Source organism: Mus caroli, unplaced genomic scaffold (genome assembly GCF_978045245.1).
Source record: "Mus caroli unplaced genomic scaffold, Mus_caroli_1 scaffold_7, whole genome shotgun sequence".
Classification (NCBI taxonomy): Eukaryota; Metazoa; Chordata; class Mammalia; order Rodentia; family Muridae; genus Mus; species Mus caroli.
Genome location: NW_028227262.1, coordinates 72,637,109 through 72,781,287, shown reverse-complemented (window position 1 = coordinate 72,781,287; position 144,179 = coordinate 72,637,109).

The window sequence follows — 144,179 nt, the reverse complement described above, 5'->3', positions numbered from 1 at the left end:
TCCAGGATCTTCTGGCTTTCATAGTCTCTGGTGAAAAGTCTGGTGTAATTCTGATAGACCTGCTTTTATATGTTACTTGACCTTTCTCCCTTACTGCTTTTAATATTCTATCTTTATTTAGTGCATTTGTTGTTCTGGTTATTATGTGACGGGAGGAATTTCTTTTCTGGTCCAGTTATTTGGATTTCTGTAGGCTTCTTGTATGATCATGGGCATCTCTTTCTTTAGGATTGGGAAGTTTTCTTCTATTATTTTGTTGAAGATATATGCTGGCCCTTTAAGTTGAAAATCTTCATTCTCATCAACTCCTATTATCTGTAGGTTTGGTTTTCTCATTGTGTCCTGTATTTCCTGCATGTTTTGAGTTAGGATCCTTTTGCATTTTCTTTGATTGTTGTGCCTATGTTCTCTATCGAATCTTCTGTACCTGAGATTCTCTCTTCCATCTCTTGTATTTTGTTGCTGATGCTCGCATCTATGGTACCAGATTTCTTTCCTAGGGTTTCTATCTCCAGCGTTGCCTCACTTTGAGTTTTCTTTACTGTGTCTACTTCCCTTTTTAGGTCTAGTATGGTTTTGTTCATTTCCATCACCTGTTTGGATGTGTTTTCCTGTTTTTCTTTAAGGACTTCTACCTGTTTGGTTGTTTTCCTGTTTTTCTTTAAGGACCTGTAACTCTTTAGCAGTGCTCTCCTGTGTTTCTTTAAGTGAGTTATGAAAGTCCTTATTGATTTCCTCTACCATCATCATGAGATATGCTTTTACATCTGGGTCTAGATTTTCGGTTGTGTTGGGGTGCCCAGGACTAGGTGGGGTGGGAGTGCTGCGTTCTGATGATGGTGAGTGGTCTTGAATTCATTAGTAGGATTCGTACGTTTGCCTTTCACCATCTGGTAATCTCTGAAGCTAGCTGTTATAGTTGTCTCTGGTTAGAGCTTGTTCCTCAGGTGACTCTGTTAGCCTCTATCAGCAGACCTGGGAGGCTGGCTCTCTCCTTAGTTTCAGTGGTCAGAGTATTCTCTGCAGGCAAGCTCTATTCTTGCAGGGAAGGTGCCCAGATATCTGGTATTCGAACCTGCCTCCTGGCAAAAGTTGTGTTCCACTCACCAGAAGTCTTAGGATCCCATGGGGAATCCTGTGTGGGTCCTTGCGGGTCTCCAGAGACTCCACTGGCAAGGCACCCAGGTGCTAGAGTGGACGGGAAGGGACTTGTGCCCCAGCTCAGGCTGGGTTGCCTGCTTCCCTAGTTAATGCAGTCTCAGTTTCCGAGCAACTGGATTGGAGCAGACACTGTGATCCACTCACCAGAGGTCTTAGGATCCCATGGGGAGTCCTGTGCGGGTCCTTGAGGGTGTCTGGTGACTCCTCTGGCAAGGTACCCCTGGTGCTCGATAGGACCGGAAGGCGAGAGTTTATAGTTTTAATGATTTATACCTGAAACAAACATTAAAACACATTTCTCCTTCTGCACACAACACCCCCCACACACACACACACAAACAAACAAACACACACATATACACATAACACACATTTCCTGAACAAAGAGCGAAAGGGAGATAGCACTGTCGAAGTCCTTAGATGTCAAGCATATTTTAACAACCTGATTTGATTAGTAAAATTCAGAAGTGAAGTGTTCCCTGCCCAGTGAGAATTCCATTTACTTCTCTCCACTAACCAGAAAAGTAGAAGTTTATTAGGAGTTAGAAGGCTGATTGCTTGCACGGATGACTGAGAACCTGGAAATCCACTGCCATCCTCTGCATGCTTTGTACAAGCAAGAAATTAATCTTTGTTGTTTTAAGCCTCTGATATTTGGAGAGTATTTCTTACTACAACAAAATCCTGAACAACACCTCTGTGTATACTTGTATTGAGGCTGAAATTAGAGATGTCTTAAATTAGTTGTTAAAATTAATCTGCCTTAGGCTTAAGAAGCCCTTTTCTTGAACATTTGTAAAGACTTGTCTGAGGCTTTTATTGTTTGTAAAATGCATCACTTACAGATGCTGAATTCTCCATCAAAACAATCCGTTACCATCATTGAAAGCTTAGTTCAAATCTTAGGTCAGTGGTGTCTCAATGTAGGCTGTTCAATTCTTCTGAGCTACCTCTTAAGAGATCTTTTACAAATAGTGCTAATACACATGTTATCAAGTGAACATTTTTCAAATTTGAAGTAGTTTTTATTTCCTGTCTTTTAATATTTAACAAGAATGAGAAGTATAAAAATGGGGTTAATTCAACATAAGCCTGGGCATTTCCATTTGACAACTTTGCACACATAAACTGATTACCTTGGCTCTCAAAGTAGAAAATAAATGTTGAAGATTCTCATTGGTTATGGGATACTGGGTTGGAAAAGAACTTTTTTTATAATTTATTTATTTTATGGTGTTTTCTCAATTGTGTGAGTTTAATTTGCTTTATTGCTTTGTTTGTTTGGTATAGTTTGTGTTCTGAAGCAGGCTATCACTGGATAGACAAGACTGCACTCCAAACTTTTAGTGAGCTAATCCTGAGTCCTGGGCAGAAATGCAGGTGCACTGATGAGACACGTACAGAAATCTTCAGTAATATGTGTGAATCACATGTGCTTGCTTAACTAAGAATGGTAATTTTTAATGTCAATACTTCTTATAAGGGAGGTTTTTTTTTCTTTTATATGGTTTAAATAGTATTCATTTCTACTTTTTTGTTTATTTCAGAATATCAGGCCGTTCAATACTATTACTCATATTTGTGGTTGGGTATTCCTACATCAAAGCTCACTGAAAACATTCTCACTAAAGTATCCAGATTCTATATGTCTTGGGGGATTCTAAACCCAGTCAAGTTGACATTGAAGACTAATAATCACACTCTTGTATATTTGAGAAACAAGATTTATTTTGAAAGGTCACTGTTAAGTTAAAATTCTTTGTTGGCATACAGAAAATATAAAACCATTTATGTTCATCCTTAAATCAAGCCAAAGCTGGGAAGAATAAAAACACAAACTGTTTGAAAACATAGGAGAGTTGAACTCACTGAAAAAAAACAAGAGAGCAGAAAGATCAGTTTCACCTCCTCCTGATCCTTTCCTGTGGATTGGTAAGTCATCCTCTCATTATCCTCTGCCCTGCATCTTGAAACAGATCATAAGATCCTCCACTGGTAATATCCTTCTACTTTAATGGGCTAGCATGTCTTTTACCGATTATATTTCTATCAGCTCTCCGGTGCTGGCCACTTGGCAGATTTCTAAGAGGTTCTTAACTGCATTTAATGTTCATATTTTTAGAGACCATCTATACTGGCTGGTTTTGTGTCAACTTGACACAAGCTGGAGTTATCACATAGAGAGGAGCTTCAGTTGAGGAAATGCCTCCATGAGATCCAACTGTAAGGCATTTTCTCAATTAGTGATCAAGGGGGGAGGGCCCATTGTGGGTGCGACCATCCCTGGGCTGGTAGTCTTGGGTTCTATAAGAGAGCAGTTTGAGCATCCAGGGCAAGCAAGCCAGTAAGGAACATCTCTCCATGGCCTCTGCATCAGCTCCTGCTTCCTGACCTGCTTGAGTTCTAGTACTTCATCCTTTGGTGATCAACAGCAATGTAGAACGTGTAAACTGAATAAACCCTTTCATCCCCAACTGCTTCTTGGTCATGATGATTGTTCAGGAATAGAAACCCTGGCTAAGACACCATATCTCCACTTCGTTTAGCATAATAGAAAAATGTTGTAGCCTTTTCTTCAAACCTTCGTAAACTGTACCTATACCCTGTTGCATAGCCATTGCCACCTGCTCAGGTGACAGTGATACCCCATTTCACACAAGAAGTTTTCTTGGTGTGTCTTTTATTATTATACTAAATCACCCAAGGCTGAGCACATTAGAAAGAAAAGGTGTCATTTGGGGCTCAGATTTCAGAAGGGAGTAAAGTACCAGTCAGTGCATGACCTCAGCATCTGCTGACTCCAGTGAGGTCTCCCAGCCTCTATGCCAGCTGATAATCTACAACTGAACCAGAGGTGGAAGACACAATGACAGTGAGGGACAGCAGATGAGGAAATAACCAAGAGAGCCTCTCTATATCAACAAGCAGTTCTGGGAACTAATTCAGTTTCAAAATCTGACCAGTTCCTGCGAGATGGGCATTAACTACTTCCAAGCCCAGTTGCTTCCCACTAGTATTCTTTCCCTAAGGCACATCCTTGTACACCTTTTGATACCATTATAGTGAGGACAGCCTTCTAGTGTTTGACTTTTCAGGGAACAAACCATGTTGAAACCATGACATCAACTTTCATGTAATCATATGTAAAGACAGGAGATAGGAGAATCTTCCCTACCAGATAGTGATATTTCTTCCCAGCTTAAGAAGACTGGTTCAGACCTAGCCAATAGCATATCTCCATAACTACCAATTCCATCAAACCATATATAAAGTCTCACAGATCTGTGCAACACTTTGAGCCTTCAGATTTCTTTATTCACTATAGTAAATTTACATGATTTTGTCTTGCTTCATCATTTAATTTCAGTATCTGAGGTATAGAACTAATAAGACTAAGAAAAATATACTTATTTTCTCCTAACTATTACAGCAAATACGTTAGCGTTCTAATTCTATGTTATGAATGCTCTATATGCAATGAAGCATTTTCTTTAAAAATCATTTTGTAATTTCAGCATTCACAAATTCTGGCTTTACATTAACTCAAAGTTTCTTAAATTGACCATACTTGATTGTAATATTTCACTGGAAAAAAAAAAGACACCTCAATTATTGAAGCTGTATTGTAACCAAACAAGCAAATACCCCCCAGAGATGAGTCGCAGCCAATGCAATACGCATTCATTTGAAATGATTTGGGGTTTTGGAGCAGTAGAATTCTCTGTGCAGAACAACTGTCTTGCCAATGTTCTCTCATGTGAACAAAAGTGAGAATACCAGCCAACACTGGTCTGAAAACTAAATTAGAATTAAATGTTGATTAAAAAGAATCCTTCATTTGTACTTCCCAAGGAAAATAAGATTATAAAAATGAACTTAAATCAGGAAACTAAACACTGATAAGGGCCTTGTACCTACCAGAGCAGGAAATATGAGAAGTTAGTTCATCTACATTTGCAATAGAATATTAGAACTCCCCTCCTAGAAAACAATTTTACAGGAAGCATCTTTAAATTAATAAGAGCAAGGATAGCACACATCATGTTTTCAATTGTATTTAATTAATTATCTTTTTATTTTTATGTGTATGAGTGTTCTGCTTGTACTTGTGTATGTGTATCACAAGGATGCCTGAGGCCCTTAGAGGTCAAAAGAAGACAGCAGGTCTCCTAAAACCACAGTTGTGGATGGTTGTAAGCCACTGTGTGATTCCTGTGAACCAAACATGAGTCCGTAAAAGAGCAACAAGTACTCTTGACTCATAAACCAACTCTCCAGTTCTTTATTTACTGTTATTAAACTTTATTTTACCTGTATAAGTGTTCTGTTTGGTCATCGGTGTGTTTGCTGTCTGTATGTGTGTTGCTCTCAGAAGCCAGAGAAGGTGTTGGGTAACTTGGAATTAGAGTTAGAGACTGCTGGGAGCTTATACAGAATACTGGGGATAGCACCTGGGTCCTATGAAAGACCAGCCAATGGTCTTAACTGCTGAGCCATGTCTCCAACTCACACAGCTTTCAGTTCCAATGAAGTAACCAATAATTCTATACACCTTTCCCACAATCATTTAAAAACCATGTCATATATTTTATCCATTTTGTTGTTGTTGTTGTTGCTGCTGTTGCTGTTGTTTGAGACAGGGCTTTCTGTGTAGCCCTGGCTATTATGAAAGAAGGCAAAGATTATTGTAATTCAGAGATTGACATCTTTGTAAGGCTTGAGTTTTGTGGTAAACAACAAAATAAGGCAGGAACAAATAGGAAAGGAGAAAGAAGGTAAACTTAGGAAAAAGTATAGAGAAGGGGATGCATCTAAACTGAATTATTAAACAAACAAACAAAAAAGTAAGCTTAGCCAAAAATAAAGGTACAGTGATTTAACTTGAATTGTCCAGGGAAATCTGTTATTCAAAAAAAAATTAGTTACCAGAAAGAATGGCTAACATTTTGATATTGTCACCTCTGGTGCCAGATGAAGAATAGGCATCTCACAATCTGACACTCAGTGCTGAACAGATAGACATGCCTCCTCGTGTTAATTGGGTTGAAGCTCAACAGAATCAGTGAAATACCATTTGATTTAAAATTCTTGTGTAAATTCTCAGGCATCACTTGATAGACATCAGGTCTAAGAAAAAAGAACAGATCTTTCTGCAACTATCCAATACATTAAGTTACAGCCCTTAACCTCTAGCCATCAATTAAACAACAGAAGCAGAATCAGGAGCTAATAACTCTTGAGGACACATGATGACTCCATGCAATTCTTAGTAACTGATTTGAAAGATAGAAAGCTATGCATTACCTAATACACGGCATTGAGGATTACCTGATCCCCATTTTAATGGCTCGTCTTCATGGTCAACTTGATTGCACTTAGAATTATCATGGAAACACATCTCTGGATGTGTCTATAAAGGTATTGATAGAAAGGACACCTGAAATAAAAGACGCAATCTGAATGTGGATAGCACAAGTGATGAGGCAAGACTTTAGAGTGGTAAGAAAGATAAGCAAACTGAAAGACCAGCATCCGTAGATGCAATGTGACCAGGTATTTCACATTCCTATCACTGGTCCTCGACTGCCATTATGGGCAAGATCTCAGGCAGTGGTCCAAAATGAATATTTTCTTCCTTAAGTTTTTTTCTGTCAAAACTGTGTCACGGTCATGAGAAAAATAACTAATACAGTGCTTTAAAACTCTGCAAATTGCAGTTCCTTGGGTATAGCCATTCTCAGCAATAGGCACGCAAAATATTTACAGGGTAGTTTCAGTTGCTTACCCAAAGTGGGAACACATAGATGGTCCATTCATCTGTAACTTCACAATTCTTCATAAACATCAAGAAATTAATTTCTTCTTTATGTTTTCATATTCATTAAGTATAATATCTGACTCATTTATCTTTTTATCCAAATAATGAGATCAGTGGTCTTGTAACATCAGTACATATTTTAATCTATATAAGTATTTGATTACTTTTCCGTTTTTATTCACTTTAAGAGGATAGAAAACAGACACCTTATATAAGCCCATCATTTTGCAGGTAAGTAAACTGAAACCCAACTGACTGTTCTGGAGTATTCCACATAGCTCTTAACAGACCTGGTAACTAATCAAGTTTTTTCACCATGCTCACAGCAAAGTGGATGAAATTGGCATCTATACACCAGTGTGCTTGGAAAGAGATCAGGGAGTTCTCTACCCTTTCATCACTGAAGTAAATCTTCCAGGGTGGTGTGTAATTCATTTATATAGAAACTTAGGTCTCTGGGTAGAATAGACAAAATGGCAAGACCTGAGAATTAACTGAAAGTCTGGGAGTTACTGGAAGCTAATAATTATGCTAGCTTCTCCTCCTGATTCCAAAGTGCAAACATGCTTTAAACAGATTGCCAGTCCCCCCAGGGAGGAGAGAAGGAAATGGCTGGATTAAAGTCAGAAAGCAGAGAGCCAAAAAAATCTAGTATTCATTACCATCCCCATCAATGAATATTTATCGAGCTCCCACAGAGAACCTAGTATCAAGGCTCAGGAATTCTGAGAAGTAAATACAATTTAGGGCAGTAAAAGTTCTATCCAAGCCTGGCACATGGCAGGGGGGAGGAACCCTACATGCCAAAGGAAACAAAGGCGAGAGCCAGGATTATGCACATCTTCCTTAACTTTTAGAAATACATCAATCTTGCCCTGGTGCCCTGCCAATTACCAATTTTGCTTTATTATTTAAAACTACACTTTTAAGTTCATTTTAGACATCAACCTTAAGAATCACTAATTTGACTTTAGTATCCTCTAGAAACTTGCAAGTCTTCAGTTAGTGTAAAGATATTTGACCTTTTGTTGAAACCATAATAAAACTCATTGTTATGAACTCTCTTTGGCCACCAAGAAAAATAAAATGGCCCTTCAGCACCCAAAAGTCACACTAAGCAAAACAATTTCTACTCGATGAAAGTTCAGCATGTTCATACTGTGTGCCATGTGCATGTTGTTGATGCAAGCTTTGTGTCAGCACTGTAAGAACATGCTTGCCTATGGCATTATACACAGACATGATCATTGGGTTACTTTGTATGGAAATTCACATAACGCCTTACATGTTGTTGATAAGATTAGCAATTACTTCATAAAAGATCACGCTGGGTGTACTTTCTCCTAGGAATGCCCAATACCACATGACAAATTTAGGTCCCTGTAATCAGACAACTAGTGTCCCAAGGTGGATAGTGGTCTTAAGGTGGTAAAATAAGCAATGGAATTTATCTGTAAATGGAGACATGGAATTGTTGACTCAACAGGGGAGGTTACTTACCTGGCCAAAAGACCACTCCTCAGGAAGACATCTATGGACCACCCCTAGGAAGGCAGGTTCGCCTCCTGATAACATACTTTTCATTTCTAGGATTTTTCTCCATAGCACAATCTCTCCCATGTAAGCCCAACCTTGATGCTTTGCAAATCCCTTTGCTTAACTTTTCATTCTTCCATCATTTTTTCCAAGCATATTTCCCTATGCTTTGGGCTTTATTCTTTCTTTAATGCCCCTCTCCGTTTCACATGGCTGCTCATCTGCCTCCATGCCAGCTTGTTTGAAATGCTTTGGCTTTTTATTTTCCTCCCAATTTTCTTCTTTTGAGCAGATACATGGATTTATAGCATACCTATCCTGGGGTTTTTCTTTTAAATGCTAATATAATTGTCCTCAAGTTTCCACTTGTACCTGTTATTCAGTTCATTCATTAATGACACTAAGAACCACAAGAGTAGATCCTGATTTCTTCAGTACCAAAAGGCACACTCCACCAAGACTCACCAAAATTCTGGTAATGTATTGTGCTGTCATGTATGGTCATACCAGACATACACCTTTAAAGCCTTCCTACTTTTGTCTTCCTGTTGCATATCCTGCCTCATATAAATCTTGCTGAATCATCCCTCTACATTTGTCCTTGGACATAAAAAGGCCAGAGGAAAACTGGAGTTCACTCTGGTAGTAATTCATGCTTGACACACCTATGTTCTCAGTAGAAGGAGACAATCACATGGGGGATGAATAACTCACCTCTCATGCCACGTTTAGAGCAAGAGCTAATGCTATGGAGTGGAAATTAGAACATTATTCATTGGGTAGGTTCCCCAGGAAATGCTGTCCCAAAATGAAATATGCATGCTTGTTGGATCTCATTTTTTAAATTTAGAAATGAAGAAGTAAAGAACATATTGTCATTATCCGGCTCACACTTTCTTGCTATTCGCTCCCCTGCCCTGATTCAGGTTAACATCCAGTGTCCAGAGCCATGTTTAGCTGTTCAACATTGATACACTAAGAGACCAGATCTTTGAGGTTCAGACTTCATCTTAGAGAACTTGACCTTAGGCTGAACTTGAGTTCACAAATAGGCTTGTACCTAGCACCAGTTTCCAGGTTAGCCCTCAACAAGACCTGTGGCAAACACCAGTTTCCAGGTTAATCCCCAACAAAACCTTCATCTAGCACCACTTTCTAGGTTATTCCCCAAAAGATCTGCACCTCAAGGTTACAAGCCTCCCCATCACATTTCATTTCCCAATAACCACCCATCAGGAGGAAAACAGAAATTAAGTTTATGATTTGGCTCCCCAAACCAGCCAATTATGTTAAAAGCCCAAATGGTCCCCCAGTCAGGTGTGTGCCATGCTAGTTATCTTCTTCTTTCCTCTATAAATGTTTGCAAGAAATTAGGCTCAGGGCTGATCCTCTCATCCTGCTGCATCAGAGATGGTCGTATGGCCCAAGCTGGAGCTTGAATAAAGAGACCATAATGCAATTGCATGAGTTGGCATCTTAGTGGTCTTTGGAGGATCACAAAAGATTCTTAGCACAACGCAATTTTTTAAATAAATTAATATTAATAGTGGAAAGTCCAAAACAAATGTGACCACATTGGAAGGAAGGACAAAGAAATCCAGAACACTCCACAAAAACTGTAGGATTACAGTTTATGTAGACAGCCAAGGTTATACATATGTAAGAAATCTCAATCAAGGTGTGGTCCACACAGCACTCACCCATCTTTGCTGAGGTTCAATCTCATCTTGTAAAGTATTCTGATGTGTTCTTAGAACTGGAGGAACATCTTCCAGAATGCCATCCCCCTCTGGCTGGGACTATCCTTCCTCTAGTACAAGATTTCTAGCAAAATTACAACTTATTTGATGTCCATTGTTTAATTATAAAAAGATATAGAGGCACAAATATCTCTAGAATATTTTCATTTCTTAAAACCAGATATATCTCCATCTTACTGTATGTATTCTTTCTTTAAGCCAAGGGATGTTTTTTGTTACTAGGGAAACTGGAGTCTCCTTTTGGGCTTCTTAGTCATTATTTTTTAATGAAAGAATTTTAAAAGAGGATTATAAGCAAAATTGGGAACCATTTTAATGAAGTTTGAGAGCAAAGAATAGAGCAACCACACTGAAAATCTTGGTAACTCACCTTGCCTTGGCAACAAACCTTGTTTGAAAGGGAGAGATGGAGGAAGAAAAAGTACAAGAGGGCATGCAGGTTTAGCAGTGAAGTTTCACAGGTAGCTGTATGGTAATGAGGGGAGGGTGTGTAGTGCTTCAGACAAACTGAATAGGAAAGCCCTTATGACAGATCCATAAGAAACATATACAGAAAAGTAAAAATGGAAAACATACTTTTCTGAGGTAGACATGTGGGCATACTTGCATCTGACAGTGGCTTCAAGCACCTTTTCTAAGAGAGGTTTTTGGAGAAAAAAAAAGTAAAAGTAAAAAACATAAAGTATCTGCTTTCCATCCTGAAAAGGGAGGTGTGTTTGTAGATTTTATGAAAGTGGCTACAGGTTGTACTATGTGTTCATGGCTGGATAACTGGCAGGCTATATGGATCATCATTAGGAGACTGGAGTTTAGAAGTGTTCTGGGTTATCATGGAGTCTCAGGTTTCCTTCACCCTGGGCTTAAAGAATTAGTCTCTCTCTCTCTCTCTCTCTCTCTCTCTCTCTCTCTCTCTCTCTCTCTCTCTTTCTCTCTCTCTGTCCCCTCTCCCTTTCTCTCTCTCTCTCTCTTTCTCTCTCTCTCTCTGTCCCCTCTCCCTTTCTCTCTCTCTCTCTCTTTCTCTCTCTCTCTCTGTCCCCTCTCCCTTTCTCTCTCTCTCTTTCTCTCTCTCTCTCTGTCTCCTCTCCCTTTCTCTCTCTCTCTCTCTCTCTCACTCTCTCTCTCTCTCTCTTTCTTTCTTTCTTACTTTTTCTTTCTAAAAATATTTTATTTAGAAGAGCATACTCTAACTGTCTTCAGACACACCAGAAGAAGGCTTGAGTATCCCATTATAAATGGTTGTGAGCTACTACATGGTTGCTGGGAATTGAATTCAGGACTTCTAGAGGAGCAGTCAGTGTTCTTAAAACTGAGATATCTCTACAGCCTTCTTTCACTCTTATAACAGGAAATAGATTTGCTGTAGTAAGACTCAACAAAGCTAAGATACCTTCACCTTTTATATTGTCATTTAAATCCTAAGAAAGCAATTGCCTTCCCAGTGGTCTAGCTAAATGGCCTCCAAGGTTGCTAACATCTCTCTCACAACCAAACATTTTTGTTATGTACTCTTGTCAGGTGAGCTATAAAATCACTCGTGATGAGTAACCCCCTATGAGTTATAGGATGTTGAAAGCATTCCTTGTTTCTAATCACTAGAAACCAATTGCACCCACCAAGTTTTAACAAAACTCACTCACATATCATGAAATTCATCTTGATTAGGTGGGGGAAGGATATAGCATTTGAAAAAGTATAACTTAAAAACGGAATTCTAGGCCTTTGGGCCCAGGCTTGAGAATGTGATCTTTGTGACTCAATGCTCTAAGGTATGCTAATCATAAAACAATTAGCGACATTCCTCCACCTACCTGCTTCCTGGGTTCAAAGAGTGTTCATTCAAAGAATGTGCTATTGTTAGGGGCTCTTAGAAACTGTCTTGAGAGATAACCCGAACAATTACCAGGTATTCCTTGTGACTCTTGTGACTTTGCACTTCCTTGTGACTCTTAACTGGTATCTTTGGTATTTTCCAACAATGCCCTCCCCACTTCCTTGAGTTGTGGTTTCTTCCTTTAAATACCCCCTTACCCAGCTACTCAGGGCGCCATGGTCCTCTACCCCTGCATGCTGTATGACCGTGGGCCCGGAGGGTTCTCTTGAATAAAAGTCTTCTTGCAGTTTGCAGCAAGACCGTTTCTCGTGAGTGATTTGGGGTGTCGCCCCTCCTGAGTCAGAACGTGGGGGAGTCCTCACGTTGTAGGTCTTTCTTTTTTTTTTAATTTTTAATATTTTTTATTACATATTTTCCTCGATTACATTTCCAATGCTACGTTGTGGGTCTTTCACATTCACCGGATGACTATTTCTAATCAAACCTGTATCTCTACATAACCTGAAATCAGATCTAGATCATTTCATTCCTTTAGACAACAATTTTCATAATTATTGACTTTCTACATGTCATTTCTTTATCCTTTAAGCCCCCCTTTCTTACCTAGATGTTAGGTTTACTGGGACTGAAGAGAAATAATGAGGTAAAAGGGAAAGAGAGTAAAAGTAAAAGGCCTACTTGCTCCTCCCTGTTTGCCCTCAGGTCCCAGGGTAAAGGCTTGGAGGGGCTCCCTGGGAACCAAGGCTCCAGATGACTTCTATGGTCTTTCAGTATCATTCTGTTTGATTATCCTGTCTCTGGTACTGTGTTTTCATTTACTTTGTAAATGAAAGACCCTAGAGGTTCCCCCACCCCCACTCCCCACCTCCCCACTCCCATCCTTTATAAAATATGCACTCAGGAAGCTATTAAAGAGTTAATGCAAAGGCCCATGTATCTTAGCTCAAAACTATTTGTTTGAGTAGTTTAAGATATCTACAATGACGACTCAAATTTTTTAACTTAAAATATTATTTATATTAGTGACCAATGCAGATGTGCATGCTTGTAGCCAACCATCAGACTGAACTCAGGGAACCTGGAGGGAGTGCTGGTAGAAGGACTGAGGGAGATGAGGGGTGTTACAATCACATTAGAAGAACAACATAGGATGGCCTGACTACCCAGTTAATCCAAAGTCTAGATCACCAACCAAGGAGTGTGCCTGGAGGGATCCATGTATATATGTAGCAGAGGACAGCATTGCTGACAACAAATGGAGGGGAGGCACTTGGTCCCCAAGAGGTTTGATGCACCAGAGTAGGGGGATGCTCAAGAGGTGGGGCGTGAGAGTGTGGGTGGGTGAGGGAGCACTCTCATACAGGCAAAAGGGAGGGGGAGGGCAGATGTGGGAAGTGGGATATCATTTGAGATGTAAATGACTGGAATAATAAATTAAAAAAAGAAATTATTTATAACAAATAAGAATAATAGAATGCTATGATTTTTAGATCACATTCAGTAGAACAGTAGAAATAAGACCAAACAGGTTTGTGGTATAAATGAAGATTCTTGAATTATTCTAACATCTTTGAATTGTACCCTTATGTTTATTTTATTTTATTTTATTTTATTTTATTTTTCTCACGTACAAATCTAGAGAAACATAATTTTAAAGTGGAAAACAAAACAAAACAAAACTCTCCAGGAGAAGCAAGCAAAATATATTCTCCTCTGCTCACCTTTGAATCCAGATGCAGTCCTTTGGCTTTCTCAGGATTAAAACAAGTTTAAATGGATTTCTGCTGGGGATGTAACTCAATTAGGAGAGTGCTGACCTAGCTAGCATGCATAAAGGCGTCTGAGGCCAGCCACATTCAGGAGATATAAGTTTCATTGAGAAATCCTATCTCTGGTAATATGGTAGAAGAGGGATTGAGAATGATTCCTAACATAAACCTTGGGTCATGAACCTCTACTGCACTCCACAAAATCCCAAAGAATCTTCACACATGCAAAAGAAAATGCAAATACCTCCACTTGCATATATATGTCAGTGAAAAGGAAATTAATGTGAGAAAGAAAGAAAACAGAAGGAAAGGAAAAGAAACAAAGAAAGAAAAAAGAAAGAGAGAGAGACAATGAAAGAGAGGGAGAAAGAAAGGAGATATTTATCTTTAAGAAGTGAAGTTCCTCAGTGTGTAGGCTGCAGTTTCCCAAGGGTGATTCTTAATAATTAGAAAACATCCCAGAAGTCATAATCTAATGTCCTACTGTAGGCTAGCTGTGAAACAGCAAATTCCACTATGGATTTAAAGGAGCACATTTTATTCATGAACAATGCTGCCAAGAAGTCAAGGTTATTTCAAAATTAGATACCAAAAGGAACAGAAAATGGCACAGACATTGAAAGAGTTTATACAAGCAAGAAACCTAAACAAAGCCAATAGCTAAAAGCCTTCATTCAAATGTAGCCATTAGGAAACAGCTTTCAGATGAATGTTTGGTTGTGTAAGCCTAAACGTTTTTATGGAATCACTTGGAAAAGGTCAAGGAAAGTTCAGTTTTATTTCAGTTATTGGTCACCACTCAAATTCTCAGAGGCTCTCAAACATCTGGGGTTAGATGCAAGAAAATTGTGTTGAAATTCAATGGAATTTGAATAGATTGTTGGGATTTGAGCAAGGCAGATAAAAAATCAAGAATTTCCCCCAAGATTTTGCATATTCACCATGGAGACTTTGTGGTCTTCAAGGATTAAACACAAATTTTACAAAGTTATTTATCAATTTTTAGTGGCTTGTTAATATTTTTGAAGTTGGTGATGAGCTCCTAAAGTCCTCCTTGCTCCTAATCTCCTCTTCTTCCTCTTGCTTCTTCTTTCCCTTTTTTTTTTCTATTTGTGTTTTTCTTTCTTTTATTTTTGCAAAACAAGTGCAAAATATGGAATCAAAGAGGGATGATTAGTGTTCAAGCCAGATCACTTTTTATGTGACTCCCTGTTCTAGGGCTCTGTATCAGCCTGTTTAGAGATGGTATCTCTAAACACATCTTATTTCCTTCCATCTCTGTCCAGATGATACAGGTTTCTCTTGATTAAAGGTAACCCTTCTTCCAGTGTGATCCAACAGGTTTACTGTAACACTAACCTCAGGATTCTGTCTTGACATGGTTCTTGAAGAAACAATGTGTATGTTTCGTTAACTCCTTTACAGCAAACTATGCTCAGACTGAGTAAATTTGTTTAACTCAGAGAAAAATCTGTATGTCCCAAGTCTCAGAGAAAATACTGGATAGATGCAACCAAAACAATGTGTCGCAACAGCGTATACTGATCCACAGAGAGCTTCTGAGAACCTTCATTTCCCTTTAGAAAACACTCAGGTCTATAAATAGTTAATCTTGATAGACTATGTTTGGAAAGGGTCATCTAGACATTTGGAACAGGTCAACTGACAACAAGTCTATGGATATTAACTTTCAGAATTGCTCTTTTGTTTTCTTTATATTCACCAATTAAATGGAAATAGTATTAAATGGAAGAGTATTATTTTTGTTTTTTCATGTGTTAGTGTATTAGTCACTATTCCATTGCTATGAAGAGACATCATGATCACAGAGACTCTTATATAAGAAAACATTTATTTGGAGACTTTTTTATATTAGCATCATAGTGGCGAGTATGGTGGCAGGCATGAAAGGCATGGTACTGGAGATATAGTTGTTAGTTATACCATGACACATAGGCAGAGAGAGAAAGAGACAGAGACAGAGATAGAGACAGACACAAGACAGAGCTAGGACTTGGGCTAAACATGGGTTTATGAAACATCAAAGTGCATCTTCAGTGGCACACTTTTTCCAACAACATTAATCTATTATTAGCCTCCAAACTATTCTAATATTTTCTAAAGGTTTCACTACCTGGTGTGTAAGCATTCAAACACTTGAGCCTGTGGACCCACTCTTATTCAAACCACCACAACAAGTAAGACAATGCTAGCTGCAGATATATTTGTTAACATCTTTCTATTAATTCCCTCTCATTTTATTTAGTAGCCAATTGTTTTCCTCAGCACTTAATGCTTACTTAATATCATACTGGAAAACCTATGGGATAAAGAGAGTTTATTTTCCATATAAAGGAGTATTTGATTCCAAATTATGATGCTACAAATGATAAAATATAAAAAAGAATCATCAAAACATATTTTTCAAGGTTCTCTAGATAACATGTTAGATACAATCAATTAGAGTTGACAGAGTTGAGGAACAAATATGGGTGGTGATAATTGATAGTAGCCTAAGCTTGGGTACTTATCACACCATTTGTAGAGGATAAAAAAATTTAATGCAATTTTTATTTAGACTTGAAATTGAATCTCAGAACCAAAAGAAAAGACCAAGAAATACCCTGGAAACATATGCAAGTACCAAACCATAGCAGGGGGTTGTCACAGTTTGATAGCGATTATGAGGACTTGGTCAAGAACACTTTTATGCTGCCTCTAAATTTTATTATCCTATCCTTCAAGCCTGACCTTTTTATAGATCTCTAAAGAGGTCTGAATCTATGAGCACATTCTTTCCCACCCTAAAATCTAAGAATCGCATCATTATCAACAAAAAAATACTCAAAAGAGAATTCCTGACCTCCAATATTTAAAGGTTTTAAAATGCATCATCCCTGTGGCAGTAATTCTATCTGATTTCTATCTAATATATTAATTGTAATTTTACAACAACAACAACAGGGTAGGGAAGATGATTTATCTCATAAGAGTGATTGTTGTAGAAATATGGAGACCTGAATTTGATTCTCAGCACCCACATAAAAATCTTGGTATAACTTTGAGAACTTCAATGCCATGCACTACTATGGGGGATATATAGAGGAAGATAAAAGGTCTTGTTGGCTGACCATCTAGCTGGAACAGTGAATTCAAGGTTCAGTGGAAAGTAGAGCTCCTGTTTCATGGGAATAAGGCAAAGAATATTAAAAGAAGGTATCTAGCAAGATATTAAACCTTCTCTTCTGTCCAATATTAATGTGTACATATATGTACATACACACACACACACACACACACATATATATATATGGCTGGCTATTACCAGACAGTTCATCATGAATATCGAAGTCATTGATTCCTGAAGACTGGGTATCTCAGCTGATCTTCAATAGATACTAGAATCTCAAAGACGTAAACTCTTTGAGACAAGAAGCCAGTGAAGGAATGTACTTGCTAGCAAAATGAGAGCAAACAGGCAAAGAGCAAAAGGTTCCTTCTTCCATGTCGTTATATAGGCTTTCAGTAGAAGGTGTGACCCAGAATAAAAGTGTGTCTTTCTCCTCAAGATCCAGATCAAATCACTCTGTCTTCCTTCCTCAAGGGTCTAGACTATAAGTGTATTCATTGACTTAAAGTCAAGCAAAGAAAATATTTCACAAGTGTTCCTTGCTTTCCAGATGTAGCTATACTGACAACCTAGAATAGCCATCACAGTGAAATATTAATTACTGTTCTAGACTTAAAACAAAAACAACAAAATGAACTCATACTAACCAAATAATAACTGGTGGCCCAGGCATACATACCCAGACTCTCCAGAATTTTTGTTTTCTGTAAAATGCAAGATATGTTCTATTGAGTGCTTGCAGACTGAAAGTTTGCCCCTAAAACTGAAGAAATGATAAAGTATTAGTGCACAACCAGAACCCCTTTAGAAAGAAAAAGTCCCTTTGCTCTACATTTTCCATATCACTGTGAGAAAACCCAATACATAAAGTATATGCAAGACAGATGTGTAATCAATCGTGAACAATATCAACAAAGCTCACCATCAAATTCAATACAATTAAAATTCAGCTACTGATTATTTTTCTTCTCTAGGCACCAATGTAGTAACACACCTTTGGGCAAGTCTAAAATTTCTCAAGCTAGAGAGCCAGTGTGATCATCTTTTCCTCAGAAAGAAGAAATAACAAGCATAAACAAAATATATTTTGTAACAATTTTAGCTCCTACCAAATGCCTTCTTCTGGAACCACAAAAATTTTACTCTATTGATTCATCCCTCCATCACAGTCAAAAGTTCTTTGCATTTTTCTTAATTCAAATATAAGAGATTTACTGTTGAGATCAAACTATATTTACTCTCTGTTGCAGTAAATCTCCAACCCAAATATGTCCAGGCAATGAAATCACAACTCAATTAATATGAATACATGCTGTACACCCAGATTGAGCAGATCTACCTCTACACTACCATTTTCCACATCTATGAGACCCCTCAAAACTTGAGGTTTCTCCAGGCCATGTGCTCCTGCTCTGCTTTTCCTCTTCCTCCTCTGCATCCTTTCTCTCCCAAACCTCCTCCTTCTCCCTCCCCATCTTCGGCTCCACCTTCCCTTTATCTGCCCAATCATCACCTCTTCTTTATTTTACAAATTAAGGTGAGAAGCAGTTTACAGGAAATCAACTGAGGGCTGACTCATTCTTTGTTCACAACCACTCACAGGAAATGAAATTAACATCAAATGATATTAGCCCCAGGGCTATCCAGAACTCTCAGCCTGATTCATATGGCTAGACAGCAATTGTGACTTCCCTATGGCTGGTTTTGAATTTATTGACTTATCAATTTAGACTCTTCACATTTCTGTCAGCCCAATTCTGAAGCCTTTCATTTTGTGAAATTATATATATATATGATAAATTATATGTATATCTTATATATATATAAATATATCATATATATTTCATATATATGTGTGTATGTGTGTGTGTGTGTGTGTGTGTGTAAGTGTCAGGATCTTGAGGCAGAAAATCATACACTGATTCTGGCCCACACCTTCTATTGCAAGCCATATATATATATATATATATATATATATATATATATAATCTCAGTGTCTTATTCCTAGACCATTGGTTCTTACCAGATAATTACTTGAACATGCATATCTTCTTTAAAAAAAAAATCATACTCTCTGATTGGGGGGGGGTGTTGTTTTTTGTTTTTGTTTGTTTGTTTGTTTGTTGTTTATGTTTTTTTCCCAAGACAGGGTTTCTCTGTGTAGCCCTGGCTGTCCTGGAACTCACTCTGTAGCCCAGGCTGGCCTCGAACTTAGAAATCTGCCTGCCTCTGCCTCCCAAGTGCTGGGATTAAAGGAGTGCACCACCACTGCCCAGCTTGATTGTGTTTTAAATAGAATTTCCCAAGCCCTCTCTGTGGAATGAAAAGTAATTCATTCACAGAGAATTTTATGAGAACTACAGGCCATATAAATAGGTACAGCTATAAAATATAGCATCGAAAAACTACACATAAAAACAAAAAGCTAGTGAATATTTTTAGGGACACACGAGCTTCATGTAAGGAAGATATAAAATCATTCTCTGCAAGCAAGGCACACTTTTTGTTGGTTTGAATCATGTATGAGCTGAACACTCCTCTGACAGTATCTTTTGTTTCTGTTTCTAATATGGAATTTGTTGGTTAAAAAAACAAAACAAAACCAAAAAAACAAAAAACAAAAAACTTTTCAGTGGCTCCTGGTTATACGCACAGAGAGAGACCTTTCTTTTCGTTAGCTTCTGCTTACCTTATACACACTGGCAGCCAAACTGCCCTATCCCTCATACCCTCCACACTTCTCTTCACCAGATCTCTTGTGATTCTCACCAGCCTTCTCATATTCTGAGTTTCCTGATTTCCAAATTTTCAGCTTATATGGTTATTGATTTGTGCAATACAGTTCAAACTATTCCTCCTACCCTTCTACTAAACACCAATTACTTTGAAAAATCCATTGTAACCCTCCTTCCTCCTATGATGTACCCAGAATTTAAATATCAATCTGATACTTTCCAGATTATTTTTTATTTACTTAAAAATAAAGAAGGTACTTGCCCCCAACATTCATCTCCACAGATGTGTTATATTGCATTTCTTTTTTTCAGTGTTTATTATTTTCTGTTTCCCCAGAGGCAGAAGTTCATGTACAAGATATTGGAGCCTATTAGCTTCTTAGCATCACAAAACAAATAAAATACTTTCTGTTTCTTCTATTAGTTTTTCTCTTCTGGTATTTTCCCAGTAGTTTCAGCTATGAAATGATTTTTCTTAACACAAACATCTCATGAAAAAATTAATGTTGTTATAACAGAGATATTATCACACATAAATGCACATATGTTACTGCTTTTTGCCGTACTGTACTTGTAAGCAATTGATATTTACTTGTGAAAAGGCCAGAATATCAACTTAAGGTTTTCCAATGCCACAAATGAGTTCTAGACTTTTGTGTACATTTGGAGCCTAAGAAAAAAAATTAAGCATGATCAGATATTCAACTCCTATTAGAAATTCATGGCAAGATTACTTAAAACTAGCTTGCTTTTACTGAATATTTTATTCTATGATGGAACATTATGTGATTGATATTTGAAACTCAGTGAGAATAAGGTTATCACATCCTCTTCTAAATACCAATTTTTAGGAAATGATTAAAGCAAGGAGAAAAAGCTAGACAATTGGGTCGAGGATGAAGAGGGAAGGAAAAAGGTGGAAGAAAGTGTGTGAGGAGGAGGAAGAAATAAAGGAGGAAAGGAAAGTTCTGGCTGTATAAGTACAAAAAAGGAGATAATTAAAAGTATTGATCTATTGATCACTATAGTTTACTTTCGGAAGTTATTTTGAATATTATTTTTTTAAATACTAAACATCCTATTATATATCAATCCAATTCCACTTCTGACAATGAAGTATCAAGAAGAATGATCCTTCTACCAAGAATGGCCAGAATCTCTCTCTCTTTTTCTGTGTCTCTCTCTCTGTCTCTCTCTGTCTCTGTCTCTGTCTCTCTGTCTCTGTCTCTGTCTCTGTCTCTGTCTCTCTCTCTCTCTCTCTCACACACACACATAGAATGGCTAGAATAAGAATGATGGAGCAGGGGAATTACACCACATCAAGAGCTAGAACAGAGAAGGGACAGGAGGTAATTCTTTAATTTTGGGTAATTGTCAAATGTAAAAGTATGATGGTGACTAAAATAATAAGGTGTTAGATTAATTTGTATAATTACAAGGGTTAATGAAACCAGTTAAACAGGGACCAATAAATGCAGTAAGTAGTAGTGAAGGCAATGACAGAAGTGAGAAAGTCTGATTAGAGTGAACATGTTCTTGTACAATCTTGGTTCTGTTAGATAAAGATGAGGACTCCCTTCTATATCCTTTCCATGAAACTGGAAAGATTCTGTAAGGCAAAGGACATAGTCAGTAAGACAGATCAACAACCTATTGATTGGAAAAAAATTTCACTAACCCCATATTCGATAGAAGGCTAATATTCAAAATATATAAAGAACTCAAGAAGCTAACCACCAAAGAACCAAACAACCCAATCAAAAAATGGGATATAGAACTGAACCAAGAATTCACAATGGAGGAATCTCAAATGGCTGAGAAGCTCCTAAAGAAATGTTCAAAGTCCTTAGTGATTAGAGAAATGCAAATCAAAATGACCCTGAGATTCCACCTTAGACCCATCAGAATGCCTAAGAGCAAAATCTCAGGTGACAACACATGTTGGAAAGGATGTGGAGAAAGAGGAACACTCCTCCATTGCTGGTGGAATTGCAAGCTAGTACAACCACTCTGGAGACCAATCTGGAGGTTCCTCAGAAAATTGGAAATAGATCTACCTAAAAACCCAGCAGTACTACTCTTGGGAATATACCTAAAAGATGTCCCACCATGCCACAGGGGCATGTGTTCCACTATGTTCATAGCAGCCTTATATGTGATAGCCAGAAGCTGGAAAAAAAACCAGGTGTCCCAGGACCGAAGAATAGATTCAGAAAATGTCGTTTATTTACACAATGGAATACTACTCAGCTATTAAAAATGAGCACATCCTGAATTTGGTAACTTTTACAAGAGAAAACATTTAATCAGGGTTTGCTTACAATCTCTGAAGCTTATTCCATTATCATCATAGCAGAAAGCATGGGACATTTAGGCAGTTGTGGTGCTGGAGAAGTTGCTGAGAGGTCTACATCTGGATCTACAGACATCAGGAAGGTCAAGACACTGTGCCTCATGTGGATTTTTGTAGTCTCAAAGTCCACCCCCAGTGATTAACTTCCTTCTCAAACAGTGCCACTCCCTGATGATTAGTATTCAAATATATGAGCCTCTAGTGGTCATTTTTAACTAAAACCACCCATTACAGTCCTTGGTCTCCCTAAGTTTGTAACCATATTATAATGTGAAACAACAACACACAAACAAGCACAAAACAAAACAAAATAATATTCTGTTTAGCTTCAAATGTCCCCATAGTCTATCACAATCTCAACACTGTTTAAAAGTTAAAAGTCAAAAGTTCAGAATTGCTTCTCAGACTCACAGCAATGTCTTAACTGTATGCCTTTGTAAAATCATAATCTTAAAAAGAGATCACATACTTCCAACATACAACATACACAGAAAACACACTCACCATTTCAAAAGGAAGAAGGAGGAGCATGTTGAAGAAATCCTGGAGCAAAAAAAAAAAAAAAAGGACAAAACCCAACAAACAGGGCAATCAGCAAATTCTGTATCTCTATGTCTGATGTTAAAGTGCTCTTCAGATCTCCAGCTCTCTTCAGCTTTGTTGACTAAAACACACTTCTCTGTTTGGTCTGGTTCCACCCCTGGTCAGCAGCTTTCTCTGGCAGGTATCTCACAGCTCTGACATCCACAACATCTTGGGCTTTCCAATAAAATCTAGGCTTTACCTTCACAACTTCATGCAATTGCTCCCCTCTTTATGCAGGGACATACCTGATCCATGCCTGGTGTCTGTGGATTTCCTTAGTCACAGAGGGACATTTCTTAACTCTGCTTTTGTAACTGTCCAGTGTCCATGGATGAACTGGTTTAACTGAAAAGGAGGCTAGAAATGAAAAGGAGGGTGAATGAGAGGAAATCCACAAAACCTATCCTTTGTTTCAGCTGGATTATGTTGCAAAGAAAGCTCTGGCCACAGTCTATTCTAAATTCCTGTAGGAAATTGCAGGTGTAGCAAGGCACTGAAGCCCATTGTGGCAAGCACTAGAGGTCTGCTTAGCCTGCTCAAGGCTGGAGGAAGGAAGGGCACACCCTTTTTAAATATCTTTTGTACTAAAGCCAAAACCATGTGACTGAAGATACCAAGTTTTGATGCTTGCTGAGGCTGGAACATGGCCCCCTATTTCTTATTATAGCTGTATCAGCTATCGCTGATGGTTTTCTTCACTGCTTAAGCATTTGTTTAATTCTTCTACAAGTTGAAATCTTATCTGAGTGGGATCTTGCCCTGGGGTTAGCACTCCTTTTGAAAGACTCTGAGAGGAGCCCCCTCAGGCCTTAGGACAATAACGGACACCCAAGAACTCACGATAGACCGAGCTTGTTGCAAACCACATGAGGCTTTATTTGGGGAAAGCCAGAGCTCTGGGGACGACTCATATCCCACGCAGGGGTAGAGGAGTCAACCTCAAGGGGAAAGAGGGAGGGGGGCAATAGAAATTTTTTCTTTTGGCAGCTACACGGGGAAGCAGGAACTTGGTGGTATCAGGGTGTGGTCAGGACATCAGCGATGACTTAGGGCTGGAACATTCTGTGGTTGTTCTCGGAATCGGTGTGTTGGTGGCATGCTTTTGACCTCCTTTTCTTTTCGGGGGGAGAGGCCCAATTCAGAGATCAGTACAATTGTGTTGTCTTAATGGCTCCCAACAAATAACTAAAATATCCAGTTAAAAAAATCATACATTTTGTACTTTTGCTCACTCATCTTATTTCTTTTATTATATATCTGCTTAAGAGTGACCACTAATAACCTTGGAACAAAGTCAATACTAGGTTGCCTTGGAATCTCCTCTACCAACTCTTTAGTATAGCCTGAGGCAGAATATGTGGACAAGGACAGAAAGCAGAGACATTCTTTGCCTAAACATTACAAGATTGATCTCTACCTCATTTATTAATATTCTTCCCCTCTGAAAAATCTTGAGCCAGGCCATCATAATCTGTCTCTCTCAGCCCCAATATCTTCCATGGTCAATTAGTCTCCTCAAGGTATTCAACTTCTTTCCCTCTGCCAGTTCCCAAAGTCCACATTCTGAAAACAAACATTCTCAAACCTATCACAAAAATTCCCCCTCACTGGTACCAACATCTGTCTTAGTCATTGTTCTATTGCTGTGTTAAGATACCATTAACATTACAACCGTCATAAAAGAAAACATTTCACCGAGGCTTGCTCGGAGTTTCAGAGGCTTATTATTTTATTATCATGGCAGGGAACATGGTGGCACTCAGGCACAGTGGTGCTGAAGATGTAGGTAAGAGTTCTACATCTGGATCTGCAGGCAACAGGAAGAAACACGAGGCCTGGTGTAGACATTTGAAATCTCAAAAGCTATCCTCAATTACATACTTTCTTCAACAAAGACCACAACTCCAAATCCATCTCAAGTAGTGCTACACTGTGATGAATAAGCATTCAAATATATGAATGAGGATATGTGGAGGAGGAAGTATTCTTATTCAAACCAACACAATTCCTAGAGATTAAAAAAAAATGATCTCCCCCTAAAATAACCGCCTATGATGACCAAACTTTAATCCTCACTGAAACCCACCTAACACTTACTTGCATATTTCATATTTAATTTTTAAAATTATATTTAGTTCTTTTTACATGTGTTTGTGTAGAGGTAGTATACATCAAATGTGTGTGTGGTTGTACTGAAAAAGTGTAACATAAAATCAAAAAGACTAGGCCTTTAGGCCCAGGCTTGAGAATGTGACCTTTGTGACTCAATGCTCCAAGGCATGCTAATCATAAAACAGATAGCAACATTCCTCCACCCACCTGCTTCCTGGGTTCAGGGAGTATTTGTTCAAAAAAAAAAAAAAAGTCACCCTGACCATTCCTGGAACCTGCTATGCAAATGTGCTATTTTTAGGGGCTCATAGAAACTGTCTTGAGAAATAACCACACAATTATCAGGTATTTTTCCTTGTGACTTTCCACTTCCTTGTGACTCTTAACTGGTATTTTTGGTATTTTACAATAATGCCCTCCCCACCCCCTTGGGTTGTGTTTTTTTCCTTTAAATACCCCTTTCCCCAGCTACTCAGGATCCACCATCCTCTACCCCTTCATGGTGTACGACTGTGTGTCACAGAGAGGTCCTGGAATAAAAATCCTCTTGCAGTTTGCATCAAGGCCGTTTCTTGTGAATGTTTTGGGGTGTTGCCTCTCCTGAGTCAGAACATGGGGTAGTCCTCACTATGTGGATCTTTCAGTACATGGTCCATTCACATGCTCTGAGATCATATGAGAACACTTGGTCCTTCTATACCACTATTCAGTGACTTCTCTATAACATGGTCTTATTTATTTATTTATTTATTTATTTATTTATTTATTTATGTATTTATTTATCATTTTATTTGTTTACATCTCAAATGATATCCCACTTCTTGGTTACCTCTTTGCAAACCCCCATCCCACATCTGCCCTCTCCCCTTTGCCTCTATGAGTGTGCTCCTCCATCCACCCACCCTTTCCTGCCCTACCACTCCAAAATCCCTCTAGGCTGGGGCAGCAAACCTCCACATGACCAAGGGCCTCCCTTCCCACTGATTTCAGACAAGAACATCCTACTACATCTGTATCTGAAACCATGGATCACTACCACCACCACGCCCCTCTTCCCCCTGCCCCTTACACTGCTTAGTCCCAGGGAATACTTGGTGGTCCCACCAGCCTACATTGTTCTTCCTATGGGGTTGCAATCCCCTCAGCTCCTCAATTCTTCCACCAGCTCCCCCATTGTGGTCCCTGAGCTCAGTCTGATGGTTTGCCCCAAGAATCCATATCTGCATTGGTCAACTGCTGGCCTAACCTCCCAAGGAACAGCCATACCAGGTTCCTGTCAGCAAATGCCTCTTGGCAACTTCATCAATATCAGGGTTGGGTGTTGCAGACAGAATAGATTCCCAGGTAGGGTTGTCCTCAGATGGCCCTTCCTTCAGTCTCTGCTCGGTTTTTTGTCCTTGTCTTTCCTTTGGACAGGAACATTTGGGGGTTAAAAACTTTGAGATGTGTGGATAGGCCCATCCATCAACCAGGGCCCAAAGACATGGTCTTTCACTACCATGCTGCTCACCACATTTTCAGCTTCCTTACTGGAGAGCTAACCCCATGATCCTCCTATCTCTGCTGCTCAACAGCAACTGCTACAATGACCTGCCATGTATGTTTGGCCACATCTAGCTTCTTGCACTAGTGTTTTGGAATCTGAACTCCAGTCCTCTTGTTTGCTCAGTAAACCATTTTACCTGCTGAGGGATTTTCTCAGCTTTTGCAACCTTTCACAAAGGCAGTACTTGCATGAGTCCAGTGTATTATCTACTCTTTCCCAATGTTTTCTGTACCCCTGTCACTACAACTTACAAAACCAATTATTTTAGTTATACATATAATGGATGAATTATGAATTAAAATTAGACAATGCTATTCCTACAGTTTCCTTTTTAAAACTTATTTTCTGTATTTTATTCTGTTTTACCTTTCTATTTTTAAAGCTAGCATATATGTGCTATATCACATACACACACACAAATATATATAAATATATATGTATATATATTTATATATATGTATGTATAAATGTAGCATATATATGTTACACTACCACTTAGATTTGCTTGTTTTTTCAATATTCATTGATTCTGATGAGAAATCTGATGCTTATCCTTTAATTATTTTCTTGATATTTTTGATACCACTTTTACTTTTCATATATTGCAAGTACTTGATGTTAATTAAAGATGATGCACTTTGCTAGGGTTTTGTTGTTATGATTTTTTTTTTTTTTGTATCCCAGTTCCATTTAGGTTCTTGAATTGTGCTGTAATTGTTCTACATCCAATTCAATATGTGTTTTTGTATTTATTGCTTAAATGGTCTCTGGTGCATTCTCTTCTGTCTTAAGTTACAGACTATTATACTTGATTTCCCTTTTATACCTTGATGACATTATCACTATTTTCAAAGTATTTTGCTTCTTGGGTTTCACTGGTTATTTTGCACCACCGTGTTTTAATTCCAACTAATGTATTTATCAACTTAGACAATGCAATTTCATATCAAAAATTTAAAACTTATTTTGAGTTCCTTCCAATTATTGACTTCATTTTTTATATGGGATGCAGATAAATTATTTATTTTTAAAACATCTTTGCTAATTCTAACATCTGTGTCAACTTTTGTGTGGTTTCAACTGCATTTTCTGCTACTTTGGTCATATTTCCATATTTTTTAATATATCCTATAATTTTTATACAATGTTATCTTGTGCAATATTGCATATTTTTATATCTACATGAATATTCTTAATTTGAGTTCTGGAATGCAATTGGGCTTTTAGTTTTTCTATTTTAAGAGCTGTTGAGAAAGCATCTAACAACATTAACCCACTCTTAACTATTCCCCAAAATTGAGTAGATTGAACACTCACTTGTTAGACTATTGACTGTGGTGGTTTTAAGGTTTGCTATTTGAAACACACAATATTCTTGCATATTCAGTTATCACTTTGGGTGGACTCTTCTTAAGCCTTCAGTTGTTTGTTTGCATTTGCCCCATCAGCACTCCCTGAATACTTATTCTAATGCTAGAGCTCAGATGACACAATTGAGCTGTGTTTGGAGCATCCTTCTCTCTCACAGGAATTGCAAATTTTTCAGAAGTGATTTGTGCCAAATGAGGACCTCACCTCATTTGGCTCTTTTATTCTAGCTAGAATTTCTCTGAGAAAGAGAATTAGTATTTTGAGACTCATTTTTTTTCTAACATAAAATCTGTATGATTATTTCATAAAAGAGTAAATCTTGTCTTTAATCTTATATCTCAGAAGAAAATAAATGTCCATTTACCAATGTCAACAGAGAATGGGGAAATGACAGAATTTTCAATAAATCATATTGCATTTATTTATATTTCTCATGCTTCATACAATATAAACAAATTAAATCTAGATTGATTGTAGGCCTGAAAATCAAAAAAGAAACATTTATAAATTATAACAGGAGAGAAAAATATTTGTAACTTGCAACAAGTTAAACTGTTTTCAATATTACATATAAATCTCTAACAATAAAATATTGACACTGCAGAAACTGTGAGATTTGAACAATTTTTCTCATAATTTTTTCAATTTTTACTATTAGAACATAATTGTGTTTGTATGTATCTTAATCATAGCCCCTCCATTTTTTAACATATTGAATCTAATTAGTATTATCCATAAGCATATGTGTCTGGAGTCATTCCCTAAGGCATAAGCAATAAATCATTGGACACACACACATACACAAAGGGACTCTACCTCTCTGAGAAGCAATCAATTTCCAGGACTTTCTTGGCTAGGAGGTAGGATCATGGGACCAACTTTCTACTTCAGGCTGAAATTTTTTCACCGGATTGATCTTGGTCAGATGATCACAGATGCTGTAAACTCATGTGTTGAACAGCCAAAAATCACCTTAGAAGGGAGTCTTGATATTTAATTGAGATAGGAAAACTCACCCTAAATGTGGGTGGCACCATTTAATTGGCTGTGCCCTAAATTGTGTAATAGTCCAGAAAGCTTACCGAGTTTAAGTATATCCTAGCAGGGTGCATGTGTTCAAATCTTTCTTCACTCAAGAATGTCCAAGCTCTTGCCTGTATTCACACACCAGAAACACGGGTTGTCCACCAAGCAGCACTGTGGGAATGGAAGGGAGTCAGTGGCAGAAGGGAACATTCTGTACTATAGATAGAAGAAAACTCTTCAGCAGCCCAGAAAACTACATTTTGAGTGAGTCTATAATATCAGACATTGAGCTACAGGATGGATTTATTTATTTATAAATATTTATCATTTACTTTATAAGTACACTGTAGCTGTCTTCAGACACAACAGACGAGAGCATCAGATCCCATTACAGATGGTTTTGAGCCACCATGGGGCTGGTGGGACTTGAACGCAGGACCTCTGGAAGAGCAGTCAGATCTTTTAACCACTGAGCCATCTTTCCAGCCCCAAGCCACAATATGAATACACCTCGATTTTGCTTTCACTTTAGAGTGATTGGTTTTATATCCCATTTCTTCCTTTTTGGAATAAGAATCTTTAAGTATGTGATTTCTTTGTTTCGTTGTTTCTTTGTTCCTTCCTTCCTTCCTTCCTTCCTTCCTTCCTTCCTTCCTTCCTTCCTTTTTCTTTCTTTCTTTCTTTCTTTCTTTCTTTCTTTCTTTCTTTCTTTCTTTCTTTCTTTCTTTCTTTCTTTCATTTATAGGAATCTACAGCTAAGAGATTCTGAAAGCTTTTGAAGACATCTTAATCTTTTAAAATTCTGAAATTCTTGAAAATTGAGAGTTTTGGTGTTTGGGATGTATTTTATATTGAACTCATTAAAATTTGGTGACAAGTAGTATAGATTTATCACTTTCTAGATTTAGGGCTTAAACTTTAAGACTTAAAGTGATGTTTGTGTGATATTGACAAGGGATGGATTATTCTGGTAAACTTGACTGTCAATTTGACATAAAAATGAAATAATATGAGAAGAGAGTATTAATGAAAATTATATCAGATTAGTTTTTGAAAGTATGTTTTTAGGAGATTGTACTGATTGTTAATTGATGTTAAGCAGAGCAGTCCATTGTAGGCAGCACGATTCCTGAACAGTGCAAGAGAGGAAGAAGCCAAGTGAAGTCAAGCACAGTTGTAAGTATATATGCACTCTGCTCTTCAGTGTGGATGTCATTAGCTCTTTAAATTCTCACCTTCTTGACTTCCATGCTGTAGATTGTAACCTGGAACTGTGAGCAAGAAAAATGCCTCCCTTTTGTCTGGATATGTTTATGTAGAAACAGAAGAGGAAATAGAATGATAAGGATGTTAATGTTTTTCCCCTGTGTTAGTCAGTGAATAGTGATTGATATTTTAAAAGATCAAGACTGAGGAACCAACAGACTGATTTCCAGAATGGTTGTACAAGCTTGCAATCCCACCAGCAATGGAGGAGTGTTCTTCTTTCTCCACATCCTTGCCAGTATCTGCTGTCACCTGAATTTTTGATCTTAGCCTTTCTGACTGGTGTGAGGTGGAATCTCAGGGTTGTTTTGATTTGCATTTCCCTGATGATTAAGGATACTGAACATTTTTTCATGTGCTTCTCAGCCCTTCAGTATTCCTCACTTGAGAATTCTTTGTTTACCTTGTACCCCATTTTTAATGGGGTTATTTGAATTTCTGGAGTCCAGCTTCTTGAGCTCTTTGTATATATTGGATATTAGTCCCCTATCAGATTTAGGATTGATAAAAATCCTTTCCCAATCTGTTGGTAGTCTTTTTGTCTTATTGACAGTGTCTTTTGTCTACCCCCAGAGCTCGTGTCTCTAGCTGCATATGTAGCAGAAGATGGCCTAGTCGGCCATCATTGGGAAGAGAGGCCCCTTGGTCTTGCAAACTTTATATGCCCCAGTACAGGGGAATGCCAGCGCCAAGAAGTGGGAGTAGGTGGATAGGGGAGCTGGGCAGGGGGAGGGTATAGGGAACTTTCGGGACAGCATTTGAAATGTAAATAAAGAAAATATCTAATAAAAAAATCAAGACTATGTGTAGAGATATAAAGTAAGATATGAAATCAATACCCACATGATTTTTTTAGCGTAGTTAACAAGTCATGAAGAGCAGCACAAAGAGTATAGTCATTTCCTAGATTTCTAGGTTTAACCAGATAAATGAGAAACAAAGCATATTTTAAAATATTTTTATTTATTCATATGAGAATTTCATACTTGAATGCAGTGTCGTTTATAATACTTGTGCCATTCCCCAACCCTAACTCTCCTGGACCTACCCCAACACAATCTTTTCAAGCTTCATGCTATCATTTTAAGGACATAATATTTTTATTAATTTTTGAGAATTCCATACATACACATAACATATTTTGATCAAATTCACCTTCCATTTCTCTTACAATTCCTCCCAGATTCAAGCCACATACCCACACTGCCTCTTAGTCTCTTGGTTTAAAAATTCAGTATAATATGTGCTGCACATATACACATGGGTGTGGGACAATGTTCTAGAGCATGCTCTAACCATAGGCACCTCACTCATAAAGAAAGCTATCTCCCTCAGAAGCTACCAACTTTCAATAGTTCCTCAAGTAGTAGTAACTATATTTAAGCAAATATTAGCAAGTATATAAAAGAATGTATACAATTAGGGAGAAGTCAGATATTAGCTCTTACTCACACACACATCAAAAGTAGCAATATTGATTGAAATAAAGTAAGAAAATGTATAATTGAGGTGAGTGGATAAAAAGCCATGAAACTAACTGCATCAAGGGAAGAATTAAGCTGATTTCTGATTGGAGATAAATGTGAGTTGTTTGAAATAATTCTGAAATTAAAATAATGTAAATAAAAGTAAAAGTTATTAATTATGGAAAGAGAAAGTATTTTCAGTGTGGATATAGTCATTAGAGTTTTACAGGCTTAGTAGAACTGGATTTAAAATTGAAAATCAATATGATACAGGATTTTATAAATAAGAACAATTTTATTGCTGTTTCCTTTTCACGAAAGTTTTACTATATAGCTCAGGCTAGCTTCAAAGTCATGGCAGTGAACCCTCTATTATCAGCTTCCCATGTTCTGGCATTACAGAAATGTGCCATTAGTTCTGGCTGCAAGAATGGATTTTGATAGATAGAATGGAAAAATAAATTCAAGAAACAAAAACAAGAATTTATAATTCTAATAAATTCTAATAATTTATAATATTCTAGAATTTCAATCCTCAAACATTCATGAGTATGGAAGTGGCAAGAAGAAATATATAATTAATTAAAGCAAAAACACAAGGCACAAATATCCCTGACATTAATTCATCAAATATTTTCAACTGAATGACAGCTGTATATTTAGCATTATCAAGGTGAGATCTTTGACAAACACCTCCTCATCAGTTCAGTTCAGGAATAATTGATGCTTAGGAATTACTCCAGAGATCAGGAAAGAAACTCATACATAATACAAAGACCAGAGAACTTTAAGGCATCACTGGATGAGAGATAGAGATGATACTGCTTGGATGTTCGAGAAGAGCATTAGTATGATGGGCTGGAGTGACCAGTGGAGATATCATCATAAGAGTCGATGAGCTTGAACAGACCAATAATGAACAAACTTGCTGTGGAAGAATTGCCTAGAGGAATAGAGATTGTAAACTGGGAGATTGCAGTCAAGAAGATAAAGCCAGGTCTCTCCTTTCTCCTTATACCATTTGTTCCTGTGGTAGAGAATTTTAGTGCCTGTTCCCTCTTTAGGACCTTTTTGGGGCATCATTAAGTCTTCCTTAACTTCTCAGTGAGTGTATGCACCAATTTCCAATTAAACTTACTAATGTCAGAATAAACAAATACAGTACCATATATTTCAAAGATACTAAGTTTTGGTTGTTAAAAGGTCAAGACCTGGAATTGTTAAAGAGTCTATACATTTCTAGGCAAATTATATTGGGAAATAAATCCATCCTTCCAAGCTTCAGTAACTTGCTTATCAACTATAAAACAGAATGAGGGGTGGTACCATCTCTTCCCTTGATGCTGACAACAAATTAACAGTTTTACTTATTTCATGTCATGCTGAGGGTTAAATGAATAGGTAGTGTATATTTTCTTTGAGATCATTCTTTGAATGAATTTTAATGCTAGATTTCACAAATACTCATGTTCCCAGAGCATATGTAAAGTTATATTTTAGTTTGTATTACCTGCAAAGACAAAAAACTAATGAAGAAGAATGTAGCTGCTCAACTATAGAGAAATTGTTCCATTAAGTGTAGTTTAATCACTTAATATAGTCTTATAATGATTATAATTATAATTAAATTATATTATTATTAATACATAATTATGCAGACATTAAAAATCACATATCCATAGGCTATATAGCCACATAATCAAGAGCTCAAATTATTGAGTCAAGAGTATCAACTAGCTTATAAAATTCTTTAACCTGTTATTTTAATGTTTTTTGAAGCCTAGAGTATAAAAACATGTTCAGATTCCATCCAAGCAATAATTGTTGTGCAGTGTTATTTTTAATATTTTATTTTTTTCAATTAACAAATTGATTCTGTGTTAAATTTCCACTCAAAATATACCTAAAATCCAGTAATGTTACTTTTGCATGTAACATAGAGTTATATTACAAACCCAATCCTCCATATCTTCAGTCCACTTTGCGAAACTTAGACATCACTTTCAGGTTTCATTTACACATAGGCAATCAGTGCTAGAATATACTTTAAGTTGCACATGTAGATTCTGTTGTTCTGGGAATAAGAAAAGCATACATTTACTTAAGCGAAGAACACAACGTATCTGTTAAGCCTGCAGAGAACCCTGTGCCTATCAGAAATGGCATGAATAGCAGGTGTGTAAACTTCTTTCTTTGATCTACCCTTTCAACTCAGTAATTAGAATTCTTGCTGGCATATGTTCCCATTGAGGACCACATGTTCATTGTCATTATTCCCACGATGGATGGTGGCAAGAAGCTTGTCGTTTGCCACTCTGGTGTCAGCAGCAAAGGAATACTGCCTGTTGTACAATATCCAGGTGTATGTGGAATAAAGCCAAAATTAGCCACTCAAGTGCAGGTTAATTAGAGACATTTAGAAGGTAACACTCTATGTGGAACATGAATCAAAGTTATATTAATTTTACACAGACTTCTTCAAGGTAACACTCTATGTGGAACATGAATCAAAGTTATATTAATTTTACACAGACTTCTTCAAATATTTCTACATTATTCTTTATATGTATATAGCCTAAACAATTGGCATTTAATTTTTGAAATAAAAAGAGGGAAATTGGTTTTGGTTCTTTCTTCTTTGCATCCATCAAGAAGAAGCTAGTGTCGTAAAACAGGAAGTTGAAGTATTGTTATATATGCCGAGGCCTTTCGGCATAAGAGTCATTCTTTCACCCATTTCTTCCATCATATATGTCAATGTAACTCTTGTAACCATACTTGGTAAATAATCACTAGGATATGATTTTAATATTTTTCCAGAATCATAGAATTATGCTAAGTCGTAAAGCAAATCCCAGGAATGGCTTGTTTCCTGATTAGCTAGCGATGTCTATGAATGGTCATTGAAAGAGTAAAGGCTCTAAATCAGTTGAGAAACATTGAGTTATAAAATAGTTTAAACTGTTTTGAGTGTACATGCCCTCAGTCCTCAGAACCTTAACTACAATCCACCTTGAATTCCTACAAAACAGTTATGACAAGTAAATGCTGTATATCATTGACCACCTGAGTACAAATTAACAATTTTGGCTTTCTTCTGTTTTTTTGTTTTTGTTTTGTTTTGTTTTTGTTTTTGGTTTTTTTTTTTTTTTTTGGTTTTTTGAGACAGGGTTTCTCTGTATAGCCTTGGCTGTCCTGGAACCCACTTTGTAGACCAGTCTGGCCTCGAACTCAGAAATCCACCTGCCTCTGCCTCCCGAATGCTGGGATTAAAGGCGTGTGCCACCACGCCCGGCTCTGTGCTTTCTTTTGAAGTTTTAAGAATTTACATTCATTTGTATGCGTGTAGAAGTCTGTGGAGGTCCTAAGTTAGCTTCTGGTATGTACACTGATAGCTCTTCACGATATATTTTGAGAGAGTTCTCTCAATGAACACATGGATTTGGCTAGACTGGTTAGCCAGCAAGGCCCTAGGATCCACTTCTCTTGTGACTCTATCCTAGCTCTGAGGCTACAGGCATGAGCCTCCAGCCCTAGAACTAAGATGGGTGCTGGAGATCTGCATTCAGTTCTTCATGCTTGGGCAGGAAGCTCCTAAATCACCTTTTGACTTTCCCAGCTTCTTCATTTAAGTTTTCACAAACATAAACATTTGTATATGAACTATCAGAATCAAAATCAAGTTCCAAATATCCCTTTCTTACTAAGACTTCTGTAGTTTTGAAGATCAAATACAACCATACGTCTTGAGCAAGTACTTTTTTGTCACATAGATATTTCTAGAATAAATTCCAAATAGTCATCATACTATGTCTTCCTTTTTATGTGGCTTTTTTTTTTTTTTCACTCACAATGTTGCTTTCCTGTTCCACCCAAATTAAGGTTTGGTAGTGTTTTTTTCTTTTTGTTGCTGAGTGATAATCCCTTGAATAGAATACATGATGTGCTTTGCAAGGCACCTGCTGATGGGCATTACAGTTTCTTCCAGTCATGTAGTTGCTGGGCATATTTTGGAAAAACTTGTAAGAATAATGTATGTTCCCTTAAGAAAATACCTGAAAGTGTCACTTGGGACCACCTAGCAAATTTATGTTTATATTCATAATAAATGTTTCAAGTTTTCTCCCAAAGTAGTTGTATATATTCAGGTGTGTACTAGCAAGTGTGAATTGTTATTATTGTTCTTCTCTCTCTCTTTTCTCTCCCCCTTTCCTCCCTCTCTCTCCTTCCCTTTCTCTCTCTCTCTCTTTATTATTGTCCTTTTAGAGTCTCTATGTGTGTGGTGATACCTCACTGACAAAATTTGCATTTTTAACATGCAACTACATGTAGAAAAATAAGATGGAGAATGTTTACATAGTTTTGTGCACATTTATGCATCATTTTGCATAAATCTCTTTAATGTTTTGCACATTTATTCTGCAAGTTTGAAATCTGGTTTAATGCCTTACAATTGTCTCTAAATTGTCTTTAATATATTCTGTGAACCCTTTGTTCTTTTACAGATATTTATCTTATTTTCCTTATTTTTCATTTTTTACAATTTCTAAAAAAATTATTTCTTCACTTTATATCCTGATCTTGATCACTGCCCCTCCTCTCCTCCAGTCTCATTCTTACAAATCCCTCTCCCAGTTACCCTGAGGAAAAGGGAAAGCCCCACCCGACTCTGGAACAACCAGTTGCAGTAGGCCTAACCACATCCTCTTGTACTTAGGCTCAACCAGACAGTCCAGTTAGGGGAATGCCATGTAATGGTAGGCAGTAGAATTAGAGACAACTTCTCTCGAATTGTTAGAGAACTCACATGAAGACCAAGCTGGACATATGCTAAGAATGGGTAAGGGGCCTAGGTCCAGCCCCTGCATGCTCTTTGGTTGGTGGTTCGGTCTCTGTGAGCCTCCATGGGTGACTTCATAGGTCTTCTTGTGGTTTCCTTGTCCCTTCTGAATCACTCTGTTCTGTCTGACTCTTCACAAGACTCCCAGATCACTGCCTGATGTTTGTCTATGGTTTTCTGCACCTGTTTCCATCTGCTGCTGGATAAAGCCTTCCAGGAGACAGTAGTGCTAGGCTCCAATGTGCAAGCATAGTCAAGTATCATAGATCTCGTGTCAGGGATTAGCTTTCTTAGATGGAAAGTATCTCAAATTAGACCAGTCATTGGTTAGCCCTTCCCCCAAATTCTGCTTCCTTTTGTAGGGAGGACAAATTTTGGGTTGAAGGTTTTGAGGGTGTTTAGAAGATGTTGTGTTCCCTCTACTAGAAGTTAGGGTTACCTCCATAGACTCCCCAGAACCTCCCCTGTGTCAGATCTAGTTACTTCCTGAGATGGACCCTTCCACTCTGTTCCCACTTCCAGCCTCTCCCTCATGCCTGATCCCCATCCCCTTTCCCCTCCTTACCTCCTCTCCTACCCAGTTCCCTCCCTCCATCCACTTCACATGACTATTTTGTTTCCCCTTCTGAGTAAAATTCATACATCCTCCCTTGGGCCCTCCTTGTTACTTAGTTTCTTTGGATGTGGGTATCCCAATTTCAATTTTATTTGTATTTGTGAGAGAGAAGATGGATAGAAGTAAGCGCCTGTGGAGACCAGGAGAGGGTGTCTGATTCCCTAGAGTTGGGGTAATAGGCAGCTGTAAGCTTTCCAACACCAACATGGGCACTCTGAAATGAACCGAGTCCTTTGGACAAACACCATACTCTTACTCGTCTTCATAAATCATCAATTTTCTATCACATTCCAGGGCTTGTTTTATACTGTTAATGGTTTTCTGTAAGGGACATATTTCCAGTTTTATTGAAATCTGCACTATGTGTATGTTCATCACTCCCATAGCCTATCTTAAATAATAATGTCTTTTGTACTCTCTGAGGTTTTAGTAATAGACCTGAGTAAACAAATTCAACTTATTCTTTAGATTATAAAATTAAGAGTATTTTTATGTAAATATTCACTTATTCGAGGAATAACTCTTAAATTTTGTTTTTCAGTGGCCTCTCAATATTTATCAATCATCCGTTAATCATAAAAATTCCAGCCTATTTCATAACATACTCTACACTCTAGCAATTTCAAAATCTTGTAAGTACAAGTTAATGTTCTGTATACTCAAAAATCATTTTTTGTCTTTTTTGTAATTTTCATTTCATAATTAATTTCTATACAAAATATTTTAGAGTTGTTGTTCTTCAAAGTGCTCCATAAAAGTCCAGAAAAAGCTGCTATCTCAACAGAGCACCTTGTGTGCATCGACAGTCATAAATCTGCCCATCTATATAATCCTTTTCATTTGGCTCTATTTTGTGTTTAAATTTCAATACCTAAGTTCTGAATGTAGCACTTTAAAATTTGGGCCTTTTTTTTTTTTTTTTTTTTCTTTTTAAAGAATGTTCCTGTTACATAGAAATACAATTGATCTTTTCATATTGACCTTGCAAGACTGGTTTACTAATTGTACTAATTGGTATACTGAACTATTGTTTTTATATAATTTTTAAGTTTTCTAAGTTCTTAATTATTGTGGTTTGACTGAGAAATGTTCCCCAAAGGTTCATGTGTGTTAACAGGACATGCTAGTGATGTACTTTGAGGAGCTTTTTGAACTTTTAGGAGATGGGGCCTTGCTGAAGGAAGTATGTCACTGGGTTGGGTTTTGAGGTCATTGCCTCTCTTACTTCCTGTTTGTCCCCTAAGCTTTGTGTTTCAGCTTGCAAGTGTGATTTCTCAGCTTCCTATTCTGGCTGATTGTCCCAGGCTATAGGGACTCTAACTGTACATTCATAGTAAACTCCTTCTTTAAGTCATTTGTGGTCACGACAGCAAAAAAGTCAATGAAATAATCAAAACAAATGTGATTTAATTCTCTTTTTTTCTCTTTTTTTCTTGGTTTGTTTGGTTGTTGTTGTTGCCTGCTGCTTTGATTTCTATATGTATCTGGTACTTACAGCTCATCCCTCATTAAATACTAAACTGAAATGAAAAGTGGGAACACCCGGGCTTTGATTTCCCATTGAGGAGCTCTCAATCACTTGCCATTATTTGTAATATTATCTATTAGTTTCTCACATACACTCAGCTGGAGGCTGAGGGATTTCCTTTCTATAGCTAATTTACTAAGAGGACATTTGGTGGGGTTTTGTAAAAACATGATAATGGTTGACTTTATGAAATCCTCTTTTGTGATATAATGAGAGATAACATGTTTATACTTTTTATGTTAATATCGTGGATTATATTATTTTCTAAATGTTAAGTAAACTTTGATCCCAAGGATAATCTCTCTTTGATCAAGCAGTATTGCCCTTTTACTATCTTGCTGGATTTAGTTTGCTAATGTTCTTAAAGGATTGCTACATTTGTGTTTAGGAAAGATATTACCTTCAATATTTCCTGGAAATATCTTTGTTCAGTGTTAGCTTTAAGGTAATATGACCTCCTTCATAAATAGTGTGGAAAATATTCTACTTTTTAAATAATTTTCCACAGTCTCGATATTATTTTTGTATTAGCTGTTTCAGAGAGTTGACTAGTGAAGTCAACTGGTAGGACTTTATAGGAAGTCCTGTTTTCTCTGTTTGAGGCTTTTTTTCTTACTCTTACACTTGTCTATAGCTATCACTAACCTGATCATGATTACTGTGTGTCAGTTTATTTTTCATCAGACTTAAACCATCCAACATATTTGCTCCAGTGTTCACTTATTAATGTAGTGATTTGGGAATTCACTCAAGTTGTTGCATGTATCTTAATTATTTATTTATATTTCTGAAAAATATTCTACAGAATATTATATGTAACCTCCCACAAGCCTGAAGCAGGCTGAGCCAGACCTTGACTTTGTTGTCACTAGGGAGATTATCTAGGGTGGAGCCTGCCTCCCTAGATTACTCTATTGTTCAGACATTGTTGATGTTCCTCTTCAAGATACTGCTACCTGCTGAGAGCCCCCCCCCCCCCCCCTGAGCTATTTCAGATACTACGCCCTATCCTGCATATCATCACCTGCAGCTGGTTCCAGGCTCCAAAGATAAATTGGTGAGAATGGGCTTCACCCCCTTTTTATAAGCGCAGTCACCATTAAACATTTGAACCTTGAACAGACTAACGTGTCTTAATTCCATTATTACTCGACCCACCTAGGTTCCCTCTTTTCTTTCAGCTCCAGGTGGCCTCCCAGGCTTGAACCCGGACATGTGAGCCGCTGGCCGCTTGGAACATATATATATATATATATATATATATATATATATATATATATATGCATGAATCATGCATATATATGCATGCATATATCATGAAATTATAAAAGAACAAATTTATATGTTATTAAAATATGTATGCACCATTCTCTACACACGTGGAGAAAAGGGTTTTTGTTTTTGTTTTTTTTTTTTTTTTTTTTTTTAATATATAAATAATCAGGCCCTCAAGAGATGGCTCAGTTATTAAGATCTCTTGCTGCTGTTGATGAGGACCTAGTTGGGTTCCCACAACCCATATCAGGATTTTCACAACTCTCAAAACTCAGGCTCGTGGGGACTCTGATGCCTTCTCTGGCTTTTTCTGACACTTACACTCATGTACAAAAACACACTCACACATATATACATAATTAAAACAAACCTTAAAAATAAATATATTTTCATTATTTTGCTAAACCAATAGGCATATTTCTCAAAATAATAACATTGTTGAAATATTGACCCTATATATAATTCTTTTTTAAAAGCTGTCTGTAGAATAATTAATATTGAAATGGTATTATGTTAGGGTAGTGAAAGGATATTTCTGTTATAGAAATTTACATATTTGTGTATAATATTAACATTTCCCTTGACTAAATTATAATAATAATTAAAAATGAAAGATTATATAGTCAGTTATTGATGGCCATTTTGGTTGTTCTCATTTTTGTGTTCAGTGTGTATAAGATATTGCAGGGCAAATGTCCTCATGATTCTCTTTTTTGTTAAATTATTTCCTTTCTTTCTTTCTTTCTTTCTTTCTTTCTTTCTTTCTTTCTTTCTTTCTTTCTTTCTTTCTTTCTTTCTTTCTTTCTTTCTTTCCATTCACTCTACATCCCGATGGCAACCCCCAGTTCTCCCCTTCATACTGTTCCTTCTCTTAGCCCCCCTCCCCTTTACCTCTGAGAAGAGGGAGGTCTCTTCTGGGGAACCAACCCACCCTGGAACCTCCAGTCACTGCAGTACTAGGTATTCTTTTCTCACCAAGGTCAGACAAGACAACCCAGTTGGGGGTGCAGGATCCACAGGCAGGCAACAAAGTCTGGAACCGTCCCCACTCCAGTTCTTGGGGGACTCACATGAAGACCAGGCTGTACATCTGCCACACATGTGTAGGGGGACTAGGACTAGCCCATGTATGCTATCAGTCTCTAGACCTCTGTTGGTCTTTCTGAGTATCCTCTATCCCACTCAGGTTCCTCAATCCTTCCTCTAACTTTTCCAGAAGACTTTGAGAGCTCCATCTAGTGTTTGGCTCTGGATCTTTGCACATGTTTCAGGCAGTTGCTCAGTGGAGCCTCTCAGAGGACATCTGAAGAAGTTGAACTGGTATGTATCTGTCTGTGTTGAAATTTGCAGAGATCTATGAAAGTATGTAAAAGTACTATTTACTTCAAATGCTACATGCCCATTGTTAGCCTGAGTTGCATTATTTTGCTTTCAATATCTCTAATGGCTATTAAGTATGTCTCATGATTTGAACTTGCATCCCCTTAAGAACAAACGATGTGTATTGTTGTCCATGTGACTGGAATTTGAGTTTTCTCCTTCATCTTTAATCTGTCATTTTTCTTGTTGACTTTTTTCCGTTTTCATGTTTAATATTTTTTTCCCTCATAAATGCCCTTTCTCCTTCTAAAGCCACTTAGTACATTTTATTTGTAATACACACACTATTCACTTTTCAATTGCAATATTTTGTTTTCTAGTAGGTACTGTTTATATTTTTAAATCTACTAAAGGTCCATGCATTATAAGAACATTTTATACCATGATCTGGATGTTTTTATATTTTGCCTTAGAAAATCTTTTCTGAGAACTCCAATTATAAACTCTGGCTGATCTAAGAGCCCAACTCAGAAGCTGTTCGCTTCTGCTCATTCTCCATATTTTCCTTTGTTCTTTTGTGACACACTATAAGGGGTAGTGAAAACTATTCTGAGAAGCACTGACTCATTAGCAGTTTTTATCTCCATATTATTACAGAATAAATTTCAAACAAGTTACATCATATTTAATTGTTGAAAGTCTTTATTGATTTTCCTCTTGAAAACATTCAGTAATTTTTTTCAATGAATTTTTATCTGAATTTATTCTCAAAATCTTGTTTAAAATATAACCTTATCTACTGTACTTTGTAGGGTTAGTTTTCAACTAGGGATGATTTTGCCTCAAGAGATATTAGCAATGTCTACAGACAAGTTTTCCTTGTCAAGAATATGGGGGTTGGTATTGGCATCTGCTGGGTAGACATCAGGGATGCTGTTAACCCTTTTCACAGGCCTGAAGCAGAGGATTCCCAGGCTCTGGATTCTGAGGTAATATACCCTCCATGAATCTGGAGACTGATTTTTTCATTTCTTATTAATAAATTTGTCTTTATATTCATCAATTATATTACTCCTTTGAAAGAAACAATATAATTTTATCTGCATTAAATTTTACCAATGTTTCTTTTCTGTTTTATTTTATTCATATTTTGTTTGTTTTATTCCAGTTTTTGATGATAAAATATGCTCTTCTCTCACTTTCTATAATATGAGCTTAAAGAATTGTTTTTGAGATATGTTTTTCTACCATTAACCCTTAGAGTGATAAATATCTCTTTGTAAACACTATAGCTCCACCACACATTTTTTTTTCTTGCATTTGAATACCAAAGTGCAATCCTTGTGATTGGTTATGTTCAGTTTGCTTTTTTCTTGCCCATGGATTAAGAAATGCGGTTTCATATTTTCAGGTGGTTTTTGATTTTCCAGAAATCCTTATGATGTGTAACTACTAATATAACCTTCTGTGAAAAATGCAACAAAGCTTTTCAACATTTTCTACTTGTGACCCATTTTGACTAGGGAAAATATATATGACCACAGTTCTAGAAGTATATGAAGTGGTTATATAATCAAATGTGTTTTAGAACAATATTTTGATATATGCAATATTTACCATTTATTAAAGATGAAAGCAGAATTCCATACTAGGAAAATGAAAGATTAAAAATACTTTAATTCATAATTTACAATGATCCTGAATCTGAGTCAAGGTGTTTTGGGTAGCATCTATTGACTTGTGTGATGTGATGTCACACAGTGCTGAGTGAGCATGCTCAGTCAAGGTGACAGTGAAATCGTGACATACAACAAGGAAGAGCCCTGCCAAAATCATCCTAGATCCTTTATCCACTTAATTTAAATTAATTTTAATTGTTACACACTGTTGAAAAATTATTTTTGACCCACAGATTCAATCACATCTGTGTGCAATCACCCAACTTGACAAAGCTGTAAGATGTAAGAAGACATACTGTGTGTTATTTGTCTACAGTGGTAACAAACAGTTCCACCTATGAACTGAGCTCTCATAGATGGATTAAAAGCAATCAGTTCTGCTATTAGGTGGGAGGGGGATGCTTTACCATTGTGGATAAAATCAGTAACTTAATAACTTTTCTCTGTTTTGGTATATCTCTCTGAATTCTCTTATCTCCTTTTCTCTTAGGAACTAGGAGTCATTTGTTTTAAACAGCAGCTGTATTTGGAGGCTTCTCCACCTCTACTTTTCTACTTCTAATTTTGCTTGTTTTGCTGCATGTTTCTCTAAGCTCTGTCTTGTATAAGGGAGTTGTCAAACATATTGTGTGCTCTTACTGACTTAACCCTTTTAATTCAGTGATGTCCCTAGTTCTTAGATTTGTCTAATATTAAGTAGCTGTCATACTCCCCACCTCTCTGCTGCCGAGAGTGAGCTCAGAGACAGGCATTTGTAGCCATTAGCTCTACCATTGAACATCAAGGTATTTTCCTTCTTATTTTTTAGATTTCGCACAGTATATAATTTTTCATCCTTTTATATCTAATCTTCCTTTGTCTCTTACTTGGAATGAATATATTAAGAATAGAATAAAGTTGAGTTTTACACGTTATACAATGTGAGAGTCTATTCTTTGTATGTGGAGTATAGTGAGTATATTTTACACAGCTGTCAGTCACAAGTATGTAAAGGTGTTTTTGTTCATGGTTCTCAGTATCCATATTTTTATTTTAATTTCTTTTATAACTTCCTTAATTCTTTTTAGAATTTTCATCTCTCTTGAGTAAATATTTTGAAATTGCTTCTTTCTGATGGGTATCTAAGTTTCTTTTCCTGTTACAATGATAAAATAATATGACAACTCAAAGTGTTATAGTTCATAATGGTGGAGAAGTCACACCTGCAGGACCTGTAGGCACCTAGTCAGATTATGTGCACTACCAGAAGAGAGCTTGAATGCATGCAGAATTGCTCAGTTTGCTGTCTCCATTTTATACAGCAAAGGATCAGCCCCATCCAGGAAATGGTCTCATCCATCAATAAGATGAGCCTTCCTATGTATCTATCTATCTATCTATCTATCTATCTATCTATCTATCTATCTATTAATGTAACCAAAATGTAAATGAGGAAAATACCTAAAAAAAATAAAAAAAAAAGATATTCACAGAGATAGGAAAATTTTCACTCATTTGAAAGCATTTTCTGCAATAAGAAATGTCTTAGTTAATATTTCTTGTTTTAAGAACTCTGTTCATGTTTAGTTTCCAAGGTTTTTTATATATGCTAAATATTAATTTCCTGCTATATATATAAAATAGGTGGTAAAAATAACTTCACTAAATTTCAGTTTTTAATTGTCTTATTTTTTTAAGTTTCTACTGTCCTATTTAGACATTAGAATGTTCTTACCTGTGTGCACATATCTTGTAGTGCAATCTTGCCTTTCTCTGGAAGCTTAAGATGTGCTGTTTCCAAACACTGACACCATTGCATACACTAGCAAGATTTTGCTGAAAGGACCCAGATATAGCTGTCTCTTGTGAGACTATATCAGGGCCTAGCAAACACAGAAGTGGATGATCACAGTCAGCTATTGGATGGACCACACGGCCCCCAATGGAGGAGCTAGAGAAATTACCCAAGGAGCTAAAGGGAACTGCAACCCTATAGGTGGAACAACAATATGAACTAACCAGTTGTCTGGAGCTCTTGTCTCTAGCTGCATATGTATCAAAAGATGGCCTAGTCGGCCATCACTGCCAATTGAGAAATTACCCAAGGAGCTAAAGGGAACTGCAACCCTATAGGTGGAACAACAATATGAACTAACCAGTTGTCAGGAGCTCTTGTCTCTAGCTGCATATGTATCAAAAGATGGCCTAGTCGGCCATCACTGCAAAGAGAGGCCCATTGGACTTGCAAACTTTATATGCCCCAGTACAGAGGAACCCCAGGGCCAAAAAGGGGGAGTGGGTGGTTAGGGGATTGGGAGGGTGGGTATGGGGGACTTTTGGGATAGCATTGAAAATGTAAACGAGGAAAATACCTAATAAAAAAATAAATTATAGAAAAAAAAATAAAAAAAGATGTGCTGAGGTTCTTGATTCTTAGTTTCATGAGCCCTCTTGGAGGTAATGTAATTTGGAGAAAACAAAAAACAAAACAAACAAACAAACAAACAAAACAATCCCAAACAGATATTCTCAAAGGTGAACTATCATCTCTATAAACCCTTACAGGAGTACCCAGAGGCTGGTATATAATACGATTATAGGTGTGTCAAAATATCTAGCCAGTAATGTGTTCTGATTTAATTATAACTACTGTTGATTTATTATTTATGTATTTTCATGTAGTAGCTATCCTCTTCCTTATATTTTGAGCCATTGCATGTCATGGTCTACTATTACATAATGATATAATATTTTACATATGATAGACTTTATAATAACATGTTCTATCCCCCCACCACCAACTGTAAACACTAATTTAATTATTTCCACTAGGGACAGAATTGAAATCTCCATTGGCAGATATGAGCATTCTCACATTGCTTTTATCTTTTCTTGTTTATCAATATGGATATTGATATTCTTTATCATATTTTTGATAGTTTTGTTATGTGCTTTTAAATTTACATTATTTGTTTTTGTTTTATTATCTCAAAACCTACCCCTTTATATTCTTAAACTCAATTAGAGAAAAACGATGATTGTAGCTAATGGCAACGTTTTCTGTTCTTTGCTTCTACTAAATAAAATGATTGAGTTTTGTGAAACACTTGAAAAATAAACAACATAGGACAAGCATATACTTTCATTTGAAGAGATTACATTGGTAAAGAACCAGCCTTCAAGATACTGCCCGTGAAACACATCACAGGCCAAGTACACTGTGGAGAGACAATACTCACTGTGTGTTATGAAGATCACGTGTTCTCATGGCATAGGCAGTTTGAGAATGTGAACTTGACAGGATGAATTTCTGACAGGTTTTGTTCCCTGGCTGATGATTCCTAATTTGACAAAAGTTAAAAAGATCATCTATTTTAATTCTATTAACCTGGCGCAGTTTTTAACTCTTTTAAATAATGAGCACCTGAAGACTGGAGAGATGGATCATGAATTAAAAGCACTTGCTGCTCTTGCAGAGGACCCAAGTTTTGTTTCAACCACCTATTTTGTGTAACTCACATCTGCCTGTAAATCCAGTTCTAAAAGATCTGAAACCTTCTCACAGACAAACATGTAAGCAAAACACTAATTTACACAAAATACAAATATCAATAAATACAGGGTTTCTCTGTATAGGCCTGGCTGTCCTGGAACTCACTCTGTAGACCAGGCTGGCCTCAAACTCAGAAATCTGTCTGCCTCTGCCTCCCAAGTGCTGGGATTAAAGGTATGCGCCACCACTGCTCAGCAATAAATCATTCTTTAAAAAGAGTCTTGGAGTCAGAGACTCTAAGTACAGGTAGCACTCTTTCCTGTTATAGGTCAGAATTGCCAATGCTAGGTAGAGGACACAAGACTATTTTACTGAATTATTTTCTGCCAAGCAAATTAAACAACTGGTAAGGATTTTATCCTGAACATCAGAAGTTGTGAAGAGACATACATGCCTAATCAGTTATAACTGTTAATTGGTTGACAGCAGCCATTGTTAGGGTCATTTCCTGAAAATTCTTAATTTCTTCATTCCATGTCCAATTTTATATGGTTTTAAACTGTTTTTAAGTGTTAAGTAGATAATACAAATCATTGTGATTTTTCTAGATTCCTGGATTTAGATCCATTCTTGAAGATTAAATTTTATTTTAAGAATGTACCTTTTTAAGCCCAGCAGTGGTGACACACACCTTTAATCCCAGCACTTGGGAGGCAGAGACAGGTAGATTTCTGAGTTTGAGGCCAGCCTGGTCTACAGAGTGACTTCCAGGACAGCTAGGGCTACACAGAGAAACCCCGTCTCTAAAAACCAAAAAAAAAAAAAAAAAAAAAAAAAAAAAAAAGTGTCTCGTTGTTCATATGTGACCTGTGTTTACAGGTACAGGAATTGAACCCAGACCCTTTGAAAAAGCAGTCAGTTCTCAACCACTGAACCATCTTTTCAGCGTTCCCCAGCTTATCTTTACCCCTTTAAAGATTTATTTATGTTTATTTCATGGTTTAAGAGTTTTTGCCTGCTTGTATGTCAAGGTTGCACATGCATGCCTGCTGCCTGAATAGACCAGAAGAGGATGCCAGATATCTTGGCTAATTGAGACCCATCATAACACTACTTTGATATAGAATAGAACATTTGGGATAGACGTGAGTGAATATTGATGATGGTATTAGTATAAGTTATCAAGAGAATTAGAAAGAAATGTACATAGAAGAGAAAAGGGAATGAAGGAGAGAATAAAAATGGAAGAGGGAGAAAGACAGTTACTATGAGAGATTGACTCACATATCTACAGATACTAAAAATTCATAACTAATCTGTACTCTGAAAACTCAGAACAGCTTATCATCAAGTACCAAAGAGAGATAGACTAAATATTCCCACCTGAAAACATTCTATGTGAAGAAAGAATTCTTTCTTATTTAGCTTTTGTTTTATATTGATGTTCAATTTATTGGGGGAGGCCCACACTATAGGAGAATAAACTAGTCACACTTTGATCATTGAGATAAAATATTTAATACAACTTAAAATTAGTTGAAATTGTTTACTTCAGTGTTTTATTGAGAAGATTTTAGTCCACAGTCCTTAGCTTTGTTGATTTGGAGCTGGTGTGAGGTAGGGCATCATGACAGCATGAGCTATACACGCTCATTCTCACTACATTGTTAGAAAGAGGATAAGGAGACAAGATATAGGAGTGGAAAGAAGAATGAATCAAAACAATCTGGAGAATTCATAACCACATTAAGCCAACACAGGAAACCTCTCATTGCAGTGTTGGTATGGTGCGATATTTTACTTTACTCATGAGGTCTACTTTAGTCAAGGACTCAAGGTCCTGGGCAACAGAATATTTGTTCTGAGATGTAATGATGGCTAATAGCCATTGGCAACTTGACTAGATTTAGCGTCTCCTAGGAAACTCAACCCTGGGTATGTCTGAGGGGTTGTTTCCCCAAAGACTTACCTTAGCTGGAAACATCCACTATGAATGTAGGCCGGCATCAAGTTTTAATCTGGGGTCCTGGGGCTGGCTTAAAAAGACAAAGGGACCATACTTCCTGGTGACTGACCTGGCTTAAACATACAAGGTCAAGCCAAGCACTTGTCCTTCTCCAGTAATTTCTAGTCAAATTTCCACATCAGATAGATAAATGGAGATGTGATCAATTCAGTGTGACAATCAAAACTTCCCAGGGAAGCTCCTATGACCTACTTCAAACAATGGCCTGGAAAGCCTCCAGGACTGTAATAGCCTGTTAGCCTTTGTTCTCAGGCATAAACTCTCCAGGTTTACGAGCCACATGGAGAACTCCTCACTTCCTTTATGTGGGCTGCTAATTGGAATTTTTTTTCAATTTTTTATTAGATATTTTCTTCACTTACATTTCAAATGCTATCCCGAAAGTTCCCTATACACCACCCACCCTCCGCCCTGCTCCCCTACCTACCCATTCCTGTTTCTTGGTCCTGGTGTTCCCCTGTACTGGGGCATATAATGTTTGCAAGACCAAGGGGCCTCTCTTCCCAATGATGGCTGACTAGGCCATCTTCTGATACATATGAAGCTAGAGACATGAGCTCTGGGAAGTATGGTCAGTGCAGAGCCACTGGCACCAATCTCTCCTGAGCCTCTTTCCCTTGCTAATCTGCTTCTGCTCCTCTGGTTTTGCCCAAGTCCGAAGTTCCTGTGTCTGATTCCCAGCCTTCTGATTTTCTTGAGGCTCAAGTTTTCCTCTGCTTGAACTCCCCATGTTGGCCCCTGAGAATGATCACTAGAAATGGAAGAAATGGGAGCTCTGTGGTCCTTATGGTCGACTAACCCTGTAAGTCCCCGAGTCTCTCATAAACCTTTCCCAGGAGTATGTGCTCATCAGCTAACCTCACACAAAATACTCCATCTCCAAGCAGTCCCTGTGTCACCCAGAGCCTCTCTTTCCCTTTCTCGGTGTGACAAGGAAGAGAGCTCACTGGGATACCTTGGTAGTGTTCACTCCCAAATGCCACAGGCAGTTGAATCCCCTGGATACATTTCTACTAGACTCCAGCCTTCAGTGGCCTGGAGCCCTCCATGTAAGGAACATAAAATATCTCTTCATGAGATCAGGGTTTCCACAGGAAGACCAACAGAGTCAACTAACCTGGAACCTTAGGGGCTCTCAGGGACTCATCTACCAACCAAAGAGTGAGCTGGACTTAGCCCCCACACCCTGCACAAAGGTACAGATTCCCCCTGCACAGTTATGTTTTCATGTGGGTCCCCCAACAACTAGAGCAGAGGCTGTTCCTGAATCTGTTGCCTGCCTGTGAATCCCATTCTTTTAACTGAGCCACTTTCTCTGGCTTCAATAGGAGAGGGTGCATCTGATCCTGCAGTGAATTGATGGGGGGGGGGGGGCGTTGGGGGGGTGGATGCTCCCCCTTCTCAGAGAAGGAGAGGGGGGATGAAGGGAGGATCATTGTAGGGGGTACTGGGAGGGGAGGGGTTCCTGATATTGAGATGTAAAATGAATAAATAACTTAATGAGAAAAAATAAAAGACAAAGGGAGCTAAATACCATCACTTATGTCTCTGCTTCCTGGAAGAAAACACAATGTGACCAACTACCTCAGGCCCTTGCCACTACCACTTCAAGATGCTTTCACTGCCAAAACGCTCCCAACTATTATGAGCTGTTCCCTAAACTTTGAACTAGAACAAACCCTTCTGTCTTTACATTGATTTTTGTTACAGATTTTGTCAAAATAATGAAAAAAAGAATTAGAGCCTTTAAGGAATCCAGGAAAAAAAATTGTCTACAATGTTAGGTATCCTTTGGTAACAATTAGCTACATAGATCCCACTTATTCAGTGTGTACAAGATTTTGTGTCTCTGACAGAATCCCAGCACTAGACCAGCAATGACGTGGTTTGAATCTTCCATGAACAATGAGCTGTATTCCTTCAGGCCTGTGCAGTCTTCATTCCTCTTAGGATTCAATCGATTTGTTCTCAGTCATGACTGCATAACTCATATATCTGGGGGCTTTTTGAAAACATGCACCTTTAGTACTTATACCTATTTTGGTGGGTGCATGATAAATCTTTCAAATGCCTTTCAAGCCACTACAAAAGTGGGGCACTGCCTCTACTACAGCCATGACTGACAAAAGTAGAAAATTGTGAGATGTGTATTCTGCACACACAAGTGTTCGATTCACAATGAGTGAACCCAAATCCCATCTATTTTTTCCTGCCTTAAATGTGAATTTCATGTTTTCCCTTCATGCACTCCTGTTATAGGCATTTTCTTGTGGTAACTTCACAATCATGGCTTTTCATGTCTCAGAAGGATTCAGTGTGGGCAGAAAAGTCTATCTACTATGAACTCAGACTCATCTTTACATCTTAGAAAGCCTGGTGAGATGAGCACATGATAACTGGAAGGATTAATTTTCCTTTCTGCAGAGGCAGGATATTTAGTAGAACTACATCCATGATGGAAATGTAGAGAACCACATTGAAAAGTCTTCTAGGGACTTGAAGCCAATTGGGAGAAGAGTCTGTGAAGACAGGAGGATCCACGGCACCAAAGGTGTCCATTGAGACCATGTTGTATCAGCTATTTATAACCATCCTATTAATACCATGCACCATAGGCTTTTGTTGTACACTATGAAATGTGTGACTTGGTAGTCATAGCAATGAAAGAATATCTCATTGATTGCTAAGCTACTGTGATGGTAATTGACTTATTAAAATGCAGCAAGTAAAGGGAAAAAGAGGGAAGATCATAAGATCATAAAAGCCAGATTCCACCCACTCTATATTCCCCCCCGTCCCATAGCTGCATATACTATTTGGAGCTTCTAGAGTATAAAGAATGTGATAAATTAATTGAAAACAGGACTCCAGAATAGTTTCCTTAAGGTAACCACCCATGATGGAGTAGGACTTTTCATAGACACAGCTGTTTTTGGTCTTCAACACGCATGTAAGTAAACCATTATCCATGCTCCTGTACAGAAGCCCAATAAACTCACCAATTCATCAAGCATGAGTTAGGCAGAATTGTTTCTTTGTTTTTTTGCACTATACATAGAGTAAATAGACATTTGATAACATTTATGAGAGATGGTAATGTGAAGAAAACATTTGATTTAAATAGGAGAAAAATGCCCCACCATCCCCAGTACCAATATACGATAAATGATGTCATCTTGCTTGAAAAATGGATCTCCAAATAGAATTCAGGGTTATTCAGTCACATATAGGCTATTCACACAAGCCCTTAAAAGCAGAGGTATTTCCCCTCTGACTTAATCAGGGATCAAGAAGTTATGGCAGGGAAAGAGTCAGAGAAATACAATGTTTCTGGGTTCGAAAATATAAGGAAGAGTATAGATAGTGCTATGGATTGTCCCCTGGAAGCTACAAACATCAAGGAAATGAGCTCTGCTTCAGAGCCTTCAGATTGCAATGCAATACAGAATTACCTTCATTTTACAGCACTTAAATTGATTTCAGACTTCTGACTTTAAGTACTATCAGTCAGTAAATTATCTCATTCAGGCCAGGTAGTCTTACAGAAGCAATAATAATTTTTAAAAATCTAATAGGTGGTCTTTAATGAAGAATAGGTATGACTACAACACTGTGAGGAAGAAGTAGGGCTACCTAAGACTGAAATACAATAACTACACACTTCTTTTCTCCATAAGTAGTTTAAACTTAGCTGGACAGGCAAGATTCTGTGCCTGGGAGCCATGAACACAAAGTAATAGGGTCTGTCCAAATCTGCAGAGTGTACAGAGGATCAGGCTGACTGCTCTGGCTCTCATCCTCACACACCATAGAGTTGAAAGGGTGTCCTCGACATAGAGAAATGTTTGAAATGTAAGTAATTGTACTGACAATGGTCCATGAGACTAGGACACTCTCCAGATAGAGAGCCCCATGGAGACTCTACCAATCTTTATTGCATGACTAATGTGTGAACTCTTTGTATGAACACTCCTTTTGTCTGACCTTATCATGCAAACCTTCTAGGGGTACATTTCCTAACCAAATCGTGACACCTCTTCAATTTGGAATGTCTCAGGTCAGATTCAACTTACTGAACAAAGTTGGAGTCTGCCTTAATTGGTGCTAAAAGTTAGATACAACAGTTAATACAGAAACATTAGAGATATACCTACATTTCTAACAGTTCATTGTAGGTAATGGGATTTGTTTCAATTGGCCAACTCCATGACACAAATAGCAAAACAGAGGTCTACACTGCAGGTTAATATCATATTACTACATGGAATCCTTCTTGAAATCAGAATACTTTACCCAATCATCAAGAGAGTGAACTACGTAAAACAACAAAAGAAGCACCAGCTTTCAAAAAAAATGACATTGCTATAATCTCACAACAACAGTGCCTTAACTGATAGGTCTATCTCTTCAGGTATACAGATTATAGTAAACAAGGTGGGTTGTGCTAATGTCTACTCTCTTTTGGGGACTTTGACTTTCATCTTGTTCCTTTCTAAATAAACATCATTTAAAAAATCTTGCATACTGTTAGAAATGGAGTGTGTGTGTGTGTGTGTGTGTGTGTGTGTGTGTGTATGTGTTTTCTTCACAAGCTAATGAGTTTGAATGCTTAGTCTCCACCTGATGGTACTATGTTGGACATTGTAAGATTTTGATGAGATGACCTTCCTGGAGGAAGTGGGTTTCTGACAGGTGGACATTAAGGCTTACAGACTAGCTGGCCTTATTTGTGACCTAATTCCTCCAGATGTGAGAGATCATTTGACTACCAGGGGAAGGAAAGTTCTTGATATGCCTTGTCACTGTGGGGAAAAGAAAAATCAAATCTCTACAAATTTCTGTCTCCACATGTCCCATTTCTTTAGAGTTGTTATACAGTCTTTGACAGTATAAACTTTAACCATAGATGTAGCTTTAAGCAGAGGCACCGAAAATCAGTAAATGAGTATGTGTGAGTTACTCACTGGAGCCTGCTTCAGGAATTATATGTGATTATGATCAACCTGACATGGGTTCTGGGTACCAAACTCTGGTTCTATAGAAGAGCAGAAAGCATTCCTAACATGACCAATCCTGAGCAGGGAATGTTAATGTCATCACTCTAGCTATCGTATGCAAATTTGTGCATTTGTAATGACAGTAAAATAAATAGAATACATATACTGTATATTAAAATTGAATTAGCCATGTGCAGTTCACTACATCAACCATAACAGATATCTCTGACTATGTAACAATGGTATATATGAACATCTATGTAAGATGTATGTACATATATAAAAGCATTTATAACATTCAAGAATACATAGGATCCATAAATTGGAATTTATATGTTTTACAAAGGAAGAAATAATTTTGGATGAATACAGAAGGAGCAGTGGGTCTGGAAGCAGTTGGAGGAGGGATGAATGTGATCAAAACACATTGAATGAAATTCTCACAAAACTAAAAAATATGATAAAGCGTATATAAACATTCACTCATAAATACATATAATTGTAACTTGCACTGATAACCTACTCTATTAGCTATAGTTATATAGACAGACATGTAAACGATTTTGAATTTGATAAGATACATTTTGTGAACTTGGTCAAAGCATTTCAACATCTAATGTTTATTTTCATCTTAAGCTATTAGCTAGCTTCTCTACACAGTGTAGACAAAGTCCAACTATTCAATTTTTCATCTTTTAACAAAATTGAATAATTTGACAAATTATTTTAAAATTATTACATTTATTTTGTATCCAAATAGAGATCAGATAATGTGCTGTGTAGTCTATACTGGTAGGAAAAAAGTCACTTAAACAATAACACATCATTGAATACATGCAATGAAGAACTATATAGACACATGTATAAACATACTGGGTACGGATCATATACCTGAACTTCTACATAAGGATCTCAGGAAAAAGGAAGATTTGAACAGCTCAAGCAAGGCCACCATCGTTTTATTCAACAAGCCTCTGCCTCAGAGTGTTTGGGAGATGAAAACAATGCCAGTTCCTTGTCAGCTGCTCTCTGCTCCCAGAGCCCTGTAATAAGGAGTTTATCTCACCCTAACAAGTGCCACTTCCAGGTTTCTTAGAACATGAGCTCTCATCATCAGCTAGATTCCTTAACTAGTATTCTCTCAAAGCATCTTCCTCCCCTGTCATTAACTGCCCACTTATGTTACATCCTTCCTCAAGAGAAGGATGTTACAATGTGAGTACATAAACATGTGTTCTTGAATTCTGGAACTTTCGGCCTAGTTGTATGACCTTAGCATATAAAATATTTAAATAACAACAAAATTGTTCACTGTTCCAGGTGGGTGAAATGATCAGTGTGCCATAGTGAAATTCAGGTAACAGATGACAAAGTCCTGTGACATACAAAAGACCTTATTATGCTGGAAATTAGCATATGAGCTTAGAGATTTAATCTCATGTACAAGCTACCAGTTACATGTGAAATATAACAGTATCGATTATTAGCTTACAATTGATTTAAAATACTTTAAAGGACCATATATTAGTCTAGTGTCTTGGTTGATACCAAAAAACACTATTACTAGAAACACATTCCTGATGTTATTATCTATATATAATATGAAGAAGTAGTTAGACTCTGTGAAATGTAGAGTTAGAACACTGTGAGTTCTTTCCCTGTTCACCTGTGCAGTGAGGTAAAACTAAGGTTAGGGCAGAATAACATACACAGCTTCCCTGTCTATATGCAGCAATTATAAATTCTGTATTCACAATTTTATCCATACAAGAATCATGTCATGTCCACAACTCACCTACCTATTCTCCACTTCACTATGAAATTCCTCTAAAATTAGCAGATTTACCTTTCTTGTAAACTTCCCATCTCTATACTGATCAGACACAATCACCATGTCGTGGTTATTTTATACTTTGAAGAGATCGTTTTGATATTGCTGTCATAAACAGAATTTAAAAGGTATAAGTATTTAGATGAAGATATTATTTGACATCGGTATAAAAGAAAGAGAACGAGAGGAGTGAACTTGTTGCCTCTAAAATCTTTGCCTTTTGATACATTTATTAAGAATTTATTGATTATGTAACTGAATTACATTAAACATTTTGGAATTGTGAAGTAAATGAATGAAATTAAAAAGTCCTGGTTTGAAAACAAATGTGGTTGATTAAAGTTTTCTTTCACTTCTTAATTAATCCTTTGAGAATTACATGAAGTATATTTTATTATATTCACCTCCCTCTCACACTCCTCCCAGATCCATCCATTACCTACTTACACAGTTTGTGTTCTTTATTTTCTGTGCATATCAAGCTCAGCTTGTGCTACTAATACATTCTTATATGCATAGTCACCAACTGGAACATGGCAAACCTACTATGGGTATTTCCCTTAATGAAAATGAACACCTTCTTGCCCAACAGCTATCAGTTACAAGTAGTTCCTCAGCCAGGAATGGACCATTGTGTCACTCACCCCTTCCTATACTGAGATTTTGTCTGGCTTGAGCTTTCCCGGGCAGTATGCATGATGTTGCAAACACAGTGAGTTCATTTCTGTAGAATCCCTGTTGTTTCCAGAAACAGTTTCCTTCCATTGATCCTCTCCCACTGACCCTTACTCTTTCCAATCCCTCTCCCATGCTGATCCTTGAACTGTGGAAGGAAGTGGTATAGTATAGGTGTCCCATTTAGGACTAAGCATGACATCGTTTCTCATTCTCTCCACCTCGATGGGTCTCCGAGTTAATAGCCATCTACTTCAAAGGGAAGCTTCTTCTAATAATAGGTGTGACTTTAAAAACATGAAAAGATTGTCTGTACTAAAAAAAAAGAAAGTCAAGCAGATGATAGATTCGCAAAGAGCCCTGAACCGAAATGATCCTTAGTTTCATTTATCCAAAGCGATTCCGGTAGGATTGCCAGACTGTAACAGGTGGCTACTTTTAAGTACAGATGCTAAATGTCATACCTGCAGATGGTTCATCAGTAGAACATGTAAAAAACATCTTAATTATATATTATGAAGCCTTTTCATAAAAAATTAAAAGATAGCATTCATTATGCTTGTTGGAGCTAGATTGCCGAGTGCAGATGCTCGTGTGAGTTAGCTGGTGCTTTAATCAAAACAAGTATCAGTGGATCAATTTAATGATAAGAGAAGTTCTGGCTGCAGGTTGGAAAGTTTCTGGTGATGTAAATTTCTTGCACTTTCCTGATTTATGCATCAAAAGCAGTAGGCTTTCCTTTGCTAGCCTCTCACAGGTGCCTGAGTACAGAAAAAGACTCAGCTGGTTATCCTCAGCAGCATCCCTGTTTGCAGTGCTCCTGCAGGGAGACCACAGCATCACACCTGAAAACTAAAGCTGGATGTTTAATTCTACACATGGACTCTAGGATCATTCAGCCCTACATAAAAGAGCAGAGATGATTCATGCATACATCCATATTATACTCAAATTTCATTTTGTTTTAGCATGATTGGCCTGTTTCTACACACAGGCATGCTTGCAATGATGAACCTATTGCCAAACATCAAATCCAAAGACAGAGATTTCATTCACTTTATTTTATTTTTCAAAGGATCTCTGAGTGATTTTTTTTAAAGGCACCACTTTTAATAATTTGAATCCCAGCAAAGCCAGTGGAGTATGTTTTTCAGCTGATATCAATCATGTGTTTATTAAATAAAATTTCATGTTGTCAGATATAGTCACTTGATCTTCATGACAAATGAATGTCTAAAGTCTACAGTGTACAGAGCTAAGTTCCCCAGATTTGTTGCCATATCTGAAAAAAAAAGTTATAATGAATGCCATGCTAGTGTGTGATTGTGTCTTCAGGCCTTACATATACTTCAGAAAACTAAACATACCTTAAAGAATTCAAGACATATTGCATTTGGTTTGAGCACAAAATCAAATCCATGGTACCTCCTAGAAAATTTGAATAGACTGATTTGTTAGCACTGTGTCTAGGAACTTCTACAAAGAGAGCTCTTTCTTTTGGTAGTCCTATCTTCAATTAAATAAAAACTATTTTCAATTATGACAATAAAAAATTATATAACATAATGGCATTTAAGACCAAAATAGAACAGAAGCTAAGAACAGAAATGAGCCATGCTCCAAACTGCAATTCCACCTTCTCACAATCCTACTGTAAACTGTTTCTTGTTATCCATCTTGAAATTTCTGTGCAAAAACACATGCATATATTTACATATCTATGTATATATATATGTACATATATATATGCATGTATAAAATATATACTTCTTTCCTTTATTTATACAGCACTGCTTGTTATGAAGTGAAATGACTGGCAAAATGCAAATTTGTTATTTTTTAAATTCTTATTTGACAAGAGGTGTATCAGCATGTCACCTCAGTTGTATGACTATCCCAAGGGTTGGGTAGACTATGTAAGGAAATAGAGTAAAGTGGATGTTTGGATGTCTGAGAAGCTATTCCACCACATTAGTTATTATTGAAGGACACTTTTCTGTGCAGTGCAACACACTGGAACCTAAAACAGCACACCTTTGTAGGACCCACCTTATAAAAGAGGGCTTGTAAATTTAAAACACTGTCAATAGGACAAATTGGCAACCAACAGATTGGGAAAAGATCTATACCAACTCTACATCTGATAGAGGGATAATATCCAATATATACAAAGAATTCAAGAATTTAGACTCCAGAGAATTAAATAGCCATATTAAAAATGGGGTATAGAGCTAAACAAAGAATTTTCAACTGAGGAATACTGAAAGGCTGAGAAGCACCTAAAGAAATGTTCAACATCCTTAGTCATCAGGGAAATGCAAATCAAAACAACCTTGAGATTCCACCTCTCACTAATCAGAATGCTAAGACCAAAAACTCAGGTGACAGATGCTGGCGAGGATGTGGAGAAAGGAACACTCCTTCACTGGTGGGATTGTAAGCTGGAACAACCACTTTGGAAATCAGTTTGGCAGTTCCTCAGAGAATTGGACATAGTGCTACCTGAGGACCCAGCTATAGCACTACTGGACATATGCTCAGAAGATGCTCCAACTTATAATAAAGACACATGCTCTACTATGTTCGTAACAGCCTTATTTATAATAGCCAGAGCTGGAAAAAACCCATATGTCCCACAACAGAGGAATGGATACAGAAAATGTGGTACATTTACACAATGGAGTACTACTCAGCTATTAAAAACAATGAATTCATGAAATTCTCAGGCAAATGGATGAAATTAGAAAATATCCTGAGTAAGGTAACCTAATCATAAAAGAACACACATGATATTCACTCCCTGATAAGTGGATATTTGTTCAGAAGCTTGGAATACTCAAGAGACATTTCACAAACCACATGAAGCTCAAGAAGAAGGAAGACCAAAGTATGTATACTTTGGTTCTTCTTAAAAGGAGAACAAATTACCCATGAGAGGAGATACAGATACAAAGCGTAGAGCAGAGACTGAAGGAAAGGCCATCCAGAGACTGCTCCACCTGGGTACCCATCCCATATATAGTTACTAAACCCAGATACTATTGTGGATGCCAAGAAGTGTTTGCTGACAGGAGCCTGATATAGCTGTCTCCTTGAGAGCCTCTGCCAGTGCCTGACAAATACAGAGGTGGATGCTCGCAGACAACTATTGGACTAAGCACAGGGTCCCCAATGGAGGAGCTAGAGAAAGGACTGAAGGAGCTGAATGTGTTTGCAGTCCCATAGAAGGTACAACAATACGAACCAACCAGTACCCCAGGAACAAAACCACCAACCAAAGAGTACACATGGAGGGACCCATGGCTCCAGCTTCATATGTAGTAGAGGATGGACTTGTTGGACAACAACTTGAGGAGAAACCCTTGGACCTGAGAAGGCTAGATGCCCCAGTGTAGGGGAATGCCAGGACAGGGAAACAGGAGTGGTTTGGTTGGTGAGCAAGGGGAGGGCAGATGGGATAGGGGGTTTTCAGAGGGGAAACTAGGAAAGGGGATAACATTTGAAATGTAAATATAGAAAATATCTAATAAAAAAAAAAGTGAAGAAGGCAATACTCCTAGCAGCACAGGGAAGGATTGCTTCTCACAGTTAGAGAAGAGCAATTGGTGTCATGAACAAATCCCTGAGCTGTGGGAAGCACATTGATAAACTCATATAAACATTTTCTGTGGACAAGTTTTGCCCATCACTTCCTGGTTGTTCAGCCTGACAGTAGAATAATCGTGAAGTAACTGATTTCTCATGTCCTTGACGATCAGCAATTAAAGTGAGTTTCTGGATCCATGAGCCCAAGCACTCCTAGACCTTCAAGCTGATAAATTCAAAGACCCAAAAGCACCACAGAAGGAAGTCTCAGAGTTCATGGTCACAGTTTATGTTCAAGATTGTACAGTTAATTGGTAAAAGCAAAATTCCATTTATACTTTTCTCTTAGGGTAGCTCATAAAGGGAACTTGACGAGTTTTCACCAAAATGGTAAAAATGTTTCAGGTAATTCATTCTTACCAAGAGACCAGTGAAAATGCCACTGGAAACCCATGTCATTAAAAGTAGTGTGCTAGGGAGAAGGCAGGTGGCAGCCATTTAACCGTGAGCCTGAAGCAATGTGTCAAGGGTGACAGCTCTAGAGAACCCCAGCACTTTCTTCCAGGGACCGCTCTGCTTTGCTTTACTGTTAGAAAAAGGGTTTATTCATTTTGACCTGCCGTTAATTATCTTTGAGGATTTCACACAGTACGGTTGATTTCAAAATTAAAAATTCTGTCCTTGTTTGAGTAAGAAATGTATTGTCCTACACTTAAGAAAACTGTAGAATACATTTTTTCACACCAAAGACCTCTAATATTTTCTTGTACCAGTATACACATATTTGTGTCTAAGCCCAATGGCTGCATAATATTATTTTACAGATATAAACATTATGCAAATTTTTGTTGTTACTTTTGAGACAAGGTTTCACTACATAGCCTTTTCTTGACTGGAACTAATAGTACAAACAGGCTTGCCTCAAACTCATAGAGATCTAGCTCCACAGTGTTGGGAGGAAAAGACTTCTCCTCCCTCTACTCTCAGGTGTGCTCCATTTCCCTCTCCATCTGTGTCTATACACTTTCTGTCTCCCATTTGAAATATACAGACTTCTAAGGGATAGTAATAAGATAAAATATAATAACATAAGACAAAACTAATACTTTGGAATAACACAAGACAAACACACAAGAGGAAAGAGCACAAGAAAAGGCACAGGAAATATATAGATGCAGAGACCCACTTGTTCATCCTATAAAACATTAAACTAGAAGACATAATATATACGAAACAGATCTGTAGGATATATGTGTGTGTGTATGTGTTTGTGTGTGTGTGTGTGGTATATGCATGTTTATAATAGTATATATATTCAAAATAAGGTAAAATTTAAAAGTAAAAGTAAAAAAGCTTTGAAACACAACATGAGACCAGGAGCTTCCAATGATTCATTAAGTTCATTATCTGTTGTCCATCTACTTATGAGCATGCAGCCTATCTTAAAAGTTTATTTTCTCAGTAAGACTTCGAGAAAACTAAACTTTCATTTGAAAGTGATTATCAACTGGAAATAGCTTCTGGACCAGGGCTTGGGGTTTCTGTCTTCTCTCACGTTTACGATCCCATCGGCTGCAAACCCTGGCCCTGTGCATGCTGCCTCAGTCTCTGGGAATTCATATGTTTGTGGAACCTGTTGATTTAGAGGGCCTCATTTTCTTGGGGTCCTCTATGCCCTCTCGCTTTTATGCTCTTTCTTCCTCCTTTTCCACAGTTCCTTCAGGCCTGAGGGAAGGGCTTTGATGGATACATCCCTTTTAGGGTTGAGAATTCTAGGATCTCTCACATTCTTCACCTAATGTCTGGCTGTGTGTCTCAGTATGTTTCCATATGCTGGAGGAGGAAATTTCTCTTGTGATGCCTAAGCCAGCTGCTTAGATTCTTAATTGTTGATTGACTTTAAGGTTGACTTTCAGCTCTTTGTGAATACAAATAATACTACAGTGTCCAGTTTGTATTACCATAATCCATAGATCAAATATTCAATGTATTCTTGGTCAAAGGAATGATATCTTTTTTGATAATTGCCAAAAAGTACTCAACTATTTGTATCATTTGTACACCAGTTGGTGAAATATTAGAGTCCTTCCTTGTAATCATGGAAACACCTTGCAGACATGGTTTGGGGCAACTAACCTTCAAACACAGTATAGGTACTGTAGGGTGGGTTTCATAGTAAAGAACACTCACTCCTCTTGCAGAAGGTTCAGTTCTCAGAATCCAGATCAAGTAATCCAGAACTGCCTTTCACTCCAATTCCCAGTGATCTGACACTTTGTTCTTGACTACATAGATATGTGCATGTATGTGCACAAGATCTCTCTCTCTCTGTCTCTCTCTGTCTCTCTCTGTCTCTCTCTGTCTCTCTCTGTCTCTCTCTCTCTCTCTCTCTCTCTCTCTCTCTCTCTCTCTCTCACACACACACACACAGACAGACACATAAATAATAAATACTTTAAAAATATACTCCATACTCACTCATCTTAAATACTGATATAAGTCAACTATTTCCTGATTCTGAATAAATTAAGGTGAAATTTTGATCCCTAAGCCTTTACATCTGAGAGATAAAATTAGACAGCAGCATTTTAAAAATAAAAGCTGGGTGCTTTGTTCTTGCTTATAAAAGCAGCAGCTGATTTCCCTTTGAGCATCTCACACTCATGGTTTTGCCAGCACAAATGTCAAAGAAGTGTGGAGTACACCTGCTGACTCACAGCTTCCTTTGAGAGAATTACCTCAGAGCAGTTGAAGCTGCTGGCTCCATTTCCCTGGATCCCTGGATCTCTTAACACATCCACACACAGATGTTAAACACATGTGTTTTATCATACCTCCAGTTAAACCATTTACTTAGCACATAACCATAAGATATTGAAAAATCAGAAACCATGTTTCCTGGGACTCCATAGTCAGATGGAGACAAAGTATTTATTTCTTGGATCTTTTGGCCCAATTAGCCTCTCTTATTTAAATGGCTATACACATTTGAAGACTTTGAGCATAATCTGTGTTCTGGCCACTTATTTTCTTTTCCACCTGGAATCCTACCCTAGGAAAAGATGGTAATCAGAAGAAAAGCTTTCATTTGTATCAGAGAATAGGAAAGGAAGTGAAAGAAAGACCAGCTATGCTTTCTGATTAAAGATGAATCATCTGTAAAAAGAACATTCCATCACCCAACAGTGACTCAGGTTTTAGCATCCTTATAGTAATGTTAAACTTCTGATGGCATTACAAAGGAGGTCTCTGGAGATTATCATAAACATTCAATTTCTTATTCATTCTTATTGTATTTAAGAGTCTGAATAGTTACTATTTAAAGTGACTGTGTGTGTGTGTGTTTGTGTGTGTGTGTGTGTATGTGTGTGGTGTTTACACATATACACATGGCACAGTGCACATGTGAAGCCCAAAGGACAGCTTATGGGAGATGATTTTCTTTATACACTGTGGAAGTTTTGGGCTTAAACAAAGTCGCTATGTCAACTAATGCCTCTAGCCTTTGAACCATCTTGCCAGCTACCGTTAATTACTTTTGGTCAGACAATTTTGCTGTAATGGTGATATTGACTGAAAAGCCCTGTTTCTTGTTCATATGAAGTTTATACTATAAGAATGAAAACAAACTTAATGAGCAATAAATATCACCTTTCACAGGAATAAAAATACAAAGAAAATAAAACTGGATAATATGACAAGATGGAGACAATTGGAGAGCCTGGTGGGCATCTTTGAAAAGAACTCTAAGCTGACACCATAGTAATGAGACATATACTTTCATCATGAAGATGAAACAGCTCTACAAAGAAAAATTGGTATATTGAAGCTTCACCTATCCTAACAACAATAAAAATAAAACATACTCTTTGACCAGTGAAACCATAGCATAATGAAAAAGAAAGGGACACTACAAGATAGATCAGAAAGATACAATGTTGTAGATGATATTTAATCTCAACCTGGGGCTTCTATCCTACCTTTATGCAGTTCCCAGATAAAAGACACAAAACCTTTATATTTATAATAAGCCTTAATCAGCACTAGAGTTGGAAAGATATCCACCATTTATACTATTTGATTTTGTTTTCCCATCAATAACTCAAGTTATAACTTGCCATGTTCCATCTGGGAAACTCGTAACTACAACTGGCTAGTCCGCATGGCTATCCTGTCATGTTTCACCTACCACATTGAAGCTTCCTCCTCTCTCTGCCTTCTCTCTTCTTGTGATACTCCTCTGAACCCAAGCCTGAGAATCCCAAACCCCACCTATGTTTCTTTTGCCCAGCTATGAGCTGTTGGCATCTTTATTTAATCAATACGGGATATCATGAGGGCAATGTTACATAGCAACATTTGTGTACGTTCAGATTTTCTCATTCCTGGGGACAACCAGGCCTTGGGGGCAAGTATTTACATTACAATACAGGTAGAAGGACAAACCTCAACAACCTACAAAATAATAAGGTCTGAAAAAGATAGGACAAAATAGGTCAAAGGACACTTTTGCCAGTGCATAAAAATCATAGCAAAGAGAATGGATATTTATACTAACTATTAAGAGTATAGAAAAATGGAAATATTATTAACTCCAGCTGGAGTAATAGGTGGTAGAGTAATAGGTGGAAATCTGCATTTGCCCTGAAATATTTTTATCATATATTTCCTATGACTGTCATACAAGGTGTGGTCATTTGAATCAGAATGGATCCCATAGACTTGTATTTGAATGTTTGTTTGGTCCATATGCAGTGGTAATATTAGGAGATATGGCCTTGTTGGAATAGGTACTGCCTTATTGCAAATAGTGTGTCATTCTGTAGGCAAGCTTTGAGGCTTCATATACTCAATCTAAAGCTAGTATAGCAGTCTCTCCTTACTTCCTGTGGATCAAGATATAGAAATATTAGCTCCTCTCCAGCACCATGTTTGCCAGCATACTGCTATTCCTGCCATGACAATAGTGGACCTCTGAACTGTAAACCTGCCCCAATTAAATATTTCTTTTATAAGAATGGTCATAGTGTCTCTTCAAAGCAATAGAAAGCTTAACTAAGACACAAGGTGTGTCTGTCTTTGTAGTAGATCTGACCTATTTACTTTGACCATACTGTAAATGATGTTTTAGCTCCAATGTGAATACAAGGAGTTTTATCTATCAAATCTCAATGCTCCCATCACTACATTATAGAATATAAAATGCTGAGAATCTATAAATTATCAAAAAATTGGGAGAAAAATATCTCTCCTATTATTATTTGCCACTGAAGATTAGGGGAAAGAGTAAAATGGAAAACAATCTGTCCATTCATTGGGGGAAATTCTCCAAGAACAAGCTGATCTGGGAAGTCACTATGGAGTTAAGTGGCAATAATAATAATAAATAAATAAGGTCAATAGATGTATGATCATTGAAGTCAAACCACTTTAGTCTTCTGTTGCTTTTGAACACTAGGACAAAATGTAATACATCGGAATTACTATGTGAAAGTTTATACACGACCCTTACCTTTAGCCTCATCAGATCTACCTGTTCACGGCCTATGTTGAGGTCACCAGTGTAGTAGATAAAGTAGTATCTCCAGTTTCCCTAATTTAAAGGAATTTAGAAAATTTAATGTACAAGAAATTATGATGGTTTCTAAATGTTATTAGACAACAGAGTATCAACAAACTTTTAAACTCCAAATTTTGGCCTCCAGTTAAAAGGCAAGTTTTTGAAAAGTCAATGACATTGCTGGAATAATTTTTTTGTTCCTCATAACTGCAGGGCTAATCCTCTTGGAAGCCAAGGTCACTGAGTCATTCCAAGGGTTAATGACTTACAACTGCAACTGAATGTGCAACATTGTCAGACCTTTTTTGTGAAAGAAGAGATCCTGACTTTGTTTTGAAAGTTATGACCTCATAATTGTAATAAGAATTCCCGAGAAGGCACAGAAGACTTATGAAATTCTTTTACCATGGGGCTGCCTAGCTTGAGAAAGCCATGACCCTTCTCTCACTACAGTTCACTTGATAACAAAGAATTTCATTCAGAATTGGCTACAGAGTAAAAAGCAGAGTCAAAGAGATTCCCAGAATAAAATGAAGTATTTCACTAATTTTATTATCAAGAATAATACGAGAAGGATTCTGGGGTTGTTTCATGATATACAAATGTGATTTCAACTGGGTACTTCAATAAAATATTCTCTGTTAATTATGGTCACCTATGTGTTTACTTCCTTTTAACAGATGTCTAGATTGGACAATGAAGGATAAATTATGGTCAACTTATGTAAATACCTGTAAGCATCCCCACTAAAATTTGGGAGGAAAATACAGAGAAAAATACAAAATTGCTTGGAAAATGAATAGATTTTGCTCATGTATTTCCATGATCCTTTCACCATACCAAAAGGCAGATTCTAGAAAGGCCATCTTTATTTTGCCATCAAAACAAGTAACACAAGAATAGCAATATGTAAAAATAATTTACAATAGCCAGGCATGGTGGCTCTTGCCTTTAATCCAAACATTAAACAGGCAGAGGCAGGAAAATATCTGTGATTTCAAAGACAAACAGGTCTATATAGAAACTTTTCATGCCATCCAAGGTTACACAGTGAGACCATGTCTCAAAAGTCATTTAAATTTTTATTTTTCTGTTAGCCAGGGATTTTGGTAAGAACGTGTTTATAAATAAAACAGGACAGCTTTTCTCAGTGGAGGTTACAGCAGGAAGTTTATGAAGTGGAGATGACAGCAATTAAGTCTTGGGAAGAGAAGAGATCCGTAATCAGTACTACAGGGGTACTGAGAAGGGTGATTATCACACACACACACACACACACACACACACACACACACACACACACACACACATATCCCTTAGATGTCTGCTTGTTTTCTAACAAGGTATAGATAGAAAAAGGGGTGGGATAAAGATGGAGCTGACAGGAATAAAGGGGAGGAAACCAATAATAAATATATATTGTATGAAAAGTCCATTTTCAATAAAAGAATAAAAATAAGGAATATAACAGACTAAATGAGCACTGAATGGTACATGTACTAAAGTGTATGAATTATTGACTAGTACAAATTTACATTGTGAAAATTTTTCCATCTGTGGAAGATGTAATAGATGTAGTTCTTTTTTTATTTTAAAGATTATTTATTTAATTTTGAAATTCTTTTTTCTATTTTTTATTGGATATTTTCTTTATTTACATTTCAAATGTTATCCCCTTTCCCCATTCTCTCTTCCCTCACATCCCCAAACTCCTTATACCATCTGCCCCCTGATTCTTTGAGGGTAATCTCCCACCCACTCACTGCTGCCTACCCGCCCTCCATATCCCCTACAATCAGACATCAAACCTTTACAGGATTAAGGGCCTATCCTCCTACTGATGCCCCCCCCCCCACACACACACACAAATCCTTTGCTACAAATGCAGCTGGAGCCATGGGTCTCTCCATGTGTACTCCTTGATTGGTGGTTTAGTCCCTGGTAGCTACAGGAGTTCTGGTTGGTTGATGTTCTTCCTATGGGGTTGCAAACCCCTTCCCCTCCTTCAGTCCATTGGGGACCCCATTACAGAAATGTACCACATGTTCTGTCCTCCTCTGTTGAAGAACATCTGTGTTCTTTCCAGTTCCTGGCTATTATAAATAAGGCTATTATGAACATAGTGGAGCATGTGTTCTTATTATGAGTTGGAGCTTCTTCTGGTTATATGCCCAGGAGTGGTATAGCTGGGTCCTCAGGTAGCACTATGTCCAATTTTTTGAGGAACCACCAAACTGATTTCCAAAGTGATTCTACCAGCTTGCAATTCCACCAGCAATGAAGGAGTATTCCTCTTTCTCTACATCCTCACCAGCATCTACTGTCACCTGAGTTTTTTGTCTTAGCCATTCTGACTGGTGTGAGGTGGAATCTCAGAGTTCTTTTGATTTGCATTTCCCTGATGATTAAGGATGTTCAACATTTTTTTTAGGTGCTGCTCAGCCAGTTGGTATTCCTCAGTTGAGAATTTTTTGTTTAGCTCCCCATTTTTAAATAGGGTTATTTGGTTCTCTAGAATCTAACTTCCTGAGGTCTTTGTACATATTAGCTATTAACCCTCTATTGAATGTTCTATAGGTAAAGATCTTTTCCCAATCTGTTGGTTGATATTTTGTCTTATGGACAGTGTCCTTTGCCTTACAGAAGCTTTGTAATTTTATGAGGTCCCATTTCTCGATTCTTGTTCTTATAGCATAAGTCATTGATGCTCTGTTCAGGAATTTGTCCTTGTTTATTAGAGGCTCTTCCCCACTTTCTCCTCTATAAATTTCAGTGTATCTGGTTTTATGTGGAGGTCCTTGATACACTTGAATTTAAGCTTTGTACAAAGAGATAAAAATGGGTCGATTTGCATTCTTCTACATGCCGACCTCCAGTTAAACCAGCACCATTTGTTAAAAATGCTATCCTTTTTCCACTGGATAATGTGGGTTCATTTCTGGGTCTTCAATTCTATTCCATTGATCTTCATGCCTGCCTCTGTACCAATACCATGTACATTTTAAGACGATTGCTCTGTAATAGAGCTTAGAGTCAGGAATGATGATTCTTTTATTGTTGAGAATTTGCATCTTTTTGTTCTAGAGCTTTCAGGTGTGTGCGATGTCAAGCCGCTAGTATAAGCTCTTTCCAGTTTCTATTTAGAGGCACTTAGAGCTGAGTTTTCTCTTACCATTGCTTTCATTGTGTTCCCTAAGTTTTAGAATGATGTGTTTTCATTTTCATTAAATTCTAAAAAGTCTTTAATTTCTTTCTTTATTTCTTCCTTGGCCAAGTTATCATTGAGTAGAGTGTTGCTCAGTTTCCATGTGTATGTGTGTTTTCTGTTGTTTTTGTTGGAATTTAAGACCAGTCTTAGTCTGTGATGATCTGATAGGGTGCATGGGATTATTTCAATCTTCTTGTATCTGTTGAGACCTGTTTTGTGGCCAATTATATGGTCAATTTTGGAGAAGGTGCCATCAGATGCTGAGAAGAAATTATATTCTTTTGCATTAGGATGAAATGTTCTATAAATATCTGTTAGATCCTTTTGGATCACAACTTCTGTTTCACTGTGTCTCTGTTTAGTTTCTGTTTTCATGATCTGTCCATCCATTGCTGTGAGTGGGGTGTTAAAGTCTTCCACTATTATTGTGTGGAGTATGATGTATGTTTTGAGCTTTATGATGTGTGTTTTTAGTAAACTTTCTTTAATGAATGTGGGTGCCCTTGCATTTGGAGCATAGATGTTCAGAATTGAGAATTCATCTTGGTAGATTTTTCCTTTGGCCAGTATGTACTGTCCTTCCTTATCCTTTTTGAAAACTTTTGGTTGAAAGTTGATTTTATTTGATAATAGCATGGCTACTCCATTTTGTTTCTTGGGACCATTTGCTTGGAAGATTGTATTGTAACCTTTTACTCTGAGGTACTGTTTGTCATTGTTACTGAGGTAAGTTTCCTGTATGCAGCAAAATGTTGGGTCCTGTTTATGTATCCAGCCTGTTAGTCTATGTCTTTTTATTGGGGCTCTGAGTGCAGTGATTTTAAGAGATATTAAGGAAACGTGATTTTACCCCATTATGTTTGGTTTTAGATGTGGAATTACATTTGTGTGCCTATTTTCTTTTGGGTTTGTTGAAAGATTACTTTCTTGATTTTTCTCAGGGGTAGTGTCCCTCCTTGTGTTGGTGTTTTTCACCTATTATCCTTTGTAAGTCTGGATTTGTGGAAAGGTATTGTGTAAATTTGATTTGTTGTTGAATACCTTGTTTTCTCTGACTATAGTAATTGAGAGTTTTGCTTGGTATAGTAGTCTGGGATGGCATTTATATTCTCTTAGGGTCTGTATGACATCTGCCCAGGATCTTCTAGCTCTAATCTCTGGTGAGAAACCTTGTGTAATTCTGATATGTCTGCCTTTATATGTTACATGACCTTTTTCCCTTACTGCTTTTAATTTTCTTTCTTTATTTAATTTATTTGGTGTTTTGATTATTATACGATGGGAGGAATTTCCTTTCTGAGACAGTCTATTTGGAGTTCTGTAAGCTTCTTGTATGTTCATCGGCATCTCTTTCTTTAGGTTAGTAAAGTTTTCTTCTCTAATTTTGTTGAAGATATTTTCTGGCCCTTTAATTTGGGAATCTTCATTCTCTTCTATACCTATTTTCCTCAGGTTTGGTCTTCTCACTGTGTCCTGGATTTCCTGAATGTTTTTGGTTTAGAAGCACTCTGCATTTTCTTTGACTGTTATGTCAATGTTTTCTAAGGTATCTTCTGCCCCCAAGATTCTCTCTTCTATCTCCTGTATTTTGTTGGTGATGCTTGCATCTATGACTCCTGATCTCTTTCCCAAGTTTTTTAACTCCAGGGTTATTTCCCTTTGCCATTTCTTTATTTTTTTTTCTACTTCCGTTTTTAGATCTTGGATGGTTTTGTTCATTTCCTTCACCTGTTTTATTGTGTTTTCCTGTAATTCTTTAAGGACTTTTTGTGTTTCCTCTTTAAGTGATTCTCCCTGTTTACCTGTGTTCTCCTGTATTTCTTTAAGGGAATTATTTATGTCTTTCTTAACATCCTTTGTCATTGTCATGAGAAGTCTCTTTAGATCGGAGTCTTTGCATTCCCATGTGATGGTGTATCCAGGACTTGCTATGCTGGGAGAATTGTATTCTGCTAATGCCAAGTAACCTTGGTTTCTGTTGATTTATATATATATAAACATATATATGTGTATATATATATATACATATATATATACACATATATATGTTTGTGTATAAAATCAACAGAAATATATATATATATATATATTTGGTTTTTTCGAGACAGGGTTTCTCTGTATAGCCTGGACTGTCCTGGAACTCACTTTGTAGACCAGGCTGGCCTCAAACTCAGAAATCCACCTGCCTCTGCCTCCCAAGTGCTGGGATTAAAGGTGTGCGCCACCATGCCCGGCCTGTTGCTTATATTCTTAAGCTTGCCTCTCATCATCTGATTATCTCTTGTGTTCCCTGCCCTCACTATATCTGACCGGAGCCTGTCCTTCCTATAATCCTGGTTGAGTCAGAACGCCTCAGAGTCCAGCTATTTCTGTGATTCTGGGATGCTGTTATCCTGAGATTCTGGGTGTTTCAGAGTTTCTGGGAATTAAGCTGCCTCTGAGACCCTGAGATCCTGGTTTGACCAAGCTCCTGGGATCCTGGGATCCTGTTATCATGTGATCCTGGGTGTGCTAGAACACTTAGGAGTAGAGCTTCTTCTGGGGACTGTGGGACTTGCTGTCAAGAGTTTGCACCAAGGTAAACCAGGGCAGACCAGAAGGAACCTGAGCCATAGGTCAGTCAGGGTTCCTGCGTCCCTGGACTCTGCTAGTTCCAGTTACTCCTGGTGGTGTTAGAACAGTTGTGTGTTCTACTCACCCCTGATCCTAAGATCCTGGGCACACTAGAGGGCCTGGGAGTTGAGCATCCTCTGAAGGCTGTGAGACTGGCCACCAAGTTCACACCCAAGGTAAACCAGACACTTATTGGAGTTTTTATAACACCAAATGATTACTATTTTTTTCTACCTAACCTTGTCTGAAAAATTAATGAGATTAAGATGTTAATTTAGTCATAGAAAATTACACAACAGAGTATGGTCTCATATTCAAGAGTAAAATGGATAAGTCAACACTCTTTCATAAATTAAGAAGACAACCATTTCCAGTCATCAGTTACAGCTGAACAATCTGGCCTCCCCAATGGTCATTAAGCCTGTTGTAACTACTCAACAGATGAGTGAACTGGAAGGCCATTTGGTATGAGCAGGAAAACTCTGGAATAAAGAAAGGTAGGTCGTGTTTCTGGGCTAATATACACTTATCAGTGAGTGCTTATCATGTCTGTTCTTTTGTGATTGGGTTACCTCACTCAGGATAATATCTTCCAGATCTACCCATTTGCCTACGAATTTCATAAATTCATTGCTTTTAATAGCTGAGTAGTAGTACTCCATTGTGTAAATATACCACATCCCTCTGTTGAGGAACATCTGGGTTCTTTTGAGCTTCTGGCTATTATAAATAAGGCTACTTGGAACATAGTGGAATATATGTCCTTATTACATGTTAGAACATCTCCTGGGTATAATCCCAAGAGTGGTATTGCTGGATCTTCCTGTAGTACTATATCCAATTTTCTAAGGAACCACCAAACTGACTTCCAGAGTGGTTGTACCAGCTTGAAATCCCACCAGTAATGGAGGAGTGTTCCTCTTTCTCCACATCCTCCACAGCATCTGTTGTCAACTGAATTTTTTATTTTTGCCATTCTGACAGGTATGAGGTGGAATCTCAGGGTTGTTTTGATTTGCATTTCCCTGATGATTAAGGATGTTGAACAATTTTTCAGGTGCTTCTCAGCCATTCGGTATTCCTCAGTTGAGAATTCTTTGTTTAGCTCTGTACCTCATTTTTTAATAGGGTTATTTGGTTTTCTGGAGTCCAACTTCTTGAGTTCTTTATATATATTGGATATTAGTCCTTTATCAAATACCCAAGATAAAATTTGCAAAACTCATGAAATTCAAGAAGAAGGGAGACCAAAGTGTGGATACTTTGATCTTTCTTAGAAGTGGGAACAAAATACCCATGGAAGAAGTTACGAAGACTAAGTTTGCAGCTGAGACCTAAGGAAGGACTATTAATAGACTGGCCCCCCAGGGGATCCATCCCATAAACAACCACTAAACCCAGACAATATTGCATATGACAACAAGATTTTGCTGACAGGACCCTGATATAGCTGTGTCCTGTGAGGCTATACCAGTGCCTGGCAAACACAGAAGTAGATGCTCACAGTCATCTATTGGATGGAACACAGCGTCCCCAATGAAGGAGGTAGAGAAAGTAGCCAAGAAGCTGAAGGGGTCTGCAGCCCCATAGGAGGAAAAATATGAAGTAACCAGTACCCGCAGAGCTCATATCTCTAGCTGCATATGTAGCAGAGGATGGCCTAGTCAGCCGTCAATGAGCGGAGAGGCCCTTGGTCTTGGGAAGATTCTATGTCCCTGTATAGGGGAATGTCAGGAACAGGAAGTGGGCATGGATGGGTTGAGGAGCAGGAGGAGGGGGGAGGGTATAGGGGATTTTCAAAGAGGACACTATGAAAGGGGGTAGCATTTAAAATGTAAATGCAGAAAATACCTAATTTAAAAAAAAAGAAAAGTAAGCCATTTTTTTTATTTAAACAACTCATAAGTTAGAAGCTCCATTAATAGAAATAAGTATGGGACTACCACAGGTAACTAAAAATAAAACTTTCACTGGACCCAGCTATAATACTCCTAGGATCTACATGAACTGACCATAAAGATACATGTACAAATACTTTTATTCTGAGACTATTAATAATGAATATAATGAAACCAAGATGTGGAAGTAGCATACATGTTCATCAGCAGACAAGTGGAAAAAATATGGTACATGGAGACAATAAAATTCATTCAGTCACAAAGAAAAATGAAATTATATCATTTTCAGGAAAATAAACATATAGGAAATAATCATGTTAAGCAAGATAAGCCATATTCAAAAAGATTAATATTGATAAATGATTATCACTTTTCCTTCAACTTTGACCTAATCATATAATTCAAAGAATATAGATGTAGTTATATAAATATAGTGTAATAAGAGAAGGGCTAACTGTGTGGAAGGAGGAAGAATCTAAAGTGATGAGAGGAACAAGAAGAGTAGGAGAGGGTAGGGATTACAATACGGTTTTCTGTCATATGATAAATCTATATTTAAAGGTAAACATATTCAACATAAAAGAAGAAGGAGTATTTGGAAAAAGCAAGAAGCCCATTAGAAGTGAGGAGGAGGGGAGAAGAGAAGAATGGCGGATGAATATAACCAAAGGAAATATATATACAAAAATTTAAAATTATGTATGTGTTGTATTCTACCTACAAATGCCTTAGTACCATGTGTTTTACTTGTACCCACAGACAAGAAGAGGGAAATGGACCCAGAAACTCTAGTTACAAAGAGTTCTGAGCTGCCATGTGGTTTCTGAGTATCAAACCATGTTCTCTGAAAGAACATGTGCTTTCTTTTATTTCATTCAATTTTTTATTAGATATTTTCTTCATTTACATTTCAAATGCTATCCTGAAAGTCCCCTATACCCTCCCCCCACCCTGCTTCCCTACCTACCCACTCCCCTTTCTTGGCCTTGGTGTTCCCCTGTACTGGGGCATATAAAGTTTGCAAGACCTAGGGGCCTCTCTTCCCAGTGATGGCTGATTAGGCCATCTTCTGCTACCTATGCAGCTAGAGACACGAGCTCTGGGAGTACTGGTTAGTTCATATTGTTGTTCCACCTATAGGGTTGCAGACCCCTTCAGCTTCTTGGGTACAAGGTAATAAGGACACATGCTCCACCATGTTCATAGCAGCCTTTTTTATAATAGCCAGAAGCTGGAAAGAACCCAGATGTCCTACAACAGAGGAATGGATACAGGAAATGTGGTACATTTACACAATGGAGCACTACTCAGCTATTAAAAACAATGAATTTATGAAATTCTTGGGCCAATGGATGTACCTTGAGGATATCATCCTGAGTGAGGTAACCGAGTCACAAAAGAAGTCACTTGATATGCATTCACTGATAAGTGGATATTAGCCCAGAACAAGTGCATTTTTTTTTTTTTTTTTGGTTTTTCGAGACAGGGTTTCTCTGTGTAGCCTTGGCTGTCCTGGCACTCACCTTGTAGACCAGGCTGGCCTTGAACTCAGAAATCCGCCTGCCTCTGCCTCCCAAGTGCTGGGATTAAAGGCGTGCGCCACCACGCCCGGCTACAAGTGCATTTTTAACAGCTGGGCCACCTCTCTCTGCCCCACACCTGCTGTTCTTCATGGTAACCAAACTTGATTTAAAATTTAAAAACTATAAAGCACAAGAAAACCAAAGTAACTCAAATAATATTAAGTAGTAAGTATCAAGATGTAAGTGGGACATAGAGAGGAGGATTTAATTTATAGGAAAACAGATAAAAGAAAATGACTTACTGAAAGTCTGAATAGATCTTTTTTCTGTTCTTAGTGTTCTTAAAAGTTATTATCTACTCTCTCCAAAAGATAGGATTCACTTTCTTCTCTTGCCATAGTATTTGTGTCTGATGCACCTCGATCTAGTTGCATGACTTGCCAATTACTCCAAGCATTATCGTGCTGTGTTTTAATTTCTTTGGATATTTTAACTGTTCTTCCTGGAGTATCCTCAAGTCAATCAATGATCTAAAAGCTATGCATTCTTAAAGCCTCATATTGAGTTTACTATGTTTTTCAGAAAACACTATTTCCTCTATTCCAACTGACTACTTTCCCTCTACAATGGCTTTTCTCATTTTCTACAACAAAATATTTTGTTATAATAATCCATATATGTGTTGTTTCTCACATCAAGTTGTAAACCGTTCAACTTAGATTCCTGCAGACATCACAGATTTCTACAGAACATCACACACTATCAGGATGTTTCATCCATAAATCTTACTTTCCTTTCCATTTTGACCTACTTGTCTACTCCCAGTTTTATTTTCTCTCCAGACTTGCAGCAGATTTGACTTCTTAGCTTTGATCCCTTTCAGTTTATAAAGAAATTATTCCATCCTTAACCTAACTTAGCCTTAACCAACTCATACTGATCCTTGATGTCCTCCAGGGCTCTCTCCCAAGGCCTCTGTGCACTTACCCTGCACTCTACATATGAGATATGAAACTCCCTTTTGCCTTCTATGCTTCTCTGCATCTGGAACTTTTATCTTTGAAATCTATACAGAATATAAAAATTGAACACCATCTATGATTTCTGAGTTAAGGAGAGAAAAGGGTGTATTTCTTTCAGCAAGTATTTATTAAATGTTACAGTCAATATTTTTTTTACAGTGTATTCAGGTATTAACAGCAGCCTTGTAATCCAAAACCAAATGCTGTCAGCAATGATTAGAATAGTGATTGAATAGAAAAAAAATCTGTAATTAATCCGTACAAACTCACCTGGTTTATTAGTTCCTGTGTGTATAATATTACAGGTCTGATGGTATAGTAATGCTCTTGGGCATAATGAGGGCCAATGTTAACAATCCTTATTTCTTGCACATATCTATGCTGATATAACAAATCTTCACTCCAACTTATTTGTCTTTAAATCCCAATGCTTCTAAGCTTCTACAGCATCTTAGTTCTCTACAATGAAAATTTTCTTCATTGTAATGAAGATTGTCTCAACTGACAGTTTTTTTTTTTTTTTATTGGAAGAATTCACATATGATTCAGAAGTTTTGGAACGAGATTCTATGAATAGCAAAATCATCAAATGTTCAAGTGAATGACCCAAGATGGAAGAAAATGAATACCAATTCAACTATTACTAATTTACATTAAAGAAAATTGATTGTGAGAAATAACCACTGACTTCATCTCAGGCTTACCACCTATGGATTTACTTAGTCCTTAGAGTCAAATGACTGGTATATGAGCAGCTTTAGATGAATAAATGAAATAACGTCTCTGCATGCTTTGTTTATGTGTTTGTAATGCTATCTGGTGTTTTCAGGATGTGTGAAAGCTTCTGTCAATCCATTTATTATTATTGTTGTTTTTACATGAAGTTTATAAGTTTAATATTTAACAAAAAATGTCAAAACATGCTGAAAATAGTATTATATTCAATAAATGATATTGCAAAACCTGGATGTCCACATGGATAAGAATAGCATAAGAACTACATCTAGGGAATCTTTGCTCTAGCAATCTACAGATTCAATGTAATCCCCATCAAATTTACAAATGAATTCTTCATAGAGTTAGAAACAACAATTCTCAAATTCATTTGGAATAGCAAATGACCCAGGATAGCAAAAATTTCTCTCAACAATAAAAGAACTTCTGGGAGAATCACCATCCCTGACCTCAAGCTGTGTTAAAGAGAAATAGTGATAAAAACTGCATGATATTGGTACAGAGACAGACAGGTATAACAATGGAATAGAATTGAAGACGCAGAAATGAACCCACACACCTATGGTCACTTGATCTTTTACAAGGGAGGTAAAACCATCCAGTGAGAAAAAGACAGCATTTTCAACAAATGGTGCTGGTTCAACTTGAGGTAAGCATGTAGAAGAATGCAAATTGATCCATTCCTATTTCCTTGTACAAAGCTCAAGTCCAAGGGGATCAAGAACCTCCACATAAAACCAGAGACACTGAAACTAACAGAAGATAAAGTGGGGAAGAGCCATTAACACATGGGCACAGGGGAAAAGGTCTTGAACAGAACAACACTGACATATGCTCTAAGATCAAGAATAGTCAAACAGGATCTCACTGTCAATAGGACAAAATGTCAACCAACAGATTGGGAAATGATCTTTACCAACCCTACATCTGATAGAGGGCTAATATCCAATACATACAAAGAACTTAAGAAGTTGGATTCCAGAGAATCAAATAACCCTATTGAAAATGGGATACAGAGCTAAACAAAGGATTCTCAACTGAAGAATACTGAATGACTGAGAAACACCTAAAGAAAATTTAAACATCCTTGCTCATCAGGAAAATGCAAATCAAAACAACCCTGAGATTCCACCTCATATCAGAATGGCTAAGATCAAAAACTCGGGTGACACCAGATGTTGGCAAGGATGTGGAGAAAACGGGATTTTCCTCCATTGTTGGTGGTATTGAATCTGGTATAACCACTCTGGAAATCAGGCTGGTGATTCCTCAGAAAACTGGACATAGTATTACCTGAGAACCCAGCTATACCACTCCTGGACATATGCCCAAAAGATTTTCCAACATATAATGAGGACACACGCTCCACTATGTTCATAGCAGCCTTATTTATAATATCCGGAAGCTAGAAAGGACCCAGATATCCTGCAACAGAGGAATGGATACAGGAAATGTGGTATATTTACACAATGGAGTACTACTCAGCTATTAAAAACAATGACTTCATGAAATTCTTAGGCAAATTGATGGAACTTGAAAATATCATCCTCAGTGAGTTAAGCCAATCACAAAAGAATATACATGATATGCACTCACTGATAAGTGGATATTGGCCCAAAAGCTCGAAATATTCAAGATACAATTCACTGAACAAATGAAGCTCAAGAAGAAGGAAGACCAAAGTTTGGATGCTTTGGTCATTCTTAGAAGGAGAACAAATTACTCACAGCAAGCCAGGCAGTGGTGGTGAATGCCTTTAATCCCAGCCCTTGGGAGGCAGAGGCAGGTGGACTTCTGAGTTTGAGGCCAGCCTGGCCTACAGAGTGAGTTCCAGGACAGGCAGGGATACATAGAGAAACCTTGTCTCAAACAAAAAACAAAAAACAAAAAACAAAAAACAAAAGACAAAAGACAAAAGACAAAAGACAAAAGACAAAAGACAAAAGACAAAAGACAAAAGACAAAAGACAAAAGACAAGACAAAAGACAAAAGACAAAAGACAAAAGACAAAAGACAAAAGACAAAAGACAAAAGACAAAAGACAAAAGACAAAAGACAAAAGACAAAAGACAAAAGACAAAAGACAAAAAACAAAAAACAAAAAACAAAAAACAAACAAAGCACAAAACCACCCCCAAACAATCAAACAAACAAACCAACCAAAGTATTCACAGGAAAAATTATGGAGATAAAGTGTAGAGCAGAGACTGAGTGAAAGGCCACTCAGAGACTTTCCCACCAGGGGATTCATCTCATATATATTTACCAAATTTAGACACTATTCTGGATGCCAAGAAGTACATGCTGAAGGAAGACTGATATGGCTGTCTCCTGGGAGACCCTGCCAGAGCCTTATAAATACAGAGGCAGATATACACAGCCAACCATTGGACTAAGCATGAGGTACCCAATAGAGTTAGAGAAAGGACTAAAAAAGTTGAAGGAGTTTGCAACCCCATAGGAAGAACAAGAAAATCAACCAACCAGACCCCCCAGACCTCCCAGGGACTAAGCCATCATCAAAGGAGTACACATGGCTTCAGCTGCATATATATCAGAGGATGGCCATGTCATGCATCAATGAGAGGAGAGGTCCTTTGTCTTATGTAGGTTCAATAGATGCTCCAGTGTAGGGTAATAGAGGGTGGGGAGGTGGGAATGTGTAAGTGGGTAGAGGAATAACCTCATAGAAGCGGGAGGGGGGAGGGAGAATGTGATAGGGCATTTATGAGAGGGAAGGAAACTGGGAAAGGGGACAACATTTGAAATGTAAATAAAGAAACTGTCTAATAAAAAAAGAAAAACATACAAACAAACTCCAATAAGATTCCTCCCGGGCTTTGCCTGAGCATCTGCGGGAGACATCTTGGATCCCAGACTACATCAAATCTACTCTGCACAGGTGAGAGTGTGGACTACAGTAGCTAACAGCATCTGGGACAGGTCCTGTTTCAGGCCTTCATCTTCTGCCAGGAGGCAAGTCTGAATGCCAGATATCTGTGCACCTTCCCTGAAAGAGGAGAGCCCGCCCGCAGAGAGTGCTCTGACCACTGAAACTCAGGAGAGAGATAGTCTCCCCGGGCTGCTGGTAGAGAATAACAGAATCATGAGAAGAACAACCTCTAACCAGAGACAACTATAACAACTGACTCCAGAATTTACCAGATGGCGAAAGGCAGACATAAGAATCTTACTAACAAAAACCAAGACCACTCACCATCATCACAACCCAGTACTCCCACCTCAGCCAGTCCAGGGCACCCCAACCCACCTGAAAACCTAGACCCCAATTTAAAGGCATATCTCAAGATGATGGTAGAAGACATCAAGAAGGTCTTTAATAACTCACTTAAAGAAATACAGGAGAACACTGCTAAAGAGTTGCAACTCCTTATAGAAAAACAGGAAAACACATCCAAACAAATGATGGAAATGAACAAAACCATACTAGACCTAAAAAGGGAAGTGCACACATTAAAGAAAACCCAAAGCGAGGCAACTGGAGATAGAAACACTAGGAAAGAAATCTGGAAACATAGATGCAGGCATCAGCAACAGAATACAAGAGATGGAAGAGAGAATTTCAGGTGCAGAAGATTCCATAGAGAACATGGGCACAACAATAAAAAAAATTCAAAATGCAAAAAGATCCTAACTCATAATATCAAGGAAATCAAGGACACAATGAGAAGACCAAACCTATGGGTAATAGGAGTAGATAAGAATGAAGATTTTCAACTCAAAGGGCCAGCAAATATCTTCAACAAAATTATAGAAGGAAACTTCCCAAAACTAAAGAAAGAGATGCCCGTGAACTTACAAGAAGCCTACAGAACTCAAAATAGACTGGACCAAAAAAAATTCCTCCGGACACATAATAATCAGAACAACAAATGCACTAAATAAAGATAGAATACTAAAATCAGTAAGCAAAAAAGGTCAAGTAACATACACAGGCAAGCCTATCAGCATTACACCAGATTTTTCACCAGAGACTATGAAAGCCAGAAGGTCCTGGACAGATGTTATACAGACACTAAGAGAACACAAATGCCCAGGCTACTATACCCAGCAAAACTTTCAATCACTGTAGATGGAGAAACCAATGTATTCCACGAGAGAAACAAATTCACACATTATCTTTACACGAGTCCAGGCCATCAAAGGATAATAACAGAAAAAACCAATACAAGGACAGAAACCATGTCCTGGAAAAAACAAGGAAGTAATCCTTCAACTAACCTAAAAGAAGACAGCCACAAGAACAGAATGCCAATGTTAACAACAAAAATAATAAGAAGCAAAAATTACTTTTCCTTAATATCTCTTAATATCAATGGACTCAACTCCCCAATAAAAAGACATAGACTAACAGACTGGCTACACCAACATTTTGCTGCTTACAGAAACCCATTCCAGGAAAAAAGATAGACACTACCTCAGAATGAAAGGCTGGAAAACATTTTTCCAAGCAAATGGTCTGAAGAAACAAGCTGGAGTAGCCATTCTAATATCTAATAAAATGGACTCCCAACCCAAAGTCATCAAAAAAGACAAGGAGGGACACTTCATACTTATCAAAGGTAAAATCCTCCAAGAAGAACTCTCAATTCTGAATATCTATGCTCCAAATTCAAGGGCAGCCCATTCATTAAAGAAACTTTAGTAAAGCTCAAAACACACATTGCACCTCACACAATAATAGTGGGAGACTTCAACACACCATTTTCACCATGGAAACAGAAACTAAACAGGGACACAGTGAAACTAACAGAAGTTATGAAACAAATGGATCTAACAGATATCTACAGAACAATTTATCCTAAAACAAAAGGATATATCTTCTTCTCAGCACCTCATGGTAGCTTCTCCAACACTGACCATGTAATTGGTCATAAAACAAGCCTCAACAGATGCAAAAATATTGATATTGTCCCATGCATCCTATCAGATCACCATGGACAAAGGCTGATCTTCAATAACAAAATAAATAATAGAAAGCCAAAATTCATGTGGAAACTGAATAACACTCTTCTCAAGGATACCTTGGTCAAGGAAGGAATAAAGAAAAAATTAAAAACTTCTTAGAGTTTAATGAAAATGATACCACAACATACCCAAACTTATGGTACACAATGAAAGCATTTCTAAGAGGAAAACTCATAGGTCTGAGTGCCTCAAAAAGAAACTAGAGAGAGTATACACTAGCAGTTTGACAACACACCTAAAAGCTCTACAACAAAAGGAAGCAAATCCATCCAAGAGGAGTAGATGGCAGGAAATAATCAAACTCAGGGGCAAAATCAACCAAGTGGAAACAAGAAGAACTATTCAAAGAATCAACCAAACGAGGAGCTGGTTCTTTGAGAAAATCAACAATATAGATAAACCGTTAGCCAGACTCACTAGAGGGCACAGGGAAAACATCCTAATTAACAAAATCAGAAATGAAAAGTGAGACATAACAACAGATCCTGAAGAAATCCTAAACACCATCAAAGCCTTCTATGAAGGGCTATACTCAACAAAACTGGAGAACCTAGATGAAATGGACAAGTTTCTAGACAGATACCAGGTACCAAAGTTAAATCAAGATCAGGTTAATTATCTAAACAGTCCTATATCCCCTAAAGAAATAGAAGCAGTCATTAATAGTCTCCCAAACAAAAATAAATAAATAAAAAAAAATAAAAGCCCAGGACCAGATGGGTTTAGTCCAGAGTTCTGTCAGACCTTCAAAGAAGAACTAGTTCCAGTTCTTCACAAACTATTCGACAAAATAGAAGTAGAAGGTACTCTACCCAACTCATTCTATGAAGCCACAATTACTCTGATATCTAAACCACACAAAGACCCAACAAATATAGAGAAATTCAGACCAATTTCCCTTATGAATATCAGTGCAAAAATCCTCAATAAAATTCTCGCTAACCAAATGCTAGAACACATCAAAACAATCATCCATGCTGACCAAGTAGGTTTCATCCCAGGGATGCAGGGATGTTTCAATATATGGAAATCCATCAACGTAATCCAGTATATGAAAAAACTCAAAGACAAAAACCACATGATCATTTCGTTAGATGCTGAGAAAGCATTTGACAAAATCCAACATCCATTCACAATAAAAGCCTTGGAAAGATCAGGAATTCAAGGCCCATACCTAAACATGATAAAAGCAATCTACAGCAAACCAGTAGCCAACATCAAAGTAAATGGTGAGAAGATGGAAGCAATCCCACTAAAATCAGGGACTAGACAAGGCTGCCCACTTTCTCCCTACCTATTCAACATTATACTTTAAGTCCTAGCCAGAGCAATTCAACAATAAAAGGAGATCAAGGGGATAAAAATTGGAAAGGAAGAAGGCAAAATGTCACTTTTTGCAGATGATATGATAGTATATATAAGTGATCCTAAAATCTCCACCAGAGAACTCCTAAGCCTGATAAACAGCTTCAATGAAGTAGCTGGTTATAAAATTAACTTAAACAAGTCAATGGCCTTTCTGTACACAAAGGATAAACAGGCTGAGAAAGAAATTAGGGAAACATCACCTTTCACAATAGTCACAAAAAATATAAAATACCTTGCGTAACTCTAACAAAGGAAGTGAAAGATCTGTATGATAAGAACTTCAAGTTTCTGAAGAAAGAAATTAAAGAAGATCTCAGAAGATGGAAAGATTTCCCATGCTCATGGATTGGCAGGATCAATATAGTAAAAATGGCTATTTCCCAATACCAATCTTTAGATTCAATGCAATCCCCATCAAAATTCCAACTCAATTCTTCGACGAATTAGAAAGGGCAATCTGCAAATTCATCTGGAATAACAAAAAACCTAGGATAGCAAAAACTCTTCTCAAGATTAAAAGAATCTCTGCGGAATCACCATACCTGACCTAAAGCTGTACTACAGAACAATTGTGATAAAAACTGCATGGTACTGGAATAATGACAAAAAAGTAGACCAATGAAATAGAATTGAAGATCCAGAAATGAACCCACACACCTATGGTCACTTGATCTTCGACAAGGGAGCTAAAACCATCCATTGGAAAAAAGACAGCATTTTCAACTAATGGTGCTGGCACAACTGGTAGTTATCATGTAGAAGAATGCGAATTAATCCATTTCTATCTCCTTGTACTAAGGTCAAATCTAAGTGGAGCAAAGAACTCCACAGAAAAGCAGAGACACTGAAACTTATGGAGGAGAAATTAGGGGAAAGCCTCGAAGATATGGGTACAGGGGAAAATTCCTGAATAGAACAGCAATGGCTTGTGCTGTAAGATCGAAAATTGACAAATGAGACCTCATAAAATTGCAAAGCTTCTGCAAGGCAAAAGACACTGTCAATAAGACAAAAAAGCCACCAACAGATTGGCAAAGGATCTTTACCTATCCTAAGTCATATAGGGGACTAATATCCAATATATATAAAGAATTCAAGAAGGTGGACTCCAGAAAATCAAATAACCCAATTAAAAATGGGCTCAGAGCTAAATAAAGAATTCTCACCTGAGGAATACCGAATGGCTGAGAAGCACCTGAAAAAATGTTCAGCATCCTTAATCATCAGGGAAATGCAAATCAAAACAACCCTGAGATTCCACCTCACACCAGTCAGAATGGCTAAGATCAAAAATTCAGGTGACAGCAGATGCTGGCGAGGTTGTGGAGAAAGAGGAACACTCCTCCATTGTTGGTGGGATTGCAAGCTTGTACAACCACTCTGGAAATTAGTCTGGTGGTTCCTCAGAAAATTGGACATAGTACTACTGGAAGATCCTGCAATACCTCTCCTGGCATATATCCATAAGATGTTCCAAACGGTAAGAAGGACACATGCTCCACTATGTTCATAGCAGTCTTATTTATAATAGCCAGAAGCTGGAAAGAACCCAGATGCCCCTCAACAGAGGAATGGAAACAAAAAATGTGGTACATTTACACAATGGAGTACTACTCAGCTATTAAAAAGAATGAATTTATGAAATTCCTAGCCAAATGGATGGACCTGGAGGGCATCATCCTGAATGAGGTAACCCAATCACAAAAGAACTCACACAATATGTACTCACTGATAAGTAGACATTAGCTCAGAAATTTAGAATACCGGAGATATAGGATACAATTTGTTAAACACATGAAACTCAAGAAGAACAAAGACCAAAGTATGGACATTTTGCCCCTTCTTAGAATTGGGAACAAAACACCCATGGAAGGAGTTACAGAGACATAGTTTGGAGCTGAGAGGAACGGATGGGCCATCTAGAGACTGCCATACCTGGTGATTCATTCCATAATCAGCCTCCAAATGCTGACACCATTGCATACATTGACAAGATTTTGCTGAAAGGACCCAGATATAGCTGTCTTTTGTGAGACTATGTTGGGGCCTAGCAAACACAGAGGTGGATGCTCACAGTCAGCTATTGGATGGATCACAGGGCCCCCAAAGAAGGAGCTAGAGAAAGTACCCAAGGACCTAAAGGGGTCTGCAACCCTATAGGTGGAACAACAATATGAACTACCCAGTACCCCCCAGAGCTGGTGTCTCTAGCTGCATATGTACCAGAAGTTGGCCTAGTCAGCCATAAGTGGAAAGAGAGACCCCTTGTTATTGCAAACATTATATCCCTCAGTACAGGGGAATGCCAGAAGTTGGCCTAGTCGGCCATAAGTGGATAGAGAGACCCCTTGTTATTGCAAACATTTTATCCCTCAGTACAGGGGAATGCCTGCACCAAGAAGTGGGAGTGGGTGGGTATCGGGTAGGGGACTTTTGGGATAGCATTGTAAATGTAAATGAAAGAAATACCTAATAAAAAAAGTAATAAGGAAAAAAAAAAGAACAAGAATGAGGAGATGTCACTGAATCAGGAGACACATATTTTTAAAATGGAACAATAAACAATGATGCCACATTTTCAACAGAATTGTTAATAAGAGAATTCAAGCCAGTGATTAAATGCAGCCTTTAATATTCTCTACTGGCATTAGAGCTTTTACTCATGGTTTAATAATGGAAATCTCTCTAAACATCAGTTATAATAGGCCATAAGCTCAACTATATTAAAATTAAGAGAATTTTAATTTAATTTATTTACTTTACATCCCTATTGAAGCTTCCTCTCCCTTATTTCCTCCCAGTCCTTTTCTTTCTCCTCCCCTCTCTTTCTCCTCAAAGAACAGAAGACACACGTGGATATCAATCCACTTGACCTATCAAGTCAAGGTAGGACTATGTGGATCTTCTGTTCAGGCTAGATAAGGCATCCCAGTTAGGGGTAAGAGATTCCAGAGGCAGGTGGCAACAAAGTCAAAGACTTGCTCCTGCTGTTAGACATCCCATATGAAGAACAACCTGTACATCTGTTACAAATGTGTAAAAGGCCTAGTTCCATCTTAAGCATGTTTCCTTGTGGGAGTTAAGTCTCTATGAGCCCCTATGTGCCCAGGTTAGATGATTTTGTAGGTTTTCATGAACTAATCTTGATCTCTCTTGCTCCTTCAATACTTCCTTCCCATCTTCCCCAAGATTCCTGAGCTCCACCCAGTGTTTGGCTGTGAGCCTCTGCATCTGTTTCCATTCAGCTGCTACATGAAGCTCTCATGATAGTTATGCTAGACTCCTATCTGCAGCATAGCCAAACATTGTTAATAGTGCTTGGGGTATGTTCTCTTTCATAGCCCATGTTTCAAGTTGGGCCAGTCATTAGTTAGCTGTTTCCTCCGTTTCTTCTCTAACTTTATCCTTGCACATCTTGTAGGAGCACAAATTGTGGGTACAGGATTTGGTGGCTGGGGTGATGCCTACATGCCTCCGTTGGTAGTCTTGATTAGGTATAGGAGTTGGTCATTTCAAGTTTCATAGACCCTATTGCTGGGAGGCTTAGCAAGGATAACCCTCATAGATTTGTGGAAGCTTCCATTGTCCTTGGTTTCTAGTTCATTGCAGAGATGCCCCCACCTTAAGATTTCATTTCTCTCTCCTAGTCCTCCTCACACTTGATTTCTCCTGTTACACTTTCCATCATCTCTTCCACCAAGTTTGCTCCATCCATCCACCCATATGTCTATTTTATTTCCCCTTCTTATTGAGATTTAAGAATCCTGCTTTGGTCGGCCATCAATGGAAAGAGAGGCCCATTGGACTTGCAAACTTTATATGCCCCAATATAGGGTAATGCCAGGGCCAAAAGAATGGGAATGGGTGGGTAGGGAAGTGGGGGGCGCTATGGGGGACTTTGGGGATAGCATTGGAAATGTAATTGAGGAAAATATGTAATAAAAATATTAAAAATTAAAAAAAAAAGAATCCTGCTTTGGTTTTCTTTGCTATTTATATTCTTTGGGTCTGTGGATTGTAGGCTCATTATCATGCACTATATGGCTAATATATACTTATAGTTGACTAAATACAATGTGTTTCTTTAAGGGTCTGGGTTACCTCATTCAAGAAGATATTTTCTAATTCACCCATTTGCCTGCAAGTTTCATGATGCCCTTGATTTTAATAGCTGATTAATACTCCATTGTATAAATGACACATTGATCCCTAAACATTTGCTATATCCATTCTTCAGTTGAGGGACATCTTGGTTGTTTCAATTTCTCACTATTATGAATAAAGCTGCTATGTACAAAGTTGAAGAAGAATCCTTGTGGAATGGTGGAGCATCTTTTGGGTATATGTCCAGAAATGGTATAGCTGGGTCTTGAGGTAGAAATATTCCCAATTTTCTGAGACGTAGCCAAATTGATTGGAAATCAAAGTGGTTAAGTTTGCACTTCCACCAACAAGGGAGGAGTGTTCCCTTCGCTCCACATCCTTGTCAACAGTCACTGTTTCTTGAATTTTTTATCTTAGCTATTCTGATGGGTATGAGACGGGATCTCAGAGTAGTTTTGATTTGCAGTTCCCATATGACTAAGAATATTGAACATATCTTTAAGTGTTTTTTCAGCCATTAGAGATTCCTCTGTTGAAAATTCTCTGTTTAGCTCTGTTCCTCATTTTAACTAGGTTATTTGGTTTATTGGTATCTAATTTATGAGTTCTTTATATACTTTGAATATCAGCTCTCTATCAGATGTAGGGTTAGTGAAGATTTTTTTCCCATTCTTTAGGCTGCCATTTTGTCCTTTTGACGATATAAAGGCAGGATGTTCTGGAAAAAGGTCATGCAGGCCTCTTGTTAGACTCTCTGGCTTCTTTCCCAGCTTTGCTTACTTCCCATACTTACTGTGGCTGAAGACATCTTCCAGGGTATAGCTTTTTTGTCTCCCACAGGAATTTTTATGAGGTTCTATTATTATTTTTTGATATTAGTGCCTGAGCTGTTGGTATTCTGTTTAGAAATTTGTCTCCTGAGGCTGTGTGTTCAAGAGTATTCTCCCATTTTTCTCTTCTATCACATTTACACTATACACTAAATTTTATCTGGTTTTTATCAGTATAGTGTATAATTTTATCAGATTTTCTATACACTAAAGTGTATTTGTTTAAAAAATGGAAGTCTTTAATGCACTTGAGCTTGATTTGTTTGCAGATCAATATGGATCTATTTGTATTCTTCTACATGGAAATAGTTAGATCAGTACGAGGTGTTGAAGATTCTTTTCCCCCCATTGTATATTTTTGGCTTAGTTTTAAAAATTCAAGTGTTCATAGGTATATGGATTTATTTCTGAGTCTTCAGTTCTATTACATTGATCAACATGTCTGTTTTTATGCTAATATCATGTGGTTTTTAAATTGTTATTGGTACGTAGTACAGCTTGAAATCAGGGTTTGTTTTATGTCCAGAAGTTCTTTTATTGTTCAGGGTTGTTTTAGCTATACTGGGTTTCTTTGTTAGTTGAAATATTGTTCTTTCAAGGTCTGTAAAGAATTGTGTTGGGATTCTGGTGGAAATTGCATTGAATCTGTAGATTGCTTTTGGCAAGATGGCCAATTTTTACTATGTTAATTCTACTAACCCATGAGAATGAGAGATATATTCATCTTCTAATGTCTTCTTCAATTTCTTTCTTCAAAGACTTGAAGTTCTTCTCATAGAGGTCTTTCGCTTGCTTGGTGAGAGTTAGACCAGGATATTTTATATTATTTGTGAATATTGTAAAGTGTGCTTTTTCTCTAACTTTTTTCTCATCCCATTTATACTTTATGTAAAGGAGGGCTAATAATTTTTGAGCTAGTTTTATATCCAGCTATTTTGATAAAGATGCTTATCAGCTGTAGAAGTACTCTGGTTGAATTTTTGGGGTCACTTATCATCTTTTGTGTGAATAGCAATGTTTTTACTTTTTCCTTTCAAATGTGTTTCTCCTTGATTTCCTTTTGTTGTCTTATTGCTCTAGCTAGAACTTCAAGTTCTCTATTGAAAAGGTACAGAAGACAGCCTTGTCTTGTTCTGATTTTAGTGAGACTGTTTTCCATTTCTCTCCATTTAATTTGATGTTGACTGTTGGCTTGATGATTACCATATTGTATATTTTTATGGGTCTTACATACCTGATCACTCCAAGACTTTAATCATGAAGGGGTGTTGGATTTTGTCAAAGGCCTTTACAATATCTAAACGTATGATCATAAGGTTTCAATTATTTCAATTTGTTTATATGGTAGATTATATTGATGGGTTTTTTGTAGGTTAAAACATCCCTGCATCCCTGGGATGAGGCTTACCATGGTGAATCATGTTTTTTTTTTTTTTTTTTTATGTTCTTGGATTCACTTTGTAAGTATTTCTTTGAATATTTTTGCATCAATATTCATGACAGAAATTAGTCTTAATGATTTTGTCAATGAACTAGCTCTTGATTTTATTGACTCTTTGTATTGTTCTCTTTGTTTATAATTTATTAGTGTCAGTCCTGAGTTTGATTACTTCCTGACATCTACTTAGATGTATGTGCTTCTTTTTATTATATAGATTTAATTTGTGCTGTTAAGTTGCTAGTATAGGATCTCTCCAGTTTCCTTATCAAGGCTTGCAATGTTATGAACTGTCATGTTAACACTTTTTTCTTGTGTATCATAAGTTTAGGTATGCTGTACCTCCATTTTCACCGAATTCCAGCAAGTCTTTAATTTCTTTATTTGTTTCTTCTCTAACTCAGTGATCATTCAGTAGTGAGTCATTCAGCTTCTGTGAGGTTTTAGGCTTTCTATTGTTTTTGTCTTTCTTTAAGTCCAGTCTTTATATATAGTTGTCTAATAAGAAGCAAGGGGTTAATTGAATTATCTTGTATCAGTTGAGGCTTGCTTTATGACCATTAATATGTTCAATTTTAGAGAAGGTTCTTTGAGGATCTGAGAAGAAGGCATTCTTCTCATTCTTTTGTGTTTGGAGAAATCCCTGCAGTTATCTGTTTCATAACATCTTTATTATTTCTCTATTTAGTCTTTGTCCAGGTGACCTGCCCATTGGTGAGAGTCAGGTGTTGAAGTCTCCCACTACTAATGTTTAGTGATCAATGTGTCATTTAAGCTTTAGCAATATTTCTTTTACAAATACAGGTGCCCTTATATTTGGGGCATAGCTGTTCAAAATTAAGGCATCTTTTTGATGATTATTTCTTTGATGTGTGTAAAGTGTCCTTTATCATCTCTGTTGACTAATTTTTGTTGAGTTTTTACTTAACTAAATATTAAAATGATTACTTCAGCTTACTTCTTGGATCCATTTGTTTGGAAAACCTTTATAGACCTTTACTCTCTATTGTGCAACACAATGATGGATCCTGTTTCACATCCATTCTGTTAGCCTCTGTTGTTTTCTTGGGGAGTTGAGTCCATTGATGTTGAAAGATATTAACCACCAAGCATTATTAATTCCTGTGATTTTCATGTTGGTGGTGGTAGTACGTTTGTTTCCATGTGTGTGTGTGTGTGTGTGTGTGTGTGTGTGTGTATGCTTACCTTCTTTTGATGTAGGGTTATTTCCTTTGTTTTCTTGGGTGTAGTTAACCTCCAGGGGTTGGACTTTTCCTTCTAGTATCTTCTGTAGGGTTTGAGTTTTGGATAAATATTATTTAAATTTGATATTGTCTTGTAATATCTTGTTTTATACATCTATGGTGACTGAAAAGGTTTCTGAGCAAGGCATCTTCCCAGGACCTTCTGGCTTTTAGCATCTCTGTTGAGATGTTGAGTGTAATTCTGGTAGGTATTCCCTTTATAAGATACTTAACCTTTTTCCTCTGCAGCTTTTTATAATCTTTGTTCTGTATGTTTAGTATTTTGTTTCTGATGTTGTGAGTGAATTATTTTTTTCTGCTCTAATTTTTAGGGTGTTCTATAAGATTCTTCTATATATTTATAGGCATCTCTTTCTTTAGGTTGGGGGAAATTTTCCTCTATGATTTTGTTGAAAATATTTTGTGGGCCTTGGAGGCGAGACTAGTCTATTTATTCTATTCCTATTACTCTTAGGTTTGGTCTTTCACAGTCTTCGAGATTTTCTAGATGATTCATTTCATGAACTTATTGGGCAAATGGATGGACCTGAAGGGCATCATCCTGAGTGAGGTAACCCAATCACAAAAGAACTCACATGATATGTACTCACTGATAAGTGGATATTAGCCCAGAAACTTAGAATACTGAAGATACAAGATACAATTTGCAAAACACATGAAACTCAAGAAGAACAAAGACCAAAGTGTGGACACTTTGCCCCTTCTTAGAATTGAGAACAAAACATCCATGGAAGGAGTTACTGAGACAAAGTTTGGAGGTGTGACGAAAGGATGGACCATCTAGAGACTGCCATACCTGTGGTTCCATTCCATAATCAGCCTCCAAACGCTGACACCATTGCATACCCTAGCACGATTTTGCTGACAAGATCCAGATATAGCTGTTTCTTTTGAGGCTATGCTGGGGCCTAGCAAACACAGAAGTGGATACTCACAGTCAGCTATTGGATGGATCACAGAGCCCCAAATGGAGGAGCTAGAGAAAGTACCCAAGGACCTAAAGGGGTCTGCAACCCTATAGGTGGAACAACAATATGAACTAACCAGTACCCCCCGGAGCTCGTGTCTGTAGCTGCATATGTATCAGAAGATGGCCTAGTAGGCCATCAGTGGAAAGAGAGGCCCATTGGTCTTGCAAACTTTATATGCCTCAGTACAGGGGAACACCAGGGCCAAGAAGTCAGAGTGGGTGTGTAGGGGAGTCGGGGGGAGGGTATGGAGGACTTTTGGGATAGCATTGGAAATGTAAATGAAGAAAATGCCTAATTACAATAAAATTAAATTAAAAATTAAAAAAAGAAGGCTATGAATATTTCTTTAACTGCTTCTTGGTCATTTGAGATTCCTCTGTTGTGAATTTTCGGTTGAGCCCTATACCACACTTTTTCATTGTGTTGTTTGTTTTTTTTTTTTTTGAGATTAGCTTCTTGAGTTATTTTTATATTTTGAATATTATTAGTCCTCTATCAGCTTTGGAGTTAGTGACAATTTTTTCCTAATTTATAGGTTGCTGATTTTCCCTATTGACTATGTCCTTTGCCTTGCATACAGTTTCCCATTTATGGTCCCATTTATCAATTTTTGATCTTAGAGTCTGAGCCACTGGAGTTCTATTTAGGAAATCTGCCCATCACCATGCCAGTGAATTTGAGGCTCTTTCTTACTTTCTCTTCTCTTAGATTCAGTGCATCTGGTTTTATGTTGAGGTACTTGACCCACTTGGACTTGAGCTTTGTGCAAGCTTTGTGCTGCCAGTTAGAATAGCACCATTTATTGAAGATGCTTTCTTTTTTTTCTATTGTGTATGTGTATGTATGTATGTGTGTGTGTGTGTGTGTATATATATATATATATATATATATATATATATATATATATAAATTCTTGTCAAAGATCAAGTGTCCATAAGTGTGTGATTTTATTTCTGGGTCTTTTATTCTATTCCATTGATCAACCTGTCTGTTGTTGTACCAAGACCATGCAGTTTTTATCACTATTGCTCTGTAGTACAGCTTGAGGTCAAGGATGGTGAATACCTTAGATGTTCTTTTATTGTTAATAATAGTTTTTGCTATCCTGGTTTTTTGTATGTTTGTTTGTTTGTTTGTTTTCATATGAAATTTAGAATTGCCCTTTCCATGTCTTTGAAGAATTGTGTTGGAATTTTAATGGGGATTGGGTTGAATCTGTAGATTGCTTTTGGTAGGATGGCCATTTTTCTATGTTAATCCTACCAATCCATGATCATGGGAGATCTCCATTTTCTGAGATCTTTTTTTATTTCTTTCTTAAAGACTTGAGGTTATTGTCATACAGATCTTTCACTTGTTTGATAAGAGTTAGCCCAAGATATTTTATATTATCTGTGACTATTATGAAGGGTGTTGTTTCCTTACATTCATTCTCAGCCCGTTTATTATTTATATAATGGAAGGCTACAGATTTGTTTGAGTTATTTTATAACCAGCCACTTTGATTACGTTGTTTATGAGCTGTTGAAGTTCTCTGGTAGAATTTTTGGGCTTGCTTATGTATATTATCATATCATCTGATCAGGTAAATACAGATCAAAACAACACTGAGATTCTACCTTATACTAATCAGAGTGGTTAAGATCAAAAACTCAGGTGACAGCACATGTTGGTGAGGATATGGAGAAAGAGGAACACTCTTTCATTGCTGGTGGGATTGTAAATTGATACAACCACTCTGAGAAACCAATCTGGAGGTTCCTCAGAAAATTGGAAATAAATCTATCTGGAGATCTAGCTTCACCAGTCTTGGGCATATCGCTAATAAATGCCTTATCAGTGGTAGCCAGAATCGGGAATCAACCTAGATGTTCCACAATGGAAGAATGGATACAGAAAATGTGGTTCATTTACACAATAAAATAATGTTCAGGTATTAAAAACAATGACAACATGAGTTTTGCAGAGAAGTGGATGGAACTAGAAAATATCACCCTGAGTGAGGTAACTCGGACTCAAAAGAGCATGCATAGTATGTAATCACTAATACGTGGATATTAGCCAAAAAAAAGTACAGCATACCTAGGATAAAATCTGCATAACTCAAGAAGGTTATCAAGTGAAGGTGCCCAAGTGAGGATGCTTCAATCCCACTAGGGAGGGAGAAGAAAACAATCATTGGAGGCAGAAAGAGGGGGGACCTGGATGGGTAGGAGAGAGGAAGGGGAGTGGAAAAGGGGCTCCCAGAGACTGAATCATCAACCAAAGACCAAAGACCTCAGCATATATGTAACAGATGTGCAACTTAGTCTCCATGTGAGTCCCCCAACACATGAGGGGGGCTGTCCTTAACTCTACTGCCTGCCTGTGAATCATTTTCACTTAACTGGGCTGCCTTATCTGGCAGTAGTGAGAGATGATGTGTCTAGTCCTACAGTGAGTCCATATGCCAAGGTGGGGTGGTACCCAAGTGCAACCTCTCCATTCTCAGATGAGATACAGGAGAGGGATAATGGGAGAGACATAGGAGAATAAGTTTCCAACATGTGCTTGTATATAGGGACACATTCAAATTATAACAGCATACAGATACAGAAGAAAACAAAAATAAAGCTTAACACATACAAGAGCAATAGATAGATAGATAGATGTGTCTATAATTTGTCTACTTCATTCAAAGATATCTCATTACCTAGACCAAATCAGTACAAGAAGATAAGTTTGAAAAAATTATATGACTTTTATAATTGTATATGTAATCCATACATATACATGACAGAATTAACACTTCATTAGGTGTAATATCCTTTAATAAAACAATAACAGAACATGATATGATACATCAAGAGATATGTATTGAAGGCTTTGGCCTCAGCTTTCTGATGCTATGGAAGGGTAACTAAGTTATGGAGATTATATCTTATCAATATACTTGTGAAATGGAAGGTTTGGTCTTTTTAGGCTCTCTTGATCACATATTATGCTTCCCAGACATCCTGAAGTGAGCAGTTTCTGTCTACAATGCCCTTGTTCCACAATGTTCCTACCTTACCACAGCCATGAAAGGAAGGAAGCCAGCATACTGTGGTCTGGAATTTCTAAAAATCATAAGACAACATAAATTTTACCTTCTTTAAGGTGTTTATACAGGTTTTTGCCATTGTGATAAATAGCTGCTACTGTCTATCATCTCCAAATCAGGCTGGAATGTATGGAATGGAAAAACAAACAAACAAGTAAACAAAAAGAACACATTGGTGGTATTTAAAGAAGAATGACAAGCGCTAGACAATACTTGCATTAATAAACCCCATACAGTACTAAACACTATATCGTTAAGATGCAAGCATTGGAAATAAAGAGAAATGCAGAGAAGTATATATGAAGAATCAGTAGAGTGGCAATGTGAAGAAGGGAAGGGTTTGAATGAGGCAGTGAATGTTCAGAGACAGAGAAAATGTTTCTGGGATACAAACAACGTTTTTATTAAACACTGTAATGAGTCCAAAGATGCACAGAAGTATTTTTCTTTTATATTTTTAGAGGTGCTGAGGATCAAGCCCCAGGCTTGGCACATTTGTCAAGTTCTTTAATATTAAGTCGAATCCCCAGCTCTAGTGTTTTTATTCTTCTAAATTGTTTTTATATATTTCATATACTCTTCATCATGTATTTCATAACTTTTAGAAAATTGTCAAATAAGTATAAATAGGATGCTAGCAGAGAGTTACTGCTTTGAAACATTCTTGAAATTATTAAAAGGATCTGTTATAAGAGAAGCCACAGTAAATGATACTTCTGAGCTTTGCCATCTGACAAATTAGCTCCTGCTACAAAGCAGAAATGTAAATGCAGCATTATTTCCCTCGCAGAGCTGAATTGGCAAGCCATCTCAGGAAGACTCTGTGGAGCCCAGAAACAAAGCTGGAACTGAACTCCAGAGGACTGAATACACAAAGCCAACAAATCTGTGCAACTAACACCAAAGCAGACTGAAACATGGGCCATAGGGCTGGGGGGACAAATTCTTCCAACTAATTCAATGAGGAGGGAGGATGATGGAGCTAAGACGCCTACAATCTAACACTCAAAAGCCATTGTTTCAGTGAATGAGGAGAGCGAAAAGAAAAGAAAATATTCTGACAAACAGAACTCTTTTTCTCCCTTTAGGGGATAGTGGAGCAATTATGTTAAGAAATTTTACTTTGAAGGGAACAGAAATTGGCTCTAAACAAATCAATAAGCACTTAAAAAGGCAATGTTGACCTTTTCTTGGCTTAGATAATAGTGGATGGATCCTGTAGCCACATATGTAATCTTAGCCGTAAGAACCGTTGTTGAAGAAAAACAGTAGAGAATGGAATGGCATAATATTCATGAACCTCCAGATGGAGAAAACTTTTCTATGAATTTCATCATTTCCTTATAGTTTTAAACTTTTAATAACTTGGAATTTACAATGTGGGAAGTGTGAACAAGAATTCCAATACCTGGACTTTTAGATGCCAAATATTTAAAAAATCGGAAGAAGCTGAACAAAGTGTTCATGCCTGTAATTGCAGCACACAGAAGGATAAGGCAGAAGGATATGTTCAGTTTGAGGCTATCCTGAACTGCAAAGTGTGTTCCTGTTGAGTTTGGGATAAGTCTGAGGCCTTATTTCCAAAACCTAACAACAACAATAACAACAACAACAACAGCAACAGCAAAAAGAGAAGTAAACAAAATTGTATTGCTGCACCCATGTGGAGGTATTTTTCTTGAGCTGAAGAAAAGGGGAAGAAGAAATAACAGGTGCCAGCAAGAAAAACTGGCAGGCATGGGAGAGGAAGGGTTCATGAGTACCATGCTTACTGATCTGTGGAAGAGATGGATGTGATAAGTTGTGACTAGAGTTAAAACTGTTTCAGAAGTCTTTGGGTGAATGGAACCAAGAAATGGCCAAAATGTGGGGGCAGAGTTGCCCATAGTATATCAAAGTATTTACCATAGTGAAGATCAGAATTCACATACAAGGCCTATTTATTGTGGGGAGTCCCAGAAGCTAGCCTGTCGATATGACTTTCTGTGAAAACTTCCACATCTATGGATGAAACCGCAGAAGTCTAAGAAGACAATGTTATAGGTAATTTTTAAGTACTGCTTTACATTTGTGTTTATGATATATTTATTAATTATTTTAATTTTTATTAAGACAGTGAGATGGTTCACAGTAATATCTAGTTGGATTTAATCTCGAGTCAGTGAAAACCTACACCTCTGGGTATGTGTGTGAGGGAGGTTCTAGATTGAATTGACTGAAGTCAGATCAAACATAAATATGGTCAGTACCATTCTGGATGGAATAAAAAGGAGAAAACATGCTTAGTTCAAGCATTCATCTCTCTCTGTTTCCTGACATTGCATATAAAATGCGCAGCTGCCTTGGTATTCTGCAGTCATGGCTTCTCTTTATGGTGGATGGTACCTTCTCATTGTGAGCCAAAGTATGCAGTTCTTTCTTCAGCTAGGCATTTTGTCATGGCAATGAGAGATGCAGGTGTCATACCGATTGTTGGTTATCAACTTGTCTATATCAGTAATAAACCAGGATCCAGAAATGGAGGGCTACCTGTCAATGGGATATTGAGGCAGGAAGACAGCATGCCTTTAATGGGATTTTGTGCCTGGAAGACTCAGGCTTTTGAACCAGATCTTGAGGAAGCAAGATCTATGCCTTTAATCCAGATCTTGAGGTAGAACCCACATTTAATCTGGGACATACGTTCTGCTAGAAGCCTAAGGAATGACATGGTAGAAGGAAGGCTCATTCTTCTCTGCCAGCTTGCTCTCGCCTTGCATGTACATCCATTGTATCGACTCTCATTGGAGCCTACCTCTTTAAAATTCTGGCAAATACAGAAGACTATCTGAGACATGCAGCCTTGTGTGACTGAAAAACTACTAGATTCTTGCACTTTCCATGTGCAGCTAGCTATTGTTGGATTAGGTGGACTGCAGCCAGTAAGACATGCCAATAAATTCATGTATATTCCTTCCAAAAGTTTTGTGACTCTAGAGAACCCTGACTAATACAGCAGGTAAGAAATAAGAGAATTCCTTCATATTCCTTTTTTTTTTCCTTCTCTCAGTTATTCCATGCAGTAGGTTGCAATTGTTTATCAGGTGTATGCCATATAAGCAACTAGGTTTCCTTAGACTTGTGTACTATAACAGCATTAATAGTTAATATACTTGTCCTGATTGCTTTGTCCATTAGAGAATTTATCCTGATCCTTCCTATAAACATCAATGTTACAAGGCTTACTGCATGGAAGATTCATTCTTAATAGAAGATAAAGACAGTGGAAACAACCATTTACAGTTGATTGATATGTAAAGTTACTTAAAAGAGACATCTGTGATTTCTTTGTTTGACAATAAGCAATGGCTTTTTCCCAGAGCCACTTTCATACACAGTAAAAAAAAAAAAAAAGTATACCATTCATTAAGTATTCTACCAAGCGAGGGCTACCCAAACCAGCTCTTCACCACAGGAATTTTAATTATGCATATCTCATTTAAAATGACAGATTTTCTAAAACACAATAAAAAAACCACAGGTAGATATTCCAACTTTTCTCAGAAAGAACAGAAAGTAATAAAATTTTATATTCCAAAAACAAATCTATATGTGTATGGTGTGAATGTAGATATATGAATATGTATATATGTATGTATATATGTGTGTATATATGTATATATGTGTATATGTGTATGTGTGTATATATATGTATGTATATATATATATATATATGTATATGTGTGTATATGTGTATGTGTGTTTATGTGTGTGTTTGTATGTGTGTGTGTTTGTGTGCATGTATATATATGTACACATATATGTTTATATAAAATGTGATTTTTATTTTTTGAATGCATACATCCTTATACATGTACATATGTATGAAAATAGCATCAATATGCTCAATATGCTCAACACCATTTGCCAATGTTTTACAGTTTGATTTCAATTTCATGGTTTAATCATGTTATGGATATATTTTACATGAAATCCATATTTAGTAGCTTGTTGTGTTCATTCCTAACATCATGTAATGCATTTTATGTACTTTTGTGTGTAGGGTACATTGTGAATGTGAATGTGGTCAGAGGATGATATCTGGTGTATCTTCATCACTCTTCTCTTTATTATTCTTTCTTAACACAAGGCTCGCAGTGCACCTAAGTCTCAGTGATTAGATCAACTGAATCTCCAGTGAGCACAGGGATCCTACTTTCTCTATCTCCCCAGCACTATAATTCCAAGCATATGAGATAAAAGCACATATGGCATATATATACATATACATACATACATACATATATATATGTATATAGGCTGCTGGATTTTGAACTCAGCAACTAACTCATAACAACAAAACAACAAACAACCTCCATAAAAATACTTTTTTGGAACTAGAAAACTGTACTTGCTGTGTAAGCATGAAGACCTGCATTTGGATACCCAGGAGCTACTGGGACGCGCTAGTCAGGGGTCATTCGCTAGACTAGCTGAATAGTTGAACTCAGAAACAGTGGGAAGGAGACCTTTTCTCAAAAATAAGGTGAAAAGTGATCAAGCAAGACACCTCATGTCAACCTCTGGCTTCTACATATATCAGAACACAGACTGTGCACACACATGCACAAAAATATATTTATGACAGTGTATACTGAGCTTCCATATAATAGATCATCGAAGTCTATTGATGGCACAAATTATGTGTGAAGTGAAGCTTGCATATATTTCACCAAATGTTTTCTCCCATTGTCTGTCTTCATTTTTATAGGGTATATGAGAAGGCATCATCCTCTTAGCACACGTAATGCTTATTAATTTGTACTCATCTGTCTGAATGATTGATTCAATACAACTCTTTCATTTTTTACTAAAGATCTATATTTCTATTTACTTCTTTTTTGCAAGTTTGGTAATGTGACTCTGAAACTGTACAATGCTCTCTCTTTCACTGATTTATAGAAGGCTTTATTATACATCTTATTCATTATACATGAAAAAAATTATTTCAATATTTAATTTTTAAAATGCCTGACAGTTTCATACATTTATACAATATATTTATGATCATATTCACCCCATTACCCTCTTATCTCTTTCTCACTCCTTTTGACCCACTTTTTCTCCTATGGCTCTGGTCCTGCTTCCTTGTGGTGTCTGTCTATATGAGTGTTCAAATGTGATCATGCCTTAGTGTGTGCTCTGTGTTCAGGGTTACAATGATTATGATGTAGCTAGAATACTGATTCTGTATGATCTCTATGAATCCTCCAGCTCTTATGAACTGACAAGTGCTAGAGAAAAACTTTAGTACATTAGGACAAAAGTGTTAATACATACTATATATATATTAGATAGATAGATAGATAGATAGATAGATAGATAGATAGATAGATAGATAGAGCTATAGATATAGATAATTTTTGAGGACCTTAGTGTTTTGTGCAGTGAATAAATTTAAAGTATTTTCCAAATAGATAAAAGGAGATGAAGAATCTGTTGTACACAGCAGAACACTCTTCTCTTTGTCTGCTTCCCTTGGTAGTTTTTATTCTTGCATGATCTCCTGTGTAAGAAGAAAATTATTCTGGGAAAAGGTAAAGTTTGATATAAATGTCACAAATATAAAGTACAAAACTGTCCTAGGAGCTGCCTAAGAATTCATATGGGCAGTCTTGCTTGTGACCTACATCTACTTGGGAGAAAAATCTCATGTGTACTTGCAAATAATATGTAATCCCTTTCCATGTGTAGAGTGCCTGTTGGATTGATTGGTTTCTACAGTGTATAAGGTTTATTTTCCTATGAAATCACTATTTGAGTTTTGTTTTCATTATCAAAACTGGACTAAGTTTTAAATATTATTTAATAATTTTAGTAGTCATTCTAGTGTTGTCAATATTTGACTCATACATATTTAATCCCTGCTGTTTACTTGTTTCATGTTTAATATCTATATTTCATTAAGACTCATCATTTACATTGATCTCTAAATATAATGCTCTCCTTTGTATTTCTTACACAACAGAGACCCTAGTATACTAAGCAATGATGCATGCCATGTTTTAAATTAGTATGTGTGTCTGTGTCTGCAGGGGTGTGTGTGTGTGTGTGTGTGTGTGTGTGTGTGTGTTTCACTAACATATGTTTGGGTTGTTTGTTCTGACTTTTGTTAGATCTTACAATAATTTTTCCTGATAGCCACATATATTTCTGAGAACAATAAAAGGAGGACTTAGAATATTATATAATGGTTCCTTCTTCTCTATTAATATAAAGGATATAAAGATATATTTTTTGTTTTATGGGTTTTTTGTTTTTGTTTTTCTGAATTCCCCCTGTGTAATCCTCATTAAAGCACTCAAAGTATAACTTAAGTTTTTAGAAATACATTTTTGTTGCCTTTGTTCTCTGAATCTTCTAGTGTATCATTCATATCCCATGAGGAAGGAGAAACATATGTAGATTATAGATAGATAGATAGATAGAGAGAGAGATAGATAGATAGATAGATAGAATACATAAATAGAATTAATAAGCATTTTCCTGGGACTAGCACTTGATAGGATATGCACACCTAAGTGATCAACCATAAATACACACACACACACACACACATACACATATAACAACAGTAAATAGACTCAGAAGGAAAGGTCTATGGTGTTAAAATTATGCATATAAATAAAATACTATTACCAGGTCAATGAGATAGCTCAGAAGATAAAGATAAAGATCGCCAATGCTGATGTGCATGTGTGTGTAAAAAGTATTCAAGAAAGAATTTGCTATAAATTTGAGAGGTAGTAGAGGGCTTGGAGATGGTGAGTTGGAATGATATAAATAAAGCACTCATGTATGAAGTTCTAAAAGAAGTATTAAAAATAAATGACAGATAAAAATTTATTATGCTCTTTGTAAGTTGTTTAAACACTTTAAAATATCTAAAAGCAGGAAACTCCATGCGAAATATATTCTCTGTAACGTCTTTTAAATTATTTCTCAATCTGTCCAAACACACACACACAAACACACACAATTTTTTGAAGCATTTCACTTAGCATCTGACCTTTTCTGCATGTTCTGAATTACTGGAACACTTCAATGCTCCCATCAGTTGCAAGTTAACAGAATTATGTGAAATCCTTGGGCTATGATGACAATGTTGTAATCGTTTCTGTGACTTTCAGAGTTGTGTCAAAAGGCAAAAAGATCAACTAAAATTCCAATTAAAACACAGTGCAAAAAAAGTTCTGTACAAAAGGCTGACTTCATTAAATACTGGCATTAAATATGTATTTCTTTTAAGAATGAGGCCTTTTGACTCCATGAAAAGAACTCTTTTTATTACTGAATAAACATGGACAATTTTAGGCATGGGATGAATTTAACTCATTCCAAACCTGAACCGCAAAAGGAATGACCAGGTTTTCAATTGATCATCACTTAGTACAAGGAATCTTGTATCAAGGTTCCAATTCCATTGTTCATATAACTTATTTAAAGATAATTTAGAACATTGAATTCCAAAGTTTCCTACCTACTATTATCACTTGAGGACCTCATATTCCTTAATATCCATTTGACACTCCACAGGAATCAAATCATGATGTCTACACATGGAAACAGGAAGATGAATTTTTTAATGATTCCTGGTGGAAAATGTTGGGACACACACACTCAACACACACCCACATCTCTGGTGGTGGACCTTGCCATTTGGTTACAGCATTCTCAAACTCTAGTAGGCAAAGGAGTCAGAGTCTCTCGAATCAATGCTAAGCGTCTAAAGGCAATTGGTCTCTTCACAGCCTACTGCAGGGAAACCTATCTGCATTGTCTCAGGTTCTAATAGTTATGCTTCTGCTTGTTGAGTCTGAGTGCCACTGTCCTAAAATATACAATATGCAAGAATAAGGTAGATCCCTCCAGACCCATGGTTCTAACTCATTCTTGTAATTTCCATTAGCTACATCAATTCATCTGACATGATGCTGAAGTTAAGGAGTAAATCTTTGCTCAGAGAGGGACTGAGAGTGTAGAAGCCAGCAGACAAACAGCAGAATGCTTATCTGAAGAGTAAAAAGCTTGGATTCTCTTGCAAGAGTAATGATGCTGTTACATATAGACCTTTTACATTTTATCTAAGCATTGTTATCATTGTTTAGTTCTCAGCATATTTTACTTTCAGTACATACTCCAGAATGTAAGTACTGCTCTATGTATTTTAAGACTTCAGTTTGGTGCCAGAGAAAGCTACGCATTTCTAATTTCTTAATCAGGACGAGACTAGATAAGCTGGAAATACTGACTTGTCTTAAAGCCATTAGAGAACAGCAGTCAGAAGAAAATCAATGAATCCTGAATGTAGAAGGAAGCCCACAACTTTCCAGGAAAGAAGAGACTCAGCATTGGGTTATGGATAGACATATCAGTCTCAAACAAGCAAATAAACAAACAAATAAAATAATGTATAACTCACCAAATGCCAGTTGTGAGTTATACTGAAATATAAGGCCAGCAAACATGAAATAGGTTGTCAAAAGTGTCCAATCACAAGTGAAGAAATTGAGTTTTTAATTTAAATATTACACCCAAAAATCTTGCACCCAGATAAGTTGAAAGTGAAAATTATACTACGCAAGTTAAGAATTAAAACTAACTCTAGGATATTTTTCAGAAAATAACAGCACAAACAAAAATGTAAATTTACATTCACCTAGTATCTGAATATAAATTTCATACTAGATTTGGGCATAGAAGTCAAAAACTATGCACAACTCAGATGGTTATTAGAGATGTAAATAAAAAAATTTATGTGACACCCACACTATAAAAAGTCATAGCAAAGAAAAAGCACAGGCTCTTGATGCACATAGCATGGACAAATCTGAGAAAAATTATGCATATAAATAAAATACTAGTGCCAGGTCAATGATATAGCTCAGAAGATAAAGATGAAGATCACCAATGCTGATGGCCTGAGTACCATCTCAGTAATCCTTAAGAAGGTAGGAGAAAACTGACTTCGACATAAATGTTGTGATACTTCCATGCCAATTCTATCTGTCTCTGTTTCTCTCTGTCTCTCCATCTCTCTGTCTTTCACACACACACACACACACACACACACACACACACACACACACACACAAGCAAAATAATTTAAATAAAAAGATAGTATAACTTTGAGAGCATTAGAAATTAGGGGTGGGGGGATAAATAAACAACCAGGCTGTCAAAGTGGAAAATTGAATGATTTTATTCACCTAGGATTGTTGAAATTATAAAATGATAAAAATGTAGAACAGATCATTGGTTACTATGTGCTACAAAGGAAGTAAGGAAGTGAAAGAAATGAGTTAGCCTGTCAAAGGAAGACACAAACGTCTTCATAAGGATGGAAATAATCTTAGAGTCAATATCACCATATTATACTATATGTTTTATGGACCACATTATTGAGAAAATATGGCTAGTGAGTCCACAGGATCACATTTCCTATTTTCTTAAGCTGCATATGACTGGCTGATGTGACTGGTCAATAGTCAAGGATCAGGCTTCCAAACCTCACGACCTGAGTTTGAGTTCTTGGATACACATTGTGAAAGTAGGTGACTGAGTCCTGCTTGTTGTTTTCTGAATTTCACGTATGCTGCGGCATGTATATGCCCACACATCCACAGACACAAGCACATATACAAATGTGTAAATGTAATATTATAGGTATGCAAATCTAAAATTTCATCAAAATATTATTAAAATGATTAAAAAGTAAAGAAACTGACTCATTATAACTCTGGACATTTTAGTAATGAGAGGAAAAATTCAAATTTATATCAATAATAGAGATCTGTAAATCATTGAAAATATAAACAATTCCATTAAAAAGTGTCTAATGAACTATGGTCCAATTAACTTATAAAAAGATGCTAACCTTTTCTAATAATCAAGAACTCACATTTAAAATATGGAGTGTACTTTGAGTATTTATGTGCCCTAGGTCTAGAGAGAAAAGAAATAAATAATTCATTTATGACAATTTGCTAGCTTCAATAGAAAGTTTAAGAGGAGCATGCACGCAAATGAGCCAAAAATTCTGAGCCTACAGTCATTGACTGCTGTGTCCATCACTGAAGTAAATGATAAGGAGGTTAAAACTACCTCAATACAAACCTGTAAAATCCAAATAAAGTCAATGGGAAAAGGAGATAGGAGAAGGAGAATTTGAAGGAGAAACCAGGCCTGAAAATGGTGGCATAGGAGTAGACTCAGGAAATCAATACAGGTTACAAATAGTGTGATGATAGAAGTGTGGTAGGAAACAGTGACCTACCATGAGAGGTTTCAGAGAGACCCAAGCCTTCTTTTGTTTGCTTGTGCCTTTGGTGGTAAATCCCAGCTCCATCACAGTTGTTGTGAGCTTCTTTGGATCTTGAATCAAGTAATAGACACATGGCCAGGGCAAGTTTGAGAGCATTTCCTGGACCAATTAACTGAGAGGCTAAAATTTTCTGGGTTGAACAGCAGTTCAGATAAGAATGTCTGGGGACAAGCAATATTCTTTTGCCTGTCTACCCTTGTACCTTGTAAGAAAGTACACCTAATCTCTACTACTATTGCTGCCAAAGCTGTTGCTACAATCTTCCACTGCAGACAGAATCTATGCTTTATATCATTCCAATATGGACTGAAGACCAGTGGCTCTCTCTTCCAGGTCTTCAAGTCCAGATTGGAACTACTAAAGCATGAAGATTTATAGACTGAGCAGCTAGCTTCCACATTCACAACCTCCCAGCCTGTAGTTATCTGTTGTTGAACTACCTAGACTATACATTTTAGCCTCCTTTGTAGTACACATTTATTCTCTTAGTTAAATTTCACTGGGAAATCTGACTAGTACAGATATTTTAAAGATTGAGGGAGATTCAGGGCTGGAGAGCCAGCTCAGCAGTCAAGAATACTGACTGTTCTTTTTGATGATCCTGGTTTAGTGCCTAACATCCACATTAAGTGACTCACAATTGCATGTAACTACAGCTCCAGAGAATCTGTCAGCTCTGGCCTCTGAGGACACACACACACACATACATGTACACACACACACACCAGCATATATAGAGACAAACAAAGACACATATAATTAAAACTAAAATCATGATTCTTTAAAATAAAGAAAGCAATTTTGGTGAAAGATGACTTGAGGAAAGATAGGCTAAGACATAAAAAGTTCACTTCTGTATGCAGATGAAGATACCAAAGCTTAAATCCAGGTATTCCCAAACAAATGAGCAAAACAATTGTTTATGCATAGATTAACTCTCAATCCCTTACTGAGCACATGAATTAATCTCTAGATTTAGCTTCATCATTTCTATCAGAAAATGGAAATTGCTAAGATTCCCTAACTTGCATATAAATCTCTTCCCCTAAATCTTGTTTTTAACAAGAGACAAAATTCCTAGGAAATAATTTAGATTTAAAAGAACTATAAATTGAAACTTCAGGTCTCCAGAACCTGCAGTAATTCCTTAATCATTTTTCTCATCCTGGTAGAGAATGGGGGCTTGACTTTCTAGTTAAATATGCAATATCTTCACAGGGCTAATTAAAAAAAAATGTTAAGAGCATTACAATGGCCCTGCCTCTATATTGTTATGTTTGACTCATGAATTACTTTGAGCTCTACATCTTCATAGCTCCATAATAAGATCTATGCTCTTTGAGACTGGAGAGATGGCTTCATATTTAAAAGCATTTGCTGATCTTGCTGAGAATCTAGGCATGGTTGTCAATACCTGCAACCTCTCCATTTCCAGAGGATCTTATGCTTTCTTCTGGATTCCATGAACAGTGCTTGGACAAGGTACACATACATTCAAGCAAATTCTTATACTTCTGTAATAAAAATAAACCCATAAAAGTAAAGAGAGGAAATCTGTGTTCCTTTTGGTGCTTGCTGGAAGATCAGACCTTAAGAAATACCAGACCATCAAATCTTCTGGACTCTATAAAAGTACAGAACACATTTCACCTTCTAGTTTTTCTTTATATGATTACTAAACTGTTTTATTTATTTATTTATTTATTTATTTATTTATTTATTTATTTATTTATTTAATAGCATCAGAGTATTGCAAGCCAAGCTTAAGGGCAAAAATCTTGTTCTATCCATCTCAGTGCAACCCATGCTAATGCAACAATTAAAGAAATATTTAGTTCTAAAGCAGTGGTGCTCAACATTTGCAAAGCTGCTACCCTTTAACACAGTTCCTCATGTTGTGGTGACCCGTAACACTATAACTATTGTTTTTGCTTCATCACTACTGCAATTTTGCTACTGTTATGAATTTTAGTACAAACATCTGAAAGGCAGAATATCTCATGTACAACCCCTGTGAAAGGGTTATTTGACCCCCAAATGTGTCAAGACCCATAGGGTGAGAACCACTAGACTAGATGGGTAAAATGTTTCCTATTCAAACATGAGATGAAGACAAATATAGCTCTTGACTTAGTATCTCACATCTGCAATGCTATCACTACTATTCCTTGGAATAATGGACAGTGGAGAGAGGTGAGTCCCCTGAAGCTTCTGAGGCAACTGGTCTGGCATACATGGAAAGTGGATGGGGGGAGAGGGGAACCTGATCTGGTATTGAGAGAGGAAAAAGGTCTCTCCTTCCCTCTCTATTTGTGGTTACTTTTTTCTCTCTCCCAAGTGGGACTGAGATGTCCTACTTGGGCACTTCAGCCTGTTGACCTTTTTGAGTTCTGTGGACTGTACATTGGGTATTTTGTAACTTTTTGTGGCTAATATCCACTTATTAATGAGTACATACCATACACATCCTTTCAGGTCTGAGTTACCTCACTCAGGACCTTATTTCCTAATATCATTTATTTGCCTGAAAAAACTCAGGATATCCTTGTTCTTAATAGCTGAGCAGTATTCCATTGTGTAAATGTACCACATTTTCTGTATCCACTCTTTTGTCATGGGACATTCAGGTTGTTTCCAGCTTCTGGATATCACAAATAAGGCTGCTATGAACATAGTGGAACATGTGCTCCTGTGGTATGGTGAGGCATTGTTTGGGTATATTATCAAGAGTGGTATAAATTGGTCTTCAGGTAGATCTATTTCCAATTTTCTGTGGAACCTCCCGATTGATTTCTAGAGTGGTTGTATCAGTTTGCAATCCCACCAGCAATGGAGGAATGTTCCTATTTCACCACATCCTCTCCAACATGTGTTTTCACCCAAGGTTTTGATCTTAGCCATTCTGGCTGATGTAAAGTGGAATTTAAGGGTCATTTTGATTTGCATTTCTCTGATCACTAAGGACTTTGAACATTTTTTAAGGTGCTTCTCAGGCATTCGAGATTCTTCAATTGTTAATTCTCAGTTTAGTTCTATACCCCATTTTCTTTCTTTCTTTCTTTTTTTTTTTTTAATTGGGTTATTTGGTTTTTTTGGTGATTAACTTCTTGTGTTCTTTCTTTATTTTGGATATTAGCCCTCTATCAGATGTGGGGTTAGTGAAGATATTTTCCCAATATGTAGGTTGCTGTTTTGTCTTATTGACTATGTCCTTTGCCTTACAGAAGCTTTCTAGTTTCATGGGATTCCATTTATCAATTCTTGATTTTAGAGCATTGGAGTTCTGAGTCATTGGAGTTCTGTTTAGGAAATCTCCCCTGTGCCAGTGAGATTTTCATGCATTTATTTTTATCTTCTTTACATTTCCCCAAAGACTTACCAGAGCTACTCCACACCTCAGTACTATTCCAACATTATATTCTTTTTTATAAAAACAAAAGAAGAAAGAAAGAAAGAAAGAAAGAAAGAAAGAAAGAAAGAAAGAAAGAAAGAGGTAGAGAGAGGGGGGAGGGAAGGAAAGAAGGAAGGAAGGAAGGAAGGAAGGAAGGAAGGAAGGAAGGGAGGAAGGGAGGGAGGAAGGGAGGAAGGAGGGAGGGAAGGAAAAGGAAAGGAAAGGAAAGGAAAGGAAAGGAAAGGGAAGGGAAGGGAAGGGAAGGGAAGGGAAGGGAAGGGAAGGGAAGGGAAGGGAAGGGAAGGGAAGGGAAGGGAAGGGAAGGGAAGGGAAGGGAAGGGAAGGGAAGGAAAGGAAAGGAAAGGAAAGGAAAGGAAAGGAAAGGAAAGGAAAGGAAAGGAAAGGAAAGGAAAGGAAAGGAGAAAGAAAGGAAGGGAGAAAGTGAGAAAGTGAGAAAGAAAGAAAGAAAGAAAGAAAGAAAGAAAGAAAGAAAGAAAGAAAGAAAGAAAGAAAGAAAGAAAGAAAAAAAGAAAGAAAGGAAGCAAGGAAGGAAGGAAAGAAAGAAAGAAAGAAAGAAAGAAAGAAAGAAAGAAAGAAAGAAAGAGTAAGAAAGAGAGGGAGAGAGGAAGAAAGACAAGACAAGACAAGACACACATAGTGTCTGATTTATGCTGCCCTAACTCTTGGGTAGACCTACTAGGAAGCACATTACTAAAGAAAATGAGTTTGCCCTTTCCCAGAAACTATCACTTGTCAATGGCTCTCCAGTGAGGGGTAGAATTTCATGCCCACTTTCCAGGTCCCCCTCTGTGCTGGGATTGTTACTTGAGCTATCACAGCCACTCTGAGTTCATATAGGAACCTGCTCTGCTTTATACAGAAAACATTGCTTCCTTGTAGAGACATCTATTGCTTCTAGTTCCTATACACTTTCCACTTGTCCTCAGTGATTACTGCTGAACCTTGGCTGAAGAGGGTGTTATGTAGGCATCTCTAAGCACTCCACACACTTTGTTTCTCTGCACATGGACCTGTTGTGGGTCTCTATGTTAATTACCATCTACTGCAAATAGAAGCTTCTTTGATAGGAGTTGGTTGCAGGTTTTGCATTGTAATAAAGATCCTTGGGTCAGTTGAATGCTTGCTGAAATGGGGAGGAAGTACCTCAGAATTTGTGCACTTGACCAACACATACTAAGACCTGGATCTAACAATAATCTATTTAAATGCATCAGTTAGCAAACTTTCAATACTGGGAATAAAGTGATATATACCTAAGGATTACATTAAATTTAAAGATAATACTCCTTATAATCACAGAAAAGTATATTTGCTAGTTTATATTTCTGAATACAAGAAAGATAAAACACATATAATTAAGTTAACTACCAGAAATATTACCTTGCCTAAATTGCCTCTGATCATAAAATGCATTGTCCTAAAATATCGCAAAGAAGGCAAGAAGCTTCTCACAAAATTAGTAATAAATTACAAGCAAAGTAAGCCTTTGGCACTTACAAATTGACTTAATAAAATGGGATCTTGTAAAGTAGTTAAAATGTCCCAATGTAAATTAAAATGGGAAGGCAAAGGTGGTGAGTTTGTGCTATATTTAATGATGGGGTGAAAAGCCATATTGCTTTTTCACCTGACAGTTTCCTCCAGTCTTTTCTTAAACCTTTAGAAAAGAATCACTTTGTCTGGTAGATTACTTCAATATCAGTGGCTTGACCTCCACCTCTACCCTAACACTTTGAAAATGCTGACTCAATCCAATCAGCAACAGGTGAACAAACATTGTGCAATCATAGATTTGTCTACAAGGTTCGAAGCCATGTTCAATATGGCTACTCCTTGGCCACAGTTAGTTTCAACTTCAAGATATCCCAATTGCCTTTGCCAGTTTGCAACCTCAAAAGCCTGACTATCACACTCAGTCTTTAGAAGTTGATTTTTACTGTGTCTAGCTTTCCCCATGTACACAAAGAAGACAACATCATACTGATATCTTCCTTTGAGAAGATTCATTTAACCTCTATTATAATATAAATACAAAGACCCTCCAAAAACAGCTAGGGAAGGGGAAAACCATTATTCTTTCCCTGGTTACTTCAGTTAAATATTGCAAAATTATTTGATAAAGAAAGGTAACATAGACCTTGTTACCATTTATCAAAAGTTCTTGACCAGGCTTTCTTAGTTCAAAGAAAAACATGCAAAATTTTGTGTCTAATGTTATCAAAAGTCCTAACAATTTTTCGTGAGGCCTTCTCTAAAAAAATGGCTTTAAAAATTATCTAACTGCCACTGCAGCACCGGGGTTCCTGGCCCTGGGAATCTCCAGACGCCCACAGAGACCCACACAGGATCCCCCACGGGAACCTAAGACCTCTGGTGCTTGGAACACAGCACCTGCTCCAAGCCAATCACTCGGGACCTAAGACTGCATTAATTAAAGAAGCAAATAACCCGGCCTGATCAGGGGCACAAGTCCGTTCCAGTTCACTCCAGCAGCGGGGTTCCTTGTATACGGAGTTTCTGAACACCACCAAGGTCCTCACAGGACCCTTCACGGGATCTTAAGACCACTGGTGAGTGGAACACAACTTCTGCCAGGAGGCAGGTTCGAACACCAGATATCTGGGTACCTTCCCTGCGAGAGGAGAGACTGCCTGCAGAGAGTACTCTGACCATGAAACTAAGGATAGAGCTAGTCTCCCAGGTCTGCTAATAGAGACTAACATAATCACCTGAGGAACAAGCTCTAACCAGATACAACTGTAACAACTAGCTCCAGAGAACACCAGATGACAAAAGGCAAACATAAGAATCCTACTAACAGAAATCAAGACCACTCACCATCATCAGAACGCAGCACTCCCACCCCACCTAGTCCTGGGCACACCAACACAACCGAAAATCTAGACTCCGATTTAAAAGCATATCTCATGATGATGGTAGAGGACATCAAGAAGGACTTTAACAACTCACTTAAAGAAATACAGGAGAACACTGCTAAAGAGTTACAAGTCCTTAAAGAAAAACAGGAAAACACATCCAAACAGGTGATGGAAATGAACAAAACCATACTAGACCTAAAAAGGGAAGTAGAAACAATACAGAAAAACCAAAGTGAGGCAACCCTGTAGATAGAAACCCTAAGAAAGAAGTCTGGAACCATAGATGCAAGCATCAGCAACAGAATACAAGAGATGGAAGAGATAATCTCAGGTGCAGAAGATTCTATAGAGAACATCGGCACAACAATCAAAGAAAATACAAAATGCAAAAGGATCCTAACTCAAAACATCCAGGAAATACAGGACAGAATGAGAAGACCAACCTACGGATAATAGGAGTTGATGAGAATGAAGATTTTCAACTTAAAGGGCCAGCAAATATCTTCAACAAAATTATAGAAGAGAACTTCTCAAACCTAAAGGAAGACATGCCCATGATGATACAAGAAGCCTACAGAACTCCAAATAGACTGGACCAGAAAAGAAATTCCTCCCGACACATAATAATCAGAACAACAAATGCCCTAAATATAGAATATTAAAAGCAGTAAGGGAGACAGGTCAAGAACATATAAAGGCAGGCCTATCAGAATTACACCAGACTTTTCACCAGAGACTATGAAAGCCAGAAGATCCTGGACAGATGTTATACAGACACAAAAAGAACACAAATGCCAGCCCAGGCTACTATACCCGGCCAAACTCTCAATTACCTTAGATGGAGAAACCAAAGTATTCCACGACAAATCCAAATTCACATATTATCTTTCCAAGAATCCAGCCTTCAAAGGATCATAACAGAAAAAAAAAAAAAAAAAAAAAAAAAAAAAAAAAAAAAAAACGATACAAGGACGGAAATCATGCCCTAGAAAAAGCAAGAAAGTAATCCCTCAACAAACCAAAAAGAAGACTGCCACAAGAAGAGAATGCCAACTATAGGAACAAAAATAAAAGGAAGCAAAAACTACTTTTCCTTAATATCTCTTAATATCAATGGACTCAACTCCTCAATAAAAAGAAATAGACTAACAAACTGGCTACACAAACATTTTGCTGCTTACAGAAAAGCCAACTCAGGAAAAAGACAGACACTACCTCAGAGTGAAAGGCTGGAAAACAATTTTTCAAGCAAATGGTCTAAAGAAACAAGCTGGAGTAGCCATTCTGATATCGAATAAAATCGACTTCCAACCCAAAGTTATCAAAAAAAGACAAGGAGGGACACTTCATACTCATCAAAGGTAAAATCCTCCAAGAGGAACTCTCAATTCTGAATATCTATGCCCCAAATGCAAGGGCAGCCGCATTCATTAAAGACACTTTAATAAATTTCAAAGCACACATTGCACCTCACACAATAATAGTGGGAGACTTCAACACACGACTTGCATCAATGGACAGATCATGGAAATAGAAACTAAACAGGGACACAGTGAAACTAACAGAAGTTATGAAACAAATTGATTTAACAGATATCTACAGAACATTTTATCCTAAAACAAAAACATATACCTCCTTCTCAGCACCTCATGGGACCTTCTCCAAAATTGACCATATAATTGGTCACAAAACAGGCCTCAACAGATACAAAAATATTGAAATTGTCCCATGCATCCTATCAGACCACCATGGCCAAAGACAGATCTTCAATAACAATATAAATAATGGAAAGCCAACATTCATGTGGAACTGGAACAACACTCTTCTCAATGATACCTTGGTCAAGGATGGAATAAAGAAAGAAATTAAAGACTTTTTACAGTTTAATGAAAATGAAGCCACATCATACCCAAACCTATGGGACACAATGAAAGCATTTCTAAGAGGGAAACTCATAGCTCTGAGTGCCTCCAAAAAGAAACTAGAGAGAGCACACTATAGCAGCATGACAACACATCTAAAAGCTCTAGAGAAAAAGGAAGAAAATTCACCCAAGAGGAGTAGATGGCAGGAAATAATCAAACTCAGGGTTAAAATCAACCAAGTGGAAACAAGAAGAACTACTCAAAGAATTAACCAAACTCAGAGTTGGTTCTTTGAGAAAATCAACAAGATAGATAAACCCTTAGCTAGACTCACTAGAGGGCACAGGGACAACATCCTAATTAACAAAATCAGAAATGAAAAGGGAGACATAACAACAGATCCTGAAGAAATCCAAAACACCATCAGATCCTTCTACAAAAGGCTATACTCAACAAAACTTGAAAACCTGGACGAAATGGACAAATTTCTAGACAGATACCAGGCACCAAAGTTAAATCAGGATCAAATTAAATATCTAAACAGTCCCATATCCCCTAAAGAAATAGAAGCAGTCATTAATAGTCTCCCAGCCAAAAAAAGCCCAGGACCAGATGGGTTTAGTGCAGAGTTCTACCAGACCTTCAAAGAAGATCTAATTCCAGTTCTGCACAAACTATTCCACAAAAAAGAAGTAGAGGGAACTTTACCCAACTCAATCTATGAAGCCACAATTACTCTGATACCTAAACCACAGAAAGATCCAACAAAGATAGAGAATTTCGGACCAATTTCCCTTATGAATATAGATGCAAAAATCCTCAATAAAATTCTCGCTAACCGAATCCAAGAACACATTAAAGCAATCATCCATCCTGACCAAGTAGGTTTTATTCCAGGGATGCAGGGAGGGTTTAATATATGGAAATCCATCAATGTAATCCATTATATAAACAATCTCAAAGACAAAAACCACATGATCATCTCGTTAGATGGGGGAAAAAGCATTTGACAAGATCCAACACCCATTCATGATAAAAGTCTTGGAAAAATCAGGAATTCAAGGCCCATACCTAAACATGATAAAAGCAATCTACAGCAAACCAGTAGCCAACATCAAAGTAAATGGTGTGAGGCTTGAAGCAATCCCACTAAAATCAGGGACTAGTCAAGGCTGCCCACTTTCTCCCTACCTCTTCAACATAGTACTTGATGTCCTAGCCAGAGCAATTCAACAACAAAAGGAGATCAAGGGGATACAAATTGGAAAAGATGAAGTCAAAATGTCACTTTTTGCAGATGATATGATAGTATATATAAGTGACCCTAAAAATTCCACCAGAGAACTCCTAAACCTGATAAACAGCTTTGGTGAAGTAGCTGGATACAAAATTAACTCACACAAGTCAATGGCCTTTCTTTACACAAAGAATAAACAGGCTGAAAAAGAAATTAGGGAAACAACACCCTTTTCAATAGTCACAAATAATATAACATATCTTGGCGAGACTCTAAGGAAATGAGAGATCTGTATGATAAAAACTTCAAGTCTCTGAAGAAAGAAATTAAAGAAAATCTCAGAAGATGGAAAGATCTCCCATGCTCATGGATTGGCAGGATCAACATTGTAATAATGGCTATTTTGCCAAAAGTAATATACAGATTCAATGCAATCCCCATCAAAAGTCCAAGTTAATTCTTCAACGAATTAGAAAGAGCAATCTGCAAATTCATCTGGAATAACAAAAAAACCTAGGAAAACAAAAACTCTTCTCAAGGATAAAAGTACCTCTGGTGGAATCATCATGCCTGACCTAAAGCTTTACTACAGAGTAATTGTGATAAAAACTGCATGGTACTGGTATAGTGACAGACAAGTAGACCAATAGAATAGAATTGAAGACCAGTAGACCAATGGAATAGAATTGAAGACCCAGAAATGAACCCACACTCCTATGGTCACTTGATCTTTGACAAGGGAGCTAAAACCATCCAGTGGAAGAAAGACAGCATTTTCAACAAATGGTGCTTGCACAACTGGTTGTTATCATGTAGAAGAATGCGAATTGATCCATTCCTATCTCCTTGTACTAAGGTGAAATCTAAGTGGATCAAGGAACTTCACATAAAACCAGAGACACTGAAACTTATAGAGGAGAAAGTGGGGAAAAGCCTCGAAGATATGGGCACAGGGGAAAAATTCCTGAATAGAACAGCAATGGCTTGTGCTGTAAGATCGAGGATTGACAAATGGGACCTCATAAAATTGCAAAGCTTCTGCAAGGCAAAAGACACTGCCAATAAGACAAAAAGGCCACCAACAGATTGCAAAAGGATCTTTACCTATCTTAAATCAGATAGGGGACTAATATCCAATATATATAAAGAACTCAAGAAGGTGGACTCCAGAAAATCAAATAACCCTATTATAAATGGGGCTCAGAGCTAAACAAAGAATTCTCACCTGAGGAATACCGAATGGCTGAGAAGCACCTGAAAAAATGTTCAACATCCCTAATCAGCAGAGAAATGCAAATCAAAACAACCCTGAGATTCCATCTCATAACAGTCAGAATGGCTAAGATCAAAAATTCAGGTTACAGCAGATGCTGTAGAGGATTTGGAGAAAGAGGAACACTCCTCCATTGTTGGTGGGATTGCAAGTTTTTACAACCACTCTGGATATCAATCTGGTGGTTCCTCACAAAATTGGATGTAGTACTACCAGAGGATCCCGAAATACCTCTCCTGGGCATATATCCAGAAGATGTCCCAACTGATAAGAAGGACACATGCTCCACTATGTTCATAGTAGCCTTATTTATAATAGCCAGAAGCTGGAAAGAACCCAGATGCCCCTCAACAGAGGAATGGATACAAAAAATGGGGTACATTTACACAATGGAGTAGTACTCAGCCATTAAAAAGAATGAATTTATGAAATTCCTAGGCAAATGGTTGGACCTGGGGGGCATCATCCTGAGTGAGGTAACACAATCATAAAAGAACTCAAATGATATGTACTCACTGATAAGTGGTTATTAGCCCAGAAACTTAGTATAGCAAGATATAAGATACAATTTGCAAAACACGTGAAACTGAAGAAGAAGAAGAAGACCAAAGTGTGAACACTTTGCCCCTTCTTATAATTGGAAACAATCACCCATGGAAGGATTACAGAGACAAAGTTTGGAGCTGAGCCAAAAGGATAGACCATCTAGAGATTTCCATATCCAGGGATCCATCCCATAATTAGTCTCCAAACAATGACAACATTGCATGCACTAGCAAGTATTTGCTGCAAGGACCCTGATATGGCTGTCTCTGTGAGACTATGCTGGGGCCTAGCAAACACATAAGTGGATGCTCACAGTCAGCTAGTGGATGGATCGCAGGGCCCCCAATGGAGGAGCTAGAGAATGTATCCAAGGAGCTAAAGAGACCTGCAACCCTGTAGGTGCAACATTATCAACTAAGCAGTACCCCAGAGCTCTTGACTCTAGCTGCATATGTATCAAAAGACGGCCTAGTCGGCCATCACTGGAAAGAGAGGCCCATTGGACATGCAGACTTTATATGCTCCAGTACAGGGGAATGCCCGGGCCAAAAAAATGGGAATGGGTGGGTAGGGAAGTGGTGGAGAGGGTGTGGGGGACTTTTGGGATAGCATTGGAAATGTAATTGAGGAAAATATGTAATTAAAATATATATATATATATATATATATAAATTTCTAACTGAAATTCAATAGGCACTTCTGGTTACTCCCTATTGTGAGTACTTTATAGTCACAATTTCTCCCTTTTGGTAACTTTGGACTACCAAAAAATGCCACACATTTCACATGAAGTATTGATAAAAGAAATTGCCACCTTCGTGCTTTATAATATGTTTCTAACTTATAGCTGATGGTTTGTAATGCTCTTTCTTCAGCATAGAGGATCCCATAGGGCCTTACATAGTGATCCTTCACTTTGGCCAACCAATAATCTTAACTAAAAGAATGGTGTCTTTGAGTATTCATTTCACAACTGATTTTTGTTGTCTTGATTTGTACCAGCCGTTCTTCCTGGATTTGTGGTGATACTCTGCACAGGGTGACCTAAGATGAGAAAAACAAACAAGCAAAAGCATGGGTCATTAGGACTGCAAGTTCTGGTAACCCGAGACACCAAGCTTATCAGTATCACAACTCCTTTTGTGCCACTCAAGTGGGTAAGCAAAAAACAAGTCAAACAGCAGAATTACAGGGAACCAGAAAATCTGTTCTTCATTTTTACAAGATACATGCAGATACTGTAAGCAAAACACCCCGCTCTCAGCTTTATGAGAAAACTGTCAAGCTCCAGGCTCTTTGCCCCCATCTCCCTCCAGTCCCCTGCCCCCTTCTCCAAATTTACAGTGCCAGTCCTTGCTGGCCTTTTCAAACATGACCCTGACAGAGAGCAGAAGTTCATCATAACTTTTTTCCATTCACAGGACACTAAAGGGACTTTGGTCATACATAGTACCCAACATTCTCCTATTTATGAATAGGAAAATTCTATAAAGAGACTTATAATATATTTTAACTAATATTAATATAAATACAGTCAAATTTTGTAACATTTCCTGGGGAGATGTAAACAAAGTTATGTTCACTCAAGTAGGGAACTGATGGTTGACAAAAGAAAAGGTTCCACCCAACTCTGACTTAGTGAATCAGATGGTTTATTGAGGTTTATACAAGCATAGATATTCAAAGGCAGCTGCATCATTTGAAAACCCACGCAGAATGGGTAATGGCTCATGAAAGTTGAATACCTGAATCTCTATGAATGACTGATGAAGAGTTTACCAAATTGGAGAATATCTTCCTCATAGTAGTTGTTACAGCATTTATTTATGTTTATACTTATGTTTTATTAGATATTTTCTTTATTAATATTTAAAATGTTATCCCCTTTCCTGGTTTTCCCACTGAAAAACTCCTATCCCATTCTCCCCTCCCGTGCTAACCAACACACCCACTTCTGCCCTGGCATTCACCTACACTAGGGCATAGAGCCTTCACAGGACCAAGGGTCTCTCCTCCCACTGATGACCAACAAGGCCATCCTCTCCTACATGTGCAGCTGGGGGTACTGGTTGGTTCACAATGTTGTTCCTCCTATGGGGCTGCAAAACCCTTCAGCTTCTTGGGTACTTTCTCTAGCTCCTCCATTGGGGACCCTGTACTGAGTCCAATGGTTAGCTAAGAGCTTCCACCTCTGTATTTGTCAGGCATGGTAGAGCCTCTCAGGTGACAACTATATCAGGCTTCTATCAGGAAGCACTTGTTGGCATTCACAATAGTGTCTGGGTTTTGTGACTGTATTGGGATGGATCACCAGGTGGGGCAGTCCCTGGATAGTCTATCCTTTAGTCTCTGCCCCCAAATTTGTCTCTATAATTCCTTCCATGGATATTTCATTCCCCCTTATACTAAGGACCAAAGTATTCACACTTTGGTCTTCCTTCTTCATGAGTTTCATGTGTTTTGCGAATTATATCTTGAGTATTCCGAGCTTCTGGGCTAATACCCATGAATCAGTGCATGCATGCCATGTGTGTTCTTTTGGAATTGGATTGCCTCCCTCAGGATGATATTTTCTAGTTCCATCAATTTGCCTAAATATTTCATGAATTCATTGTTTTTAATAGCTGAGTAGTACTCCATTGTGTAAATGTACCACATTTTCTGTATCCTTTCCTCTGTTGAGGGACATCTGGGTTCTTTCCAGCTTCTGAGTATTATAAATAAGGCTGCTATGAACATAGTGGAACATGTGTCTTTATGAAATGTTAGTGCATCTTCTGGTTATTTGCCCAACAGTGGTATTGTTGGGTCCTCAGGTAGTACTATGTACAATTTTCTTAGGAACCTTGAAACTGATTTACAAAGCGGTTGTATCAGCTTGCAATCATACCATCTATGGAGGAGTGTTCCTCTTTCTCCATATTCTTGCCAGCATCTGCTGTAACCTGAGTTTTTGATGTTAGATATTCTGAATGGTGTGAGGTGGAATCTCAGGGTTGTTTTAATTTACATTTCCCTGATGACTAAGAATGTTGAAAAATTTAAGGTGCTTCTCAGCCATTTGGTATTCCTCAGCTGAGAATTCTTTGTTTAGGTCTGTACCCCATTTTTAGATAGGGTTATTTGGTTCTCTGGAGTCTAACTTCTTGACTTCTTTGTATATATTCAATATTAGCCCTTGATCAGATGTAGGGTTTTCTATTTGTTTCAGTGTATCTGGTTTTGGTTTTTGGTTTTGGTTTTGGTTTTGGTTTTGGTTTTGGTTTTGGTTTTGGTTTTGGTTTTGGTTTTTTGTTTGTTTGTTTTTTGTTTTTTTTGGTTGTTTTGTTTGTTTGTTTGTTTGTTTGTTTGTTTGTTTGTTTGTTTTTTTGAGACAGGGTTTTTCTGTATAGCTCTGGTTGTCCTGGAACTCACTTTGTAGACCAGGCTGGCCTTGAACTCAGAAATCCACCTACCTCTGCCTCCCGAGTGCTGGGATTAAAGGCAAGCACCACCACACCTGGCAGTGTATCTGGTTTTATGTGGAGGTCCTTGATTCAGTTAGACTTGAGCTTTGTACAACTAGATAAGAATGGATTGATTTGTATTCTTCTATATGCTAACCTCCAGTTGAACCCCCACCATTTGTCGAAAATGCTGTTTTTTTCTACTAGATGGTTTTAGCTCCTTTGTCAAAGATCAAGTGACCATAGGTATATGGGTTCATTTCTGGGTCTTCAAATCTATTCCATTGATTTACATGCCTGTCATTGTACCATACCATGCAGTTTTGTTTTGTTTTGTTTTGTTTTTATCACAATTGCTCTGTAGTACAGCATGAGATCAGAGATGGTGATTCCACCAGAAGTTCTTTTATTGTTGAGAATATTTATAGCTATCCTAGGTTTTTGATATTCTAGATGAATTTTTAAGTTGCTCTTTCTAACTCTGTGAAGAATGATTTGGAATTTTGATAGGGATTGCATTGAATCTGTAGATTGTTTTCGGCAATATGGCCATTTTTACTATATTAATCTTGATAATCTGTGAGCAAGGTAGATCTTTCCATTTTCTGAGATCTTCTTCAATTTCTTTCTTCAGACACTTTAAGTTCTTGTCATACAGATCTTTCACTTCCTTGGTTAGAGTCACACCAAAGTATTTCATATTATTTGTGACTATTGTAAAGGGTGTTATCACCCTAATTTCTTTCTCAGCCTGTTTATCCTTTGAGTAGAGGAAGGCTAGTTATTTGTTTGAGTTAATTTTATATTCAGCTATTTTCCTGAAGTTGTTTATCAAGTTTTAGAGTTATCTGGTAAAAATTTTGGGATCACTTAAGTATACTATAATAGCATCTCCAAGTAGTGATATTTTGACTTTTTCCTTTCCAATTTGTATCCCTTTGACCTCCATTTATTGTCTAATTGCTCTGGCTAGGACTTCAAATGCTAAAGGAACAGGTAGGAAGAGAGTGGACAGCCTGGTCTAGCCCCATATTTAAGTGGAATTGCTTCATGTTTCTCTCCATTTAGTTTGATGTTGGCCATACCATGAAGGGTGTTAGATTTTGTCAAATGATTACTCAGCATCTAATGAAATGGTCAAATTGGCCTTTTTTTTTTCTGAATATGTTTATATAGTGGATTACGTTATTGGATTTCCATATATTGACCTATTTCTGCATCACCCGGATGAAGGCTACTTGATCATGTTGGATGATAGCTTTGATGTATTCTTGGATTCGGTTTGCAGTAATTTTATTGAGTATTTTCGTATCGATATTCAAAAGGGAAATTGGTCTGAAGTTCTCTTTCTTTGTTGGGTTTTTGTGTGGTTTAGGTATCAGAGTAATAGTAGCTTCATAGAACTTATTGAGTAGAGTACCTTCTGTTTCTATTTTGTGGAATAGTTTGAGGAGTATTGATATTAGGTCTTCTTTGAAGGTCAGATATAACTCTGCACTAAACCAGTGTGGTCCTGGTCTTATTTGTGAGGGGAGACTATTTATGACTGTTTCTATTTCTTTGGGGGAGATGGGACTGTTTAGATCACTTATCTAATCCTGATTTAACTTTGGTAACTGGTATCTGTCTAGAAAATTGTCCATTTCATCCAGATTTTCTGGTTTTGCTGAGTATAGGCTTTTGGATCTGATGACTTTATTTTTTTTCTCGGTTTCTGTTGTTATATCTCCCTTTTCATTTCTGTTTTTGAAAATTAGGATACTGTCTCTATGCCCTCTGGTTAGTCTGGCTAAGGATTTATCTATCTTGTTGATTTTCTTAAAGAAGCAGCTCCTAGTTTGGTTGATTCTTTGAACAGTTCTTTTTGTTTCTACTTGGTTGACTTTAGCTCTGAGTTTTATAATTTCCTGCTCTCTACTCCTCTTGGGTGTATTTGCAAATTTTTGTTCTAGAGATTTCAGGTGTGCTATTAGGCTGCTAGTGTATGCTCTCTCCAGTTTCTTTTGGGAGGCACTCGGAGTTGTGAGTTTTCCTCTTAACACTGCTTTCCTTGTGTCCCATAAGTTTGGGTATGTTGTACCTTCATTTTCATTAAATTCTAAAAAGTCTTTAATTTCTTTCTTTACTTTTTCCATGACCAAGTTTTTATTGAGTAGAGTGTTCTTCATTTTCCGTGTGTATGTGGGCTTTCTATTATTTTTGTTGTTACTGAAGACCAGCCTTAGTCCTTGAAGATCCATTAGGCTGCATGGGATTATTCCAATCTTCTTGTATTTGTTGAGGCCTGATTTGTGGCCAATTATATGGTCAATTTTGGAGAAGGTACTGTGAGGTGCAAGGAGGAATATTCTTTTGTTTTAGGATGGAATGTTCTATAGATATCTGTTAAATACATTTGGTTCAAAACTTCTGTTAGTTTTATTTTGTCTCTGTTTAGATTCTATTTCCATGATCTGTCCATTGCTGAGAGTGGGATGTTGAAGTCTCCCACTGTTATTGTGTGAGGTGAAATGTGTGCTTTGAGCTTTAGTAAAGTTGTTTTTTGTTTTTTTTTTTTAAATGAATGTGGGTGCCCTTGTATTAGTAGCATAGATTTTCAGAATTGAGAGTTCTTCTTGGTAGATTTAACTGTTGATGAGTATGAAGTGTCCTTTCTCATCTTTTTTGATAACTTAAAGTTGAAAGTCGGTTTATTTCAATATTAAAATGGCTGCTCCAGCTTGTTTCTTGGAGCCATTTGCTTGGAGAGTTGTGTTCCAGCCTTTCACTCTGAGGTAGTATCTGTCTTTGTCATTTAGGTGAGTTTCCTGCATGCAACAAAGTGTTGGTCCTGTTTACATATCCAGTCTCTTAGTCTATGTCTTTTTATTGGGGAATTGAGTCCATTGATATTAAGAAATATTAAAAAAATGATCGTTGCTTCCTGTTATTTTTGGTATTCGATGTGGAATTATGTTTATGTGGATATTGTCTTTTGGCTTGTTTAAAAAAGGTTATTTTCTTGTTTTTTTTTTTTCTAGTTTCCCTCCTTGTGTTGGAGTTTTCCATTTATTATACTCTGAAGGGCTAGGTTTGTGAAGAGATATTATGTAATTTTTTTTCATCGAATATCTTGGTTTCTCCACCTATGGTATTTGAGGGTTTTCTGGGTACAGTAGCCTGGGCTGGCATTTGTATTCTCTTAGGGTCTGTATGATTGTTTGCCCAGCATCTTCTAGCTTTCATTGTATCTGGCATGAAGCATGGTGTAATTGTGATAGGTCTGCCTTCATATGTTACTTGACCTTTTTCCCTTACTGCTTTTAATATTCTTTCTTTGTTTTGTACATTTGGTGTTTTGATTATTATGTGACCGGAGGAATTTCTTTTCTGATCCAATCTATTTGGTGTTCTGTAGACTTCTCTTTCATTCATGACCATCTCTTTCTTTAGGTTTGGGAAGCTTTTTTCTATAATTTTGCTGAAAATATTTACTGGCCCTTTAAGTTGGGAATCTTTGCTCTCTTCTATACCTATTATCCTTAGGTTTGGTCTTCTCATTGTGTCCTAGATTTCCTGGATGTTTGGATTAGAAGCTTTTTGCCTTTTGCATCTTCTTTGACTTTTGTATCAATGTTTTCTATGGTATCTTCTGTGCCTGAGATTCTATATTCCATTTCTTGTGTTCTGTTAGTGATACTTGCATCTATGGCTACTGATTTCTTTTCTAGGTTTTCTATATCCAGAGTTGTCTCCCCTTGTGATTTTTTTTATTGTTTCTGCTTCCATTTTTAGATCCTGAATGGTTTTGTTCAATTCCTTCACCTGTTTGGTTGTGTTCTCCTCTAATTCTTTAAGAGATTTTTGTGTTTCCTCTTTTACCTGTTACTTGTGTTCTTCTGTATTTCTTTAAGGGTTTTATTTATGTCCTTCTTAAAGTCCTCTTTTGGCATCATGAGATGTGATTTTAAATCCACATCTTGCTTTTCCAGTGTGTTGGGATGTCCAGGACTTGCTGTAGTGGAAGAACTGGATTCTGATGATGCCAAGTAGACTTGGTTTCCTTTGGTAAGATTCTTTCATTTGCCTTTCAGCAACTGGTTATTTCTTTTGTTTGATGGTCTTGTTGTCTCTGTCTGGAGCTTGTTCCTCCTGTGGGTCTGTAAGCCTGTGTCAGCACTACTGGGAGAACAGCTATCTCTTGGACATTCAGAGCACAGTGGGCTGTGGAACAGCCTCAGCTCCAGGGTGTAGATGGTGAACTGAAAGGATCCTGTCCCAGCTGCTCTACTGTTCCTGTGTTCTGTGTTCTCCTTGCTGGCCCTGCCCCAGACAGTTATTGGAGAGAAAGTGTAAATCTCACCTATTAGCCTGGGAGTATAAGCACTCTTGGGAGACCAGCTCTCTCTCTCTCTCCTGGCAGGGACACATGCACAGTGGGCTGTGGAACAGCCTCAGCTCCCTAATGCAGAGGGCAGACCTGTTACAGCATTTAAAATATTAAGGTGGGGATTTATGAATCTTGTAAGGTGGGGAATTTCCTGAAACTTGTGATTTGTTATTTTCTGAGCATTTTAATTTGCTTTTTCAAGAAATGAGCACCACCACCAAAAAACCTCTTGAATCTTAATTCATTACTTTTGTGACTCTTTTAATCCATAGAAAATTGATAAACACACTAGTATCATTAAAGGTTAATAACTCTATCATATGCATATTGCCTAAGCATAGGACTGTATCTTCATTCTTATGTATAACTCACAGTTAATGCTGGAAGCATGCAAATTCATAGAGCAAACTGTACCCAAAGGATAGAACTGCCTCTCCTACCTTCTGGATGATCACCCTTATACTGAATTGCTGCAGTGATTGGTGCTCATCAGTTTATGGTTTCCAATTTCTGTACCATATTATATTTCAGGATTTACAAAGACTCCTTTCCTGAGCTTTCCTTGATGTGATGCCAATGACTTTAGAATAAATTAAGGTAGATACTTGAAAGCAGAAAGTTTTTTAAGGTGTCTAGTGACTGAAATAGGTACCAAAGTTCAGAAACCACAATATCTATCTATCTATCTATCTATCTATCTATCTATCTATCTATCTATCTATCTATCTGTCTGTCTATCTATCCATCTATCTATCTATCTATCTATCATTCATCATTTATTGATATATATTGTCCATCTGTTCATCTCATATACATATATAATCTGTTTATCACAAATTATCATTTGTCTATAATATATTTTCACAAATAAATCATCTGTCAATTATTCATCTATCATCTGCTTACCTATCATCTATTTGTATATTCATCTACTATTTATCTGTTAATTATCTGCCATCTATCATTTGAGTATCATCTATTAATCATCTATTGTCTCTCACCTAAATATCCATAATTTTTCATCTATAATTTATCTATCACAAATTAACCATCTTCTTTATTTTTCTATTCTTGTCATAAGGGATCATAACCATTGGAACTTATAAAAGAATTCATGTAAGTGGACCTTGCTTACAGTTTCAGAGGGTCAATGATCAACCTGGCAGGAAGCACTGGAGCAGACTGGCAGGCATGGACCTGCAGCAGTAGCTAAAATCTTCCATTGGCTGTACAAGTTGGAGGCAGAACATTTGATATTTGGTCTTACATGGGTTTTTGAAACCTGAAAATCTATCTCAGGTACACATCTTCTCCAATTGGTCCATACCTCCTAACACTGAATAATCACTCAAAACCACCACACCATTTATCTATCTAGCATCTGTCAATAATGTACTAAGTGTGTGTGTGTGTGTGTGTGTGTGTGTGTGTGTGTGTGTGTGTGTGCGCGCGCGCAAATCTAGGTAGCAACCTGTCATCTTTACATCATTACTTTCAATCCCTTGACAAGCTTTAAAATTCATACCCTCACATGCCTAACAGTGACCATTTTCCTTAGGAAATCTCTTGGAAACATTTTTTAACATTCCCATCAGAAAAACTAAACTTCCTATCACTGAGTAGTTCAAGAAACACACTCATTCATCTGCAATTTATCTCAACTTTTCATTGTTCTTAATTCTGCCTGGAATGCAAAAGCAGTGGCCTCTCCAAACCCTATTTCTGAAGGATTGTACTGCAGTACCAACATGAGTTAGATTGTACAAAGCTATCATGTCATATCACATAAAAGAAAATTTTTTAACAAAAACAATGTGTATCCGAGGATGAGAATCATTAGAAAGTTTAAAGGAATTGTCAGAATGGATTCTTTGAAGACTTTGCTGCTACTCGGCATTTCTCGGGATGTAAAACATTTATATTTCACAATAAAGTTTCATAGTCGCATTTTAATTGCATCTTATCTCATATGTTGGGCTTGGCTGAGCTTCAGAGTTTACTAATTTGTGTTTGGTGTCCTAATTATCTGTGCACTGTGCTGACATGCTGCAGACTGGAGCCAACCCTTCACATTTGGTCAGCTTCTCCTGTAAGGTAAATATGCGAGGCAGAACTGAACGAGAAACCCCAAATATTTTTTTTAATTGAAGCCAAGTAATCTCAACAGATGTTTATTTTTTATTTGTTTGTTTTTAATTAGATCAAGGATATAAAATCCCATTTGTTCAAAGTTGGTCTTAATTGCACTTCCTCAAATTTATTTTTCCTGATTTTATTTTCCTGCACTTAAGCAGTTTTGTGATGATACACAGTGGCATTGCTGGCTTTTATCTGCTTCCTACAGTTTAATTTTATACATGACTTTCACATTAAGGGATGGGACTTTTTTTCCTTAGGAGTATTTATTATTTCCCTGCTCTTTTCACTGACAAAAATTCTTTCCACATTTACTATAGAAGGTAAACTATAGGAGACAATATCCAATTTAATAAGATGTAGTTAATTATATCACCAGGCATAACTACTCTCTTTCTTCAAATTTCTGATGAATAAGCCTGTATATTCTCGTACAATTAGGACATCTTTAGCAGAAAAAATCATGGGTGATCTATTCCAAGTCACTTCTGTTGGTAAAGCTAATAAAAAATGGCATATCCATATTTCTAAAGTCTCAAGAAATAAATTCATGTTCCTACTGACCCATTGGCCCATATCTCCAGGCTGTAGCAGTTGCTATTCACTACCCACTGTTCACCAAAGTATGTTCCATGTCCTTCTACTGAAAACGAACATTTATTCATAGCTCTTCAAGGATTCTCAGAAAATAATTAGATCATCCTTTTATTAACATAATTTATTCTTGGTCCTATGTCACTACGTTTATGTTCAATGCAGTTTCATTCAATATCATGATGACCTAAGCACACTGAGCTAACTGGGGGGATGGAGTGCTTCACAGTAAGGCAGAAATGACTCCCATTTGAGCTATAGCATTTGAGATCTGTGACTTTGGATAGATTATTTAAACTTTCTAGGGTCTCCTGACATCGTCCATGAATATGAGCACAGTGCAATCCTAGAACTATTACTGAGAGGGTTATATATAATAGTTCTAGGATATATGTGTGTGTGTGTGTGTGAATGAATTTTCTTCCCAACAGAACATTTTCAAAAATGAAATTATGTACAAAATTTATGTGCAGAAATATATGTTTGGAAGCAAATTAAAAGTCATGCCTCTTGACAAAAAAGTGGTATGGTTGAATTATTGGCCTATAATTTGAAGTAAAACAATGATACAAGAAACATTTCAAGTTCTGAACTTTAGAAAATGATACTAGCATATTCATCCAATATTCTTTTATTTGTTGTTTATTTTCATTTATGTGAACATGTCAGCTTTGTAACTGCAGATGAGTAGGAATGACTGAGGAGAGGGGTATGGAGCTGGCCAAACTGGAATTACAGACATTGTTAGCCATTCCATGTCCTATATAATGTCCTCTTCAAGGGCAAAGAGAAGTCATTTCTCCAGACCTCACTCCGTTCCTTTGTGAACACAGTAGCATGTGCACAATACTCTCATAAATGTTGGAGAATCAGACATGAAAAGCCAGAAAAAAAAAATCCATCCCTTGGCAATTTGTAGCCTAGGGAGGGAAAATTATAATTGACAAATTAGCAAATGTTTTTATGAAATCTTAGATGTAGAATACTTGATGAAAATAGAAATGAAGTTATGTGATACAATGGAAATTTCAATTAGAAAAGATGAAAAGTAAGGCTTTAGAAACAGTAAAATTTGATCAGAACCTCATCAAGACAGCAGTGTGTTAGGAGGTGACCATTCATACTACACCTGCCTTCCTTCAATGTAATGGTGTTCATGAATTTGTGTGAGAATCAGAATCTTAAAGAAAGCGGTCTTGTTGGATGTGATAACAACTGGATACTTCTTTTTAAGATTTATTCTTTCTTTTAATTATATGTATAAGGATGTGTCTGTGTGAGGAGATGTGCACAATTGTACCAAACTTGGGTCATCCACAAGGGCAGCACACACTCTGAAATACTGAGCTACCTTTCCAGCACAATGAGAAGATAATTCTGGAAAATCATTTTGAATCTCAATATGGAGCTTTTTATTTTACTTTACTGAAAACAGATTCTTTTGTCATACAGTATATACTGATTACAGTTTCTCTCCCTCGATTTCTCCATGTTTTTCCTCTTCTATCCAGATACATCCCTTTCTATCTCTCCTTGGGAAAGAACAGGTTTCTAAGACAGAATAATAAAGCATAACAACATAAAAATATAAAATAAAAAGTATCACACTAATAAACTTAGGGAGAAAACAGTTGGTCTACTCCCGTGAAGACACCATATCCAGACCCATCCTAGAGCACCTACTACACTCAGATCAGTTGAGCAGTTGAGGACCCGCTGTACTCAGAGCAGTTGAGGATCAGCTATACTCAAAGGAGTTGGATAACAGCTTGACTACTCCACTGAACACTGAACAGTCTGAAGACCTCCCAGGAGATATACTGCAGCCAGTGCAACAGATTGTGGGGCAATGGGCTATGCACAGATTACCTGGTCTCAAGTTGAGCTGAGGTCTTGAACCCTGGTTGTACCTGATGGGTGGTAATTTCCACTTACATGGGTTGGTAGGCATTCAACCATGTCTCCTGAACCCATGGCTCCTGTCGAAGTTACCACCCCCACAGCCCCCACAGGAGAGGCTTGTGGCTTTCAGTCACATAGACAATGTCCCAAGTTTCTGGCCTTCTGGCTAGACGTCTCCCCACAGTTACCTAACAACAGCAAGATAACAAGCCCACTATAAGAGGGGCTGTTTGGCCCCTCCTTGCTCTCTTACTCTCTAAGCTTTTACCTGTCTTTCTCTAAGCCTTCACCTTTCTTACTCTCTAATTCTTTCTCTCTTTCCATTCCCCCTTCTCTCCTCTTGGCCATGGCCTCTCTCTCTCTCTCTCTCTCTCTCTCTCTCTCTCTCTCTCTCTCTCTCTTCTATTTCCCTCTGCCTTTCTACATTAAAGCTCTAAAACCATAGACTGTCTCTGTTCATCAAGGCCCAGACCAAAGACACTCACCTGCGTGGGGACCACCCAGGTCCCCCTGCCATTTGTCCACTTATCACCAGGGCCAAGTGCCACCCTGTGACCCCTATTCACTTCTCAGCCTATCTGCTGTATCCAGCATGGGATGCCGGAGATCACTAAAGAGATCTTGGTACTGAGGGCTGCCCCTTGTACACCCCTCGCTGTGTGGGATCAGTGGCTTCACACAGCCAGATGCCTAACCAGGGCAGGTGGCAGTCCTCCCATGTCTGCCTGCCCAGAGCAGCAGAACTCTGGCAGGACGCACCCTACACCCATGGTCCCCCTGCAACCTATCAGCAGCTTCTCTGCCCAGGTGAAGAGCACCCAGTTGGAAGGCCCAACAGATGGTCTGCTACAGCCAGGGCCAGAACTACAGGCCTACTGGGAGATCTGAAGCAACCCAGGAACAAAAGAGGAAGACTCCAGACCAACAAACAACAGGGATATCCAAATGATGAAAGGCAAGGAGTGTTCCTCTTTCTCCACATCCTCTCCAGCATGTATTGTCACCTGATCTTAGTCATTCTGATTGGTGTAAGGTGGAATCTCAGGGTCGTTTTGATTCACACTTCTCTGATCACTAAAGTCTTTGAATATTTCCTTAGGCACTTCTTAGACATTTGAGATTCCTCAGTTGTGAAATCTCGGTTTAGTTCTATACCCCATTTTTTGATTGGGTTGTTTGTTTGTTTTGTGATTAACTTCTTGAGTTCTTTCTATATTTTGGATATTAACCTTTTATTGGATGTGGGGTTAGTGAAGATATTTTACCCAATCTGTAGGTTGCTGATTTGTCTTATTGACTATGTCCTTTGTCTTACAGAAGCTTTCCAGTTTCATGAGGTTCCATTTACCAATTCTTGATTTTAGAGCATGAGCCATTGCAGTTCTGATTAGGACATTTCCCACTGTGCCAATGAGTTAGAGACTCTACCCCCTGCACCCCCCCCACACACAAAATATAAATGAAATCACAAAGTAATATGTGAGACAGATCACAGATCCCCATCTGCCCATCTCTTATTACCTGACTAAGCTTCCAGTACTAGGGATTAGGTTAGATTTAATTGAGTTCTTGACTAAAGGGTACCATGGGAATCCCTACATAACCAATTCTTTTGCAAAGAAAATAGGGCGTTCTCCCCAAAATGACTTTGTCATTTTATTTATAGTGTGTGTGTGTGTGTGTGTATATACACATACATACAACTGAGGAATTTTCTATTGTATTAGGTTTTATAGTCAATTGTATTCTCCAAATACCCTCTTTATATTGGCTGTCTCTCCTCATATTCCCTCCTTTCCTCAACCACCCTCACCAAGCTTGATCCTTGTATATATGTATATATGTATGTGTGTATATATACATATATATACATATATATTTATATATGTAAATACATACCATCTTAGTCTTACAGGAATCTGGTGATGGTTCCTCAGAATGGAAATCAATCTATCTCAAAATCCAGCTAAGTATCTTGCCATGTACCTAAAAGATACACAACGCAGACACTTGCTCAACAATTGTTCAACAATGATTTATTTATAGTAGTAAGAAATTGGAAACAACTTACATGTCTTTGAACAGAACAATGGATATTTGCAGGCAAATGGATAAAACTAGAAAAACAAAACAAAACAAAACAAAACAAAACAAACAAACAAAAAACCTTCCTGAGTGAGTGATCCCAGCTCCAGAAACTTTGCTTTTAAATTAAATTATAATTACAAAGTGAATTCCTCCATTTTCTCTCTCCAACCAATACTTCCCTACTCCTTTGAAATTTATGGTGCCTTATTCTATAGTTTTTACTGACACATATATACTAATAAATCTATAAATCTAACCTGCTGAGTCTGCTAAGTATTCCTCATACATATGTATATATAATACTTATATATGTATTTGTGAATATAGACATATGTATATGTACATTTGTATATATACTTTTAGGGTTGACCACTTGGTATTTGTCTTAGAGCTTCTACTGTTGCAATGAGACACCATGACAAAAAAGCAAATTGAAAAAGAAAGGATTTATTTGGTTTATACTTCCATATCACTGTCCATCATTGAACAAAGTCAAGACAGAAACAAGAGGCTACAGGAGGCTGGAGTCAGTAGCTACTGATGAGGTCATGGAGAGATGGTGCCTACTCTCCATGGTTTTCTTAGCCTGATTCCTTATAGAACACAGGACAACCAGGCCATGCATGGCACCAATACATTGTGGCATTTCCCATCAATCACTAAGTAAGAAAATGCCTTGTAGTTAGATCTTGTAAAGGGCTTTTCTCAATTGAGATTTCTTCTTTTCAGATATCTAGTTGACATAAGACTACCCAATATAGAATTGCAAATAGGCAATTAAGAGGATTATTCCTGGAGAAGGATTCTTACTAATACAATAAAAAATAAACACTGCAAATAGCAACTAAATATAATAGCTCATTCCAACATTAAAAATACATGAAAAGTAAAGTTGTAAATAAAACATGTTCATTTAATTAAACCATGAATTCACATTACTAAACAAAACAAGAGTGTGCTGGCTAAAAGAAACAAGATATAAATCTGGCAAGTGTGGGAGTGCAGGTAATGGGTAGGTAGGATACAAGAGCCATACAGGTGGCTGGTAGGGTCCTTGCTTTAGAGGTGGTGGGCCTATGGGTAATTGTTACTTATTAAGAATACTTAATTCATGGGCAAATGGAGAAAACATGTCATAGGTAAAAATTTTCATTAACTAAGTCATTATGCAGTCCTTTTTAGAAAATAAAGATAAATTTCCTTTATCACAAAAGAACTCATATACTTTAAATTGTGCCTATTTGTGAAATATTATTACCATGTTCACCCAAAACACATTCATATATTTTGATTTACAAATTTTAAATTATTATGTAATAGAAATATCACTTTTAAAAGAAATATAACATGTTTGCTTTTATATCAGCATAGACATTTTTAAAGAACTCAAAGGTCTTTTATAAAACATTTTTATTATGAAATGTTAGAGAGCTGGAAATCTGGAAAATTTCACATGAGAAGCACATTTATGTAAAGTCTTATGGTGTATACATGCTCTGTAAATCATACCCATGTAGAATTTAGTTACCTATTTTTCAATGTCCCGACATTTTCTTCAGGTATAATTTTTTTCATTTTATCATCATATCTTTTTCCTATGTATGTATGTATGTATGTATGTATGTATGTATCATCCTGATTGCAGTCCCCTCTTCTCCCAGCCTCCCCACATCCCGCCCCCCACCCCTTCTCCTCTAATAACAGGGGAGGCCCCTCTTGGGTGCTCACCCACTCTGTCACATCAAGTCACTGCAGGACTAGGCACATCCACTCCCACTGAGAGAAAAGGCAGCCAGCCCAGTTGGGGGAACAAGATCCACAGGCAGGCAACAGATTCAGGGGCAGCCGAAGCTCCAATTGTTGAGGGACCTACATGAAAACTAAGGTGCACATCTGCTACATATATGCTTTGGGCCTAGGTCCAACCCATGTATACTCTTTGGTTGGTGGTTCAGTTTCAGATTGCCACCAAGAGTCCAGATTAGTTGACTCTGTTGATCTTCTTGTGCAGTCCCTATTTCCTCTAAATTCCTCAACTCTTCCTCAATACTCCATGAGTTCACACTAATGTTTGGCTATGGATTACTGCATCTGTTTCAGTCAGCTGCTGGGTGGAGCATCTCAGAGGACAGTTAAGGTAGGATTCCATCTGCAAGCATAAAAGAGTATGTGTTAATAGTGTCAGGGATTGGTTCATGCCTATAGGACGGTTCTCAAGTTAAGCCAGTCATTGGTTGGACATTCCCTCAGTCTCAGTTCCATATTTGTCTCTGCACTTCTTGTAGACAGAACACATTTTGGGGTAAAGGTTTTGCGTGTGAGTTTATTACCCTATCTCTTAAATGTTACTTTTTATTTTATGTATCACTAATTAAAATTGGACATGGACAAAATATCTATGCTTTTAAATTTTGACATGTGCTCCATTTCTTAACGTTTTTAATGAAAATTTAAACATTTTTCGTTATTTATATAGTTTATTAATATTAAACTTGATACTAATGGGATATAATATATACCTTCCTTGGAGATAACAACATGAGATAATATAATTTATTATCTTCAGGTAGTTTTATAATTGTCTAGAGACTTAATTTAAACTGCTAACAGTTTGATTGTAACTCCACTCTGTTGCCGTTTTTAACTTTACTGAATATTGCTGAAATTAGAGCTCACAGAGAACAAGTATTATTGTTAAGAATCGACGCCAGGGCCAAAAAGTGGGAGTGGGTGGGTAGGGGAGTGGTGGGGGGAGGGTATGGGGGACTTTTGGGATAGCATTGGAAATGTAAATGAGGAAAATACCTAGTTAAAAAAAAAGGATCAAAGCAGTGAGTGGCCCATATCATGAGCAGCATCCTGCAAGTTGACCTACTGTTTATATAATGCTTGGCTATCACTCTTGAAATCCAATATACAAGTTTCTTTACAGTACTCAGTTTTTCTTCTTAACAAATTGAAAGTATGTACCTTTTATTTTTTGTTATTATGTATAATAAACAAAATCATGTAGACATAAAATTTAAAAAATAAATAAAAAATAAATAAGCTTAATGGTTTTAAATGTTTCCATGTTGGAAGTTATTTTCACTTAATTTAGTCGTCGTCTTCTTCTTCTTTTTCTTCTTCTTCTTCTTCTTCTTCTTCTTCTTCTTCTTCTTCTTCTTCTTCTTCTTCTTCTTCTTCTTCTTCTTTTTCTTCTTCTTCTTCTTCTTCTTCTTCTTCTTCTTCTTCTTCTTCTTCTTCTTCTTCTTCTTCTTCTTCTTTCCTCCTCCTCCTCCTCCTCCTCCTCCTCCTCCTCCTCCTCCTTATTCTTCTTCTTCTTCTTCTTCTTCTTCTTCTTCTTCTTCTTCTTCTTCTTCTTCTTCTTCTTCTTTACTTATTTCTGTGTCTGCCAGTGTTAAGTAGTTGCATATGTTGGTTGGTGTGTGCAGGGGAACATGTGTGACTAGGTATGCTTACATATTTGTGTTTTGTTCAAGTTTGGGTGGAGGTCAAAGACTAATTTTAGATGTTCTTTCTCTGATACTTTGGGGCAGGCTTTCTCCCTGGTTTGGAACTTTCCAAATGATAGACAGGCTAACCATCGAGCACCAAGGATGTTCCTTACTGCTTTTCCCAGTGACATTACAAGCATGGCCTTTTTAAGAAAGTAGGTTCTGGGGATACAATGCAGGTTCTTGTGTTTGTAATGGAAGCATTTCACCAATTGGAATATCTCTCAACCTCTTAAAACATCAGTTTACGGTAAAGTGGCAAAATATAGGTTCTATTTGGTGAGTTCACCTTGATAAAACATTTGTCACAGAAAAGTATTTTATTTTATTTTATTTTATTTAATATACATCTACTTTAAGCTCAACAACTCTTTAGTATATATTTCCCTAAATAGTCAATGGTCTCATGTTTGGAACAAACGTTATTTTAAGTTAAATATTCTGATTTGAAAATGCAGTGCTTGTTGGACTGCTTTAGACTTACATCATTGGCTTTTGGCCCTTTTGCTTGGCTAATCACAGGCTTCTTTCAACATTACCCTTAGAGTTTTGCATTTGCTATGGGTATACCAAGTATACAGTCTCATCTATTGTATATTCAATTTCAGAACACATTATTGTTCATAATCATTTCTTCTTCAGTTAGCAGCACCTATACTGGACAGGATATAAACACATTTAATTCTAGTTTCAGAAAATCAAATGCCTTTGTGGGTACTGCGTGCACATGGTACCTATACAGACAAGCTGGCACCTCTGCACACAAGCACACAGACAGGCAGGCAGGCAGACAGACGAACAGACAGACAGACAGACAGTAATAAGAAAAATAAAATCATGTGTATCACATAAGTTGCAAAATAATTGTTCAATGTTAGGAGGGAATGCTTTATCAAGACAATGGAAAGACTATCTGAAAGGTGTAGGGAGTAAGCAACTAACAGTTGAGCCAAATCTCAAAATAAGATTTCAAACCCTGAAACCACATGGAGTGTATGTCACAGTTCAGAAGTGGACAAGCTGGGTCCCTAAGCAGCTTTCATCTGGTCTTAGTGTCTGATATCATTGCTCACCTATTCTATTATTATTTAAGACGAATCTGAAAACTTAAAGTCTTGAAGAGCCACAGCATTGTTTAGTGTGTGTATGTGTGTGTGTGGTGTTATAGTTGTTGTTTTTCTGAGATTCATTTATAGTAATTACTCAATCTTAAAAGCAGTGAGGGACTCTGAGTGCCGAGCCATGCCACATTCATAATTTAGTAACACTTTGTCCAGATTCACGGAGTGAGAACCATCCATGAACACAACAATTATCATTATACAAATAAAATCAGCCACCATATGAAACTCATATAATAAGTATCCCTCAATTGAGATACCTGAAGCTTGGGAATGATGTGTGAGCCAACAGGGTTATGACTGTATATATTCCATGGGTTAGAAAAATAGCTCAGCCAGCAAAGGATTTATTACACAGGTGTGAAGACCAGAAACTTGATGTCTAGAATCCACAGAAAATATCAGGTGGGCATGATGGCCCAACTCCTGTAATCCCAAAATGAGAAGCAGAAACATGGGGGTTTCCTGAGAAAGTTGGCTGTGTAGACATCAGATCCCTCTATCTCCTATGTTTGTAAAATGCACCTAAACACACATGGTCTCACATACATGAAAACAAGCCACGTGCACAGACATAAGAAAACAAAATATATTTAGAAGCTTGGAAAACAGAACCTAAGGGAGTGTTTTTGTCTTCAGAGTACTAGTGGTGTGAAATGTTTAGTCATAAAGCAGATTCACTTGGTAAGGAAATGCTTATGAATATGCAAACCAATGTGGCTTTTGTTTCTTCCTACCAGCAATATCCATCAAGAGAAAAGTCAGAGTGTGACAATGAGAGCTGTGTGCTAATAGCCCTGAACCTTCCCTTTCATGAACATTCTATTCATTGGAAGCAAGTCTAATCCCCAGACCATGCTCCTAGGTAGGAATCACACTGAGCTATGAATTCTAGAGTGGGAATTATTAAGAACCATATTAGAGACTGCCTATGGCATCTCTCACAGTTGCTTCATGTGTTTCCTACACATGAACAGAGTCTCCATGGTCCAACAATGTGAATATCAGCTGGATCACCAAATGCTTAAGCACCTTTCAAGTGCTGCAGTAGGAAAAGTGGTGAAATCATTTCTAGGATTTTTGGCTAAGACCAAGTGTAAAAAGGTGGTAAATTGACATTTTGGATTGTGTCATTTCTTTTTTATTATGACAATAGGTAGGAAGCGGCGGGGAGGGGGGGTGTCAGGGAGACATTTTCAGTTAGAATATATACCCAGAGTATTTTCTTATACTATCTAAACTTAAAAGATAACAGTAATATTATTCAAATGTTATATCGCGATTCAAAGAATTTGGCAAATCAAAGTTAGAACTGAGAGTATGTGGAACAGCAGAACACAGCCTGAGTAGACCTCTCCAGGCATATATATATATATAACTGAGGCCAGCATGAAGAACTTCATAAAGGATGGTCTCTCTTTCAAGCATGAGAGAGCTCTAGGATACACACACTAGGGAAGCCTTAGCACAATAACAAAAATGCACTGGCATTTCAGAAATTAAAACGACCCTGAGATTCCACCTCACACCAGTCAGAATGGCTAATATCAAAAACGTAGGTGACAGCAGATTCTGATGAGTATGTGGAGAAAAAGGAACACTCCTCCATTGTTGGTGGGATTGCAAGGTGGTACAACCACTCTGGAAATCAGTCTGGTGGTTCCTCAGAAAATTGGACCTAGTACTACAGGAAGATCCAGCATTACCACTCCTGGGCATGAAACACCCTGAAGATGTTTCAACTTGTAATAAGGACACATGCTCCACTATGTTCATAGCAGCCTTATTTATAATAGCCAGAAGCTGGAAAGAACCCAGATGTCCCTCAACAGAGGAGTGGATACAGAAAATGTGGTACATTTACACAATGGAGTACTACTCAGCTATTAAAAACAATGAATTTATGAAATTCTTAGACAAATGGATGGATCTGAAGGATATCATCCTAAGTGAGGTAACCCAATCACAAAAGAACACACATGATATGCACTCACTGATAAGTGGATATTAGCCCAGAAGCTCAGAATACCCAAAATACAATTTGCAAAACACATGAAACTCAAGAAGAAGGAAGAGCAAAGTGTGAATATTTTGATCCTTCTTAGAACAGGAACAAATACTCACAGGAATAAATATGGATCCACAGTGTGGAATAGAGACTGAAGGAAAGGCCATCCAGAGACTTCTCTACCTGGGAATCATCCCATAAGTCACCAAACCCAGAAGCTATTGTGGATGCTGGGAAGTGCTCGGTGATAGAAGCCTGATATGGCTATCTCATGAGAGACTCTGCCAGAAACTGACAAATACAGTACAGAGGAGGAAGCTTGCATACAACCATTGGACTGAGCTTGGGGATCCCAGATAGAAGAATTGGAGAAGGGACTGAAGGACCTAAGGGGGGTTGCAGCCCCATGGAGGGAGCAACAGTGTCAACAGGCCACACTACCTGGAGCTCCCAGGGACTAGAACACCATCCAAAGAATCCAAGAAAAAGAAAAGAAAAGAGAGACAGAGACAGAGACAGAGAGACAGAGAGAGAGAGAGAGAATAGAACAGTTGCTGCTGTGTGCTCCAATCAAGGAGAACATCAGGCTAAGGACAAAACAGACTATTTCAAGAGAAGAAGAACATAAGAAAATAGGTGATGGGCTAGGCACAAAGGGAATCCAGGAAGCTAGAGGATATGAAGATTGTTTGTAATGAGTGTCCAAATTCTACAATTTTAACTCGATAGGCCAGTCCTATTGTCGGTGTTGTCTGTTTTTACAGATAAGCAAGCTACTGCATCCATAGATAATGTAACTTTCCAATGGCCAATGAAGCTTTCCACACCCAAACTGGCATTTCAGACAGGTGGAGTCTTTGCTTATGATCACAGAGGAAGATGATTTTTCCTAAAATAGAGTGGTATCTGTAACCTTTCCACTCATGATTCCATGTGCATAAAGTTAGAACAGCATCACCAAAATCCAATACTGGCATTAAAGAATATTCCAGTAGGGTCCAATTAAAGGCAGCATTTATACCAAATTCCCACTCCCCTCTTCAAGAAAAAAAAAAAGCAACAAGAACAAAACCCAACAGGAAACAGAAAGCATTTAGGTCATTGACTGTGTGATGGAGAGTTAGGAAGTATGAAATTGTGTGTTATCACTCACTTCATATAGGATGAATCCAGTTATTTTTGAGTGAGCCATTCATCATTATTATTAATATATTATTGATCAAAGTCTCTCTGATCTTATAATAAATAAATACCTGGAAGTTCTTTGAAAATATCTCCTTTATATGCAGGAAGAATTAATCCATAGTATTCTTTCTTTCTCTGTCTGTCTCCATCATCTGTCTCTTTGTCTCCTTGTCTCTCTGTCTCACTGTGTGTGTGTGTGTCTGTGTGTCTGCGCTTGTGTGTATGCAACTTTTAAAAAATTAGTTTATTCTTTGACAGCTCTATGTGTGTAATCCATTCAGAATGCCCTTGCCTGCATCTCTGTTGAGTCATAGTCCTTTTTTTTTTTTCCACCGAAGTTGCAGGTCTTCAAAACACTTCTTTCCTTACTGTGTAGGTGTAAGGTATTCACACCTCTGTTCCTTTCCCTCCTCACCCACCCACTTAGAGTTCTTGCTATCTGACAGAGAAGTGACAAAGGAAAGGAGGAAACTTGCAAAGACAGTGTATTTTGACATACCTTGAGCAGCAAATATATCATGGGGTGTGTCTACTTGATTACCTCCTTGACCTTATTTTTCACAATATAATCTTATTTTCCATAATCTAATATCAATATCGCTGATGCTGTAGAACTTTATCAGGTCTGATAGGATATGGAATGAAGACTCAAATCCATATCGATAGAGGGTACCTCACACAAGAGGTGACTCTCAGAAATAAAGTAACTTCAGCGTGTACTGCTGAGTGTACACTATTCACACTATAAGAAATTTAAAGACAGTTTGAGGTTAGTGAGGGATGTCATGGAAGAAGAAAGGACCAAATATAAACTGTTTCCTCTGTTTTCCTCTTCCTCTCCCACAAAAGATTACTTGTTCCTTGGGGGATTGTCAATTAAACAGGAACTGAATGCATTAACCTTTTCAGTATATAATGCATCTATCAGAACAGGCTTGCTATGGCTTTACATTTTAAGGCTTGGATGTGAGAAAAGCTACCCTGATAGTAAACACTGAATGAAGTGTGACCCCAATGAGGGTTGGAGAGAGTGAAAAGAACTGGTCACTTTACAAAGCTTATTCCATAAGCGCAGTTTTCAACTTGTGAAGAAAACACTGAAACTGTATGTTGGGCTAGCTTTTCCCTAAGGGAAGATTTCACTAAATAGTCTGCTATCTGTGTTTTAGCCACAATCCTCATGTAGAGCACTTTATTGCTTCTGTATTTCACCTTCACCATTTCAGATAATCATCACAACAGGCTGCGGGGAAAAGAGGGAAAGGGAAGCTCAAAAATTAAAAAGGAGAAAACCAGAAACTGGTGATGTTTGTGTACTTTCTACATCTCAGTCTCTGCGGGTTGCACATACTTTTGCACTTATAATTTTGCAAAAATGACACCATTAAGAAGAGGTAAACATCCTATGCATTGTTGGGTCTTTCATGATGACAATCTCAGATACAAGAAACATAGCACCTCTCTTGCTTCAGACTTTGCTTGAGGTTAAACAGAGCACAGTAACCCTGAGCTCACTCATCAAAGAATAATCCTGCTCCCTGATGAATGAAATAACCAGCATGACATGTGTTCATTTCCACATGTCACCTGTTTAGGGTAAGAGCAGACAGGTGTACACCAAATACTAGTGATGGCGAATTGCAATTGACATTTCCTGCCTCAAAGATCTCTTTTGGCAAACCTATCGGGAGCATTTGCAGTTGTCAGCTTTGTTTACTGAAGCACTTGAGATCCTGGTGCAGAATATCACTGTGTGAATGTGTGAAGAACACAAGGTTGAAAATGAAAGGGCGCTGACCTGGATAAGGATGCTGAATCTGACTCTGAGAAGCAGAGCAGACTATAACCATGGTGTCCATCGAACCCAAGATACCTGAAGGGAGTTATAGAGTTGTGAGATTTTTTTGGGACAGGACTTCTATGGCAATAAAGCAAAAAATAAAATAGAAGCTCAGTCAGAGCAGGATACTGATATGCCCCACACAGCAACAAAATGGAAGGAGAAGAAATTCTATAGGAAGAGGTTTGGGGGACATCTTAACCAGTCTGGCTATGAGATCAGAACAAAGTTCCCCTAATGCAGGACACTCAGTTCAGGCAGGAATGACCACATCAGATCACTGGACCATTGATTTGGATCACCTGGTTCAGCAAAGCCTTGACATGGACATTACTGGAGATCAAAGAGGATTAGCCTCTGAGGCTATCCCACCATATGATATTATACACTGTTTTATACACAGGCTCTTTTCTATGAGGGCAGTAGCCTTCTTGGATTCCTGTATCTGGCTTGAAAGAGGTATCAATAAGGTTGTCCTTTGAGGCTGGAGAGATGGCTCAGTAGTTAAGAGCACTGGCTGCTCTTGGAGAGGACCCAGATTTGATTTCCAGCACTTGTGTGGCAGCTCCCACTCATTTGAAACACTGGTCCCATGGGATCTGATGGCCTTTTCTGGCCTCCACTGGCTGGCACTGCACACATGTAAGCATACATGCAGGCAAAGCACCCATACACATTAAATAAAAATGAAATGGACAATAGGAAGAAGAAGAATGTTGGCCCTGGGTATAATTCCACAGAGGAAGCAAGAGTGGAAATGCCAGAAAGCAGGCTGTTTCTCTCCCTAAATGATAAAATAAGGTAAGGACAGAAACTCTTAAGGCCCATTTGCATGCAAATAAGCCTAACCACCAAATCTCCCTGCTGCTGATCTGTGACTTCCTGGGGCTATGTGAGCAAATGTCTATATAATCCATATAGGACACCAGCACTGGACCAAAGAATAAGTTTCATTCAAGGTTATCTTGAACCAGTGAGTTTATTTGGGTTACTTAAAAAAGCATAGGAGACTTAAAGACAGCTTCATCTCCCAAAGCCCACTGGAGTAATCCAAATTCCTGGATCTCTACACCATTTGCAGTCAGTAATTCTAATGGAAGAGTCTTTCTTCACCCAACAGGTGATGTTTGTATAATCTTAGGGGAAGGAAAGGGATTTATAGTCTTGCAACTTTAAGGAACTTATGCTTTGTTTGTTTGTTTGTTGTTTTCTCTATCTGTGCCTGAATCTTAAAGAGCCTCTTGGAGGACTGAATGTTTCACCTTAGAGGAAATAGCTACACAATAGCATTATTTGGCAGGATTTGTGACTCCTTAGAAAAGGGACGCTATTCTAAATTCATCCCCCCAACTGACAACTTCACAGCCTCCTGCCTTTTATTAAACTGAATTGGTTAAGGCTTTCAATCTAGTTCTATTTAAGAACAGTTTTCACTCCAGCTTGTTGTGGTAGTTTTTGTTATGCCTGTAATGCTAAGGTCCAGGAAGTAGGGGCAGGAGTTTTTCTGGAGTTTGAGGCTAGCCTGATCTACCCAGTGACACCTACAGAGTGAAACCTCATGTTGAAATAAGTTTGTTTGTTTGTTTGTTTGTTTGTTTTTCATCTTAACTTCATTTGCAAATGTGGCTCTAATAAAAGCAATTCAGAAGTATTTACTATTTATATGACAGATACTATACATCATATATCGTAATGTAAGAGACATATTGACAATGCAAGGAGTAAATGACTATTCTTTAAGCAACAGAGAAAGTCATGGGAATAATATCTACAGTAAAAAAATGGAGTGCGTGTGAATATAGGCAGGAAGAGTTCCTGAAATTATATAGAAGAAGAAAGCTGGGAGACATGAGCCCATGCATTTCTAGCTACCCTTTGGCTGGGGCCTAGTAGTACATATATACTGTGCATGGAGGCATGACCTCATCTGCTGATCCTCAAAGCAGTAACCCCACAAAAAATACTAGCAATGTCTGGAAACTGATTAGACATGGAGAAATCTGTGCCCTGTGAAGACCACCTAAAGTCTTAGGTTGTAGGGTAATATCTCAACAGGTACACACCCTCAGGGGGATTGGGTGAATGTCTAAGTCTGAAAATAACTAGCAAAGATACAATGCTTTTCCCAGTTCTACATCTTTGCCTTTATTTGGGTCACTTGGTTGATGAAACTTTCCTTCCTTTTCCCCCTTTTAGTTGCATGGACTTCATACTCCCTGCCCCACTTCTCGATGTAAAATGTACCCTATCTCTATACCACAATGCCTGCACACATATTAAAGATCTTAATACTTGGTGTGTGTGTGTGTGGAGGGTGTTCATTCATCTTTAGAAATGTAAATAAATTTACTTTTTCAATAATTCTCGCAGCCTGCACTCCAAAGTAACTACATGCAAAGTAACTTCCTGAATAAATACACCAATAATAAGGAAGTCCTAGTTGACAGATCCACAGGAAGTGTATACCACTCACATCAGTGGCTAGAAAAGATCATCATGAGTGGATGACTACCAGAAGAAATACAGAATTGCTTTTCACAGGAGGAGAGCTGGAGTAGGAGGTTGGGGGTGTGATTAAATCTATTCTTCTCAACACCCGTTTTCATAAAATCTCAATATAAAACAGTTCCACCAGGTGTGTGGATACTAAAAAGCAATTGAGACATCAGGATTCACATTTATAAACTACATTTGTATATTTCCTTTGTGTTTGTGTACATGTGCATATGTACACGAGCAAGCCCATACTATGGTATTCCTGGACAGGTCAGAGGACAACTTGAATGGGTTGGCATTCTGCTTTCCCAATACAGGGCTCAGGGATAGAATCCTGTCGCCAGGCTTGATGGCAAACATCATTACCTGTTGACCCATCTTGTCAGCTCTTCACACCATCTTTAGCCTCAGTCAAGAACAGGAGGTGAAATAAGATTTTAGTGATGCAAGATAAATTCTGAATTTGTCCTTTGAGTGATGCGGTCAGTATTTACATTTTGGCATTTCTATTTTTCACCCTTTCCTGTGCTCTGCTACTTTTACTCTTTAGTAACATTTCAGCCATCTTCTCTATTTGAAAAAATAATAAGTGAGTTTATTATACATAGATAGGGATTTCCAGAGAAAACACATACTGGGTGTCAGTGTGCTTTGATCACAACAAACGCTGTGAAAGTCCTCACATAAATGGAAATCTGTACTAAGAATAGCAAAATTCTATGAACTCATTTGTCTATGGATTCTCCCTCTTACCAATTCTAGGAAATGCTAACAGTCATTATGGTTTGAAGTCATCTAAGTGGTTTTCCCGAGACCTATGGTATGTATTTCAAATCGCTTTTAATATATTCAACGTTTAGGACTGCAAAAATACAGTCCTCAGTTTTTGACTTAGCCAGTTCCCTAAGTTAACTGTAGGAGTATAACTGTTCAAATCAAGGAAAGAATACTAGATAAGCAAAGAACTTGGTGAAGGGGGAAAAAAAACATACACTGTTGAGCCCTGGAAGAGTGAATACTATCGAATGGTTTTGTCAGATCCAATTTTGGTGTTTATTTAGAAGTCTCCTCCCCACACACAGCATCAAAGTTCCCAGGGCATATCCTAAATTGAAGAATATTTGTAATAGAAAGATATAAGCCTCTAACTTTTATTTTTGCCAAACATTAATAAAGAATCGAATAAGAAACAAGAGCCTTGAAAGGCCATAGGCAAAAGCTTTAAGTATTATAGCAGTGTGAATTGAAGAAGAAAAAAAATTCCATCATTTTTCCCTTTCTTTGCTATATTATTATTAACAACAACAACAGCAGCAGCAACAGCAACAGCAACTACAAAACACTTTTCCAGAAGGTTTCAAAAAAGGGCCAAATTTTTCCATACATCCTAATAAGCTAGAAAGAAGCGATCCTATTTCTTTTTTGTAATGCAAAGAATACATTGCAAAGATAATGAAAGGGAGCCATCACGATTAAATGCTGCTCAGCTACCCCAAACCAGAATAGAGACTCTGACTCCAGTGCCCTTTCATTATTCTTAATGAAATGCGACTTCATTTTCCCACACATTCGAAACTGTGTTCCAGAGAGTTCAAACATGTAAATGGGGCCAGTCAAAAGAATCTGTCCATTCTCTGCTTCCAAAGGCCATGTGAGGACATTGGCTGGTGCCAAGTGAACACATGGGAGGATGAAAAGGGGGGGTGCTGGGCTATTAACTTTCTACTTCTTAATCTCTTTTGGACCTAGCACAGTCCCCATTCCATTACTGATTTTATTTTCCTCCACTCTCATGAGTACAGTTGAAACCGGTGCTGGGTTGTATTTAAGCAGCTGTCATTTCAGTATAACTGCCATTTCAGAACGACACTCCCCCAGGACCAAAGCCAAGGTCCTCACATGGCTCTTTGTGTTCAATGTTTTCTATATAGACACACATACCTCAGGCTATTCCCAGGGTGCAACAAAATGTGTTGAAGGGGTGTTGGGAGATATGGGTGATGTTC